Source organism: Salvia splendens, chromosome 13 (assembly GCF_004379255.2).
Source record: "Salvia splendens isolate huo1 chromosome 13, SspV2, whole genome shotgun sequence".
Classification (NCBI taxonomy): Eukaryota; Viridiplantae; Streptophyta; class Magnoliopsida; order Lamiales; family Lamiaceae; genus Salvia; species Salvia splendens.
The window spans coordinates 33,618,443-33,734,023 of record NC_056044.1 but is presented as its reverse complement, the minus strand read 5'-3'; the positions used below and the strand labels follow the sequence as shown (position 1 = coordinate 33,734,023).

At 37.3% G+C, this 115,581-nt stretch overlaps 16 protein-coding genes and 1 non-coding gene across 31 annotated transcripts; 12 read left to right on the top strand and 5 right to left on the bottom strand.

Annotated features, from left to right (window-relative positions):
• Positions 1–20,597: 20,597 nt before the first annotated feature.
• Positions 20,598–27,447, bottom strand: LOC121761067. Of its 2 annotated transcripts, XR_006041914.1 has the most exons (14): positions 27,242–27,447; positions 26,994–27,150; positions 25,582–26,213; positions 24,988–25,148; positions 24,674–24,734; positions 24,534–24,599; positions 23,565–23,650; positions 23,335–23,392; positions 22,745–22,945; positions 22,348–22,413; positions 21,848–21,927; positions 21,641–21,764; positions 21,191–21,253; positions 20,598–20,857 (listed from the first exon to the last, which is right to left on the bottom strand). XR_006041914.1 is itself a non-coding variant. In XM_042156654.1 (13 exons), the coding sequence occupies exons 2-12, from the start codon at positions 27,136–27,138 to the stop codon at positions 21,650–21,652; spliced, it is 1,671 nt and encodes a 556-aa protein (XP_042012588.1). In that variant the 5' UTR covers positions 27,139–27,150; positions 27,242–27,447; the 3' UTR covers positions 20,598–20,857; positions 21,641–21,649. The 2 variants fall into 2 exon arrangements, 1 of the variants encoding a protein (XP_042012588.1); XM_042156654.1 differs by lacking the exon at positions 21,191–21,253.
• A 1,282-nt stretch (positions 27,448–28,729) lies between these two features.
• Positions 28,730–30,552, top strand: LOC121760945 (protein MAIN-LIKE 2-like). The gene is made up of 4 exons (XM_042156534.1): positions 28,730–29,076; positions 29,144–29,231; positions 29,312–29,758; positions 29,839–30,552. Exons 1-4 carry the CDS (start codon positions 28,730–28,732, stop codon positions 30,550–30,552), a joined length of 1,596 nt encoding a protein of 531 aa, XP_042012468.1.
• A 4,608-nt stretch (positions 30,553–35,160) lies between these two features.
• LOC121762174 lies at positions 35,161–43,718 on the bottom strand. 3 transcript variants are annotated; one of them, XM_042157972.1, is made up of 14 exons: positions 42,965–43,718; positions 42,060–42,146; positions 41,316–41,419; positions 41,150–41,200; positions 40,216–40,387; positions 39,811–40,131; positions 38,159–38,362; positions 37,561–38,073; positions 37,265–37,474; positions 36,823–37,011; positions 36,502–36,674; positions 36,248–36,400; positions 36,032–36,113; positions 35,161–35,961 (listed from the first exon to the last, which is right to left on the bottom strand). In XM_042157972.1, the coding sequence occupies exons 1-14, from the start codon at positions 43,448–43,450 to the stop codon at positions 35,569–35,571; spliced, it is 3,138 nt and encodes a 1,045-aa protein (XP_042013906.1). In that variant the 5' UTR covers positions 43,451–43,718; the 3' UTR covers positions 35,161–35,568. The 3 variants fall into 3 exon arrangements, with proteins under 3 accessions (XP_042013906.1, XP_042013908.1, XP_042013907.1); XM_042157974.1 differs by having other exon boundaries at positions 42,060–42,248; positions 42,965–43,085; XM_042157973.1 differs by lacking the exon at positions 42,060–42,146.
• Positions 43,719–44,763: 1,045 nt separating this feature from the next.
• On the bottom strand, positions 44,764–51,512 carry LOC121760944 (receptor-like protein 36). Its single transcript, XM_042156532.1, has 4 exons — positions 51,017–51,512; positions 48,996–50,705; positions 45,265–45,704; positions 44,764–45,183 (listed from the first exon to the last, which is right to left on the bottom strand). The coding sequence occupies exons 1-4, from the start codon at positions 51,510–51,512 to the stop codon at positions 44,764–44,766; spliced, it is 3,066 nt and encodes a 1,021-aa protein (XP_042012466.1).
• On the bottom strand, positions 47,398–47,500 carry LOC121763135. The gene has a single exon (XR_006042378.1). It is a non-coding gene; the product is annotated as a U6 spliceosomal RNA (small nuclear RNA).
• A 2,595-nt stretch (positions 51,513–54,107) lies between the features above and the next one.
• Positions 54,108–55,013, top strand: LOC121760943 (receptor-like protein 53). The gene has a single exon (XM_042156531.1). It carries the CDS (start codon positions 54,108–54,110, stop codon positions 55,011–55,013), a length of 906 nt encoding a protein of 301 aa, XP_042012465.1.
• An 81-nt stretch (positions 55,014–55,094) lies between these two features.
• On the top strand, positions 55,095–55,880 carry LOC121760942 (receptor-like protein 33). Its single transcript, XM_042156530.1, has one exon. The coding sequence runs from the start codon at positions 55,095–55,097 to the stop codon at positions 55,878–55,880; it is 786 nt and encodes a 261-aa protein (XP_042012464.1).
• Positions 55,881–56,562: 682 nt separating this feature from the next.
• Positions 56,563–58,377, top strand: LOC121760939 (receptor-like protein 33). The gene has a single exon (XM_042156529.1). It carries the CDS (start codon positions 56,563–56,565, stop codon positions 58,375–58,377), a length of 1,815 nt encoding a protein of 604 aa, XP_042012463.1.
• Positions 58,378–62,926: 4,549 nt separating this feature from the next.
• On the top strand, positions 62,927–66,386 carry LOC121762356 (probable U3 small nucleolar RNA-associated protein 7). The gene is made up of 8 exons (XM_042158213.1): positions 62,927–63,126; positions 63,213–63,272; positions 63,355–63,444; positions 63,561–63,693; positions 64,151–64,269; positions 64,565–64,632; positions 64,811–64,859; positions 65,147–66,386. The coding sequence occupies exons 1-8, from the start codon at positions 63,070–63,072 to the stop codon at positions 66,170–66,172; spliced, it is 1,602 nt and encodes a 533-aa protein (XP_042014147.1). The 5' UTR covers positions 62,927–63,069; the 3' UTR covers positions 66,173–66,386.
• A 4,844-nt stretch (positions 66,387–71,230) lies between these two features.
• LOC121760037 (glucosamine inositolphosphorylceramide transferase 1-like) lies at positions 71,231–75,481 on the top strand. Its single transcript, XM_042155640.1, has 4 exons — positions 71,231–71,885; positions 72,580–72,702; positions 73,403–73,570; positions 73,646–75,481. Exons 1-4 carry the CDS (start codon positions 71,628–71,630, stop codon positions 75,320–75,322), a joined length of 2,226 nt encoding a protein of 741 aa, XP_042011574.1. The 5' UTR covers positions 71,231–71,627; the 3' UTR covers positions 75,323–75,481.
• Positions 75,482–78,223: 2,742 nt separating this feature from the next.
• Positions 78,224–82,687, top strand: LOC121762906 (3-phosphoinositide-dependent protein kinase 2-like). Of its 3 annotated transcripts, XM_042158931.1 has the most exons (12): positions 78,224–78,450; positions 78,596–78,814; positions 79,828–80,008; positions 80,101–80,153; positions 80,233–80,334; positions 80,402–80,510; positions 80,594–80,672; positions 80,784–80,949; positions 81,253–81,387; positions 81,515–81,675; positions 81,889–82,111; positions 82,204–82,687. In XM_042158931.1, exons 2-12 carry the CDS (start codon positions 78,611–78,613, stop codon positions 82,285–82,287), a joined length of 1,497 nt encoding a protein of 498 aa, XP_042014865.1. In that variant the 5' UTR covers positions 78,224–78,450; positions 78,596–78,610; the 3' UTR covers positions 82,288–82,687. The 3 variants fall into 3 exon arrangements, with proteins under 3 accessions (XP_042014865.1, XP_042014863.1, XP_042014866.1); XM_042158929.1 differs by having other exon boundaries at positions 78,224–78,814; XM_042158932.1 differs by lacking the exons at positions 78,224–78,450; positions 78,596–78,814 and adding an exon at positions 78,893–79,133.
• Positions 82,688–83,159: 472 nt separating this feature from the next.
• LOC121760163 (V-type proton ATPase subunit G 1-like) lies at positions 83,160–85,434 on the top strand. The gene is made up of 4 exons (XM_042155787.1): positions 83,160–83,346; positions 84,178–84,284; positions 84,606–84,706; positions 84,998–85,434. The coding sequence occupies exons 2-4, from the start codon at positions 84,200–84,202 to the stop codon at positions 85,139–85,141; spliced, it is 330 nt and encodes a 109-aa protein (XP_042011721.1). The 5' UTR covers positions 83,160–83,346; positions 84,178–84,199; the 3' UTR covers positions 85,142–85,434.
• Positions 85,435–86,748: 1,314 nt separating this feature from the next.
• On the top strand, positions 86,749–89,220 carry LOC121762343 (receptor-like protein 2). Its single transcript, XM_042158191.1, has one exon. The coding sequence runs from the start codon at positions 86,768–86,770 to the stop codon at positions 88,862–88,864; it is 2,097 nt and encodes a 698-aa protein (XP_042014125.1). The 5' UTR covers positions 86,749–86,767; the 3' UTR covers positions 88,865–89,220.
• Positions 89,221–89,863: 643 nt separating this feature from the next.
• On the top strand, positions 89,864–97,974 carry LOC121762288 (rab3 GTPase-activating protein catalytic subunit-like). Of its 7 annotated transcripts, XM_042158114.1 has the most exons (24): positions 89,926–89,975; positions 90,387–90,479; positions 90,658–90,728; positions 90,820–90,863; positions 90,941–91,004; positions 91,424–91,538; positions 91,631–91,698; positions 91,779–91,876; positions 92,325–92,496; positions 92,818–93,040; positions 93,202–93,328; positions 94,011–94,120; positions 94,293–94,373; positions 94,564–94,695; positions 94,800–94,933; positions 95,024–95,101; positions 95,197–95,273; positions 95,597–95,660; positions 95,726–95,797; positions 96,063–96,102; positions 96,431–96,687; positions 96,793–96,970; positions 97,057–97,274; positions 97,359–97,974. In XM_042158114.1, exons 3-24 carry the CDS (start codon positions 90,672–90,674, stop codon positions 97,653–97,655), a joined length of 2,706 nt encoding a protein of 901 aa, XP_042014048.1. In that variant the 5' UTR covers positions 89,926–89,975; positions 90,387–90,479; positions 90,658–90,671; the 3' UTR covers positions 97,656–97,974. The 7 variants fall into 7 exon arrangements, with proteins under 7 accessions (XP_042014052.1, XP_042014050.1, XP_042014046.1 ...); XM_042158116.1 differs by lacking the exon at positions 90,387–90,479 and having other exon boundaries at positions 89,871–89,975; positions 90,661–90,728; positions 94,821–94,933; XM_042158112.1 differs by lacking the exon at positions 90,387–90,479 and having other exon boundaries at positions 89,872–89,975; positions 90,661–90,728.
• A 1,440-nt stretch (positions 97,975–99,414) lies between these two features.
• On the top strand, positions 99,415–101,534 carry LOC121759964. The gene is made up of 2 exons (XM_042155548.1): positions 99,415–99,818; positions 101,261–101,534. Exons 1-2 carry the CDS (start codon positions 99,543–99,545, stop codon positions 101,366–101,368), a joined length of 384 nt encoding a protein of 127 aa, XP_042011482.1. The 5' UTR covers positions 99,415–99,542; the 3' UTR covers positions 101,369–101,534.
• Positions 101,535–102,122: 588 nt separating this feature from the next.
• LOC121762560 (phosphatidylinositol-3-phosphatase myotubularin-1-like) lies at positions 102,123–111,781 on the bottom strand. 4 transcript variants are annotated; one of them, XM_042158458.1, is made up of 19 exons: positions 111,627–111,781; positions 111,455–111,529; positions 110,868–110,942; positions 110,264–110,335; positions 109,725–109,794; positions 109,307–109,356; positions 108,607–108,896; positions 108,431–108,504; positions 108,297–108,360; positions 108,040–108,105; positions 107,742–107,841; positions 107,528–107,641; positions 106,886–107,055; positions 106,277–106,361; positions 105,726–105,929; positions 105,109–105,168; positions 104,951–105,015; positions 104,001–104,277; positions 102,123–102,991 (listed from the first exon to the last, which is right to left on the bottom strand). In XM_042158458.1, the coding sequence occupies exons 1-19, from the start codon at positions 111,735–111,737 to the stop codon at positions 102,488–102,490; spliced, it is 2,526 nt and encodes an 841-aa protein (XP_042014392.1). In that variant the 5' UTR covers positions 111,738–111,781; the 3' UTR covers positions 102,123–102,487. The 4 variants fall into 4 exon arrangements, with proteins under 4 accessions (XP_042014392.1, XP_042014393.1, XP_042014394.1 ...); XM_042158459.1 differs by lacking the exon at positions 105,109–105,168; XM_042158460.1 differs by lacking the exon at positions 111,627–111,781 and having other exon boundaries at positions 110,264–110,356; positions 111,455–111,518.
• A 1,048-nt stretch (positions 111,782–112,829) lies between these two features.
• LOC121762751 lies at positions 112,830–115,351 on the top strand. Its single transcript, XM_042158736.1, has 5 exons — positions 112,830–113,073; positions 113,409–114,065; positions 114,310–114,398; positions 114,758–114,857; positions 114,960–115,351. Exons 1-5 carry the CDS (start codon positions 112,915–112,917, stop codon positions 115,089–115,091), a joined length of 1,137 nt encoding a protein of 378 aa, XP_042014670.1. The 5' UTR covers positions 112,830–112,914; the 3' UTR covers positions 115,092–115,351.
• The last annotated feature ends 230 nt before the right edge of the window (positions 115,352–115,581 follow it).

Genomic DNA, 115,581 nt, shown 5'->3' with positions numbered 1-115,581 from the left:
TAAGGCCACCTGCAACGCGTCACGCGGGTGGCCCGTATTCCATCACGAAGGGACGAGATGACGGCGTGACGCGTTGCAGCGCCCCGTCTCGTCCCCTGCCCGTTCCGCGTCCCGTCCCGCTGTGACGAATGGCGAGACGTCTCGCCACGCGCCGAGGCGACGTGGCACGCTTCGGCGCCATGCGTGACGCCCACTCGCCGGCCCGCGAGTGGGCATCGTCACGCTGACGCAATAAATCATTTTTTTAAAAAAAATCGAATTAAAAAATGAAATTAATCAAACGCAAATAATTAGGATTTTAATTAAATAATTAGGATTTTAATAATTAGGATTTTAAAAAATTCGAATTAAATAATTAGGATTTTAATTAAGTGTTTTTTTATTGTTTTGAATTTTAAGTTGTATTTTTATTTTATGTTGTAATTTTATTTTATTTTTAATGAAGTGTGTTTTTTTTTAATTGAATTTGGTTGGAAATAAAAATAAAAAATGAAATTGAATGAATAGTAATTTAAGGGACGATTAAGAGACGGAGAGTTGCAGGTTCCGTCCCTTAGTTAAGAGATGGAGTAAAAAAGTACAGTAGGGCCCTGAATAGTAATTTAAGGGACGGTTAAGGGACGGATAAGTGACAGCGTTGCGGATGACCTAATAACACTTGAACTATAATTGATTTTGTACTACTTTTAATAGACAAGTTTTTACCCTCGTTATAATTGATTTCTAGTGGTGCTCTAATAATTTCATTTGTGGACTAGTCCCATTTGATTAATTAATATTATCGCACATTAAAAGTTCAATTCAAAATTGTAGTTTTAACCACCTTTAAAAAGTGGAAATCTGAGTTTTGTACCAAGATATTAGCTCGAATAATGAAAAGTTATATGGAAAACTATAATTCCACGTGGCACTGTCGAAGTAGAAGACGAAAATGAAGTCTTTAAGTCTATAAAAATGAGTTATATGTATCATCTTCTAAATTTCAGATCCAAAAAAAAAATATTTTGTCCTTACATAGATACACCGATCGAGAGACATGATTTGACATTATATTAATTTCATTAATAAGACAAAAAGATTGTGGGCTACAATTTCTGAGATGGGCTTGTGTATAAATTATTTATGTAAATTATATGATGGAGTACATTTTTTTGATAAATTGATACATGCATATTTAAAATCGGTGATTTCGGCGGCTACAAAATAAATTACTCCTTGTTTTTGAATATTTTAAAACTTAGTTACCTATTCAATCATGTGGGTTCAGATATAGTAACACCTATATCTTAGATAGTATATACAATATAAAATCATGATCAGTAATAGAGCAAATTTGGACAATCTAGCTAGATGCATTTCACTTGGATTAATTTTTTTTTTCACCATTAAAGATCAATTTCATAACTTTAAAAATGAGCATTTATATAAAATCTTTGACATTTTTCTTCACTGTTATATAACCCTAAATTCTAGGGTATTACACGTTTAAATTTAATGATTTGACATGTACATGTGTAAACATTAAAAACCTAGCTGACAAGTTGTATTAAATGGTATCGTTTAAGTAGCCGAACGTTTTATCTACACAAGAATAGTAGTGTTTTATGTCCATTATAGTATCATACACTATTTCCTCCAAATATGAGAATACGAGATATTTGCCTGCAGGGGCAGCGCAGTTGGCAATGAAGAGGCAGATCTTGCTGCAATGAGCCTGGGTTCGAATCTCACTACTGTCGTGTAGTTGTTTCCATCTCTCAGGCACAAGTGTGAGGCCTTGGGAGATGAGCTTCTGACAGCTAGTGGGTTAAAGTCTATCCCTTAACAGGCTACTGCGTACCCTGATTTAACCCCCTCACATGATGTCTGGCCGGAGTGTGGGGGCCGTCAAGGTGACAGAATCGTCTTTTTTGCTACAATGAGATATTTAAGAAAAATGCTAAAGTTAAGCTGATCATTTTACAAAATTACAAGATTGATCAGAAATTGATCAAATTTGGTGATTTTTTTTCTTTTCTTTTTTATTTATTTATAAATTTTATCAATTTGTTCTTATAAAAATGAATACCGTTAATACATACTTTGTGTTTAGCAATGAGCTATTTTGTGTTTAAGTCAAGCGTAAAGTGTATGTTTATACATTTTTTATCACTAAAAATAATTTCAAACTTAAAATCATTAAATATCAATTATGACAACTACTTCCTCCGTGCTATAAAAATAGGTCGAATTTTCTTTTGTTTGTCTGTCCCATAGAAATAGATAATTAGTTCATACTTATTTGTGCAAACTTTTTCTCCTTTTTTTACTTTATCATTTATGAGCCGCACTATTTACTATTGTATTATTTCAACACCTTTTTACCTTCTCTTTCACTTTATTAATTACACATTAAAACTCGCGTTATTCTTAATTAGCTTATATGAAGAGAAGTATATAATTATTACTTCCATCTCATATATTTAATTTTTTTAGAGAATATAGGTACACTTCTTTACCTTTACAATTTTTTTTGTTAGGCGGTTAAAATCAATGCCTCAATTTCAGCACTAAAAGCAATTATTTCATTTTCGTACCTTTTTCTATGTGAGTATCACATCATTCGACAAATTGTATAACAACTTTTCGACTGACGTTTTTGACTCAGAGGATGAAATCACATATTGCAAATTTCAGTTGTAAATTACTTAACTTTCTATTGTCGTTGCTTTCATCTATAGTTACATTAAAAGTAAATAAATCTATATAATCATAATATAACAAACCATAAAAAGATATTTTATTAAATATATTAAAAATAAATGAATATATACCATCATAATAAACATTATGTCATTATTTTTAAAGTTTGATCTTATCCCATCAATAAAAATTATTTAACGTGGATGCCACAATTATTGTAGATTACAGTTTTTTTATAATTAAAATATCATGATTATTGGAACATTCACATTAATTTAGGACAAACATCGAAAATGTCAAGCTGGCATTTTCTAATTGATTATATAGAAGTACATGGTCCCTTTAAGATAATGGTCCTATATAAGCACATCACATGAGTGTTGTTTCAATGCCATCCATATACACTTTTATGATACATTTAAATAATTTGGGTCACCACCCACCCCCACTATTTGAGAAATTTGGTAACTGAAAAAATCCTTTAACTAGAAATTGGAAAAAGGTATAAGAAAGTAGACACTTTTTTGTGGAATTTAAACAAAATGTATAAAATTTAATGTGTCATTTCAATTTCATGCGCTTATATTGCCATATTTAAGCTTATATATGTAATTATAGATCTAGGATCAATGAATGTGTTATTTGATTTTGGGTTAAAAGTTAGATAGATTTGTTGATTTTCTGTTTCCTACTTTTGTGACTGAAGTCTGAAGGGGCATGAATGAATTTAAGCAAATTGAAAAAAGAGGGATTTGGATAATATATAAATATGAGACTGCAAATTCAAGGAGAGCTTAACAACTCATACAAACAAGATAAGCCTTCTTTTATGGCGTCCATCTCATAAAAATTCTAAGACTAAACGTGTTTAGCCTAGAGCAATTATGAGATGGGTCACTCCTATCAAGTATTTCAGAGAGCGTATGAGTCTGGACAAGGTACACCGGAAAGACTTCTGATGTGTGTGGGGGATAGTCATTAGTTTGGGAACTAGATTGTTACAATCATATTCTTTGGTGGATGAAATTAACAGATAACGCTAACATATGTGGTACCCTTTTGATTTTTTTCTTGTGCTCTTTCATTACCTTTCTTATGTAGTGGTTTATGATAGTTTGTTTTTATCGTTATAACGATTTTGTTGTTTTTTGATGATGGTTAAGTTCTAAACTAATTTTGTACTATTACTACTTTTTTGCTTGCCAAATTTTGGCTCTAAGCATTTCTTTTATATGAAAACACCATTATTATTTTAAAAAAACACCATTATTATTACTCCACTATGTATATATTCAGCTTCTCTCTCAAAACAAAATACTACAACTACCTAGGTAGGAGTATTACATTTTGTCTAACTTGAATTTGGTTCTCTTTTTATAAATAGAATCCGAACACCTAACTAATTAATATCGATCAAGTTTATGGTACGTTCATTCGGTGCAAAAAGCAAATTTTCCCAAATTATAAGATGACAATAAGGGTCAATTTATTAAATTTGAGCAATGAAGTGATGATTGTTTGGACCACAATTCATTTTCAGCTTTATAGTATCGTGTTCCACCATCAATTTGTTTTTATATCATAAAACGATATTTTTTATTATGTTTTATCCAGTTTTCTACAAATTTAAAAGCTATCACATTATTTCTGGCCGATCCTAAAAGCAAATTAGGTCCTCCTTGATGATATGAGGGCAATAGTCCCCTCTCGCACCCTCTTCGTGAATTCGCCGCACGCTAATTTACAATTAACCACATTGTAAGCTACATCTAGCGTGTAATAATGGAACCTTTGTTATTGAGATTTTCTTTATAACTTAAGAGCATCCACAATGGGGCACCCTATAGTACGCCCTATAGGGCGGCCTATGCTCCACCACATCATCATTCTATCATTCCACCTGCAGTGGGACGCCCTAAAGTACGCATTATAGTTTTAACTACTATTTTGTTAATTAATTTTATGTTTTCAAATATGGCATGCAAAATTATAAAAAAAACACCATGATTAAAGGCAAATCCTACATTACTTAATTAAAAAAAAGTTAAAAGAGTTAGAAATAAAAAATAAGTTCACCACAGATAATAAAAAAGAGCATATTCTACATCATTCCCAGCTTGTGGTGCAGATCATCGATCATCCACTTGAGGTATTCGACTTCACCCGGGTCCTCGCACTGCCTGAGGGCGTGGTGCGTGTCCAACAACGTCCTCCGGTTGGCAGCCGCCACCAACTCCGCAGCCGAAAGTCCCGCAGCCGAAGTCGGGGCCGGGGCCTGTGAGGATGTCGCCTTCGCCTTGCCCTTGTTCTTGGCAGCCTTGCTGCCAATGGGACACCGAGAGGACATCGGTGTGCCGAAACTCTCATCCTCGTACATCGGCTGGTTGAGGTCCATCGGAGGTGCGCCGCTGTCGCAGCTCGTATAATAACCAGCGGCGGTGTTCTTCGCCCTCTTCGCCGCAGCCGATAGAGGAAGAATCCTTCCTTGGAACTTTTGCTTGTCCTTCAAGAGGAGCCAAGAGTTGTAATGCTTGAAATCGCCGTACAATGAAATGTACGACACAACTGCTTTATCGCGGACATCCGTCAAACTCTCACCGCTGCCCTTCTCCCTCAAGAACTTCTCATACTCCGACGAGAACAAATTGACCTGCTTCTTCACCTGATCCCAGTGCTTGTGGAGCTGCTCTCTATGACGCTTGTAGGCGGTCGGCGGCTTGGCCTCGTTGTAGCGATCAGCGATGCGCTCCCAGTACGCGATTTGCTTTTGGTTGTTGGCAAACACTGGGTCCTCTAAAATATCAATCCAACACCTCGTCAAGACGATGGTTTCATCCGGGTTGTAGTTCGTCCTCCCTGGGGCGAACTCTTCATTCTTCTCCGGAAGCGGCAACTTTTGGGCCCTTTGCCTATTCCGCTTCTTATTGGCGGCGGAGCCAGATGCGCGGCGGGGTGGGGCGGGGGCGCGGGTGGGAGACAGCTCCATGTCTGACAGCCCGTACGAATCCGTACTGAAATCGGGATCGTACTGAGTGTTAGAGTCGAAGGGCCGGTATTCATCAGGGTCTGTACCAGGTCACCGTGCACCACCACTGAACATCGGACTATTCGGACTTGGGTAATTACCGGGATTCATTTTATAAGTGAAATAGAGAATGGAAGAGTGAAATGAAGTATAATTGTGGTGTATATATATAAACTTTAAAGAATTAAAAAATAAAAAAAGGAAAACGCGTTGCATCGTCCGCGGTTTCGTCCACATCGCTCGCTGTGGGGCTGACGATACCGCGGACGATGCCTGGTCGAAGGCCTATCGTCCGCGGACGAAGCATAGGGCGCGGACGATGGATGTGCCATCGTCCGCATAGCTACAATGCGCCCACTGTGGATGCTCTAAGAGGAAAAGTAGACAATTTTAGCCTTTTGCAACCCATAAATTAACTGTGTTTGTTCCGACAAACATAGGTTAGAAGATTGTTTTATGTGAGTATAATTGTTTGCTTCAGTCAGTAAAAATTTGACACAAACCTCAATCAAAGGCAAAGATATTTATTAAATTTATACACACAGTTTTTCCTCTGACTCGTACAACAATACTGTTTTAATCAGCTTTATTTTTAACTATCCAATATTAATGTATTTAATAATATAGCAAAACTAAAAAAAACAGTGAATGAGAGAGAGGTCACCCATCAACATCTATTGATTTTCAACATTTTAATTTCATTGGGCATATTAATATGTTTGTAGAATAACTTATCTTGAAAATAACAAATTGATTATTAAATAACCAAAGTGATTTGTTCCTCTGTTAAAAATATTAACAAGAAAAAACCCAAGCTCAAAACATGATTTTAGCAGTTTTTTTACTATATATATTTATTTTATTTTTTTCTTGAGTACTAGGATGACCTCATGAGTTTGGGCCATTATTTATTCTCTATTATTTTTTATTTATAATTTTAGTTCACTTTTGTTAGATATATGTGCGCTTATTTTCTATTTTATCGATTAAAAGAATTGTTTTTTTCATTTGAAATTAAAAAAATATTTATTTTATAATTAAATTAATGGTCCAATAGGCACATATCTTCATTTTTAATAAGATAGGAACGGATTTTGGACATTCTGACTGATCATAATATATAGGTTTTCATAACATAAAGAATAAAGGCAAAAATTGATCTTGAACATATGCTCGTTTTACGATTTTGGTCATAAACTTTATCTTTTGAATTTTTGCATCCTGAACATTTCAAATCGGATCACAATTGGTCCTGGACTAACTGTTCCATTAGTTTTTAACGGTCAACGGGTTTAATCCCGATTTTGACCAAATTATACTGTTAATTATGATTTAGGGTTTAGAATGTTAATTAGTCTAATTTGATCAAATTAGACTGTTAATTATGATTTTAAATGGATATTTATTAAATGGATATTCTCCTATTTTCCCTACGCCTCATCTCGCAGCCATAGCCACCCGACCCAACCCCTCTGCCAGCAACCAGGCCGGCCGGCGGCGGCTTCTTCGGCGGCCCGGGTAACGGCTTCGGCATACCCGGCTACGGCAACTACGGTCGCGGCCCCAGCGGAGGCGGTTCCACGCATGGCATCGTACGCCCCACTGTTGCCAGCTTTGAAAAGGGACCCTACTACAAGGAGAAGATCACCTGTCCGGCCAAGTGTTTCAGCTTCTAGAAGGCCAAAAGGGACCAGCACCCCCGAGCCCATCCCTCAAGAGTAGTTAGCGGTGGTTAGAGATGCCCACCGGTTCCGGTTCCGGCGGTTAACCGTCGAACCGGAACCGCCGGTTCCGGTTCAGAACCGGAACCGTGGCAATATTCCCGAACCGGAACCGTCGCAATTCGGGTCGCGGTCCGGTTCAGCTTCAAGATATTTCGAACCGGAACCGTCACCGAACCGGCGGTTCGGGACGGTTCGGAACCAGCGGTTAACCGCGGAACCGCCGGTTCGGGTGCGTATATCGAGGCATGGGGGATGGGGCCGGCGGCGGCAGCTTTTCAGCAGCAAAACCGGCCGGAACCGCCGGTTTTTCGGCGGTTAACCGGCGGTTAACCGTGAAAACCGGCGGTTAACCGCCAGTTCAGTGGCTTTCGAGGCGGCGCGGAACACGGGGCGACAATGGCGCAGCTTTTGCAGACGGTTCGTTGACCGAACCGGCGGTTTTATCCCGGAAACCGGCGGTTCCGGCGGTTTTCCGCCAAAACCGCCGGTTTTGTGAAATTTCAAAATTTTTTTTCCAAATTTCAAATTTGAATTCTTCCATTTTCCCCCTCATTTTTATCTATAAATACCCCCTATTAGAAATGCAGCAATGTGTATATGGCGTGCTGATATGTGTTTGCTTAGAAAATGGGCAACATTTTGCAAGAAAAAAGGGTTGATCCCAAGGTAAGAGAACTACGTGGGCTTTGATTCCTCAATAAAATTGTGGATACGTAGGCAACTCAACTTAAATTTGAAAAGTTTAACTTTGAAAGTTTAAGTTGATCCCAAGCCCTTTTCAATTTTTCCTTTTCCCCCCCATTTCATGTTTTTTTTTTATTTACCTTCCGAGTCCGACGAGGCGACGACACTTGTAAATTATATTACATTGTTGTATGTTGTTGTATTGTATACTTATGTATTGTAAATTGTAATGTATCGTTGTCCGTTACAACTCAAAATCAATAAAATTTATTTCATTTTCTCCTTATTCGTCTTATTTGTGCTTGAATTATGCATTGTCTTGTTCCGATTTGTTGTATAAAGCCAAATTTCAAAATTAAAAAAAAAATAATTGAACCGCGAAACCGCCGGTTCGAAAACCGGAACCGCCAAAACCGCCGGAAAACCGGCGGTTCCGAACCGGAACCGGAACCGCCGGTTTTCGAACCGGAACCGGAACCGGAACCGTGAAATAGCCTCACGGTCCGGTTCCGGTTCCGCCTCCGCCAAAACCGGAACCGGCGGTTCCGAACCGGAATCGCCGGTTTTCGAACCGTGGGCAACACTAGCGGTGGTGGGGGAAGGTTGTAGGTGTTGCCAAAGCTGTGGTTGAAGAGGGGGAGGCTGCAAGTGGGGGGGTCAGGGAGTCGTAAGGGAGGGGGCGGCTGACTTCAATCAGTTTTTGGAGTTGGTACTCGGGAATGGCAATGATGTAACGGCGGCGAAGGGGAGGCTCCCTGATGAATTAATCTTATATTCATTTCATTTTTTTAAAATAAGTTTTATTTTATTTAGAATAAATAATTTTTTTAAATAATTAAGAATTATCTTTAAAATGATTAATTGGGTCAAAATCTGATTAAAAAACATTGACTTTTAAATGGGCTTAATTAAGAAAATTAAGAAATAATTAGGGAGTAAAAAAGCATAATTAATAGTCTACTTTGGTCAAAATCGGGATTAAACACGTTGACCGTTAAAAAACTAACGGAACAGTTAGTCCATGACCAATTGTGATATGATTTGAAATGTTCAGGATGCAAAAATTCAAAAGATAAAGTTTAGGACCAAAATCGTAAAATGAGCATATGTCCAGGACCAATTTTGGCCTTTACTCTAACATAAAATATTATTTCAAACTTTTAAATAAGTACTTACTTATATAAAAAAAATGAACTATAAGATTATTTAATTAAATTATAACATATGACTTTGTATCAAAATTATTATGCGTCTATTTTTCGAATCTTAACGTAGATCGTCAGATGCCATTGTGCATGTAACTTTTTAAAAATGACACGGCATAAAATTACCCTCATTTATGATCTAATATATCTGAAAATATGAACAATGTCAATATTTAAGGGCCAAAATAATTGATGAATGATATTTTTAATACAAAGTAGATAACTTAAAGTTTAAAGTGACATTTTCCTAATACTTCGTTCCATTGCCCGACAGCCTAGCTAGATAGTACTCTAGTATTTTTTTTATAATATGAATTTATTTTGATAGGAGTAATATATTTTAATAAACGGCTAAATGCTTGAATTTATACAAATGAAGTACAATGAGCATTTTTTCTTGGAAAATGTGGAGATATTTAGTTTATCCAATGAATTAGTATATGAAATATAACCAATCATATAATTAAAATTATTATGGATGTAAAAAAATAGGGATCACATATTCATGGATTTATTACAATGATTATCCCATTTGTCAATTGATTTTGGCTCCTCAACCACATCCTTCCCCACCACACATGTATTCAATTACAATTAATAATTAGGTAATTTATTTATTTAAGTACGCCTTAATCTATCTACAATATGAATGTTGTGAGATTAATTATGTTAGTAGATTAATTATGTTAGTAGATAGCTAGTAAGGTAACTGCAATAAATATATATTATGATATGGAAAAGATTAAAGTAATTAAATTATTTTCCTACTTATTATAAATAATTAAATAAATAAAATAATGCCTATATGCTATATACAGAATTTAGGCAGCCATGTGAATATCACTAGAGGGTAACGTGCCTATGTATACACCAAATTTAAATTGAATCTTACTGATCTTTCAATTTTTTTATTTAAAAGTAAACGATAATTAATCAAGAAAAAATCTCTTGTTTTGTGAACGTGTAGATATAGTCAGCCACGATGTTGGAACGAATATTACTATAAACGAATATTGATATATTTTATTTTACTTAGGTGAATATGTAGAGTAAATTTACACAATCACTAGATTAAAAAAAAGGACCGTGTTGGTGTAGAGTGGTTAATAATCGAAACCAAAGATTTCGTGCTTGAGGCCATAACTTTTAAGTTTTTATTATTTAGTATTAAAAAAACATATCATGCAATTCATTTAGTAATTGTATTTTATTAATATTGTACAAAAATATTTCAAATCGTCTTATGCAACAATTTTACAAAATGTCACTCGTGTTTGGATTTAGATCCGTACAAAGTGACATATTACTTTATAATTTTATTAGCTATTAATTCCATAGTAATCTGATTTATGAAATTATATATGAATGAAACTTGACACATATTTATAGTGGACTAGTGGAGTATATGTTACTATGTGAGAAACTATTATAAATACAACAAATATATTTATCTATAGATGCTTTACTTTATGATTAGTTTTCACCATACATAAATAATTGATATGAAAATTTGTGACTGCGTGTCAAAATGATCCGAATTGACCTATAGTAATACTTAATTAAACTGTTTAACATAGAACTATTAATATTACTGACAATTAGAAGTCAATTTTAGCAATCCCAAAGACGTGTCAGTCTCAAATCTCATTCAGATCAACCATATTACCTACTAATTATATTTTAATACTTACAATATTACATTTGATGATCCCATCAAAACTTCTCATTTTCTTCATCCAAAACATGAAATTTAAATAATAATTTGTCTTCTTATATTAATTAACTAACTAATTAATTAATTAGTTAATTTGGAAAAGTACGTTCCGTGAAAGAAAAGCAACTAACCAACCTCACCTATATTTTTTACTCAAAGTCATCAATTTAACTTTTTTTCACAAGTATATTACACTTCATTTATTTATCTAATTTTTTGGCTATTGAATACTCCTTGATTAGTACTAGTTCCATTCAATAACATTAAAAACAATCAAACTATCAGTTACGGCAATAATTATTTTATAGTATGTTTTTTCTTTTTTATATATATCGTGACTACATTACAAAAATAATGGTGCTTTATTTTATTTTTTAAAATTGTTAATTAATGAAATAATTTTTTACTTTATGGAGTACGTTTTTTCTTTTTAATATATATTGTGACTACATTACAAAAATAATGGCACTTTATTTAATTTTTTAAAACCTATTAGTTAATGAAATAATGTTTTATAACATGATGCTGTAGATCACATTCCACATGCCATGATTTTGGATCAGTTCGTAATATTTTTTAATTAATTAAATTAATCGATAGTGAGACAGCAATTTCCTAACCACATAAATAAATAATGAATTCAAACTATGATAAAATATGTGTTTTTCCCAATTCAAAAAAAGACAACCATAGTTGTCATGATCATTCATCACCAAATCATCTCACACTAATAAAATCGGACAGATCGAAAAATGAAGAAATTTACGCCAATGAATTACTTATTTGCAAAATTTCGTTTTTTTTTACAAAAACATCATCCTCCCAAATCAGTTACTAATTCCAACTATTGAAATTCCAGTAATTAAAAAAAGTCTCATTTTTCTATTTGTGGGTGTCCATCATAAACATCCTATTCTATTTCCGGTAAGCGTTACTCAAATCCTCAAAATCAAATGAAAAATTTAATAGTTGAAGAGGAATAAAACTTTCCACCTGAATCAATTGAAAATTTTATAGTTGATGAATGAATTAATTGAGAGATAAAAGGTTTGAATCCATCTCAAGATAGCTCAATTAAATGTAAAAACCAAAAAAAAAAGTATACACATCTCATAAAAAAAAAGATAATAAGCTTGAACCTTTCATCAAGCCAATCAATTAATTCACATTCACTATCAATAATAATAATAAAAAAAAATCACCACCACCACCGCCGGCGCCGCCTCCGTAATTACACTACGCATCTCCGCTTCACCTCGGCCCTCCTAAAAAACGACTCGATCTTGTCCTCGGCCACGGCCTCGTAGAAGTCGAGCTCGTAGAGCCTCCTCTTGCAGGCGAGGAGGCTCCCGCGCCTCGGCTTCCTCGGCGCCGGCGGGCAGCTCACCACCGCCGGAATCCGGTGCTCCGCCGACTTCGGCGTATAGCACTCGCCGGTCATGGCCACTTTCTCGGATTCTTGAGAAGATGGCGGCGCCGCCGCCGCCTTCATGATTGGGACGGCTCTGATCTCGAGATCTGCAGACATCGTTACGCGAGCCAGGGGGGCTGAGGGGGGGGGGGGGGGAAGAGAGAGGGAAAGGAGATTTTATGAATGTGAAAAAAGAAATGAGATGGTTTGATTTGTGAAATGTGAAATTTATTGTTGTATATATGTATAGTAGGGGTGGGGTGGGGGGTGGGGGGTGGGGGGTAGGGGGGGAGGCGTGCGAAGTAAGGTTATTGAGTGAGGAAAAAATGTGGGGTGGGATTTCTTTATTCTTACACAAAGATGAGAAGAACTTTTGTAACATGTCTATGTCAAGAGATAGTATTTGCTTTTGGAGAAGATGCATCTCTATCTTGGGCTATTTCTTTTTAATCTCAGCATCATCTCCAAACTCACAGTTTTGTTTGTTTGTAATCACTTTTTGTTATTTGCTTTTTCAATGGTCACATGTAATTTGGGGTTTTAATATTTATGAAAAGTGGTTTTGGATTCTTTTCACTTTAGTTAGTTGGTTCTTGGCTGCATATTTTGTTTGGGATGAGAACGACGCGTTTTGGCTCGGGATAATGGGTTCCGTGGCGCCGGGGGAATTTTACTCTAGACGGTTTAACGGTGGGCTCGTGTGGAGATTTGTCTGTATGGTTTTACTTTTCCGTGTCGGGTTTTGCTAGGGGAATTTTGTGTGGGGCGGTTTAACGGTGCGGTCGTGTGGAGATTTGGATCTAGATTTGTGTTTATCGGTGTGTCTGAGATAATGTGGGACCGTTTCTGTCATTTTTTTGGATTGTAGGTTGTTTCGCCCGTGAAATTTGTGGTGGTTTTGCGGGTTTTGAGGTTGGATTTATTATTAGTGAAAGGATTTTTTTGTTTCTTTTTTCCATTTGTTTGTTGCTTGTTTTGATATCCGCATTCTACGGGATGAGATAATTGCCTTTGTACCGGAAGACGATGGTGGATTTTTTTTTATTCTAGTTTATGTGTCGGGTTTCGCTTGGGGAATTTTGTGTGTGACAGTTTAACGGCGTGAACATGTGAGGATTTAGATCGAGATTTGTGTTTATCGACGTATTTGAGATAACATGGGCCATCTCTCACTTTTTCCTTTTTCATTATTGGTTGTTTGGCATGTGAAATTTATGGTTGGTTTGCTATTTTTAAGGCTAAATTTGCCATTCTTGAAAAGATTTTTTTGTTGTTTTCTTTTTCTCATTATTTGTTGCTATTTTAATAATACACTTTTTAATTTACGCATTGAATTTTGTATATTTTGTGAGTCGGTATAGCTTAGGCATTAGCAATGGGGCGCCCTAAGGCGCGCCACGTCATCAGTTTTATCCTCCTATCCCCCACTTGCAATGGGGCGCCCTAAGGCGCGCCCTATATGTTTTACTATTGTTTTATTAATTAATTTAAATGTTTTCAAATATATAATACAAACTAATTTAAAAACACAACGAGTAACAAAAAACCGGCGAAGATTGTATTAATTACACAAAAGTTACACGATTCAAGTTAGCTAATCTACGCAATTCCCAACGTCCGGCGCAACTCATCGATCAACCCCCGGAGATATTCGGCTTCGGCGGGGTCTGTACACTTCTTGAGGGCCTTGTGCGTCTGCAACAACGTCTTCGCCATCAAGGCTGTTGCCAACGACTCATACGTAGTGGCCGTCGGGGTCGGGGTCGGGATCGGGACCGTGATCGGCGATTGCGCGGCGGTCGAGGATGATGTCGCCGCCGCCTTCCCCTTGGCCTTCGCAGCCTTGACGCCTATGGGACGCAGAGAGGACATCGGTGTGGCAGAATCTCTTCTTCCACGTACGTCCGGTTGAGGTCCACCGGACGAGTTCCGCTTTCGCTGCTCGTGTAACCACCAGCTTCGGTGGTCTTCGTCCTCTTTGTCGGGCCTCGGCGGCGGCGCGGCGGGAGGGGGCGACGGGTCGGCATGGAGACGGCTCTATGTCATCCAAACCGTACGATCACGTACTGAATTCGGGATCGTACTTCGTGTTGGCGTCGAACGGCCGATATTCGTCGGGTTCTGTACCCGGCCAACACGCCTCACCAAACATCGGACTGTTGGGAATTGAATCCATTTCGTAGTAATAATAAAAATGTGAGTTTCGAGAGTGGAATCGTGAAATGAAACGTTACAAATGAAGGTGGGGTAGGGGTATTTATACAAAAAATAAAAAACGCGTGCCATCGTCCGCCGAGCCCACAATGGCGCGGACGATGGCGTGGACGATAGACCATCGTCTGCGTCCATCGTCCGCCGAGCCCACAATGTTGCGGACAATGGCGCGGACGATAGGTCATCGTCCGCGCTTCTTCCGCGGACGATGCATCGGGCGTGGGCGTAGGGCGCGGACGATGCATCGGGCGTGGGCGTAGGGCGCGGACGATGGCGGGCACCCACAATGAAGGCATTGTCCACGCCCGAGGACGATGGCCGCCATCGGGCGCCCCATTGCGGTGCCCTTAGAGTAAATTAAAATAGACCTATTTTCATTATTTAAATTAACTTGCCTTTTCCTTGTATCTCACTTATGATGACTTGAGCTTAAAAAAGGGAGGCTTGAAAAGTGCTTTTTTATTGCTTGTTTTGAGGGTTTAATGATTTTAAAGTTGCAATCTTCCATCTTTACTATACATCTCACCTAGATTTTGCAATTCATCAAAGCTATGAGTTACGCTACCACTAGAGTGGTAAGAGAAGTAATGAATATATTATACTGTATAATATTATAAAAATATCAATATAAATAAAAAACTCTATTAAAATTTCCAAGTATATTTAATTTGGTTGAAGCATTTTCAATTATGTCATAGGAATACTATATTTGCGTTATACCATACTAAAATCTAGTATATTGTAAATTATGATACACCCAACTTTTGTACAATATATTTAAATACCAATCATTTTATATGAGAATATTGTTTCATACAGTACTTCTGGTACCGTATCAAAAATTACGATATACTACCAAATTTTTGATGATTTATATACTCCATATTCATAAGAGCAAGCCAACATCTTAGAGAATCACTTTACAATAGTATAAACCTTAGTGATCACACTTCTAATGCAGAAATCAGAAGCAATGTATCCTATTTTAGACCAAAAGAGAGATTCTTAACTTAGATGACAATTGGTCTCATTATTCCCATTGCTGTCTAAAGTAATAATGCTCTGCTGTTTATACTGACCTTAGTTATGAAATATGAGGTGTCTTACATTAATTAACTAATTAATTAATTCAGTCCACATGAAGTTTGGTAAGTATATATGTATAGTGTGTGTGTGTGTGTGTGTGTGTGAGAGAGAGAGATTAGCAACAATAGCAAATTTAGAAGTTACGTTACTTGAAAAAGTAATAAAAGTGCTAAAATGAAAGGGCTCCCACCACCATCCCCTCACACGCTTTTTCCCCACTTTCTATTTTTGTCGGTTTAATTTCTTTTTTTTTCGCCTTGAAATATAACTTTAAAAAAATTGTGGAAGGTATAGCTAGTGGTTTAATTATGATTTCCAGAATAAATATTAGTACTACATTTGAGTCTAAAAAATTGAAATTGTGGTAATCCTGGTACATAGATTTATAGTGTTGGACATTACTACTGACAACTAGATACGATTATGTGACACATGCTTTACTAAGATTGATAAAAAATGTTGTTTTGCAGTTTAAGGTGACTATCTTTGCGAAAGTTTTGAAAAGCTAGGTTGATTGACCTCAAACGTGAAACAATGTTGTTTCATTCACGTTGACAGTTGTGTATTATCTCTAGTTGCCGATCATAGCTTTACAACGTTGGAAATAAAAAAATGGCCGTGAATTTGATGTATTAGACTTGATAGTGCATGATCGAAGTGTTGCTTAATTGATAATAAATTCATTTATCTTCATCAATAGATCGAGACTTCAAATCAGCATCATCACCGGAGAAATGTAAAACCATTATAAATTTGCTACAAAGCCTTATTATTTTCCTAAAAAACTAATATACATATAATCACATTGCAAATAGGGATGGTATCATATCCATATGTTCGAAAACTACTACTACTGTACATGCGGATTACGAGGAAGAATCTATTTTTGTCTTAATCCGAGGAAGAGAGAATCGATGCTATCCAACAAAATAAGCAAAGATGTGCAAAAACACAATTACAAATTAGTGATAATTAATAAGAGCTAAGAGGGGCTTCAGCCTCTACTAAATAGTAGTACTGTTTTTTATTTGTATAATATATTTTAACATTCAATATAATTTATGTGAATCTGTATAATACTTTTAACATTCAATATTAATTTATGTGAATCGTTGTGTAAATGTTTATAGCTAAGTATAGTTTTTCTTATTATAGCTTCATGTAGTAAAATTATCTATCTATAAACATATTACAGTGGTGCATCTAATCAATATAATTATAAAAATATTCTCTTTTTATTTTTTTTTATCTTTTTCTAGACCAATAATTGATAATAATAAGACATTTCACATGGTAACTTTATCGATATTAAATTTTACTGCTAGGATTTTACTCCAATCTAATCAATGAGAATGTTTCCAAAAAACATTAATTATCTAATCTCAACATGTTTGCCACCTCTCTCCCACCCCCAAAATCCACCCCCCCACCCCCTAACCATATTTTTTATACTCTATGAAAAGTCTAAATTTCTAAGAGATAAATTCAAATACAAATAATTGTTAATTATAAGAATGTGACGCCAAAAACTACATTAAGATAAAAAGAGTATCGGATATCTTGATTAAATGGATGGTCAAAATTGATTTATGTGTTTTTATCACTAAATTTATTTTTGTATAGTAAAGATTTTTAATATACCAGTATCATATAACACCGTGTTGAATTTAATTAATGTAGAGAGAATTATTTTAATTTAATCATTCTCTTCTATGTATATTATACAAGGCAAATAGTCAAATAATATCAAAGATTTATATGTATTATACATTACGATTAAATATTTAATTCATGACAATCGAGAATCATATAAGAAACATATTCCAGATTAGATTTCTATTTGATTCTATCTTGATATTATAATTTGCATTGGATACCATTTGAGATGAGCCATAAATACACGTATCTATCAGATCTCAATTATCAGATCCATTATATTTAAATATAGATATAAATTTTAATATATATGTGACAAAATAATACTAACTTTCTAGGAAACTAAGTTCCATATAATTCATCGTATAAAGTCAGTGGACTTCGTTGTTTTTTGTTATTATTCTATTTTTAAACCGCTTTTGTATTATTAATATTTTGTTGCTTGCTAATGCTTGTTTAGAACATTTTTTATAAAGAAATAAACACTCACTGCACAAACACACAGTATTTCAATTTGCTAAAAAAAATAAAAGGAAAAGCCAAATTAATTTTGAGATAAAAACTTATTCTCCATGAAGCATATATTTCATACATGAGTGTAATTTATTTTATAAAAAAATGATGTCAAACTTCTAATATTGTCAACAATGCAAATTAATGACAGTGTTTAATTATCTGGATCTTCATGGAATTGTTATGGACAAATATAATAAATTTACCACTTTTTCTTATCACTAATTAATTTTATAAGAATTTTTTTCTTCTTATCACTAATTAAATTTGAAATCAACTTTTTAATACCATGTCCACTCCATACTAGATTTGTCTAAAATAGTTAATAAATATTTGTAACATACAGAATATGACAAAAAAAATTTTTGGATGATAGTAGTATGTGACAGAAAAATATGATATGGACAAATAATTTAATCTTATCCCGTTATTAATTACAGATCCTTTCGGTTATTTCATAAACATGCCACGTTTTTAAGATACTTTTATTATACACAACTTCAACTAATAATCTATTCTTCACACCATTTACATAGGGGTGGAGGGCACCCCAAATAATTTTGATTTCTTTCATAAATATTTTATTCATTTTAAGTTAAAATTAGAATTTTTAAATACATTCTTATTTAATTAGTTAAATTTGAGAATTATGAATTTGTTCCATGTAGAAACTTTATCACATCTATGTTATTCTTATTCTTTTTCTGTAAAATTAATATAAGAAATTAAAGTAAACTCATAAATTTTGTTTAGATTTGTTAAATTATTTTAAAAAACGTTACTCCATCCATCTTACAATAAAAATCATATTTTGCAATTTCACTCCGTCCTATAATTATAAGAGTCACATTTCACTTTTAACATAAATATGAAATAGGTCTCACATTCCACTATCTCTCTTCACTCTCATTCAATTATAAAATTAATATAAAGAAATGGACTTCATATTCTACTAACTTTTCTAACGCAATATTCATTACATTTTTTAAAACTCATGTCCACACTATGAATCCTATTGTAGGATGGAGGGAGTACTAATTAAGTAGTCTGCGAAATACTATCGTTTTTGGGCAGTTCAATTACCACCGTCCCAAGATAAGCGAGTCATATTCCTTTTTGGGATGTCCCATTATTAGTGAGTCATTTCTCTTTTTAGCAAAAAATCATCTCTATTATTTTATTCTCCATCTACTTTATTCTCTCTTTACTTCTTTATTTTTTTCTCTCTCTCATACTTTACTCTATCTGCTTTAACTCTTTAAATATCAATTTGTTAATCCCGTATCTAAAAGAAGTGCTTTGTTTATTTTGGGACAGAGAGAGTATGTCCAAACCAAATGTGTCAAAAATTATTGACTGAAATGACTATATATATCTAAGGGCTATAATACTTATCAACTATTGGCCCATTCAGATTTTTACTACTATGAATTTTTAATGTGGCGAAAAATGTAGTAACTTTTAGTACGTAACAATTTTTTACGATCCAAATATTTTGAATTTTGTAATAGACTAAAATTCATGGTAAAAATTATAGTAATAAATTATAGTTTGTGTATCTTTAGGCTATTATTCTTTTATTTAAAGTGAATAGTTTGCAATGATTGTATACAAAAATTCATGCTCAAGGTGGATTGTTCCTCGTGATTTGTTGTGGATTTTAGCAGACAAATTATCATGTGATTTCACCATCTTAACCACCACCAATAACTTTATTCCTTCACAAGCTTCCTTAACCACACATATTTAATCCATTTGAAATTCATCATTTGTTCTCCAAAACAATTCAATCCACTCCAAATTCCACCCATTTTTTTGTAGATAATACAGTTTGAATACTGAAAATGGTGTTTCATTTTTTATTCAAATCGTTGGATTGTTTTCGTGAATATTTTAGTAAAATCTTTTGATGGAAAATCATGAGATTTTTGAAATATAAGATGGAACAGTGTTGTGAAATGGAGGATCTTGTTTGATAAATCTGGGTTTATTCTATTTGCATTGACGGATCTAGGATACAAATTTTGAAGGGCGATATCAGTAAAAGTGAATAATGCTTTTATATTTTAATGATGTGTGAAATTGTAATTTTATAGCATAAATTGAAAAAAATCTCAAAACGATGTTGTTTGAATGATATGGATTAGTAAAAAACCCAAAAAAAGGCAATTAAAAAAATGAGATTGGATTAACAAAATAAAAGAGAAAAAAAATACTCGTCGAGTCATTTATTTTTTTTTTGGCAAAAAAATAACAACTTTGCTCGTTCTTATTCTATTCACTTTTCACTTTTCTACTTTATTATCCTTCTTACTTTATTATCTCTCAACTTAATTCGTTAAAAATAATTTTCTTAAGACGTTTCTTTTATAAGAAAATTGTACTAAACGAGTTAAATAGGGAGATAATAAAATAAGAAATAGAATAAAGTTAGAATGATAATAAACTGAAGAGATGAAAGAAGAATAAAATAGAGATAATTGTGTGTTTTTTTTTGTAATGAGTGATTCTGATTGAGACAAACCAAAAGGAAAAGCAAGTCATCTTCGGTAAAACGAAAGGAGTAATAGAAAATCAAAATTGAAAACAAAATCAAACTGCAAAAAGAAAAATCCACGCCTTCAATTGCAAGCACTGAGAAATCATGAAAAAAGTACTGCTAACATAAACTACCACAGTTTCATGGTTTAATCAGCCTAGCTTTTATTCAATTTCTTCTTAATCAAACATCCACAAATATAAACCACCACAGTTTCACATCCTCAAAACTAAAATGTGGTAACATAATACAAATTTTTAACACCATGTATGTGTGTTTAAAAAATTTGTAGTATAAAAAAATGGATTTGATTGAATCGACTCTCAATCTGCTGTTTGATTCCAGTAACAAAAATTGGATCTTCACTTCCGCTTGATCAACGAGGACACCGAGGTTTCGTGCAACTGCAGCAGAAAGGAAACTGCAAGTCAGTATCATAGCTAATTACAGAATACAAACTCTAAGCTATCAATGTTTTGTGCCTATTTTGATTCTTGCGACTTCTGCACCTTTGTTTCTTTTTTGTTCTTGATTTCGAAAAGACCAACTATGATTATTAGCACATAGATAGCGAGGTAGAGTTATACATGATTTCCAAGAACACAGCAGCAAAACAGATAGTTGGTCTATAAGAAAACGTACAATTTAAATCAGGTGCAGAAGGCAAAGAATAAATGATGCTCTAAATTTTTATAAGAATTATGATTCGGATAAGGTATTAGTGAACGATGACATACTGTGTAGTTTTGATGACAGAAGAGTGCTCTGAACCAAGAGACGAACTATTGCTGCTGTGTTGCCTGAAATAGAATCACTTAATTTCATGGAATGGCATGGTAAAATTCGTTTTTCACTAACTTGGCCATATACAAGAACAACCCGAAGCTGCATCATAATAGTTCAAATATGAAAATGAAATTTTTATTTCATTCATGACATTGAGTAGTAAACAACGAGAACGATATAAGACCATAGACTGGTATGGCTATAGAACAGATGCTTAATTTTCTGCATGCTTCTAATGATTTGTTTTATCGTTAAAAGAGATGGGGTTCAGAGGCACGGCCAAGTTGTGGTGTCTCCTAGAAATGCACCCGAGTGTCATATGCAGCAAAGTTACATACTGAATTCTAATACGACAGATGATATCATGAGAAGCAAAGTAATTCGAGAGAATTTGAAAGTACCGCTATATACTATTTCACTCCAGCTTGTTTCAACAAGTGCCGATAGCTACGGCCTCTTATAACACGCTGCCACTGGAACTGAACGGAATGTTTTAAGCTCAGATTTAGCCTTTCTTGAACAAGCCTGAAACACTTATATATCAGGACATGCTACAAAAGGCACTTTGTTCAGCTACTGAATCGAACTCATGCATCAGCATATCTTACCATCTAACAAGGCACCTCTGGATCCCACGGCTGACGGGGCGAATATAGGATGGATCACGTTGGGTGTACAACAAACCAACCTGCAGAATGTATTTGATTTAGAAAATGATAACAGTTAAAAGTATGCTATACCCTCAGATATGAGCTGGATAGCGGGAGAGTTAACATGTGTTAAGTACTATAATTGTCTTGTCGTAATAAAGGACTAATCATGACATATCTTCTATAAAGCACCACTTCTGTTACCCTTCATTGTTTATGAAACATAGGAAATTCTTAAAAATAAGGAAGTTCGAAAAAGCTCACAAGATGATTGCCATCTGTAGCTTACAGGAAGTAGAAACTCCACAATTCAGGTGTGAGGTAGTTCGCGTAGAAAATGTGCATGCACATATAAGAGACAATAGCGCATCCTCGATTTGTGGAAAGCCGAGAAAGGCAAATAATGAACTAAGAATCCATTACAGTCACAAAGTACACAAAACAAAAGTCATTATTACCTGTAGCAGTGCATCAGCAGCTGGATCCTCCAAGAACTCGAGGCTCCAGTCAGCAAAGTAATTAACCTGCATAGAATTTTAAGGAAAATCATGTTTTTATTTTTTCAGAAATTCAACTGACCAACTCATTTACATGAGCAGAACATCTGAAGAACTCAAATACCAATTTAGAAAACTAGACTACTTCCAAGCACTCCCCTGATTTTGAATTGCTTAAACGAACATAACATTCATCGAGTAGTATTTTAAGTATAATATAAAATGTAAATGAGAACCGGACCTTATTTCCAATGAAGGAAAAAAATGACGAACAATATAGCCAAGTACAAAATCACAGATTAAATGTGGCATTTATCATTGAAAAGAACTAGCTCCACAGTTTTAGGTTCAGTTTTACCGCAAATCCTGCATTCACTAGAGACTGAACGAAGTCCATTAGCTGAATTTTAGCCCACACTGCTATATCTGTTGTAGGGGGATGCCTCCAAGGAGCACCAACTCGTAATGTATCCTCTGGGATTTTCCCATTTTGTGCATCAACAGCAAACTTTTCCAGGAGCAATAATGCTTTATCCATGGCTGGATTTACAACGCTTACCTATAGCAGAGAAATAGTGTTAAATAGAAAACAGATGCGGAACTCGAGAAAAATGAATAGCTTTTCCATATTTTCTGCTAAAAAGCAAACATATGAGCAACATACAGGGTAGAGTGAATTCTTGCAATGCAAACATATTATCTTGGAATAAAAAAATTGCCTGCCTCAACTAAAATTAGTCATCCACATGGAATAAAAAATTGACTGCATCAACTAAAATTAGTCATCCACAGGCAATCTTGAACGATGAAACAATAGGAATCTTATACATGACAAAACTTCAGAGCTAAGGATTTTTCTGTAAGGAATGTGGAACATTCATGCCCATCATAAGAAAAGGGAAAAGAAATGGAAATGCAGATCAAAATTTAAACTTATTAGAACCTTACTTGTAGGTATGCCAGATACAGGTCCATGATATCTTCAAACGTATTCTCAAAGTTCAACCTGAGATTGGAAGGATATACATGTTTAGCCACCTTTTTAGGAAGACTGTAAGCAAAAACTAAACCTAGAGAACTAGAACAAGATGATTACTAAGAGGAAAATGCATAGATTGCAATAAAACACACTATTGGCCAGTACATGTATAGAAATTTAGCCTATTAATAGTGCTTACTTTTGGTAATCATTACTGAGCTTGAGAGCATAAACCTCAAATAGATGTCGGGAATTTGGGCCCAGTACCTCATTAATCACCTCCCACTGCACATTAGATTAGCAATGTGAGTATATGAACCTTTTGAGAATTAATTTGTGTGTCTCATATCTCTACATGATCAAGTACTTATTAGAAGCATAAGCACAAATGCAAGACTTCAATATTTGGAAAAGGTGAAATTTTGACAATCAGATCTTGAAAAATGCAGAGATGCAGTGAAAAGAACTAAGCAACTGAACTGTAAACCAAAGAACCAAGAACAATATGTTTACAGAGTTTGATCGTAAAGATCTACGTCTACGAGAGGATAGCTGGAATTCACTATCAAGAACAAGAAACACAAGAGAATACAAAATTTCACACCATCATCAATAGACCATCTACTGAAGACATGCATTCTACTAATCATGTTAGTAGTGATTACAACACCAGACCCATCAGTACAATTATCAATACTACAGATTCTTCTTAGTACTTGTTGATCGAAATTTTTTGTCGTACTTATTACTCCACAAGATTCAAATAGCTCCATGTTAAATCCAAATTAACAAGATTAGGTGCTCAGGCTTCATCTTTATGGTTTAACAGTGTACCACAGACCATTCACCTACAATTACTGATTCTTCTTTGATCTATATTCTTACTTCTCTAAACAATAGAAACAATGATTCAAAATCCAATGGAGAATCAGGACAACTGGCTCTTAGTATATGCCAAGCACAAAATCAAGTAACGACAAGCCACACAGCAGGAACAAAGAGGCATAATTTTAACAATTATTGCTGACGTATTAAGAAATATGGTGCCAAGAATCTAATATACTTTTTTAGCAATCATGTTTCATACTAAATTTATAAGAAAACATGAAATTTTTCAAGGAACTAATTATAATCACAAAACTTACAAAGTTTCTTTAATCAACAATACCTCAGACTGACTAAAATAATCACCAACCATATGCAATTTTCCTTCTGCTGGAGACCATCCGAATGTCTGAAATTAACATTTGCATCAAAATAACTGAAGCTCAACTAATAGCACATGTACAAATATACGAGGGTGTTTACCTCACGGGAGATGAAAACATCTGGAAATCCAAAATCAATAAAAGCTCTATAGGAGTAGTATCTGCATTTTTTTGAGCTATGGTAAGAAACTAGAACAACAAGTGCACTAAATAAAATGGATAGTGACATTAATCAACTGGAAGAACAATTATGAAGTCAGAACACAAACTCATACAGCTAATAATTTTGGTCAAGACTAAGCTTTATGTATCTTTTGTTTTACTGCAGTGTTTGGTCAATTGGTTCTAGACTTCCAAATTGATCTTATGCTTCAATAAGCCAAAAATAAATAAATACTAAATAAGAAGACTTACCCATCAGAGGTTACAAAAACAACTGGAAGACACCTTTCATTTGCACCCAAAGCTATTATTCTCCAAATCAGGCTGTCGTGGTATGTGGCTCCACATATCATTCTGTCATTCTCTAAAGTAGCATTCTTCAGAAGCTCTATATTGTTTATCACCAGCTTTGGCTACTTATTTCATCAGTACCGATAAAAAAAAGGAAACAACAGAGACAAGAAGTTAAAAGTGAGGCATAGGTTGAAATGTCAACGATAGTGGTCTCTAATAATCCTCCAATTATACATTGCATGAACAATTTATATTTTACTATGGATTAAATGCCAGATCCTGTTAGTACCATTTACTACACCATAAGCATCAAGACTCATATCTACAAAGAGTGAGATACGTTTTGAATGTTTTGACAACACCACCGAACTACTCGCATTTATCTTACTAATTATTTACTTAGAAGGTTTAAAAGATATTCATCTCTGCATTGACACAGAATTCACAGGTCTTCTCTTTTTTTGGTTTTCAGTTTAAGATTCCTAGATCTACCACATGGATGGAAATATAATTAAAATACTTAACCAGATTACAGTTATAAAACTTAAATACCTGAAAATAATCCACTTCTGCAGCTAAAGACAATAATTCAAGCAACAAACAAGGCCAGTCAGTAGCAGAATGTGCTAGGGATCGCGAAAATCCACCCCTGCTGTTCAAATCTTGAATGGCATTCTCCCTCCATTTTCCTTGAACCCTAATAACCTCTTTAGCCAACTTCAGTGCTGCCATGGCTTCCTTGTAATATGACGACTCTTCCACAGAAATGCTCTTGTCGAAAACCCCATCTAACTCTTGCTCACTTAATGCAGAAGAAAATTTAAAAACTGCATTCTCCCACAAATTTGAGGGGGATACCTTGTTCTTTTTATTAACTATACGCATTTTGGAGACGGCACTAACATTCAAAATCTGATTAAGGGCCGTGGTTGGCCTGTGCCATTTGGTAAGAGTGGTAAATATTTGGTGGGAACTAATAGTCCCAAGCTTTATGGCCCTATGGGCCATTGACTCAAGGCAGTCCTCAAGCTGAGTCTTTAGTGTAACAAGTTTCGGAGATGGACACATGGTCCATGATATCCATGGATATGATTGCCCATGTTTTGGATGGTATTCCTTTATTGATTCTGCAAAGTCAACATAACCAGTAACATGCGGGCCAGTATTCCATTTCTCAAATAGACCTGCCAATAAGAAAAGTGGGAAAGCTCTTTACATCGAGTCCATCAAAATGGTAGGTCCTAATTCAAACTTAATTGGTTTTCTGCACCAAACATCACAAAACACACATTCAGAACATGTTCTCATACATGGGAAAGCAATACTGAATCACCATTGCAAGTTATGCTAAAACTGTTACTTGCTAATCAATGGAGACTGTAATGCACACAGCACATTATCGAAAATCCTAAGGGGGCATTCAGTATTTGAGGTTTAGAAACTTAGGATATCCTAAAGCCCTTGATTGTTTCTAAATTACGATAACATGATTGATTCATATCCTCTTGAAAGGGCTACAATTTGAGAAAACCTTATGGCAAAGATAAAAACACTCAATTATAAAGAGTAAATGCCCTATAATAGTTAACAAACTGGTGAACAAACAACCTACTAGTCATGCTAGAACTAGAGAAATCCTTTCGACGAATATAAAAAATACTCAATCGTGTATATTGCCAATCGTAAATTGTAAAATGTCATTGAAAAGTTAACAAATTGGGGAACACACAAGCTACAACTATTAGTCCCCAGATACAAAATGCATCAAAAAACATAGAAAACATTCTCTAAATAAGTTCAAAAGTAAAGCTATCATGAATCGAAATTCCATTATCTCACATTTCCACTTTCTCCTTGACAAATTCCACATAATTGAGCTCAGCATACCACAATCCTTTAATAATCTACATGAATACCAACATACACACACACACAAATACAAATGGGGATTCATATTTGCTCACGTTCAAGAATAAGGGTGGTTTTTCCGACGCCACGGGGGCCATGAAGGATGAGAGGCTGATGGACGCGGTGGTGCTGCACGTGATTGTTGAGCACTGTTTCCAGCAGCGGCCTTGGGATGATTCGCCATGGCTTAGCGTTCGCCATTGATAATCAACTCTGAAAATCAGATAGCACAAAATCGAAAATATTAAGAAATTGGAAACGGAGAAATGCAATCTCGCAGAGCTGTGGTGAGCATCAAACTTACAGACATGGCGACGGAGGCGGAATTTTGAAGGCTTTGAACCCAAAATTGATTCCCCCAACTTGTTTCAGATACCTGCTCTTTTGCTATTGCAAACAATCGTCGATACACTCATCAATCGCGCGTTATGTTTGGTGCTAAGATTTTTTTGAATTGTGATTGGATTATAGTTTCGGTTTTTGCAGGTAGCACTGAATTGAAGTTCAGTTCAATGGCGGCTTCAGTGAAAATGGGGTTTTTTTTATTTTTGTTCTAAAATAGAACTTAGATTCCTCGTTTGTTCTAGCGTTTTTTTTGTTCCGGATTTGGGAGAGACGCATGACCCTCATGCGTGAAGGTCATGCGTCTTAGGTATAGACGCATCTCTCTCATGCGTCTGTTGTTTTTTAAAATATAATAGACGACGTGCGTCTCTATTTCGAATTAAATCAGTTCCGCGAGAGGCAGAAGGCAGAATACACGCGAGAGAGAATTCTGATAGGCGACTTCCGGCGATTCCTTGGCGATTTCTTGGCGAATCCGACGATTTCCTCTCGTTTTCCGGTAAGTTTCATTCAATCCTTCAACATTCCTTCCTTATTTGTTGTTAATTTGCATAGTTTGTTTAGATTTCCCCTAATTTTTGTAAATTAGGGTTTATAACAAATTGCTCAATTTTGTCCGATTTTTTGGTGTTTAGTTAATTGTAATGGATTTTAGTGGCTAAATTCATTCTATTGTATAGTTATTCATATATTAGAGATGCTTGGTGTTGTGATTTTGGTTGATATTGAAGAATAAAGTATAGGTTGAATTGCATATTTTAATTTAACCTTAGTAGCTATATGTAAATTAGGCCTTATAAAGCATGAATGGTGTTGAATTGGAGTGAATCAATCATTTGATTTATGATTTGTTGTTATTTTGAAGATGAATTTGAATGGATATGTAATTTGTGTTGTAATTTGTAATTGTTGTTTCGTGAATTTGTACTTAGATTAGATGGAGACTTCAAGTTCTAGTGAGCAATTATTATATGGACCCGAAGACCCGTCCTTGCTAAATTTACAGAAACATCACATTTCACATAAACTCATGAAAGAGGGCACAACCCAAGTATTTAAAGTCCGAAGGACAGAAAGCAAGACTTGGGACGTCGAAATTCACGAGAATGTTAGATATTGGCTTGACGTCTTTGGTTTCAAAGGCGTGATCGATTGTGGGAAGCCCATGAAGGTGGACAACGAGCTGATCACGACGTTGATTGAGCGTTGGAGACCGGAGACGCACACTTTCCATCTACCGATCGGTGAGGCGACGATCACCTTGGAAGATGTGCAAGCCATTTGGGGCTTGAGGGCGGATGGTCGCGTTTTCACAGGGCGTGACTATCATGACAACTTTTCAGACTGGACCAACAAGTGCCGCGATCTGTTGGGATGGATACCAGATACTTCCACAGAGACAAAGCAAAGCGGTTTGCTGATGACCGCACTGATCAACCAGACAAGGATGCCTCTGGGTGATGACCTACCTATGTACGTATACATCCAAAGGGCACGTATCCATGCCCTAATTTTATTAGGAGGTCTCATTCTACCGGACACCACGGGGTGTAAGGTGCCATTTATGTGGTTGAATGGGCTTGGGGATCCAGAAGAGGTGAAGAATATTAGTTGGGGAAGTGCGGCATTGGCCTACCTTTATCATTATCTGTGCGAGGCTTCCATGGATAAGAGAAAAGAGTTGGGCGGGCCTATGATGCTTCTGCAGCTATGGGCGTGGGAAAGAATGCCCACATTGAGGCCTGCGTTCATTGGACCAGTTGTACACGAGCCATATACACCATGTGGCGCCAGGTATATGTCTAAATATTTATTTATTAATTTATATTGGATTATTTGCTTACATCAAATATATGTACAGGTGGAAAGGAACAACGCAGATAGGAAATGCTCTTAGACATTCGGTTGAGCATTATCGTGACCAAATATCTCTGATTAGACCTGGCCAGGTGAGTATTATTTCGGTTTAGACTTCATTTATGAACTTATTACGGAATTATTCAGTGGCATTTGCATTGCTGTTTTGTAGTTTATCTGGACGCCATACGCACATTGCATACTGCCTGACTACTGCAATGATGTGACTGGATGCTCTCTGTGCGAGACCTACTTGGTATGTTGGGCATATGTCGAGGCCCATGAGCCTGGACGAGTGCGACGACAGTTCAATCGGTACCAGGATATACCGCAGAATGTAGACAGGATGCTAAGGAACGCCGATCATTTAGGCAAAAATGATCGGCGTGGTAAAAAGGGCAACAACTGGGCAACCACGCACCAGTTCTACATTGGGGAGTGGGACATGAGGTACGAAAGGTTCCAAGCTGCCGAATACGCCGCACCAATGTCTTTGGATATTCCCATGAGCCCGGGTTATATGGCGTGGTATAACAGAATTACAGTGACGTACATGACTCGGCCTGGGGCACGGGCCACTGCTGGGATGAATGAGTCGGCTGCTTCGATGCGACTATTTGTAAGTTTGTTATATTAAACTATATGCTTTCATGTGATATAGATTGTTTCTTATTGATATTGGTATAATTTTTTGTCTAGGTTGAGGCTTTTCAGAGGGTTTTTCATTTAACTACGGAAGACGAAATGGACCCCCGAGTGCGCCAGATTCGAGAAATTGTTAGGACTACCCTCGAAGATACGAACAACGGTGATGTCATGGAGTACCCCGCTTCTCAACATCAGGATGTGGTCATGCCGTACCAAGAAGAAGTAGTTCCACGGCGTCGTGGAGCGCGTGGTGTTCGGACTGGGGGACACGGCTACACAAAGCAGTTTAGGATGTCTCAGGCGCCTCCCGATTATGTAGCACCAGAGGCGCAGTATCAAGAGCATGACCCACCCCAGTGGTATTCACACCCGACGCATGAGTCTCAGTCGCAGTGGGACCGTCCACTGCATTCTCCAAGCCAGCCTGAGCCCGATTGGAATCGTCGCTCATATTCACAAAGCCAAGACATGTCGCAATGGAGTGGGGCCCGAGCGTCGGTCGATTCATTCTTCCAGAATTATCAGGTCATGCCTCCTGTACAAGCTGAAGAAGAAGACGATGATGAAGAAGAAGATGACAACATTGTCGAGGCACATGAGGAAGAAGACGTTGTTCATAGCATCCATGGCCAACCTCGTCCAGCTGCGGAGGGTTCATCACGCAGCGGGGTTAGGAAGCTCGTGAGCAAAGTGTACAAGAGACTATCTTCGAGGAAGAACAAGGGGATTGAACCGGCTAAGTACACTCCGTCGTCGTATAAGTAGCATGAAGAATGAGGGTAGAATTGCTCGGATTGATTGAACTGATTGCAACATTGTTGCATATGATATGATATTTGGATATCTACGTTATTGTTTGGTGCTCAAATTCATGTTAATGTTTCTATGTTGGTGAATTAATCATGTTTCTATTCTATTGAAAAGTCTTAATTGAATATTAATATATTACTATTAATGAATAACTAAATAGTTTATTAATTATGTGTTATAAATATAATTAAAGTAGGTAAATGTGAAAATAATCCGAAAACGCCCGATCGGGCGAAATTAGTAAAATAGAATCGCCCGAGCGGGCGAACTCTCTGTATTCTGCCAGCCTGCAAGTTAGAGACGCATGAGGCTCATGCGTCTCTCCCTAAGACGCATGAGCTTAATTATTCAGTGGAGTTGAGACAAATAATTTCCATTTTCCAATAGTCCGAAACACAAGTTTAGATTTAATTGGCAGATACACAGAAACAACGTTTCATAGAAACTACACAAAACAAATTAACTACAGTGCTAGTGACATATAGAACAAACTACAATTCATCATAACACATCTCTTCTCCTGCCAAGTCCTCTTTGTCTCAAGCTCCTAAACAAAATAAAAACAAAGAAAGTTATCTTCTTACTCCATGCATACAAAGGTAAATTAAATATATAAAATCAATAATTGAGAAGGAAAAATACCTGCACTGCAGATGTCAACAATTTAGTCGGTGAGGATCCTACATAACACGACCAACTGTGCAATTTCTACGGTCATGGCCATCTACACCGCAATTCCTGCACTTGCGGGGAGCTCTCGGTTCATCTTCCTCGCGTACATCCATTTGATTAGGAATCCTCCTTGTTCTGCCTCGTCCACGCTTTCGCGGAAGCAACTGCTCTGGTGTGATACGTAATTTCCATCCAGGATTTGCCCAATAGTCTTCGTGTCTTGGTGCTTGAAATGAGACACCATAGTACTGTGCTTCCCACGTAGCTTTGTGGTTGTGTTTATCAATGAGTTCAAACATAGAGTTACCTCGATCTCTGGCAACGGTGCACGCATGGGAACAAGGAACTCTCCACATCTGCCACTTCCCACAACTGCACTTTGAATCCATAAACTCGACGTCTTGTCTGTTATTGCCCTTTGCCTGTCCCTTTTCAACACGGGGACGACTTCGAACTTGGTAATGACCTTTTTCTCGGTCAAGTACTGAACAGTAATGCATTTGCCCCTTTGCATCATACGCAGCAAGTTTGTCCCTCGCCCACGGGGTCAACCGACCTTCGGTATGTTGTATTTCTGTCTTTCTCTCTGCCCACCATTCCACTGTTCTCCAAAATGTCAGATCAACCAAAGCTCTAATAGGTAGCTCTCTTATACCTCTCAACACGTTGTTGTAGCTCTCTGACATGTTTGTTGAGGGCACCCCCCATCTCAGTTCATCATCGTAACAAAGAGACCAGTTCTCTTGTTTGGCTTTGTTGAGCTCGTGTATCGCAACAAGACTTTCCTCCCGTAGTGCACGTCGCCGTCGCACGTACTTGCGTACTTGAGTTGTGACACCCAATGCCCATATCATGCCTTTCGCTTTACCGCCCTTACCCTTAAGTTTAGTCAAGATATTTTTCCTCACATGGATAAAACAAAATTTGTGGTGACATATCGGCGGCTTTTTCCATTCATCAGAACGCATAGCCTTTAGGATTCCTTTATGCCTATCCGAAATGATGCACACCTCCCTTTCGTACTTCACCACATGGATTCTGACATGATCCAAAAACCACTCCCAGCTGTCGCCAGTTTCTTCATCGACAACAGCATATGCAACAGGCAGACATCTCTTGTTAGCATCAACACCACAAGCAACAAGAAGCTTACCTTTAAATCTTCCTCGAAGGTGAGTCCCGTCTATTGTTAAAACGGGTTGGCACTCCTGGAAAGCATGTATAGCAGGCCCAAGTGCCCAGAACACATAATAGAAGACTTTAGTACGGCCCTGGCTCAACAACTCGTTGTGCCTCCACTCAACGATTGTGCCTGGATTCCTATACTGCAGTTCAAGCATGTAGCCTGGCAAATCCCTAAATGACTCCTCCCATCCACCAAATACAATCTCTAAAGCCCTTCTCCGTGCATACCATGCCTTCTTATAACTGATTACCACATGAAATTTGTCATGAACAAAATTTCTTACGGCTGCGGCACTGAACTCGGCATTTTTAAGCAACTGATGTCGAATACACAAAGCAATCATTGGTGATGAAAAGTTAGCATGTCCTCTATCATTACGATGGCCTTCACAACTATGTCGTCCACACCACTTCCTAATCTCCCACATATCATCATGGGCCATGTGTGTAACAGAAACTTTCCACCGACATTCATTCGCTTTATCAGCGTCGGTCTCGCTGATAATAGCTGTCCCATCTTCTGTCCTCCCTGCTGGATATTTGCACACGGCATGCCACCTTCTTACTTTGCTCTCAACCACCCTAAATTGTCGGTTTTGCCTCAGACTCCACATAGTAATAGCAGTCTTCACATGCAGTTTGCTATCAAATTTTTTTCCCGCATTAATCCGATATGGGTGTTCTTCATCCCAGTACATGGTACTGCGTTCATTACCAACTTCAGGTACCTCAGAAGGACCACTAGGCAGTCTGCGAAAATATTTCAACCCGGTGTGAACGTATTCTGGAAGTGGTTGTTCACCTTGCACGACGGGTTTATACACTACCTCCTCATCACTAGAGTCAGCACCAGAATCATCACTTAAAATCTCATCAGACGAGGATGACGACAATTCTGGATCATCAAGGTCTCTTCGTACAACATGAACATCATCATGCTCTTCTACATTCTCTTGAGTATTCAATCCAACATCAGCAGCATCTGCAACATCTGTTTGCTCATTCATACCGCAATCCATGCTCAAAGGTTCAAACCTCGTAGATGATCCAACACCATGATCAACAATTGGTGGGATGAAGGCATTTCCAACATACGAATACTCAACAAATAATTCAATATGCCGAGTAGAATTTAGAGCCGCATTGAACATATAAAACACACTTTGATCACTGTCAACCGCAGTACATACATAACTCATACCGGTACCCAAGAAACAATGCCTCCAAGATATTTCGATGAAGTGTTGGTTTGAATCTATTCTTATCTTAACACATATCATTGCAACTAATTCAGATAATGAGACACATGAATCCAATACGATGGAAGCTCTCGCACGAGGAGGATCATAACAAATACCCACTTGAGGAAGTTGATATATTCTACCACCCCAATATAAACTCACGTATACTTGCATGATTTCTGCAAAAATATATATACAAACCAACAACAATTAAAGACAATTTTTTTCATTAAACCCTAATATAGTAAGTATACAAAAGATTTATCAAAACCCTAATAATATGCAAATAAACAACAAATACGAGAACAATGTTGAAAAATTGAAGGAAACTTACCGAAATATGAAGGGAATCGCCAAGAAATCGCCAAGGAAATCGCACGGGTTGTCTTCCTCTCTTTCTCTCGCGTATTCTGCCTATTCTGCCGTGGGAACTGATTTAAGCAAGTTAGAAACGCATGAGGCTCATGCGTCTCTACCTAAGACGCATGACGCTCATGCGTCGTCTATTATATTTTAAAAAACAACAGACGCATGAGGGAGATGCGTCTATACCTAAGACGCATGTCCCTCATGCGTCGTTAAAAAAAACGAAAAAAAATAGAGACGCATGACCCTCATGCGTCTCTATGAAAGACGCATGACGATCATGCGTCTCATTAAAAAGAGACGCATGAGGGTCATGCGTCTCTCCCAAATCCGGAACAAAAAAAAACGCTAGAACAAACGAGGAATCTAAGTTCTATATTAGAACAAAAATAGAAAAAACCCGTGAAAATGGAAGCTTAATTTGCTAGCCGCCATTAGGTGTTTGTAAATATATCTCTAACAAGGTCTATTTTTCGCTACACAAGTTTTAATAATTAATATTAATTAATTATAGAACGAATATGAATATCGATCAACATTAATAAATTTAATGGATGAATAACCATTATATTTTAATTATATTTTTAATGACATCATCACTCATTCATGACAAATTGAAATGTTTAATTATATTGGATTGGATTCAATTTTATAATTTTTTTTAGTGTCAAAATAACATTAACACTTTTATTATTGTGAAATGACCAGAAATTTAAAAATCATGTCATTCAAATCTGAAACTTTTAACATCGAACATTAACCACACTATTACCTGGCCAGCACACATTCGAAAGGTCGACGGTGGTAACTGGTATATTTGCTATTCTCTCCGTCCCACGAAAGATGTCACACTTGTGGGACGATATGAGATTTTAGAAAGTTTTATTTTATGCGTTAAATGGAAAGAGAAAATATAATTTTTATATTTATGAAGAGGGAATTTTTTTAAAAATGAAAATGTGACATCTATTGTAGGACAAACTAAAAAGAAAAGTGTGACATCTATTATGAGACAAAGGAAAAAGGGAGTATAAATCTAAAGATAGTAATCGATATTGGTATACAATTCCACAAAACAAGAAATTAAATTGATGCAACATTGAACAAATAAAGTAGGTTTCCTTTAATACTTATGTTAAAAAGAAAATCAAGGTCTCAAATTCTATCCATCTCAATTTCATCTTTGTCAAAGGGTTTCTTTTTCTTTAGAACTATGCTATTATTATGGATTATGAATGGTATATACAATTCAAGAAACAATAGTTGAAACCTCACTAGTCTTGTACTATTGTAAAAATGCATTGCGTTTTGTACCCTCGGTCACGCTGCCCCGTCTCCAGCAGCCTATGCTCATGTCGTGTTAGATAATCGTATAATCGGGAAGTGTTCGGATGCTGTGAGAAAATCGAGGGCCGTGACGAGCATGCCTTGCCTCGACTCACGAACTGAGGACGAACAACTGGTTCAGCTGCAATGTGCAAGTCAGATAGTTCCATAAACAGCCTGTCTACTTTCCTCCTAGTGTCTTCTGCTTGTATCCGTGCTTCATCCGGTCGAGTAGTTTCTCCTTTGTCTTCCTCTTCTTGTCCATCTTCAGCCTGTATCGCTCCTCTCTCTCCCTTTCGTACACGCCTTTCCAGAAAATTTCTCCGGTTAACGGCCACAGCCACGGCCTGTATGGGTGGTCGCCGTCATCTGCAGCCTCAGCAAGGTCTTCGTCCATACTTTTCAATAAGGTGATGTTGAAATATTTTGGCCACATGAAGTCTCTCCGTTGATCGATAGGGTGCTGTTCTTGCACCGAGCCTGAACTGGGGTCAATGTAAACCATCTTTCGCGCGCTATGATAAGCCCACACATTAACTAGGAGTTCCAAGATTCGACAGTAACAGTGCTTCTTCTGCACCAAGTACAACTCAACATGAAAAACTTATTTGTGTGTGTGTGTTTACATCATTTCGGAACCGTACCTCGGGTTCTGAAAATCCCAGAAAACAGGCGGATGTGTTCGCTGAATTCATGCGTAGGCTATGAAGAGAATCAACAAACATCCTGTGTCATCAAAGTCGTTGTTAAGAGTCGAACTATTATCTGTTTGACTACCTCTCAATGTAATCCTGCAGTGGGGTAAGCCGGCTTGCACGTATGTTATGAATTCAAATGATAATGGCGCATAACGGAAGTACCTAGAGAACATCACAAACTCCAGAAATGAAGACGTAGGCATGGCCCAGCCATGCAGTGCCGACCAATGCCCACCACCTTGAGGCATGGGAGGTAGAGCTTCTACGTTTGATGGCAACCCATACATTTTTCGAAATGCATCTTCAAAAGCTGTTCTGTGAGTTTGGAATCATCAAAAGGATATGAATCAGTGTTTCGAACCATGTTAGTGAAGGTGTTCTGTTCTGTGTTCTACAATTTTACTGGTGATACTCACTTGCACCGTCCTGCATTCATGATATCGCATATTGACCAAAAAGTAGGCAGATCGTTTAGTCCCATGACACCGGCATCCATATCAAGATGAGTCCAAAAGTATATCACATCCCCATCAGTGTTTCCTTGTATTCTTTTCTCCAAAACATCTTCAGCTTTTTTAGATAAAAACACCTGAGATGATTAAGAAAGATTAGTCAGATGCAGGCAGTGTTGAATCCACTAGAGCAATAAATTTTAAAAACCGTAACTCGGAAGAGAGTAGACGGAGAGGACTCAATTTAATTATACTGTGGATTAATATGGCAGTTAATATACATACCCTCTTCGCAGCAGCACGCCATGACTGAAATCCTATCCAAGGTCCCTTATGAATGTCGTCAATTCCGTTAGCTATAGCAAACATTCCTCCAATCTCACATAGAATATCACGATAAGAAGTGTCATTTAAGATAAGAAGCCGACCAACTCCATCCACATCATCTGAACTCAATCTCCGGGCTCTGCTAGACTGATACACCAAGCCAAAAACAAGAAAGTACTATTGAAGTAGCAATTTAATGCAAGGAAAGGAGAAAATGTAATAAAAATAATGGCCACATCTAAATACTTATACCAAATTGTATTGGGTCTTAGATTAGTATGGAAGAAATTGTTTAAATGAAATCATAAAACAGGGGATACATGGTCCATCTGATTTACATTTAATTGCCATATACCAGAAATCCAAGTACAATGCACCAACCCATTTGTGAGGAACTTACGAGGCTTAACCCACGGTATAGCGAACCATGGTGCAGAAATGGCCAACCCCCAGCACCATTGTACATCTCATAAATGCAAATTGGCTGCCCTGTTCTTTCTAGCTCGCCTTCATCTCTCAGGTTTGTTTCAAATCTGAGCTTTTCTGATTTTCTAGCATTACGATATATCTCATCCCATTCACCAATATCTTTCTCCATTCTTTCATCAAACTACACAGCATAAGCTAAACAGATAAATAGGGTGTTGTAGTTAAATGACAAAAAAGACTTCAATAGCAACAAAAGTACGACCATACCTCCTCTCTTTCCAGCATCTCAACTTCGTCAGAGCTCTCTATTTCGTTTAAGATCTCCCAGTCCAAAGCTGTTGGCATGTCCTCTTCCAGACCTTCAGGATTGGCCCCAATGACATTTCCTAATGCAGCATAATTTACCATGTCTTCCTCAAGGTCGTATACAACAGTCGAATTCACCCTCAAATGATCTTCTTTATACATATGTCCTCTCTCACTAGATATCTGGTCAAGTTCTTTCCTAAATTGATTCCATTCCCATTCAATATTTTTCAGTTGGGAAGCAGGGGTTGGCAGCAAGACATCTGATGGGAAATCAAAGACATCCTCCACTAACTTCGCAAAACCAAAGATGCATTCACTTGCAAACATGTTCTTGGCACGAAGCCTTCCAGAGGAAGCAACAGAATGTGCAAATTTCGATAAGTTTCCTTCATATATCAAGAGGGCAAAGGCATTTCTTAATGCTTCAGGATGGTTTTTTGAAAAAGTTATCCCATTAACTCCATCAACAATCTGCATTCAAAAAATTAATACATAGAAAAGATGAGCTTCCAGGATAGCTACAAGATCATTCAAAAGAGAAACAAATGTGACGTACATATTTTCTTATGACAGGATAATCTGGAGCAATTATAGGAATCCCAAATGACATGGCTCTAGTCAGCAAATGAGGAAATCCCTGCTCTTCTTGGGAGGATCCGTACAGAACTATATCAGCCATCAGTATTAGACTGTCAACATCACTATTTATGCCGTAATGCATCAATGATCCTTGCTGTAATCCCAGACGAGTCGCAATGTCCTACATAGGTGTAACAGTGATAGTAAAGATAACATCCAGGGCAGAACTGAAAACTGTCAGTTTCTTCCAGTAGAAAGAAACAAAAGAGCATTTCCAATCTCAATTCCAACATTGTGGATTAAAAGAATGAGCCAGGATAATTTAACACGCACATGCATAAATCATAACACATTAAATCAGATGTGAAAAGAAATGGAACAAATTTAACCAATCATATTAATCATTACAGGCATCTGCTGTTGTACCGACAAATTCTTGCTGGAGTCAGTGTTGTTAGGGTCGAGGGTCGCACCGGGTCGATAAGGTGAAAATTCGGGTCGCGGGTCGACGAGTCGACTGGGTCGAGAGACCCACTAATCTAGGCTAATTTTTTTTCCTTTTAATATTAAATCAAATAAATATATTACTCTAATGTTTATAATATATCAAATAATATAAATGTAGACGCAATTCATGTGAATAGAGATAAAGTGGAAAATAAAAATTATCAAAATATCAAAACAATTCATAAGTCATAAGTATATCACAAAATAAATAATTGAAACCATTGTCTGAAAATGTCAAAAGAAAAAAGTTATGAAATGTGCGTCATTTTGTATGTAGTATTAACTTATAATAAAATAGGAGTGGAATGTGAAATCTATTTTAAAAATTAGTAAAAAATAAATGAATATGTATTAGTAGACAAACCTATATAAAATATGAGACGAATAATTACAGAAAAATTAATAAATTAATACAATAGATTATTATACAAATAAAATAATAAAACTTCAAATAGTACAATTTGAATCTCGAAACGTTTATATAGTAGAAGAACAATATTAATTTATTCCTAAAATAATATACTCATTTTCCACCATTAAATTATACTCCAAACATTGGATTTACAATATATCCATGTAAATATATTGGATTTAATTTAACTAATCAAAAATTTGGTAAAATAGTATTTTTATTGCTGCCTAAAAAAGTGAGCTAAACTATGTCAATTTTTTATATTTTCCTAATCCCACTAAACAAATGAATAGTGACAAATGATGTACTCTATTCCCAAGGCTCATAATTATACTCCTCTCTCCTCTCTCTTCTCCATCATCTTCCTTCATTCAATCTCTGTAAAAAAAACGCAAAAACACTGTAGCCGTAGCCGAAACGCTCGACCCACCCGAAACGCTTGACCCCGCCGACCCAACCGACCCAGCGCGACCCATGCATCTCGATCAACCCACCCATGTTGGGGCGGTCATGGTCTCGACCTGGGCGACCCGGGCGACCCGGGCGCCAAATTAACAACACTGGCTGGAGTAACAGTCACTATTTTCCAATAGAGATATCAAATTTAACCAATCATATTAATCTCATTGGTGTCTCATTTTCTGAAGCCCACATGCACAGATGCAGTAAAAAACTTATAACATTCAGAACAGCCAATTGCAAACATATACCTGCAAGGAATCACTGTATTGTCTGCTTGAGTTTCCACAAAGGAAAATGAACTTTGATGTAAATCCAACATCATTTTGTCCTGCATATTTGAGGAGTACAGGTTCTAGATCATGCATTGCCACTGCATAATCCCAGGCTAGGTCATAATAGAAGAATGAACTCCCAAGAACTAGAACCAGCAGGTCATCATCTTGAAAACCATTCTCCTTCCGCATCTGATATTTGGAATGAGTCTCACTATAGCTTTCTGCAGCCCAAACATCTTTTGGAGATCCAGGAATAACATAGAAGTTTCCAGTGTCGAGAACACTATATAAGATCTGATAAAGGAAAACACATAATAAATAATCAGAACCAAGACAATCCATAAATAAGTAAGAAGAAAGTTCCAGAAAGAATATTACCGGGAAAGAAAATTCTGGAAATACCACAAGATCAGCCCTACTGAAGGCCATTTTCCAATTAGAAATGAGGTGGCCCCAATCCATCTCCTCGTAAACTTGTAGACGGCTGGCGAGAGTATCCTCTTGGATAATCCATATCAGAGGCACAGAGCAAAAGGGCTCCTGCATAAGGCTGCATAGATATCAAATTGACAAATCATAGAATATCAAATAGCACTATGCAATGTACACTGCATGAGAGCATCCATAGCATACATGTTTGCAATAGGCTATAGGAAAAGTGGAGGATTCCTAAACTATTGTTATTTTCACTAAAGCTCATGTTCAAGATGGTCCTTTTGAAACAGAACAATCCTCTGCAGCTTATCTCAAGAAACTTCGGGGGAAATAAATTTAGTGGTGTATTGACCCAGAGTTCAACTGGAAATGCAGTCTGAGGAGAAATATCAAGTTTGGCATGTTAAACATAGTGGTGCATGGCATACTAGAGCATTAAAGACTAGAGAAGCTAAAGAGAAAACGTCAGCTAAAGAGAAAACGTCACTTCTTGCAGTTTCCTTCAGTCACCCTCTCATAGACCGCAAGCATGGAACAACTCATAGGGATGGACTCACAATATTAATCTTGGTCATATTTGTGTGGGATCCTCATTGTGAAAATACTAAGCTATAAGCATGTGCATGCAATCAGTGCACCACTCAGATCTATCAGAGGGTAATTTCACTATCAAAAAACAGCAAACTAGCTGACCTCAAATGGCTAATTATATATGGGATTATGGGCGGTAGAGAAGTGGGTTTAGAGGACAAAATTTACTAGACATCAGATCATAGTATTTTACTTTTGTATTCACCCGATTCGTGATATAGATCCAGGGATAAAAGGTAAAGGATATATCTGAAACACGAAAAAAATTCTTTCAGAGAAACAATACCTGGAAATGGCATGTTTTGCTTCAAGCGAATCCGCAACAATACCTTCATAACTGTAGGCAAAAAGGCATTGCTCAGCTATCATGGCAGGAGAAAACTAATCAACAATATATGCTAATAACATATAGAACTTCCAGGGTACGATAAAAAACAGAAGAGAAAACATACATCGACCAATCAGTGTACCCATATCTCTCAGGCCATAAAATTGAAACTGGACCTCCAAGCTCTTGCCAAACAGAACGCGCTCTCCCATCTTTGAGGGCATATAACTACAGAAAGTATATAAGGTAGGTCAAGGTTTTAAATTTGCATAGTAGGAAGATATGGACATATTTTAGTAACTGGAAATATCACAAGTTCCAACTACAAGCTGATATTTGTTCCTACAGATTTTACTTAAAAAGCAGACTCTTACCTCATAAATTAGAAGACTAAATATTCACTTCTATTGCAGCAAGAACGTATGACTTTATTTCACATGCATGAAAGAGTAATAGTAATAAGAGCTATGGCACACTTTCAATCAAGAAGGCATACATGCAAGTAATGTTCCCAACTCGAATTCCAGGGAGGCTGCTGCTTCTATCAAGGTCTGGGGCCTCTGGGCATGAAAGCATATGATCTTTAAACTTTCTGAATTATATTATATCCAGAGCATGATGATGAATGCACATATTTTATCCAGGCAATGTTCAATTACAATGATCATTCCTTTAGCTTTAGAGATGAAAGTAAGGAGGGGAGAGGGAGAAGGAGAAGGAGAAGGAGAAGGAGAAGGTGAAGGAGAAGGAGAAGGAGAAGGAGAAGGTTAGGACACAATTGGGCACTTAGTTTGTATGATTTTACAATTGTCATTTTGAATATAAAACAGTTAAGTAGCATCAAATGAAAACTTTTATGAAAAAATACCTTAAGCAGATAACCAAGACCTTTTAAGTTCTTCATCAAAGAATACATCAATAGTGCTGAAGGATCTGTCTTCATGTTCCCTAAGATCTTGCATTGATAAAAAAGAGTATATAAATATATTACACAACTTCAATGGTAATACATTTGAAGTATGGCAATACTGGAAGTTGTTTCCTTTAGGGAATGCACCTAAGAAGTAAACAAGAAATTAAAATTTGGACAAACATCTAATCCCTACCTTGCAGGGGAAAAAGGTATGCAAGGTGGCTACCTATGATAAATTAGAGGCTAATACAAATAGATGACTGCATAAAATATGACAAGACTATGCACGTACATATGCAGGGAATGAATGTCACAAACAAACAGCATTGCCTATCTGATATAGATTCTCTTTAGCATTCAGATAATTGATAAGTGATCTAAGAAATGCATAGTCACCAAAAATATTAGCAGAATTTAGACCATGCCATGTTTTCCAGTGATTCTTGCATCTTAATCTATCCTCTTGATACCCTATTAAAGCCAAAGCTGGACTTATGAGATGATTAGCACTGAACAAAGCTCTATCTCAAATTTCTACAACTATAATAAGGATGATAACAATCTAACATTTGTTTGTCAATCATGCATATTCCGGAAATGTACATAAAAATTATGTGAAAGCATTTGAAAACATGATTTGAACTACTTTTCCGTTGAGCAGAGGCGTTAGGTTTTGGTACTTATACTTTTCCATTCCAGATCATTAGGTATATGAATTCAACAGCTACCAAATCTGTGATCATGCAAACCACCAAATAAGCGCGTATAACTATATTAGCTCATAATTAACATTAAACTCCAGACTCCAGTTCAATCACAGGAATTTAAATTTCCTAATTACATCGCTAACAATCACTTACCAAAGCGATCCTCGGAGGCCGAACGCCTAGCCTCGGCTGGCTTCTGAGCGAATCGAGCCGGCTTCCGTTCAAGTCTATCCGCCGCTGAGGCACAAACTCCAGCGAGCTCCCCAGCTCCAACCCCTCCTTAACCGACCACCTCCACCGCATTCTCCTGTCTCCGCCAACTCCCTGCCGGAAAGCCAGCATGATCGAGCTCTGCATAACCATCGATGCCACAGAAAACACGAAAATCACCGCGAAAATGCAAAAGTAAAGCCGCGATTTGCCTCTGAAGGGGAAGAACGACAGCTTCCGCTGCTTGTGGTGGTGAGATCGGGAGGTTTTATGCGCCGGCGCCGTCGTTTTGGAGGAGCGCGGAAGTTCGGCCGCGCTGCTAGCGTTGTGGTACCGCTTGAAGGCGAAACGGTCGCGGATCGAGTGGAATGTGGCCGCCGACGCATCGTCGGAAGCTAAATCTGCGGCGGGAACTGAGTTGCGACCCATGGTTCCCAATCTCGGGGATCTATTGAGCTCGATTTCACTGGATTTCGAGGTGACTGAAGAGCTGGAAACGGTTTTCAGGTGAGAGAGATAGTATGATTCGTTTGCAGAGTGTTGATAGTGTTGAGTGTGATTCGAAGGAGAAGATAAAAAAGTCGTGAAAAAATTTCGACTTTTTGATGTGACGCGTTTTTCTTTGACGCTTTATGCCAATCATTTTACTTTTTCATACACGTAATAAATTTAATTATTATAGAGTATAGCTTTTTTATTTACGTCCACCTTCAAATCAAATCCAAATCTAGATTTTTATTAAATACTATATCATATTCAGAATTATTTATTTCAACCCATATATATTAAAATTATATCTTAAATAATTTCATTTTCACTAACTTTATATCTTTCATGATCATATCTATATAGGTATTTAATTTACATTATAGATTAATGTCACTACACTTTATAATCATTAATTTCATAAATATTAAGTACTAAATACGAGTATTATTTATTCAATATAATACTAGTATATAATTTGAAAAAATAAATAAATTAACATGTCACAATAATCTTAAGTCCATTTGACCCAGTAATGAAATGAGATGATTAAAAAACATAAGATTATTAATTAAGTGAAGCAAATTAATTAATTCCATTAGTCAAACTTATTGAATTAATTTAGTGACAAAGCCAAGTTTAGGTAATTAATTACAATCCATGGCCCATTCAAATCCAATTAGACTTAATTATCGAAACTTAACTAAACCAATCATAGTTTCAATAATTGGGTGCTTACGTGAAATTGACTCTCTTCATTCTTCCAACAATAGTTCAATAAATTCGATGATTACTCGAAGAAAGATTTATATGTGGTGAAGATAATTAATTACTTATTGGGCCAATTAATTAATTTAGTGACCCGGTTTAGCTATTTATAAAATCCATTTCAGCTCATTAATAAATCCAAAATGACCCAACTAAGGTCAAACTACCATTTAATCGAAAAAGGCCAAACTAAGGTCAAACTACCATTTAATCCAAAAGGGCCCAACTAAGGTTAAACCACCAGTAAATCCAAAAGGCCCAACTAAGGAACCAGCCCAATTCACAGTTGACCCATCGAGCTTAGACCGGTCCACTATGATACATGGTTGGCTTATCGTAAAATTACTAACTCTGTCTACCATTAAGAGTCTCCATTGAGTTTGGCAAGCAAGTAAATTCTATAGTGCAATAAATCGCAAACTATATTACATCAAACTTATACTACTATTATATTAAACTTTTTCAACTCACTTTTCTTAAAATATGAGCTAGAGAAAGAGACTCCTGATGGGACCAAATGGGACCAGATCGAAATCTTGGCCTTTGAAATCTATTGAAGAATTCAAAAATCTTTCCGGCATAAACTTGTCCGGTTCGTCCCATGAGACGAGTTCCCTCCCAATGGCCCACGTGTTGACCATCGCCATGGTTCCGGCTGCAACGTCGTACCCTTTGATATGCACATCCTTGCTTGAGATTCTCGGCGAAAGTAGACGCATGTTTTCCTTGATCACGGCCTTCATATAACCCATTTTCTCTAGATCATCTTGCGTTATGTGCTGCTTCTGCTTAACGACACCTCGTACCTCGGACTGCAACTTCTCCATCACCCTAGGATGTCGTAAGAGCTCCGACATCACCCATTCCAAAGACGTCGAGATTGAATTAGTTCCACCAATAAACACATCCTATATATATATATATATCCAAATCGACAAAAATATTCAGGATAATCACAAACTAACACGAAAGTAATCGAATTAGGTTACCAAAAGCAAGGGTTTGATGCTATCTGGATCCGTGGAGGCATCTTGGTTGTAGATTTGGAGCAAAATATCCAAAAAATCTTCTTCTTCTTCTTCTTTGCCCTTGCCATTGCCCTTGCCCAAGCGTTGGCGGTCTTGAATCACACTCTCCAAACCTTGATCCAGCTCTTCGGCAGTGGTGTCGAGCCTTTTATCAAAACCATTGACACGACCAATCCATCCAAGCCACGGAATAAAATCACCAATGTGAATTTCCCCAACAAGCCGCATGAAAACCCTAACCAAACGCATGAACTTCTTCCCGTTCTCCGTCCCAATGTATCTCCCACCGAAGCTGGACCTGAAAATCACTTGGCCATGCATCTCCTCAATCAGTCTCCTCAGATCCACGGGGGCCGAGGCGGCGACGCAGCCCTCGATCCTTATGTTCTGTTGCTCAGCATCTGCAGGACGAATATGCTCCTTATAGTGGTTTAGGATTTAGTTTACCATAAGAGGGTTTTAGTTCACTGTAAAGGTGTTTAGTTCATAAAACAGATTTGAAGATACGGAATGAACGCCGCCATGATAGCGAACTACGTGTTTTCAAAATCTGTCCAATCTCGTCCTTCTATTTTTTGATCTGAAATTTGATCTCTAGTATTTGAGAATTTGAAATTCTATGTCATGTTATTATTAAAAAAAGTTAACTGCTTGTGTACAAATTATTTCCAAATTTTGGTGTTACTAACTTTATTTTTTTTTGTAAATAATTAAAAAATGAACTTTTTTTTTTGAAATCAGGCATATATAGTCCAACTTTCGTTAGGCAACATCACAGAGTCTGATGTAAAATCCAAAGGTATAGTTGGAAAGCTATCAATGGTAGCTTTCTAGTAGCCCAAAATATTGGATTTTCGTCATTAAATGTAGTTTAAAATAGCTTTAAATTTGCTGTCACAAAACTCTACATTTTCTTTTTCTTATTAAAATTTGGATTTATATACGACGTACCATTAAAAGACATTATAACTTACACAAATTTGAATTTGCTTGAATAAAGCGGATGATAGAATGAAAAACTTGAATATCATACTTGTGATAATCACCCAATCTTAATAAATACATTGAAAAATGCTTGCTATCCACTAAACACGATCTGCATTAGTCACTAATAACCTTTCCAAAAAATAGTAGCAAACTGTCATGATGACTTGAACACTTGACCTATCAATTGGAGTGGAAGCGTCCTACCAAACATTTGGAGCTCTGACATATAATACTCTACATGATGACGAACTATTATTTAAATCCTAGGAAACGCCGTATTAGAGAAGGTGTGTATCTATATGATTCAATCTCTTACAACCCAATATTTGAGAAAATCTGATGAGGGCTTGCATTACAAAATCAAAACCATAATAATTGGTGGATATATACCTTAAAATTGAGATAATTTCATTGACTTAGTAAATAAATCTTGGAGTGTTATCACTGAAGCCGCCGAGGCATCATCATTAATCGGATAGATACAACGTTATTCATGGTTTTGACTATACCTAATGCTTTCCTTTTTGTTACATTCGCCTTATAATACAGCCTCCGTCCCACATTAAGAGTCCACATTTGACTCGGCACGAATTTTAAGAAATGTAAAGGAAAGTGTGTTGAAAAAATTAGCGGAGTAAGGGATCCCACTTTAGATATTAGTTTTATAATGAAATGTGTGTGGAATGAGTTAGTGGAATGTGAGGTCTACTTACCATTTATAGTAAAAGTAAAAGTGGACTATTATTGTGGGACGGAATAAAATGATAAAAATGGACACTTATGTGGGACGGAGATAGTATTATTTTTAACATATTATTGTGGATTTTAGACTCTTCTCGACCGTAACTCTTTTAAAACCAGCAAGTTTTACTATGAATTAAGCTTCCCCAAAAAAAATATTTTAGATTATTCAAAATTCACACATATTTATCCAGAATATTTTCATTAAGTGTTTTTTCGTGAATTGATGGCGAGAGATATATAAGTACCTAATCAACAAAATTGTCTTCATCCACCTAGAAATAAACTCCCTCTGTTTTCAAAGAATAGTCTATTTTACCTATTTTGGCTAGCTCAAAATCAGTCTATTTCTGTTTTAATTTTTTTTAATTACACTACCATTTCTCGATTTATGCATATCATCCTTGCACTGGGGCTGTGCTAATCTGCTCTGTATCGTTCCTATTTTGTCGGATATTCCTGAAGGGACAACTTTTTTATTACACATATACACTATTAGGTCCTATTAGGCTGCAACACAGCCCTGTCCGCCGCTGTGCTCGCGCCAACGGCACGGCGCTACTCGATAATAAGAGCACATCCGTGCCGCTGAGCAGGTCAACGTGGCAGCCTCCTATTGGCCAACGGCAATGCCGTTGGCTTTTTCTATTTTTTTTAAATTCGAATTTAATTTAAAAAATAATTTTTAAATAAAAAAAATATTTTCCCACTTCCCAATAAATTATATCTGTTTTCTCCCCACTTTTACTTTATATTTCATTTTTTCCCCAAAATTCACATTTTTCATCTATAAATACCCTCATTCCACACAAAAATTTCATCTATAATTTTTAATTTATAGAAATTTAATTATGTAATTTTTATTTTTTAGGACTTTAATTAAAGTCCTAAAACCCACTTCGGACGTAAAATAAATAAATAAAGCCGAAAATTTTTTCATTGGTGGGAAATAACAAACTCGGGGTAAAGTTCGTGATATTATTTGCCAATTTCAAGGTTCGTGCGAAACCCAACTTTTTGAAAGTTACATAATATTAGGTGCCAATATCCCAAAAGAAAATGGAAGTGGAAGCAAAATAATAGATGCGAGTTTTCATTCTTTAATAGCTTATCGATTGAATAATTATTAGTTAGGTGTCATATAAAATATAAATACAATGATATATTGATAATAATAGTAGTATTTTGTAATGGAGTGTTTGTACATGGAAAATAAAAATAAATAAGGTGTTTTGGAATCTAATGCCACAATACAATAATCTTAATTAGCTATAGAAACATTCTGCTTGCTCAGAAAACCCTTTCTCACACACTTACTCCCTCCGTCCACAATTTAAAGAACCATTTCGCTATTTTGAGTTGTCCACGATTTATAAAACTATTTGTTTTATTCCAATTTTAGTATACAAACCTTTTATTCTATCAACTTTTTACACTTACAATCCAATATAAAACTATTACTTTAAATGGGTTCCACATTCCTCTCACTTTCTCCTTTTACTTTTCTTCACAAAGTTAAACAATTTATAAAAACTAGTCCCCAAGTCAATTACCAACAGCCAGGTTAGATTGTGAGTAACTATTTTCACAACACATTGCATATAATACAGACAATACTCGCACTGCCTACACACACTAGTATGGTTACACACAATGCATAAATACATACGCACAGGTTACACACTACACACACGGCATAAAAATGCATGTCCATATACATTGTACACACAATAGACGCACATAGTATAATTCTTAACCTAATCATGCATAATACTGATATTATTTTTAAAAATATTACAACGTATACAATGAGATCAATAATAGGAGTAATATACAACGCCACTCCATCTCAGGCTTTCCATGTTTTCAAGATTTAGATCCATTGCAGCTTATGGTGAGAGGAAAACCACATAACCCCGCGTTTCCTACGTATGAATCATTGTCAAATGTTAAAAATTGATTACCCTGCGGTATCCTTCCAACAAGCTTATTGTAGGACACCTTGAGGATTGAAAGGAATGTGAGCTGTTCGAGCTCCATCGGAATCGTCCTTGTTAGCTGGTTTACTGAGACATCAAGTGCTTCAAGATTCGTCATGTTCCCAAATGATTTTGGGATTGCCCCCGTCAGGGAATTGTGGGATAAGTTGAGAACCGTAAGCGTCTTCAGATCACCAATTGCTTCTGGAATCTCTCCATCGAAATTATTGCTAGAAAAATCAACGTATGTGTATTCTTCCAAGAGCCTAGAGAGTGAGCCTTGATTCAAGTCCAAGTAAGTAAAGTCCGGAGGTAAAACCCTCTTGTACTTCTTACTACCCAACACCATCTTCTTCCAGCTTGAGAAACTTACCTGTTGCAGATTTCCTCTGAAATGATTGGAAGACACGTCAATGGCTTGAAGATTAGGCCAATCTCTACCACATCTCACCTCTCCAACGAACAAGTTCGAACGCAAAATTAAAACTTTCAACCTTGATGCCAGCATGCACGGGAAGCTACCTTCAATCTTGTTATGCTCAACATTCACCATCTCCAATGAATTACAATTTCCTAGAGTCTTCGGAAAATTCCCTCCTAAGTTGTTGTTGTTGACATCCAAGAACTTCAAGCGACAGCTGGTGGAAAATTTATCCGGGATATCACCACTGATGTTGTTTCGCCTAAGATTCAACACTTCAAGACTAGACATCCATTCCGCAATACATGGAGGTATGCTACCACTCAAGTTATTGAGAGACAAGTCAAGAATTCGAAGTGACTCACTACCGCAAAAGGACGTTGGAATCGATCCACTTATACTGTTATTTGCAATAGACAAGAACATCATAAAGGTATTGGAGCTTACAAAGGTAAGAGGAATAGGCTTGTCAAATTTGTTACTAGAAAGGTCGATATACGAGGCGCCTTGTGGGAGAAGGGGCAACTCGCCATGGAGCTGGTTCGAATGCAAATCCAACTCAGCAAGAAAGTCGGGAATATGGTAAGGCTTTTGCAAATCAAACAAGAGATTATAAGAAAGATTCAAATGATAAAGACCTCCATTTCCCATTTCCCAAATCCAACTAGGTATCTCCCCGGTTATCTGGTTGTCTGAGAGATCCAAAAAGTTCAAGTTGGATTGTTTTAGAAAATCCGGAATCTTGTGCAAGTTGCAAGAAGAAAGGCTCAACTTCTTTAGATGGGAAAATCTAGACAAATTTGAATTTGCATCAAGTGAAAAGTTGTTGTGAGAGAGATTCAAAGTTGTAAGGTTGTGAAGCCTATGGATATTTTCAAGTTGAAAAGTATCATTGAACAAGTTGTGAGATAGAGAGAGAACCTCAAGACTTGGAAGATTGAGGAAAGAGTTAGAAATAGGGCCTTTGAGTTGATTACTACTCAAATCTAGCTCAATCAAGCTAGAGTGATTTAGAGTGGGAATGGTCCCCTTAAGTGAATTGTTTGCTAGCTTCAACTTCTCAAGACTTACAAGACTTGATGAATCCTCAACTCCACCGGATATGCCCTCGTTGTCGAGTTGAAGAATCACAACATGGCCTGCTGCGTCGCACCCCACGCCTTCCCACTCGCAACAATCATCGGTTTGATTCCATTTCAACATGGCCTGCTGCGTCGCACCCCACGCCTTCCCACTCCACCGGATATGCCCTTCGAGATGATTGCTACTCAAGTCTAAAATGGTAAGGCTAGAGTGATTCACAAGGGGAAATTCTTCAACAAGCCCACTCAATTGGTTTTTTTGTTAAGATAAAGTTCAACTAATGAAGGGAGGTCAAGGAGAGAATGGGGGAGGTTTCCAGAGAATGAATTGGCCGTCAAATCAAGACGAACGAGCTTCAAGAGACGACCAAACATTATCGAAGAAAGTGAGCCCGTGAAGAGGTTATACGACAGGGTAACATACTCTAGCTCGGTTAGGTTAGCGAAGGTGGATGGAATCGGCCATGTGAATTTGCAACCACCCAAGTTTATCTCGGACAAACCTTTTAAATTGTCAATTGAGCTTGGTATCAACCCGGAAAAGTTTGTGCCGGTTAGTTTTAACAACTTGAGAGAACCATTTTGAGTGAATGGAGGTATGCTTCCACTCAATAGTTCATTTTGAGATAAATCAAGATACTCCAGAGTGGGTATTTGGAAGATCACACTAGGAAAAGATCCCTTTAAACCCGAGTTAAAAAGACTCAAGGTGGTTAGGCCAGAGAAATTCGCAAACAAGTCTAAGTCTGCTGCTGAAAGATCATTTGAATCTAGTCGAAGAACGTAAAGGGAATTGAGATGGGAAAAGGACCTAGCCAAAGGGCCGGACAACGAGCACCAAACCAAGCTCAACCCGGTGAGGTTGGGTAGATATGATGAGACAATGTGGCTCCATTTTCTCCTCTCGTAGTTTGAAAGAAAGACTCCATCAAGATAGAGCTCTCTAATCCATGTCATATTCTTCAGAAGCATCTCCATGCTCGGGTGCTCCAGCCTCATAGGCTCGATATCTCAGTAGTCGTTGCTGATATCGAGACTAATCAATCTCCTCAACGAGGTGATCTCAGCGGGAACCTGCCCACCAAAACCGGCATTTGACAAATTCAAGTGTGTCAAATAGTTGAGATTGTGAATACCTCTTGGGATGGGAGGGGAGTTGAAGTTTTTGTAGGCAAGGTTGAGCTTCTGCAGATGCTTGAGTCTTAAAAGAGATGAGGAATCCCCGACTCCATCGGAAATTGCCTCATTTTCGAGCTGCAGGCTTACGACGTTGCCTGCAGTGTCGCATCCCACGCCATGCCAACTGCAGCAGTCGTCCGTTTGGTTCCACTGCACGAGTTTCGTTGAGAACGAGGAATCGAAGATTAATTCTTTCTTGAGTTGAAGCAACAGGGCTTTCTCATGTTGGAGGCATTTTGTGTGAGAAGAATGAGTTGTGGAGATGAAGGAGGAAGTTAGTGTAGAAATGAGGAAGAACAACTTTAGAAGCATTGTGAAGAGAATACAGGTTGATTGTTAATGACTACCAACTTGGTTTAAATAGGAGGCCTTATTCAACTTTTTAATGTTGTGTAACTCAACTTATAATGATTTGAATTGACACTTTTAAGTATCTAGTTATTAATTAATTTTGAGCTAGCTTTTTTGGTAGTTTTCATTTTTTCTTAAAATGGATAAAAACCTCCATTTGTTTTAGGAATTTAGAGAACAGTCAAGTGTGGTGTGTAGACTTCAATATAAAAACAGCGAGATCTATGGTTCAAATTTCACTACTTTTATTAGTCCCAAAATTTTAAAAAAAATGAAATTAAGGACTTGAGAAGATTAACTTGAGCTATCACTAGTCTAGCTAAGATTACTACAATTAAATTTAAAAATTACTAATCAGAGAAATTTTTTGGAACATTTGGGTAATTAAAGATTTGGCATGATATTTGCTAAGGATCTCAAAGTCTTTGTTTCCAACTTTAATACTGTATGAAGTCAATGTGATCTTTTGTCCATATATCATACTATAGTATTCCACAATGTGGGCCAATCCGCGTGACATTTTTTAGTCCTACTTATCATTAATATAGATAAATAAAAAAAGTGGGGAATCGAAGAAATTACATGTGGTGAGAACTGAAGGAGACTTAAATGGTTGACTTGAAAGACATGTATTCCATCTTTAATATTGATTTTTTAAATAATTTTTCTTCAATATTAGTCTAATTGTATGGTTTTAAGATCCACCGATATTCAGTGCTCAATATTCCAATTAGATAGGATTTTATAGTAAATATTGATTATATAAGGGTTAATTAGCTCAACTCAAGGTCAGGATATGGCATGATTTTTAAGTTCTAAATTTTAGTTATACTTTGCGCGTGGCATTTCATTTAACCACTGATTATCTTTTTAGCATAGCACACTCGTTTGGGCAAATACTATCAAAGATTGGCTCTCACAAATTAACCCCTTCTCCTTTCAACAATTTTTATCCATCTCATGTTAAGAGATTTCATAGAAGAACAATTGAAAGTCTAATAAATAATTTTTGCTAAAAACAATTTAATTAATTTTATACTTAGCTTTACAAAACTATTTCTCCATCTGTGACTTGAGATAGATAGTGAAATAAGGGCTTAGATAGTTGTTGGGCTCATTCTAGTTTTGGGCTTATAATTAGTTTTGGGCTTTCTATGCCATTCTAGTTTTGGTTTGTATACTTATTACTTGCATTTATTAATGAAGCCCATAAGCCCACTTCCTTCATCTAAAATTTTAAACAAAAAAAAAAAAAAAGAAAAAGAGCGCTTGGAAATGGAATCAACTCATGGCAGTTGGTTTGAATGCAAATCCAGCTCAGCAGAATGACTTGAAAAATGCAAGTCTTTGCAGACATGGGACCATAGAGTGTCCACAGTGGGGGAGAGCCACGACGGGCGGCCGAGAGCCGAGAGGGAGCCGCGGCCCACCACTGCAGCGGGCCGAGAGCCGCGGCCCGGCCACCGAAAAATATATAGTATTTTTTTTTGCTTCTTTTTTTTTATAAATACACGCCATTTTTCCTCCATTTTTCTACCCCAATTCAAACACCACTCTTTCCAATCTATTTCAATTCAATTCAAACACCACTGTGCAATTTTTTTTATTTACAATCCAAATTGTTTTATTTTAATTAAAATTATAAATATCATAAATAATAGTCTAATAAAATTTATTGTAGTTAAATTAAAAAATATCATTAAAAAAAGTAAATAAATTAATTTTTATGGCCTTTGTTATTTACCATTATGGAGAGCCCAAAAGAGTCACATTTGATGGCCAGACCAACTTTGGTGGCCCTTGAGGGCCACCATTGTGGACACTAATAGTGGAAGGAACCAAAGTCTAAGAAAAATTCAACAATTTTGAATCAAATCATTAATGATCTTCTCTTTTATTGGCTACATCCAAAAGTGGGACCAATCTCTAAGAAATCACAAAACCTTGCAATATACGCCAAATTTATTATCACACGCTTTAAAGAAAAGTCGTGACATATTTCACATACATAAAAGCAACAAACTTGGCTGGTCTGGTTTATTATATCATTACTCGTTCTTTGCAATGACCATTTCTTCCCTTTCCTACTTACTCCTTTTCTCCATAACTCTAACGACAACGAGCATCTCCGTCCGAGTCCACGGCCAGTGCCTCGAGGATCAAAAGGCCGCGTTGCTTGAGCTGAAGCGCGGCTGGAAATTCGACCCTTCGTATTCCAAGAAACTAGTGCATTGGAATGAGACCTATGACTGTTGCAGCTGGGGTGGTGTGGATTGTAATAATGTCACAGGCACAGTTCAAGGGTTGTATCTTTCAAATGAGTCCATTTCTGGTGAAATCCACACCTCTTCAAGTATTTTCAGTTTAGGGTCTCTGTTGTTCCTAGAACTGGATAATAACTCATTGCGCGGCGCAATTCCCCGCCGTCTGTTCAACCTTTGGTCCGTCACGCTCTCGAACAACTTGTTCGACAACATTTCCCAACCAGAAAGCTATGCGTCTCCCCCTCCTCCAACAGGTCCTTTTGTTATTGCTACCAATTTTTCAGTGCCTACTGTTTTCTTATCTCTTGCTAATAACCGTTTAAGTGGAAAAATCCCGACCTTCTTCTGCGAAGGCCTACCCACCATCCAAGGCCTCGATTTGTCATTCAACAACTTCAGTGGCAGCATACCTCGCTGTCTACTCCGAAATCCGTATATACGGATGCTCAACTTGAAGGCGAATAAACTCAACGGCAGCATCCCGGATCAGTTCGGCAATTGTGCTCTTACAACGTTAGACGTGAGCCACAACGGCTTAACTGGGGAGATCCCCAAGTCCATTGCAAGCTGTGAATCCTTACAGGTTCTGAATGTTGGATACAATAACTTGGATGGTTTTTTCCCATGCATGCTTCCTCCGAGTTTGCACGTTCTCGTGTTGCATGTCAACAGATTCCGCGGAGAGGTGAGGTGCGACATGAGCTGACCGGATCTTCAAATTGTGGACATCTCTTGTAATAATTTCAGCGGCAACCTCAGCTCATTGAGATTTTCTAGTTGGAAAGGAATGATAATAGAAAGTAATAAAAGTGTAGAGCGTAACTATTCCGAAGATTATAATGTTCTTCTTCTTGGTCTAGATCACTACTACCATGATGAGGTGACAATAAGCCTTAAGGGGGTTGAGCATAAGATTGTTAAGATTTGGCCTGAGTTCACATGCATTGATTTCTCTTCCAACATCTTCAACGGAGACATACCAGATGCAATCGGTGATCTACGCACACTCTATCTTCTCAACTTATCCCACAATGCTCTCACTGGCGCAATCCCAAGGTCCCTAGGTGCCCTGCCGGATCTTGGAGCGCTCGACCTCTCTGTTAACCGGATCGGAGGAAGAATACCCGAGGAGCTCGCACGCCTCACATTCCTTTCATTCTTGAATGTGTCTAACAATGCTCTGGTTGGAGGTATTCCAAATGGCCGTCAATTCCAAACATTTTCTTTGAATTCTTTTAAAGGGAATAAAGGGTTATGCGGCTTCCCGCTCGACAGAAACTGCAGCAGTGCGCCGCCTCCTCCTAGCACAGGAAAGGGTATCGCGCCATCAAAATCGAAAGACAAGGAGATAAAATGGGAATATGTGTTTGCTGCGCTTGGTTATGCCGTGGGATCAGGAAGCATTTTCTGGACACTTTTATGTTGCAGAAGGGTTAGAGAGCCATACTTTGAGAAGATAGAAGAGGTTGTTCAAGATATATTCGATCGAAGAGCCAGGAGAAGAAGAGAAGCAAATAGAAGAAGAAGATTACAGATGAGGAATGAATTTAGGAGACAACAAAGAAGTTGGTGATAATAAACAAGGTTGTTGAGTATCTTGTGTGAGTGTGGAAGTTTGAAGTACTTTTGTTGTTGGTGTTATATATTTTCATGAGGTGATTAATAAACAAAGAAGTTGGTGATATGCATTCATCGCCACACGCATCGCCCGACACGATTACATATCTATATTTGAAGAATTAATTTCTTAGTTTAGATAATTATGTATGTATTTTGAAGAAAAATCTTTCCAAGGAGACAACGCGTAGAAAAATATAGGAATCTCATTAATTTCCTTTTTCACAATCTAAAGTGATTGTCTTTAAAGTGACTACTGAAACAAATAAAGGGACTATCAACATTGAATTATTTTCCTTTTCCTATCCTTTTCCTTAGTGGAACCATTGAAAAAGGCAAGTCTTCGCAAACCAAACGGACCCCAACAATTTTGAATCAAATAATAAAGATCTTAATTATATCGTAAAGTTGGATCAATGTCTAATTAAGAAAATTTATCAGCACACTTTTGAAGAAATTTCGTGATACTTTTCACGTTAAATTGAGATTTAGATTTAGCTTCTAGTTATGCATTACAATTCAGTTACTTTTAACATGTATAAAAGCTACAAACAAGTGCTCTTTTATTGTATCATTACACATTCATTGCAATGGCATTTTCTTCCCTTCCCTACTTATTCCTTTTCTCTGTGACGGTGATGGCAACGGGCGTCTCGGTCCATGGCCAATGCCGCGAGGACCAAGAGGCTGCGTTGCTCGGGCTCAAGAGTGAGTGGAAATTCGACCCTTCTTATTCGAAGAAAATGGTGCATTGGAATCAAAGCCATGAGTGTTGCAGCTGGGCTGGTGTGCGATGTATTGATGGTTATGTAATCTGGTTGGATCTTTCAAATGAGTCCATTTCAGGTGATATTAGTACCTCTTCAAATCTTTTCAGTTTGAGACATCTGACAATGTTAGATTTGAATTCTAATTCATTGGGTGGCATGATTCCCCACCAATTGTTTGCCCTTCACCAGCTTATGTACCTCTCACTCTCAAACAACTTGTTCAACAACATTTCTCAACCCGAAAGCGAGGAATCCCTTCCCCCTTCTCCACCCGAAAGCGAAGAATACAGCATAGAATTCCTTGGCCACTTCTTAGATCTTGCTAACAACAATCTAACCGGAGATATTCCAATCATCTTCTGCAGTTACCCAACCTTCACCGTTGGCCTCGACTTGTCCTTCAATAACTTCATCGGTAGCATACCTCCCTGCCTCCTGCAAAACCTCAAAGTGCTCAACTTGAGGGGGAATAGAATCAACGGCAGCATCCCAGATCAGTTTCAGAGTTGTTTTCTTTCCTCGTTAGACCTCAGCAACAACGACTTGGGCGGGGAGATTCCAAAGTCCATTGCAAGGTGTGCCTCCTTGCGCGTCTTGAATGTCGGATACAACAACTTCGATGATGTCTTCCCATGCATGCTGCCTCCAAGCTTGTCGGTTCTCGTGTTGCGTTTCAACAGATTCCATGGCGAGGTCAGGTGTAGTACCAGCTGGCCAAATCTTCAAATTGTCGATATTTCTTTCAATGATTTCAGTGGAAGCCTCGGTTCGTTAAGATTCTCAGGTTGGAAAGAAATGATACTAGACTCGAATGTGACACATCATCGGAAACTGGGCTGCCAACCGGAACCTGGGCTGCCAACCGGAAACTGGGCTGCCAACCGGAAACTGGGCTGCCAACCAGAAACTGGCATAAGCGCAACTGGAACCACTGGGCTGCCAACAGGAAACAGGCGTAAAAAAACAATTATTAATGTTGGTTCTCCATTGGATTACTACCATGATGAGGTGACATTAACCATGAAGGGGATTGAGCTTCAGCTTGTCAAGATAACTCCGGAGTATACCTGCATTGATTTCTCCTCCAACAGCTTCAACGGAGGCATACCAGATGCAATCGGTGATCTAAGCTCACTCTTTCTCCTCAACTTATCCCACAATGCTCTCACTGGCGCAATCCCAAGATCGCTAGCTGCCCTGAGGCTTCTCGAAGCGCTCGACCTCTCTGTCAACCAGCTCAGAGGACGAATACCAGAGGAGCTTGCGCACCTCACATTCCTTTCATTCTTGAATGTGTCTAACAACGTGCTTGTCGGAGGTATTCCAAATGGCCCTCAATTCCAAACATTTTCTCCGAATTCCTTTGAAGGGAACAAAGGGTTATGCGGCTTCCCACTCAGAAACTGCAACGGGCCGCCTGGGGCTGGTATCACGCCATCAAAATCGAAACACAAGGAGATAGAATGGGAATTTGTGTTTGCTGCTCTTGGTTATGTTGTGGGATTAGGAAGCATTTTCTGGGCACTTTTATGTTGCAGAAGCTTTAGGGAGCCATACTTTGAGAAGATAGAAGAGGTTGCTGAGGAGATATTGAACCGAAGAGCCGAGAAAAGAAGAGAAGAAAATAGAAGAAGAAGATTAGAGATGAGGAATGAATTTAGGAGACAACAAAGAAGTTGGTGAGATGCATTGAGAAATACATAAGGGTGTTGAGTGTCTTGTGTAGGTGTGAAAGTTTCTACTTTTCTTTGTTGGTGTGAGTATTATTTTGTAAGGTGATGAAGGTGATTATGTTTGTTTGGTATTTATCTATTGTAAGAAAGTTGTCGTCTCATGTTGTCGGTTTATTTCATCGTTGATTTTTCGATGAGTAACGAACTGAACGAGCTGGAGTGAACAAGTTAAGGTCTTGCGGTAGTACAAGTACGAGATTGGGGAGCTTTTTTTAAAAAATTCCAGCCTTTGTGAGAGACGAATGAGCCTCATGCGTCTTTCACTTCAATTAAACGAATGAGGTCATGCATCTTTACGAAAGACGCATGAGCCTCATTCACATCGTCTTTGGCATCACTAATAATATAGATATCATTTGCCAATTTATCTCTTAAGGCATTTCATCGAACAGTTAGAAGTTCGCCAAACAAAGCATCTTCATCAAGAACAACTTTTTATGTGAACTCACTGTGATACGAGCCTCCTTCGCCTAGTTAGATTTGTTCCTTCTTCATTTAATTAGTTTAGATTTATTAGGGTCTTGCATATCTTTACATATATTTGTTTCTTGTTCGATAAGTTAGGACTTAGTATTATAAATAGGGAGGAATGTGATCAATTCAATCAATCAATAAGAAGAATATTATTTTGCTCTACTTACGTGACCCCTTATCAAATCCTAGTTATCGCGTTGCCCGACGGGAAGATCCCGCGCACAACTCGTAACTATTCTATCAAGAAACTCTAGCAAGCGTGCTGCCCGACGAGAGCTCTCGCGCACAGCCGGTTCTTGCTACCGCCGATCCTTCGTTAGGACGCCGGTGAAACGGGATACGACGTAGGGTCGTATCATCTGGTGCTTTCATTCTATGTACTCATGAGACGATTTACCAACAACGGAAAGGCGGTATGGGGTTCCTCACGCCCAGATTCGTTCCCGTATGGGGCGTCGCGCCGTCAACAGCCTGTTGATCGTCGCAACCTTGGGAACTCGCAACATTCACGGTTGGAGGAGTGGGAGTTCGACGTTACGCAATCGGAGGAGTTGCATCTTGATGACTCGGTGAGGGGTAAGCTGGATCGTTTATTGGATCGCCTAGACATGTTTGACGTTTGGAGGGACGAAACCGATCGCCGCTTCCAATATCTGGAGCCGGTAATCTCTCGCGATGCTGAACCGCCGGCGGCTTTGGAGGACGGAGATGTTTGGGGGGATGATGGTTTTAGGCGTACACAATATGGTGCTAAGGGATATAATTATCGAAACCCTAATGGGGGAATTCGATACAGTCAGCAGGCAGCTCGGGGTCGGCGCGGAGGCAGGGGCCGTTCGGGGTCTTGCTGGGATCCACCGTTGAATCTGCGGAACCGTAAACGTACAGTGGGGTTTGATTACTCGCAGGAGAGGCAGTCGAAGTGTTGGGACCCTCCACAACGCGTCCAGACCAACACAGCCGGTTACGACCAGCCCATACGTGGGCACATGGAGGCACCTCGTTTCGATGGGACAAATGCATCAAATTGGATCTCGAGGGTCCAATCTTACTTCAATCAGTTGATGATCCCCGATGCCCAACGATTGCACTATGCGGTCATGTTATTTGATCAACCAGCGGCGAATTGGGTATTTAACTATTTGCCGAATAACGATTTCGTGACGTGGCAGGATTTCTTGGAGGATGTGCGTGATCGTTTTGATCGTCAAGGCCCTACACCATTTAGGAGGGAGAGACTACAGTTGGATAGACCGCTGTCCTCAGCGGCTACTATGGCTCTAGCACTGGAGCTGTCCGATACTACGTCAGAACGCACACCCCAGCCATCAGGAGTTGCGGTTCAATCCCAGGGAGGTTTGGGACGGGCGGCTGTTCAGCTTAGGCCACCGATGGTCCGGGTTTCGCAGGCAGAAAAGGCGGAACGGGCGCGGTTGGGTCTATGTTATTACTGCCCTGATATATGGGTCATGGGGCATGTATGCAAACAACGTTGGTTATGCTATGCTGAGGAGGATGATGATGTTCCCAACAACGCCGCTCACAATGGGGGCGCTAATCTTGATGTGGATGTTCCAATCGACGAGTCCCTAGAAGAGATCGTCAAGACCGACAATACGCCGCGGCAAGTGCTCGTCGGGGTATATGATGAGAAGATTGGTGAAGGATTTATGTCCGTAGATGATATGGAGACAAATAATGGGGAATTGGAAAACGAGTGTAGTCCTTTTGAGAATGATGGAGTCACCAACAAGTTGGAGTGTTTATGGGAGAATCAAGAGTTGATTGAGCCGTTGCAGATGGAGCTTAAGAAGGTGAAGGCCACAGGCTTGACTACCATTGTGGAGGAGTACGAGACGCCTACGGTCATCGGTGACTGGAAGCCGTGGAAGATAGACGAGAGCGAGGAAATGCAGCGTCGAGATTGCATTGCTGAGCTTCACAAGAGCTACAGAGAAATGATGCGTAAATTCGATATCCTCAACTACCAGAAGATGTATGCCGTGGGTTTTGTGCAGCAGAATGAGTTCCAGCAGTTTCAAGTTCTCCTTCAAAGGTTCATAGAAGACGAGGCCGTCCAGGGGGGGCGAGTGCAGACCTATGTCAAGGCTCGTTGTGTGTTTGATCCAGGAGGAGATGCCTCGCCGAAGCTTCTGTTTTCAACTTGTCGTCGCTTCGTGGTTCCCACCTTGAGGACAAGGTGGATTTTATCCGGGGGAGGGTTGATACGAGCCTCCTTCGCCTAGTTAGATTTGTTCCTTCTTCATTTAATTAGTTTAGATTTATTAGGGTCTTGCATATCTTTACATATATTTGTTTCTTGTTCGATAAGTTAGGACTTAGTATTATAAATAGGGAGGAATGTGATCAATTCAATCAATCAATAAGAAGAATATTATTTTGCTCTACTTACGTGACCCCTTATCAAATCCTAGTTATCGCGTTGCCCGACGGGAAGATCCCGCGCACAACTCGTAACTATTCTATCAAGAAACTCTAGCAAGCGTGCTGCCCGACGAGAGCTCTCGCGCACAGCCGGTTCTTGCTACCGCCGATCCTTCGTTAGGACGCCGGTGAAACGGGATACGACGTAGGGTCGTATCACACTGACACAATATATATTAAAGCAAATTATGATCAAACAGCGTCTTTAAAGTAAATATGTGTATGAATAAATCACAAAATGTAATTGCCCTGACCTCCCATCTCGCCGACGCCGACCCCGACCATCCTATGATTGCCGCATCCTGCAAGCAACGGTATGCTGATTTTTCAATTAAATAGATGCCCAATTGTTTTGTTTAGGGAGGGGCCGCTCTATTTTCGTTATGAGATTTTAGAAATTAGCTCAATTTGTATCATCAACTTGGGAGTAGGAATTTGAAGTTATTACTTTTTCTAGATTTGGGAATTGAAACTAAAAAAAACTGATTTCAATAATATCATTTTTGTAAAATCTCTATGCTGCGGAGACAATTAAATACACATAAATTAGCTGATCCGTTCAGATTTAATAAATTGTTTGATTTTATAAACAAAAATGAATAGAAAAAGTTATTGAACTTATATTTACTTACATAATAAAGTTAATGGAAGGTGAAGTCAATTTACCAAAAATAAATAAGTAAAATGAGACATTTATTAGCGTATAGACAAAAAATGAAAAAATGAAAGAATATCAAAAACTAGTGCATCCATAGACTAAGATCTAAGAGAATAAAAAGACGAAGTATCATTCAGCTTTATTTTTTGATATTGTCACGACATTACAAAATTAAGGATAGAGGTGCCCAAGGTGTACGGTTCCGGCAGTTAATCGCGAAATCGTAATCGGCGGTTACGGTTCTAAACCGGAACCGTGAGAATTTACCCGAATCAAAACCGTTGATTTTAGAACGTGGTTTGGTTCATGTTCAAAAATTCACGAACCGAAACTGTGCCGGAACCGTTGGTTCCGGGCGATTCCAAACCAGAACCGCGAAAAATCGTCGAAAAACCGTGAAACTGAGCCGAAACTGGCGGTTCAAAACCATGAAAAACCGATAAAATCGCCGGTTCGAAACCGGTGGTTTTGGAACCACCCACCAAGATGACTCGGACCCCCGACCGAAAGGTTAGAAGGTGAAGCGTCTGCCAGGCCCAAACATGGGTAATGGCTAGTAAACTGACATCCCCAAGAGGAAATTAATCCCCAAGTTGGGCATCCCAGGGGTCGAACTTGTGACCTCCAGGAGGGACGCGGTATCTAAGCATCCTTTTCCGCTAGGCCAAGTGGCTTGGATACCGATTAAAGTAGAGATAATGAAGAAGAGATTAGAAAAGGGTTGGTAAAATAAAACACCAAATAACACTACACAACGGATAAACACTTCAGCCCAAAAGGATTCCCTTCGGCCCAATAAATTAAAAACTTCAGCTCAAAATAATTATATGAATCTTGAGTTCTCGGCCCAAACACTTAACAAAGGCCCAACCCAAACACACAATATGACCCAGACTCAAGCCTCTCTCTCTAAACAGAGTCGCCTCCCTCCTTCTTCTCTCTACCGCCGTGTGCCCGAACTCGCGCCGTCATTGTTATCTCTCCCCGCCGCTGTTCGCTCGCTTCCTTTGTTATAGTTTTTCTGAACAAATTGGACTGCAGCAGTAATTTACCGCGGTGAACAAGATGGTGGTGAAGGTGGCAAAAGTGCAGAAAACAAAGCCCTTACCTGCCGTGGAGCAGGTGAAGTAAAGCTTAATGTTGGAAATCTCTCCAATTTCTATTATTTTACTGTAAATTGATTGTTTGAGGTTGATTTGGATTGGTAGACTGAAGAAGAGAAGATGTCAGTTAAGAAATATCTGCGAGGGGAAGCTGCTGATTTGGGGGTAAATTGTTTTTTACATTTACAGCTGTGATTTGAGGTTTTTGTTTGGATGTTTTGATAATTGTGTTTGTTGCTTGTTGCAGGAACTACAAGATAAGAAATTGAAGGGTCAGCTAGCTGTGAGGGAAGAGTTGTATGGGAAGTCTGCCCAAGCTGCTGCTCAGGCTGAGAAGGTGACTCCTTGATTTGCTTCAGATACTATTCTTAATTTTTTTGTTTTCAGTAACATTGAGCTATTAGTGAACTTTCAGCATTGAGAAGAGATTAATTCTTTTTGGTGTTTGTGTAGTGGCTTATGCCGAGTGAAGGAGGCTATCTCGAAGTGGAGGGTATAGAGAAAACATGGAGGATTAAGCAGGACGCAATAGCTGCTGAAGTAGATATCTTGAGTTTGAGGAAACAATTCGATATTGTCTTGCCAGGTTCGGATCTCATTTATAAGTGAAATTGCATATTTTTCTGATGAAGTAAGATGATAGTTATTCTTGGATATGATGTGCTATATAAAGTGAGTCTGACTGCATTAGCAACTTAGTGCCATACCATATGAAAAACTCTTGATGTATCATAGTTGGACGACTCGAATATTGATTGATTGATGATATGAAATGGGGCTTGCAGAAATTAATATATTTTCCAAATGCAGAGTGGTATTGAAATAGTTATATGTTCTTAATTGGATAGATTACGCTTCATATTTGTTTATTGGCTTAGAAACTGGATAGTTATATGATTAATGGCAAACATGTACCTGTGTAGATGTTGCTTTCCTATAATTTTCACATGTTCTTTTACCCTGCTTCTGGAAGCAGAGGATATATGTTGTTGCTTCATGACTCCATCACCTTTTCTCGATTCTCAAGTTATATCTATTTGCAGATCTTGGCCCCTACACTCTGGATTTCTCCTTGAGTGGTCGATATATGATAGCGGCTGGGAAAAAGGGTCATATGGCCCTTCTGGACATGAAAAATATGGACCTCATTAAAGAATTTCAGGTACAACGAAACTTATACTTCACTACTTCATGTTTATGTCAGATTTTTCTAGAATTATATTCGCTTTTGGATTACAATAAGGTGGTTTCGTTGTAATCAGCCAAAATATATTTTTCATCATATGGTGCCTTATGCGATGCTTCTCTTTTATTTTTCCTCAAGCATACACAAGCACATATATGTACATGTATGCACAGATGTATATATCTTATATTTGTTCTAAGTACGTAGTTGTTCTAAAGGCTATTTTGAATTTTGTTGAAAGTGGGATATTAAGCTGTGCAAGTCTTTTCAGGTTAGGGAGACTGTTCGTGATGTGGTATTTTTGCATAATCAGAAGCTTTTCGCTGCTGCTCAGAAGAAGTAAGTCCCTCTTGTCATTTTCTTTACATGAGAAATGATTTGGTTGTGCAGTGAAATGAAAAGCTTTTTCTTGAGGACGAATGGTTTACATTAATATATTTGGAACTTCTTAAATTCCAAATGATATAAGAGATTTTTTTAGCAATATATCTGAATATGGTGCACTTATGTGTGGCAGGTATGTATACATGTATAGCGACAATGGAACTGAAATGCACTGCCTCAAGGTTAGCAATCTAATCTCTTGCTAATTACACAGTTGCTAATCTTTTAGCGTTTTAAACTAGGCTGCATATGATTTTACTTAGTGGGCAGCCATTTAGAACAAAAATGCAGGATCGAGAGTGGAAAAACTGGTTTTTATGCTGGTTGAATGGATCATGGTTCATGACTTTCAACACTAGATGAAGTTAACATTGGCCATATGTTTAATAGATCCAATTTTTCACAACAAGGAGCTTGGGAGATTATTCTTTTGATTGTTTACAACTGATCATATTTCTCTGTTTTTCAGGAGCATGGTGCTGTAACGAAATTACAGTTTCTGAATAAGCATTTCCTGTTGACCTCCATCAATAAACTCGGCCAGCTTCATTACCAAGATATCACAACAGGGGAGATGATTGGCAATTACCGAACTGGTCTGGGTCGCACTGATACAATGGAGGTTAATCCCTACAATAATGTTATTGGCGTCGGTCATTCTGGTGGCACAGTGAGCATGTGGAAGCCTACCAGTGCTGCTCCACTCGTCAAGATGCTGTGTCATCAAGGTCCCGTCACAGCTATGGCATTCCACTCAAACGGACATCTCATGGCAACAGCCGGGATGGAGAGGAAAATAAAACTGTGGGATTTGAGAAAGTTTGAGGTTCTCCAAACATTACCAGGCACCACCAAGTCTATGCAATTCAGTCAGAAAGGTCTGCTCGCAGCTGCCACCGGCGGATCCTTTGTGCAGGTATTCGGAGATTTATCTGGGTCTCAAGAGTACAGCCGATACATGGGTCATTCCATAGCTAAAGGATACCAAATAAGGAAAGTACAGTTTAGACCTTACGAAGACGTTCTCGCCATTGGGCATTCACAGGGTTGGTCTTCCATATTGATTCCTGGATCTGGGGAACCCAACTTCGACACTTGGGTGGCGAACCCCTTTGAGACACGTAAGCAAAGAAACGAGAAGGAAGTGCGGTCCCTTCTCGACAAACTGCCCCCAGAGACCATCATGCTGGACCCATCCAAAATTGGTTCGGTGAAGCCTGCTACAAAGAAAGAAGGGCCCACTAAGCAGGATATAGAAGCACAGAAGGAAGCTGCTATAGAAGATGCGAAGAAGACTAAACTCAAGAAGAAAACGAAAGGTCGGAGCAAACCTAGTAAGGTGACTAAGAAGAAGCAAGAAGCCATAATGAGAGCCAAGAAACCTTTCTTGGAGAAACAAGATGAGAAGGTGAAGAAGAAGAGAAAGAGAGTAGAAGAGGAGAATCAATTGCCCAAGTCTCTGCAACGATTTGCGCGGAAGGTGCCGGCTTCTTGAAAGCTACAGCCACATGGTGTTGTATGCTCTTTCTTCATGCTCAATCCCTTTACTGTTGTAGAAATTGAAATTTTGGCAACTTAGATAGATAATCCAGCTTAGTTTAATTTATGAGACAAATGCAGCAGCTTACACACAGAAATACTGAGTTATGTTAGATGAATGATAGCTGTGCTATCTTTTTGCTATGTGCAAAAGCTTGATTTTTGCTCTACTTAGCTTTTTTATCTCACTTTTTTTACCATTACCACAACTGTTTTTTTTTCACTGTTTTCTTTGCTATAACTCTTTATTTAATTTTTGGTTTTTAGTTAATAATTTGGGCACTAGGATTGAACATTATTATTTAAAAAAAATATCTGTATGTTCAGTTTTTTTGTTAATAAAAAATATTAATTGGGTCTTACAGATGATGAACTATTTTTTGAGTTGAAAACTGGCCCAATAAGGTAGTGATGAAATTTTGGGATGGTTAATCTCACACTAATTTAATACTCCTGATTACTTGAATAAGCTTTAATATTAATAATAAACACAGAATCCATGAATGGTAAGATAAGTGGTGCATTTAGATATTAAATAGGGACCATTATTGTCTTTTAAGAAATTCATGAACATTAGTTTTTCAAAGAGGGCGAAAAAACTCTAAATCCGAATAATAGAACAATATATTAAATTTGGTTTGGATTTTTGGCTTTATGGGTCATATAAGTTTTTTTTCTTTAAATTTTGATTTTTTTATTCAATCGAAAAGAATTGAAAATTCAAATTATAATTAATATATATAACTTTATTTATATTTTTCTAATATGATACTTTAATACTAGTTAAACTTTGCTTTTAGATTTTACTTATTGTTACAAAAAATTTTGGATTTTTTGGTTCAGCTCAGATTTAGTTAAGAATTGGATTTCAATTTCGAATTTTCAGATCAATTCGAATTTATATTCTTTCAAATTCTAATCCAAGATCCAAATATCCACCATGGTTTTTCCTCTTCTAAACTTAATTAGTCAACAATGGCCACAACAAAAGGGATTTGCTCCAAAGATTCTTCCTAACCTTTATAATTAAATTATTGCTAATGGGGCTCTTTTATTTGACCAATATACATGGAGTATCAATGCTTTCAAGAACATTAAAAAGCCTCAAGTAATAAACCATTATTTTTCTCTAAGTAGGAATCTATTCTCTTGTAAGTTGATTGGAAAGCAAGAAATATTTGGAGTTGGTTTACATCAATGTTTTAAAAACCGGACCGGACCGGCCGGTTCGACCGGTTCAACCGCGAACCGGTAGGTGGTCCGGTCCGGTTAGCACTATAAAACCAGTGACATGTTCAACCGCCATGAACCGCCGAAACCGACCGGCCGGACCGGTCTGGCCGGGAACCGGAAACCGGTTCAAATGCTTTTCAAAATTTTATTCTAAAATTTTGGCCTTGATAGGGGTCAAACTCAAGACCTCTCGGTGAACTTTCCAATAATTCTACCACTACACCACATGGACTTCTTGATAGTAATATGAACAGAAGTTATTTTCATATGTTATACACGAAATATTTTATCTATATAAACTAATAATTCGTGTTTAATATGTATATATGTACATTAAGAATATGTGATTAATTATATTAAAAGTTTACTACTATTTGATTATATACTAGGAGTATTTACTAAATATATGTTTTTAATTTATGTTTATTCATATATCTTTGTGTATAATATTATTTTGCCGCATCACTTTTTGAAAATAATACTATGAACTTATTTATTTTTATACATAAATATTATATTTTTTATTTACAATAACTTACTACTAGTATAATTTATATATTTAATTATATTTGTTGATAAAAAATTAATAAAATTCTATCATTCACTAAAAATATATTCTTTTTAATTTTATATTCTTTTAAGATAATTTATTTTAATTTTATATATTCTTTTAAGAAATTGTTAATTATAATATATTTCTTATATTTTAATTATACTTTTACAATCACTAATGTTTTATAATATAGGAGTTTATAATTATACATAGAGTTTAATACTAGTTTTTAATATTGTGTATTATAATTTATTATTGTGTTTAAACTTAACGTCATTAAATATTCTAATATACTAGTACAAGACTTGTTTTCTATAATAATACTATTAAATGTATAATACTATAATATTTATTGATAAAACATTTAATTAAATTTTATTATTTACTACTAAATAAATAAATAAATATATAAACAGTATTCCGGTTCAACCAATGATTCAACCAGTGAACCGGTTGAACCAGTAATGACCCGGTTCGTTTGCCGATCCGGTTTTTAAAACATTGGTTTACATAATCTGTGTGAGTTTATTAATATAATCAAAATCTTGCAAGGTGGGAAATTGACATTTTCTTTTGAATGGATTAACATAAATATCATAGTTAATGGAGTAACTACTTTTTACACTCTTTTCTTTGCATTTTTTCTTTATTTTCCATTTTCTATCTTTCTTTGTCATGATAGAGCTTTATGACTATATCCACTAATTATGTTGATTGTTTCATTTATACAAAGAGAAATGCTCAAAGTCAGAAATTGTCGAGTAACATAATAGATATGAACAAAAACAATAAAAGAAAATATTTTACTTAATCAATATATAGATAAAACTAAACGTTTCATTCAAAACCACTAAAAAAGAAAAATAATTGGTGAACGCAAGAAAATAAAAGCAAAAATACATCATATATTCCCAATGTTAGCCACCAACCTCATCGATCTTTATCTTTAAATCTTAGGGATATAAGTGTGGCACAGTTAAATATTTTTTAACCATTGAAATAATCATTTTAATTAGGGTAAAAGAAGTAGTACTAACTTTGTCTTATAACGACATAATAATGGTGGGATTTATCCACTTTTATATTATCTAAAGTGGGGAGAAGAATGGGTCAATTATGGTACATTGCAACTTTTTCTATTTCGATCATAAAAATTTATTATTTTGATTAATCAAATTTAAAAATTGTAACTTTAGACGACATCTCAAGTGAGAAGTTGGTCCACATTTATCAATCATTACCAAAAAATGAATATATATAGTTCCCACTTATATAGTAGTATAATGTAGTAATTATTAAGTATTGAAGTTCCTATATTAATAAGCATTATCCCTAAAAATGAATAGTTAAATAATACTCCTATTTTTTTATTTGTGACTGATTATTTATCCTTGTGGATTATTTACTTGAATTTATGAGACATTGGTAACATAAATTAGTGAGCAGGCGCCGCATTGGGGGCTACGAAATTAATGTTAATTAAAGTGATTTAAGTTGGTTTTGGGTGATAATATCAACCGAGACAGTCATATTACATCTACATTTAGTGTATGTATCACAAAAGTCTATGTCCTTCTTTTAAAATAATAAGAAAATTAAAAAAAACAGGTCTGGTTGATATTAGAATATTAGTTAGACTTAAAAAAATTGTAGATTATATTTTCCCTAAAAGAATTTCCAGAAAATTTAAAAGTAGTCTTATATTCCTGAATATATTTAGTTCATTGTTTCATAATAAAACTATCCGATGATAGGTTCAAGTGAAAGCCGAGTCAAGGATCGACCGATTTCACAATCGGACATAAAGGTTAAAAAAAATTCTTTTAAATTCAACTTCTCGAATTGTCGCAGACCCAAACTTCTGGTTTGGATTTAATTTCATTTACATTCTTCTCATCCGCCATTCATTGCCAACAAAGACTACCATACAAAGATAATAATCAAATGTCACTATTGTATAGCATAAATACCATTGAATACAATGTGGAAAATGCAAGCTTATAGGGTGATAATTCTCTATCATTTCAACCAAACCTAATATATTAGCCCCAAAATATAGCATGAGAAACGTAGTTAGTACTGTAATTAATTAATTAATTAGAGCACTAGCTAGACCATGGACATCTTTGACATTTTCTTTTTACTACGTTTTATACTACTATTCATCACATAATTAAAATATTCAATTAAAAGAAAATGTCAATTTTTTTATCTCTTCCCTAAATATACTACATTTTTTTCCTACCTAACATACTAAACAGCATCTACTCAATAAAATACACACATGGTCGTAATAAATATGTACACTGTGATGAATGATGCTTTCAAATATTTAATGTAAAACATAATGAACATTATTAACATAAAGAGTGTTACAAGTTACACGTATATAGGAGTATTATTTATTTTCAAATCTAATTATACTTAGCCGTAAGGGAAAAAATTGGCTACCCTAAGAAATTCGTTGAGTATACCATCAAAATACACACTATATTCAAACTTATTCAATATAAATTGGTAATAATATAAAGTCAAATTAAAAGCTATTTATAAGGTAAACCTTTACCAGTCGAGCCTGTTTTTTGCCAGCTCTAATCCTATTAAGTTAATAAAATTCACACCAATAGTAGTACTTTATTACAATATTATACATAGATCTCACATTTATCATAGTACTACTAGTATTTATTTTCATACTTTAAAACTTGGATATATCCCACATAGAATCCTTCCAAGTAAACAAATAAAGAAAGAAAGAGTTAAAACAGCTTAATGAAGATTTTCTAGAAGAAGAGAAGAGTATTAGCACAAAATAGAATTTTAACAAAAGTTGTATTGCCAAAAACCTTTAACTTATAATCAATCACAAACACAATAATTTTTGGGAAAATGTTGAGAACTGTCGCTTAATAAATTTTTATACAAAAATACTGAAAACTAAATATTAGTGAACATAAAATAGAAGCCTAAACTACAACATAAATAACAAAATATAAAATAAAAATTCTATTCAAAATCATTTTAGAAGAAAAATAATATACAAACACAAAAAATAGCAACGAAATCAATACATATCTTTAAGGATCAATAATATTTTAAAATACAATAGGTCAAAAACAAATTTCTTGTGCTTTTCTTGGTCACAACACCTCAACTTTGAGGTGTCAAAATAAAACTCAACTCGTGTTGTAGAAATCGAATTCAATATTACCTCAAACCGACTGAGAAATCCCCTTTTGCCAAAAAAAAGCAAAAACCCAAATTATCTTTCAAAATACACATACTCTTTTTTTGTCCATCTGACTTTCTAATGAAAATCACACACTAATGTGTGTGTTGTCTTTCTCTATATATGCGGTTTTCTTGTCACCTTTCCTGTGCTTGTGTAAAATTTCATAACTTTAATCGAAACAAAAACAAGAAATCCGCATTAAATCCCAATCCCAAAAACCACTCTCTCACATAGAATTAAAATTAAAAAGCCTTTTTTCTCCAAAATCATTTCTTTGAGGTGAAATATGCAAAAGCTGTGCAGCTTCGGGAGTTCATGCAAATGGGCTTCTCCAATTTCCTATCTTTTGCAGTAAAGATTCGATTTTTATCGTTTTCTTGACTGTTTTGGGTGATGGGCTCGAGCCAAATCGGCGGCGGAGGGAGTAAGAATGGGAGTAGAGAGAGTTGCGGCGGCGGCGCGTCGTCAACTTTTGCGTTTTTCTTGTTTTCGTTTGTCGTTTTGGGGTCGATTGGGGGGCTCTATGCGAGGTTCATGGTGGCGGCTAACGTGAGCGGGGCGGCGCACGGCTGCGAAGAGGACAATGAGGGCTCGTGGGCTATTGGAGTTTACTATGGAGATTCTCCCTTTTCTCTTAAACCCATTGAAGAAGTATGTTTCTTTTCTTTTTATTTTATTTTTTTGTTTTCAAGATTTTTTTTATATTTTATTTTGTGTATGTTGTTGGATCATTGGAATTGATTTTTGTGATTTTGTTGAAGCGTTTCTTGGTTGTGTTTTTTTATTAGGGGACATAATTTGTTTATTGGTTTATTCACACCTTCAAATCTGTGTAGATTAAATATTTATGTAGGCATAATTTTAGTCATTATTTTTCTTTTCAAGATTTTTTTTTCTTCATTATATGCTTGTTGTAAGTGTTTCTTGGTTTTTGTGGTGGAGTTTTGAGCATCCTGGTCATGTTTTTGGGTGTAGATTAAATACTTCTTTAGGTATGATGCTTTCCTTGTTCTAGTGAATTTCCTCAATCAATTGTTTATTTTGGTTTTTAAAATTATTTTTTTCATCATATGCATGTTGTTGGATCATTGAAACTGTTTTTGTAACTATGTTGAACTCTTTCTTGGTTTTTGTGGTGGTGGAGTTTTGATCATCTTGGTCATGTTTTTGGGTGTAGATGAAATATTAGGCATGATTCTTTTTCTGAATTTATTGATTTTAGTGAGATAATTTCTCAGTTTCAAATGATCTGTGGAATATATGATGCAATCATCTCTCTGTATATCTATATATACATTCAAGATTGATGTTTAACTGAAGATTATGAAAATTATTTTGTTGGCAGAAGAATATTTGGAAGGAGAAGAGTGCAGCTTGGCCTGTGGCTAATCCCGTTGTCACTTGTGCCTCCCTTTCTCATTCTGGTTTCCCCAGTAATTTTGTTGCTGACCCTTTTCTCTTTCAACATGTAACTCCCTCTCCCTCTCTCTCTCTCTCTCTCTCTCTCTCTCTCTCTCTCTATTTGCATCTTTTTACTGTTAATTGCATTATACTATTGGAATCTGATGATAAAGTTTACAACTTTATCAGATTATAGCAAGTGGGGTTGAGTTGTAAATTGGATCAGAAGTGTCCCTCTTTTAGTTTAAGCAAAGAAATTTGGCAAACAAAGTAGATTTGAATCCTCACTGGCTAACTGGGAATGAAATAAATTCGAACAGAATGGACTATATTCTTTCCCTTTTTGTATTTGAGCCTTCTGTAGAGATTTGGAATTAGATTGATTGGATTTATCAAAATTTGATCAAGGCTTACTTGAGAAGTAATCTGATAATACTATTGTAAGGCTTTGTTTGATAGCATGGTTTAGGTCAAGATTAGATAAGTTATCTTAGACTAAGATAAAAAAAAGTGAGATTAGAATTAAGTTAGTTTGTGGAAAGGAGGAAAAGAATCAAAGATACACTTTCTTCTTAAGAAAATTTTGTTAGTCTTTGATAAGTTACAAGAAAAGATTCATGCTTTTCTCATGTTTTTGTATGGTGTGTGTGTGTTTGATGTTTATGACAGTGAAATAGAGTTATGATTTATCTACTTGTCTTGATTTCGGTCGAGGCAGTATTCACTTTCGATTTCCAGTTCATCTAATGTTTGATCACATGATCCAGGGCGATGTTCTTTACCTGTTCTTCGAAACGAAAAATTCGATAACAATGCAAGGAGACATCGGTGTTGCACGAAGTGTAGATAAGGGAGCGACGTGGGAGCAGTTAGGGATCGCCCTCGATGAGGATTGGCATCTCTCATATCCATATGTGTTCGAGTACAATAGGAATGTAAGAGCTCGAGTCGTTAAGCACTTTCTTTTTCGCCTTTCTTGAACAAATCACTCACTGTAATGTTTTGTGCAGATATATATGATGCCCGAGGGCAGTGCGAAAGGGGATCTCCGTCTCTATCGCGCAACCAAGTTCCCTCTGAAGTGGACGTTGGAGAGGGTCGTCATGAAAAAGCCGCTTGTGGATTCGTTTATGATTCTTCATGAGGGGAAGTACTGGCTTTTTGGTTCCGATCACAGTGGCATTGGCGTGAGAAAAAACGGGCAGCTGGAGATCTGGTATAGCATCTCGCCTCTGGGTCCGTGGAGACCTCACAAGAAAAACCCGATATACAACACGGACAAGAGTGTGGGGGCTCGGAATGGGGGGAGGCCTTTCATGTATAATGGAAACCTCTACCGAGTAGGTCAAGACTGTGGTGAGACGTACGGGCACCGGATACGTGTATTCAATGTAACAGTTCTAACAACTCTGGAGTTCAAAGAAGTTGAGGTTCCCTTGGGTGTCAACGAGCCGGTTAAGGGACGGAATTCGTGGAATGGCGGCCGCAACCATCACCTTGACGCGCAACAGCTCAGCTCGGGTAAGTGGATTGCAGTTCAAGACGGAGACAGAGTTCCCTCAGGGGACTCTGTTCGTCGCTTTATTCTCGGTTTTGCTTCGGTTATGGCGGTCGCTATGCTGACCGTGCTCGTTGGAATGCTTCTCGGAGCTGTGAAGTGCGTCGTGCCGTTGGGTTGGTGCCCCCACGATATCGGGAAGAGGAGCGACGCTTTCTTGGCTTTGGAGAGATCGAGTTTTTTCTCCTCCAAGCTACGGCTCTTCTGCAGCCGCCTGAACAGAGGATGCTCTGCTCTTCGAACTAGGATAGGGCCGAACACGTGGACCGGAACTCTCGTCGTGGTTTCAACAGTCTTGATGGCCGCGGTATTAGTGTGCACTGGAGTTCGGTGTATGTACGGAGGGAGCGGCGCGCAGGAGCCGTACCCGGTGGAAGGGCACTACTCTCAGTTCACGCTTCTCACGATGACCTACGACGCTCGGCTATGGAATCTAAAAATGTACGTCAAGCACTACTCGAGATGCGCGTCGGTGAGAGAGATCGTCGTGGTGTGGAACAAAGGAACCCCGCCCCGACCGGGCGACTTCGACTCGGCCGTACCGGTTCGGGTAAGGGTCGAGAATCGAAACTCGCTCAACAACCGGTTCAAGCCGGATCCCCTCATCAAGACCCGGGCGGTCCTCGAGCTCGACGACGACATCATGATGACGTGCGACGACGTCGAGCGCGGGTTCAAAATCTGGCGTAAGAATCCTGCCTGTATCGTCGGGTTCTACCCGCGCCTCGTCGGGTCGAGGTACCGAGGCGAGAAGCACGCGCGTAAGCACGGCGGGTACAACATGATCCTCACGGGGGCCGCATTCCTCGACGGCCGGGCCGCGTTCAGGAGGTATTGGAGCGAGGAGGCCGAGGCCGGGAGAGCCTTGGTCGACGAGCTATTCAACTGCGAGGACGTGCTGATGAACTACTTGTACGCGAACGCAAGCAAGGGCGGCATCACGGTGGAGTACGTTAGGCCCGCGTGGGCGATCGACACGTCGAAATTCTCCGGCGTGGCGATTAGTAGGAACACACAAGCACATTATGGAGTTAGGAGCAAGTGTTTGAAGGAGTTTTCTGGTATTTATGGGAGTTTAAGTCACAGAAAGTCTAAATTTAGAAGAAGGAAGGATGGGTGGGATGTATAGTATAGTATAGTTGGGGATTACTAATTTGTTTTGCATTTTGTTTGATTTTTTTTGTTTCTTTTTTCTCTTTCTTTTTCTGAGCACAATGTATTTCTTGTTAATTGTTTATAGTCTACAGGTTTCTGTACATTTTGTTTGTATATATATTGGTTTGGATGAGTTTGATTGATATAATTTGATGAAATAGTAATAGATGATGAATGTAGAAGAGTGACATGGGCAGTCATATTTGTCATTTGAATAATATTTTGGCTTATAGTTTGATTGTAAAGGAGTGTCTATGGCCATCCCTATATTATGTACATGTTTTAATTTATTGGATGTGTCCAATTGCTATCTTCTAATATGGACCATTTCTTAGCACAATTATTTGAGTAAAATTGTTTTTCCCATTTGACATATATAGGTCCCCATTCTTGATGAGGATACATTAGCAATTTAGCATAGATGAGTTATTTTTTTTATCTATAAACATAATTTTTAGGTACTTTTACTTGTTAGGCCTATATGTTTCATTGTCTTGTTGTTTCTTATTTCTTTCTACCTTATCTTGTGGTTATGCCTATAACTCAAGGTTTCAGGTTCGAATTTGTTCTGACATGATTTTTAATAAGTTTTGTTTATTTATTACTAAAAGTAAATAGATGGCCTCAACACTTGAAAAAGTTTTAGGGTCTGTTATATTGCTAACTTCCTCTTAAATTGCTAGCTACAACTAAATGATAAGCATTAGATCACTGAATCAATGTACAAGATCATTTATCCACGACTATCAATACGATGCAGAAAGAATGTCAATTAGAGGTATTTATGTAAATTAACAAAAAGTTAAGGTTTAACCAACAATTAAAAAATATCCTAAAACTTTAAATAATTTTAACTATCTCAATTTATATTATTTTTCTACACAAAATATATCACATTAAAGATAATTTTATAAGGATTCTAACAAGATGTCACTTGCATATGTTCCGGTGTCAAAATTTGAATTTTTTTTAAAATTTTCATATTTTCACTTATCAGATAAATGTAAATGTAAGTATCAAAATATATTAATATAATATGTATACAAGGTTAATACAAAATTGTGTTGACATATTTAAGGAATCACGTTGATATTTTTTATATACTATATTGATATTTTATCCAAAACTCTAAATCTGACCATTCTTCTAATTTATTTAAATTTAAATAATAATAAAAGGAAATTAAACATGACAATTTATTGACCACTAGATCACTGGAAATACTATGGACTTAAATTAATTGTAGTTAATGATTAAAAAATTAGTTAGCAATTGATCACACCCCTGAAATTATACTATCTTTTTCATTAAAAAAGTGCAACAATTGATTGTTAAATTTTCACAAAATAGTTTTGAAACATTATTAATAGTGTAATTATATTATTGTGGTTATATTATATGCGTTGTAAGAAGTGGTTGTACTTTTGAGTCTGACTATAAAACACTTTAATTCTTGTTGCATTTACTATCCAATGAATTTTATTTTATTGTATAACTTATTGAAGTAATTTAATTCACACAATAAAATCATTTAGAATAGTATTTAAAAAGGTTTATATAATGATGGGACGAGAATTTTAAAAAATTGGGTGTTCAACACGAAGTTGGAAAGAGATCCATGAGTTTAATGACAACACTAATTTTAGCATAATAAGTAGTAATACAGTAGGCCGAATGAAATCTTTTTAAAATTAATTTCCTTTATTATTAATTTTTGTACTAATATGCATTTGATTGAATCTCAACACTCAACACTCAGACTTTTTAATTTTTAGAAATTGATAAAGTAAACTGACAATCCTGAAAATAATAAAAAAATTAAATTAAATTAAATTATCGACACATTTTCCATTATCATTGATTAAAGGAAGAATTTTCTTGAAATGCTTTATAAAGGAAGTTTTTTTTTCTTTTAATTTCCATTAAAATTGATACTTGACATTAAAAACACGTGGTTAATTTAATTCTACAAAGAAACTAAAAACTAATTCAGTGCTAAATATAGTAAAAATACACACATTTATGAGTTAGTAAAAAAGAGAATATTATTCATATTATAATCGTGCAACATCTTCCAATGAAATGGAAATGAAATGCAAAACTTTATTTACTTTTTCATAAAAAGATGTAGAAAAACGTTTCTCCTAAAATAATGGAATCATATAATGTTTTAATAAAAATTTACAATGGTTCAAGAATTAGGATGCTTCATCTGCCAATGATTTTGATTTGTTTTTATATATTTTTTTTCATTTTCATGTAGTTTTCCATTCATCCTAATCCGAAGCTTTTCCTTTAGACCATCCACAATAACCGCCCAGCGACCGCCCAGCCGAGCGCCGGCGCTGGGCGGTTCGCTGGGCGGTCTATTGCAGCCGCCCAGCCGCTGACTGGAGAGAGAAACCGCGCAGCGCTGGGCGGTGGCGTGGCGCTGGGCGGTCGGCTGGGCGGTCCTTTCGGCGCTATTGCAGCTCCCGGATCGCCCAGCGCACCGCCCAGCGCGAAAATTAATTTTTTTTTTCCGAAACACTATATATACGCGCTTTACTCGTCATTTTCATTCGCACCACTTGTTTTAACTTTTTTAAATTTTAATAGTATTATTAAACTTTTCCCGTATATGTCTCGTAAATTAAATTTCGTATATTGTGTGATTGTTAATTATGTCATTTTATATAATTGTTATTAGTGATATGACTATTGATGTGGCTGGGCTATTTATGATGTGGCTAGACTATGGCTGGGCTATTTATGATGTGGCAGGAGGATTTTTAGTGCTGATGATGTGGCAGTGACTGTGCTATGGCTGGGCTATTGCTGGGCTATTCCTATTGTGGATGGCCCTTACAAGGCCTCGAAAGATTCACAAAGTTCATACCTTTTTCAGACATCACATTTTCATACTTGCATACAAAAACCAAAGAATAAAAAGGGGGGAATTGCAATTGTATATGTATTCAATCACAAATTTGTGTAAGGAATCATTTGCTTTTCTGGGGTCTCATTTGAAATGGTGGCTTTATCAGATTGCTGTCTGAAACAGAGAAAAGAGGGAATATTTGTGGAGAATCTAATCTGATGTTTGATGGGTAGTTTCTTCAGGTTGTTTCTCTGCTATTCAACGGTCTTCACTTTGATTGAAAAATACATCCTGCTCTTGTCTCAAGATTTCATTCTTTTGTCTCTAGAGAGAGAAAGATTGCTTTTTTAAAGGGGAATTAGGTGTTTTGTGTTGTTTTGCATGTAGTTTTGGGGGAAAATTATGTTGGCAACAGTTAATCCAACAATGGAGAAGGAATTTGATTCGAAGCTGAGGATTGAGAGCAGCAGTTCTTCTTCCAACAATGATGGTGGGAATGATGATTCTCAGAGATCTAAGGTTTTTTCATTCAGAGCTCCACAGGAGAATTTCAGCATTCAAGATTTTGAATTGGGCAAGATTTATGGTGTTGGTTCCTATTCGAAGGTTTATTCTTCCCCCTTTTCATTTCTGTGTTATTTTTTTTTTCCAATTTTTTGCTTTTCTGTGTATGTCGCTGCTGATTGTGTGGATTCATGTGTTGATTTGATGCAATGTTTGAATTGATATTGATTCCATTGAAATTGATGTTTCTTGCCTTTTTTTTCTTGATTCCCCTTTGAGTGCGTGTTCTTTGTATTGAGAGGAGCAGAAGGTGCTATGGAATTTCGCAATATCGAACCTTTTTGTGTTGTTTCTGTTTATAATGTTTCTTTCAGTTATAGCACAAGACTACAAGATTTATGGTGTTGGTTCCTATTCAAAGGTCTATTCTTCTTTGCTTTTTCCTCTCTTTTTCATTTCTTGATTGTGTGGATTCATGTTGTTTTGATGCATTGTTTGAATTGATATTGATTCCATTGAGTTTGATGTTTCTTGCTATTCCTTGCCTCTTTTCTTGATTCCTTTGAGTGCCTGTTCTTTGAAGGTGCTTTGGAATTTCGCAATATCCAACCGTTTTGTGCTGTTGTTTCTTCTCAGTTAGAGCACAAGACTACAATATAATCAATGCTTCCATTTCTGATAATGAGAGCTTGGAATTTTTGAACACTGGTTGTTGAGTCACTGAGTTCTTTTGAATGCTGCAAATTTAGAATAATCAGATGATTAAAAATCGATGGATGAGATGTTAAATCTTCCTGAAAACTCTATTTACAGATATTATGGTGTATGTTTCTGGCTTTAGTTGAAGTATGTTTCTGGTTAGTGTGCTATGGACATCGAGAATTTGATGCTTGTTTCCCTTTTCATCGGTCGGTTATTGTATTTGTAGAACCTTTTCACGCAATTTAGTAAAGCTTCTAGTCGTTCGTTTCTTCTTAGATTTAAGCTATCAAACTCGATTTCTTCCCGCTTGAGTATCATCCCAACTTTCCGATTATGGTAAAAAGGGGAAAGTATTAGTCTTTATATGTGTAATGCAGGCGATGCGTATTTCTCATATGCTTTATCGTCGACAGGTTGTCAGAGCCAAGAAGAAAGACACAGGAAAGATCTATGCTATGAAGATCATGGATAAAAAGTTCATCACGAAAGAAAACAAAACGGCTTATGTAAAATTGGAGCGCATTGTTTTGGACCAGTTAGATCATCCCGGTGTAGTGCGATTGTTTTTCACATTTCAAGACAATTTCTCGCTCTGTGAGTATTACTTGTGACATTGCCATACATTCCCTTTATTTTCTTGGTTCACGACGGTAAATTGATGTTCCTGTTTTGATTATATTCTCAAGACATGGCACTTGAATCTTGTGAAGGGGGAGAACTTTTTGATCAAATTACGAGGGTAAGTAGATTTTTCAGAAAAGCATCGGTCTTTCCTAGCGATTTCTCCTGCTGAAGTATCTTCATTGGTTGGAATGCAGAAAGGCCGTCTATCGGAGGAAGATGCTCGTTTCTATGCAGCTGAAGTGGTGGATGCTCTCAAATATATCCACAGTATGGGCTTGATACATCGAGATATTAAGGTATTTTGTCTCCTTCAAAAATGTTATCTTGTTATACTTAGCAATGCTAATAGTTTATAGATGGCAGCCGGAGAATCTGCTGCTCACTGAAGACGGCCACATCAAAGTCGCAGATTTTGGTAGCGTAAAGCCTATGCAAGGCAGCCAGATAACTGTCCTTCCAAATGCAGCATCGGGTCAGTCTGTGATATTATTGTACTGCCTACAAAGATCAGGCGAATTCGAAATGATAATTGTTTATGCTTTTTAATGTATTCAGATGATAAAGCATGTACCTTCGTGGGGACAGCCGCCTATGTACCTCCGGAAGTTTTAAATTCCTCTCCGGCAACTTTTGGGTATGAAGTTGGGTTATTTATCGAGTTTTTTTCTCTTCTTGTTGTGTTCGAACTTGTATTATTCTTTTCATCAGTCATGACTCGGTGCTCATTTGAAATGCGTACGACCAGGAATGATCTGTGGGCCTTTGGATGTACGTTATACCAAATGCTTTCGGGGACGTCTCCTTTCAAGGATGCCAGTGAATGGCTTATTTTCCAAAGAATTATTGCCAGAGACATCAGATTTCCAAATTACTTTTCGGAAGCAGCTCGGGATCTGATAGATAAATTATTGGCAAGAAATACTAAACCTCATTGCTATTTGTTTCCTCTCTGTTTCATACCTACTTTTCAACTTTTCTTTTGCAAATTCGCATCAGAATCATTCATTTTCGCTTAATATGTGAACTAGACAGCTCTATATATGGACTTAATATCGGTTTCTGATGGTTTCACGAAAATATTCCACGTGCTAGTATAAAAGGATCGATGCTCATCTGCACGCTGATTCATATGATGTTTGCCTCGTCTAACCATTTACATTTTTAGCAGAGAATCTCCGTCTCTCATTTGTTTACTGGTGTGTTTTCCGGTGCAGGATATTGACCCGAGTCAGAGGCTGGGGGCGGGACCCAATGGTTATCTAGCTCTGAAAAGCCATCCCTTTTTTAAGGGTGTTGATTGGATAAATTTGAGGGATGTGAACCCACCTCAACTAGCTTTAGACCCAGCGGTAATATCCTTTCTATTTCGTTTCGTATTCTATAGAGTTCTTTTCCTTGAAAATCGAGGTTTCAAGAAACATGTGAAATTTCAAAAACTCTTGCTGCCTTGTTGAAAATTTCGAAAACATTGTCCAGGCTCAGTCTCCTGGATGTGAAGATCACGATTCTTCGTGGAATCCCACACACGTTGGAGATGGTTCGGTGAAAACAAGTGATGGAAGTGCCGCAGTTGCTTCTGCCTCTGATACCGGTAGCATCAATAGACTTGCTTCAATCGATTCATTTGACTCAAAATGGTTAGTCCTTAGAGTTGTTTTTTTTGTTTAAAAAATTTGAGACCTTTGGATCATTTTGCTTCGTATATGGATCACGTGATGTTTCACAACGAGTGCTATTCATGTTACTCTACATGTAAATCCGTTGCATGACAATTTATCTAGAACGTTCAGCTCAATTCGGAAACAGATTGCATCTTTTGTTCTTTGTTGATTTTTTTGTTTGTTTGACAGGCAACAATTTCTGGAGCCGGGCGAGTCAGTTCTTATGATCTCGATGGTCAAGAAACTGCAGAAGTTATCTAGCAAGAAGGTGCAGCTCATCCTTACGAATAAACCTAAATTGATCTATGTCGACCCAGCTAAACTGGAGGTCCGAGGAAACATCATATGGTCAGACAATCCTGCCGAGCTGAACGTTCAAGTTATAAGCCCTTCGAATTTCAAGATTTGCACAGTTAGTCTCGCTTCTTCTTTTATAATGCTGAGACTTGGCATAATAGCATGAATACATCCTTATGTAATGAAAAAAATTGTATCTTGATACAGCCGAAGAAGGTCATGTGCTTTGATGATGCAAAGCAACGAGCAGCGCAGTGGAAGAAGGCGATCGAGGCCCTTCAAAACCGGTAAATTGCTTACTGGGGTGACAACACATACTGCTGGATATGCTTATGACACAATGGTAAAACACAAAGTTGAAAAAAGAAAACTTGAGGCGACCCGGGAATAGTTTCGGATGCTGCTCCATTTGGAAGCTTTCGTTCGAGGATAGTCGTTGTTCTAGCTGTTTAAGATGAATTGATGATGCTCTCATGGATGTGTTATCCACCAGTTTTGCTGCAAAAAATAGTTTGTTCAGAATTAATCTCCCATTTCAAATGTCATTTAATTTAGATCATGTTTTTGCTTTGATTTTAGTTCATCATTGTACTTCATATTTGGTTGATGAAATCTACAGACTATGAAGTGTAAAAGACCAGAAAAACATTTGATTCATTTAAATTTGTATGAGAAAATTCATTGGGTTTAATTTGAGGGTTTGTTTTAAGATTTTAATTGCACTAATTTACTTGAATTTATTAATCATCAAATTGCTACTTTACTAGGAGGAAGTTTTTTTTTTCACTTTAATAAAATTGTTATTTTACAGTAAGTTTATGAATGTTTTTCTAAAATAATCTACAAACTTAGGGGTAATAATGGCAATTGACCGATAAATTGCTGAAAAAATCACGAAGTTCGGTTAAATGTTGGTCTATACTATGTGAATTTAAAAATGAGAAAACCATGAAGTTTTGCAAGTAATATTCTCAATTATCTCATGGTAAATAAGATCGGTTGTCAACACAAAATATACTATTGATATTTTTCAATCAAATGATATCGTTTTTATATGAATAGACGGTATCCTGTTACTCAGTCTCGAGGATGCCACACATGAATTTGCTAGACGAAATTACTTCATAATTTTTCCAACATTTTTGCCATTCAAATAAAATAAAAAAGAAAATATTTAGAGATATATTTTTCTTCGGTAGGTCAAGCTCCCACGTTCTTCAAAACTCTTTCTACACTTGGAACTCAAAATTTCTTTGTTTCTCCACTTTCATTCTCTATCAATCGTTGCAATAATTCATCAGTTTTTGCTGCTTCAGCTTACTATCTTCGACGACGATCTTCCTTACGCAGGTATATACTTACTTTAGAAAGTTAGATTCTCCATATAACTAGTATATTCTCAATTTTTATTCTAGGATCGGATCCAGTCCTTTTTTGTTATTGAAATAGTACATTTACGATCGTTGCTGTCTAACTTGATTCACCAAATTCATGGATTGATAATTGAATTTGTTTCTCTTAAAATTCAAATGTAAACGGGTGGAAAAAACTGGTGGAATCTAGAATCTCGTGTTGGATCACATCTAGGGTTTATGATCTGAGCTTTGTGGTGAGCTAGAAAATGCTAACTAGGATAAGATTGCATTGGAAATTTCCAATTCCTGTATAAGATGGCAATTCAATCCGGATTGGGTGGTGGAAATTACTTATTGACGAGGTGGGGATGGGATTAATAGCTCTTCTTAGCAGTTGAATTTGTTGGTAGTCTGAGCTTAAAGAGGATTTATCAAAGTCTATAATGTAGGTTAGCTTGGTGATGAATTATGTAAACACGCACGGACCTTGTAGTTGTGTAGAGTACCATGTTCTTGTCGATGTCGGAAGAAAATGTTACCGTGTCGGACTTTGAGTTTTAGTGTTGCTTCTTCCTGGTGGTAGCGGACCTTGTAGTTGTATAGAGTGTTATCATATTTTTGTCGATGTTGGAAGCGAATGTTACCATGTCGGATTTTGAGTTTTTGTGTTGCTTCTTCCTAGTGGTAGCGGACCTTGTAGTTGTATAGAGTATGATATTCCTGTTGATGTTGGAAGCAAATATTAACATGGTGGATTTTGAGATTTTGTGTTGCTTTTTCTAGTGGTACTCGATATGCATTAACGTGCTTCTCTTTGTCATTGCAGCCTTTCTTGAAGTTCTGTGAATATGGCCAGCAGTAGCCAGAACGGAATTCAGCTCTTGTTATCTGCAGAGCAAGAAGCTCAGCACATTGTGAATACTGCTAGAACTGGTGAGAACTCATTACCCTTTTTGTCGAAGTAGTATTGCTCAAGCAGTCTGACTCTGCTGTCTTATAAATTCTGGATATTGGTTAGTGAATCTAGTTTCAACTTTCGAGCTCTTTCTGGTTGTGCCGAGTGCTGAAAGTTGATCTTTGGTGTTTGGCGGATATGCATTACAACCTAGAGTTTAGTTGGAAGAAAGTAACTTATAAGTTCCTACATTAAAAATGTGTCATATATGTATAGTTAGCAATTTGTATTAGTGTGTGAAAGATACACTACTTAAGCTTGGAACGAGTGATTTGAACATAACCCGGCTTCGTGTGCAGCAAAACAAGCTAGACTGAAGCAGGCAAAAGAAGAGGCCGAGAAAGAAATTGCTGAATTCCGTTATCAAATGGAGGCGGACTTTCAGAATAAGGTTGAGGAGGTGAGGATTTATAGGGTAGTTTGATGGGAACTCTATTGAATTATTTGCCTGTTATTTTAACATGTCTAATTTACGTCGTCCTATGCTCCAAGACGATATTTTCAACGCACTTGTTTTTTCCTCATCTTATTCATTTCAAGAAGCATGTTTTTGTCAGATCGTTCCTGCTTAATCAGTTTATATCCTATTCTGAGTTCTTCTATGACAGAGCAAACTCTTGCAATCGGCCATCTGGTCCGAGCTCTAGAGTCTCTAATCGCATGAGATTGAACTTTTTCATGCGTTTTACAGAGCAGTGGAGACTCGGGTGCCAATGTGAAGCGCCTTGAGCAAGAAACTGATGCAAGGATCGATCACCTGAAAGCAGAGGCTTCAAGAATTTCTCATGACATTGTCTCCATGCTTCTAAGACACGTGACAACCGTGAAGAACTAAGCTTGTGTTCGAGCCTGTTCTGTTGGTGCAGTTCTTGCCCATTTCTTGAAGAGGACTCGCTATTTCCATCATTTTCTATTACTATGAATAGTGTCATTCTTTGTCTGTTTACTGAGCTATATTGAGATATTGAACCAATAAATTGTTTGTGCTAAATTAAATTGCAACGAGGCTTGTTGTAGAGTGTGTGAAATTTGAGTTCGGATTTGGTGTCGTTGTGAGGTTTGACGTCGAATAATGGGTCTCGTAGATGTTACACCCGATGAAATATATATATGTATGTTTTATCTCTATCCTAGTTTGAAATACAAAGTCCCTTATATTTTGAAAAATTGGACTCCTAAATAGTGACGAGAAATTTAAACAAAGAATACGACTCAACTATAGTGGACAAAAAGAATAATTTTTAATAAAATTCATATATTTGTAAATTTCTCCTTGTTTATGAGGATAAACAACTAGTGGAATGATGAATCATTTTAATGGATTAATTAGTAGTAGTTGGTGTAGATTTTCAAGTTGAAGTCTTCGTAATTTTGAAAATGTGTATTCCAAGTCAAGTTGACTCAATTATGCCAATTGCCAAACAATAAGTTGAAAGGAATCTCAATATTCACAAAGCAAAAATTAATCATCATACTTATCGCAACTTGGAATGTAAACCCAAAACTAATAAAGTTCATCTCTACCTTAAATCACTCTCACATGACAAATAAACGTCTCGTCTCGTGACTCTTCCATCCTAATTCACATTTATGAAAATTCACATGAATCCCTATGCTTGGTCGACATGTGAGTTAGGTAAGATGCACGGCTTATCGCGACTTAGATATAATATAATTGCACGCCTAAATAGTGACGGATTTAAAAATAAGAATTCTTAAGTTGATCTACATGGGAGTTGGTAAGATGTTCCGACTTATAGCTATCTAGATACAATATAATTGTACGTTTACACAGTGACAGTGACGGATCCAGAAAACAGAACTTGTGGGGTCAGAACTTGGAGTTTGTTTTTCATATTGTATGGACCAAGCCTTCCATCAAACAAATGCCCAATTTTTCTTTTCTTTAGTATGAATATAAAGTCTACATTCTACGCTTGATATTAATATTTGGCATTTGCAATGATACATTATACATAGTAGAGTTCACAAAAAATGGATTTATCCAAATCTATATCTATATGGATGGACCTACCTATCCCATTTCCCTCTCCACTAAGGAATCATGATTTTCAACTTTGACCCTATCCTACCCTACCCTAGTCTATCATATTCAACTCCAATAGTACTACTCCCTCCGTCCATGAAATATTGTCCAAATTTGACTTAACACAAGTTTTAAGAAATGTAAAAATGAATGAATTGAAAATTTTAGTTGAATGAAGTTGCTACATTTATATATTAGTTTTATAGTAGAATGTAATAGTTAATGGAAAGTGATGTCTATTTACCAAAAATAGAAAGAAAGAAAAAAAAAACAAAGTGAACAACTTTTCACAGACGGATCAAAATGACAAAACTGGACAACATATCACGGACGGAGGGATTATATATTTTCTCTCTCTTCTTGAATATAAATGATACAAGAATTGATGAAGGGAACACAAGTGAGATTAATCAAATGGCCAAACCTATACTACTCCTAACCCTCTCTCTCAATTTATTCCTCCTCACACAAAACAGAGTACTAAGTTGTGACAAACAAGAACAAAACTCCTTACTATCATTCATTTCTTCTCAATCACCTCCTCTCAACCTCAACTGGTCTCCCTCCTCCAACTGCTGCCGTTGGGAAGGCATAGCTTGCACACCCGACGGCCGGGTCACGCGTCTCTGGCTCCCGGGGAAAAACCTCACCGCCGCCTCTCTGTCTCTACCAAACCTCCCATACCTAGCCCATATAAACCTCTCCCAAAACCACCTCTCCGGCCTCCTCCCCTCCCTCCCGCCCCGCCTCATCACACTCGACTTGAGCTTCAACGCCCTCACCGGCCCACTCAACCGCACCCTCCCCACCACCACCCACACGGTAGACCTCTCAAGCAACCGCTTCAATGGCTCGCTCAATCCCTCACTCATGCTCCTTCGACCATCTAATTTGGCCATCTTCAACATCAGCAACAACGCCTTCACCGGCCCCAACCCTTCGTCTATCTGCAACGTCTCCCAATCCATCAAAATCTTGGATTTCTCCGCGAATCAATTCACTGGCCCTATATCTCCTTCCATCACCCAATGCTCAAACCTTCAAGTCCTCAGAGGAGGCTCCAACTCCCTCTCGGGTCCACTGTCACGCGACCTTTACACCCTGACGAGTCTGCAAGAACTCTCCCTACCTAACAACCAACTCTCCGGGCCAATCAACGACGCCATTGCCAACCTCTCCAACCTCGTTATCTTAGAACTCCATGTCAACGAACTAACCGGTCCGATACCTCAAAATATAGGGATGCTTTCGAGACTCGAGCAACTCCAACTCCACTCCAACAACCTCAACGGCACATTCCCACCATCTCTAACAAATTCCATCAACCTCACCACTCTCCTCCTCCGCAACAACCTCCTCAACGGCCAAATCTCCGCGCTCGACTTCTCCAAACTCCAACGCCTACATGCCCTAGACCTCGGAAACAACACCTTCACCGGCACCATCCCGGACACCCTCTGCTTAATCAAGTCCCTCACAGCGATCCGCCTCGCCTACAACGAGCTCACCGGAGAAGTCCCTCCATGCATGGCCTCTTTAAAAAACCTCACACACCTCTCCCTCTCCGACAACCTCCTCTCCAACGCGGCCGGCGCCCTGACCACGCTCAAACACTGCCACAACCTCGCAGTCCTCTTCCTCTCCCGATGCTTCCACGATGAAATAGTGCCAGACGACAACGACCTTCTCCACCCCGACACGTTCAAGAATCTCCAAATCCTCACCTTAGGAGGATGCAAACTAAACGGCCAAATCCCATTCTGGATCTCAAAATTAAAAAAGCTCAAAGTTCTGAACCTCTCATTCAACAAAATCCACGGCCCAATCCCGGAATGGATAGGGACAATGGACAGCTTATACGTACTCAACTTAACACAAAACTCATTAACCGGAGAAATACCGCACAAAATAACTCAGCTTCCCGCTCTAATATCCGACAACACCAGCACGGATTTGAGCCACCTCGCGCTGCCATTCCTATTCGACAAGCTGCAATACAACCGTCTCTTCAACCTCCCCCGCGGGGTGAAGCTCGGGAACAACAGCCTCACCGGGATCATCCCGCCCGAGATCGGGGAGCTGAGGCTCCTCCACATTCTGGACCTCAGCAACAACAACTTGAGCGGAGGGATTCCGGACTCAGTATCAAAACTAATGAATTTGGAGAAACTCGACATGTCGGGAAACGAGCTGACGGGGGAGATTCCGGAGTCATTGACGAAGCTGCATTTCCTTTCGGCGTTTAGTGTTGCGGATAATGATCTGGAAGGGGAGATTCCGAAGGGGGGGCAGTTTGAGACGTTTGGATTTGGCGCGTTTGAAGGGAATCCGAAGCTGTGCGGAGAGGTGGTGAATAGGAGCTGCGGCGGCGGAATTGGTTTTAGGCCGGCGGCGGGGGAGGATGAGGAAGGTGGTGTGAGTTTTTGGTGTGGTGTTCGTATCCCTTTTGGGGTGGGGTATTTTGTGGGATTGGTTGCGGTTAGTGGTGTGGTTTTGTTAAAGAGTTGGTAGTGATCAATGATGAATTGGCCTCATTTGATTGGATTTCTTCTACTTCTTTTTTGTCAAATGAGATAGTTGTAGGAGAGGATGTGGTGGTTATAGGCTTGATTTGTCGAATTTGCATCGAGAAACGAGTGTCGTGCAAAATTGATTTGAGGTCGGGATATCATCAAATCAGAATCGGGTGATGGCGTAGGATGTGTGTTCTAATTAACCTTTCAATGCTCATAATTTTTTTTGGTATTGTTTTTTTTATGAGTTTTGAATCTTGTGTTTGTCTTTAGCTTCTGATTCGTAAGAGTATGTATATAGAATGTTTGATTTTAAGAGGTGGAATTATTATTACTTACTTATTGATTTTGAAATTGTTACATGTAGTAACTTTTACTAGTTACTCCATTCGTCCATCGAAAATAGATAAGATTGTGAATAATAAGGGTTTTAATCTATAATGATAAAATAAAAGAGATAGGAAAAATAAGAGCAAATAAGAGAAAATGTAGTGAAATGAGTATCAGTGACTGTGGGATCCACATTTAGAATGAGTGTAGAATTAGTATTAGTTGAAAACTTTCCTTTTTAAACTTAGTCATTTTGTGTGGATGGACCAAAATGACAAAATTTGTCTTTTTTTTTGGACGGAGTGAGTATTATATTTGCACGATGAAATTACTCCTCCTCTGAAATAATTGACTCAAATTTAGAAAAACAATAAAAATAAAAATTAATACTAACGTGTACTAAGTCATTGCTCACGTAAAATATAATACGTATAGCATTATATTTATTCATAAATATTAAAAAAAACTGAATGACATAAAAATTGCAAAAACAATGATAAGTTGTAACTTTATAAAATGCAAGCTCTAAAAAAGACTAAGAGGGAGTACGTAATATTGTAATCTAAATGAGTCGAACTGAATCGAAATATGGAGTAAAATTTATTAGGATATTTGGATCAAATTAAATTTCATTCATTACTAAATTTAGAATTTTTATTCAATTCGAATTAATAAAGAAAGTCAAAATCCAGTTATTATTTGAACAAAATGCAGAAATGCAACTGTAACAGTCGAAAATCCTGCAATTCTCTTTGTTGAAGACGACAAACTCCGGCGAGGTGCGATTTTCTGTTCCTCATTCGACTTCCGCGGATTGCAATCCGGTTATTAATTGCAAATTATACAATATGGATTATTGAATATGTGATCTCAATTTGAAACTGGAGCGTCGTTTTGGTGTTTTGCTCAAGTGAATTTTGCGGCTTTTTTGCATCTATTAGAAAAATGTCATCGGGTTTTAAGTCATTTTGTTGAACTTTCGACATTAACAGTCGAAGTATTTTGAGTTAGGTAAATCGACCGATTTAATATCAATGATGTGAAAATGTTATATGCATTTCATTCAGATTTCTGTTTAAAGCAATGAAGAAAAGAAGAATTCTTTATTGCTTTCTAACTATAGCTTCGATTTTCATCATTATGACACCCAATTTATCATTTCCCTAATTGTATGTGCCTCCTCTTCATAGATTGAGCTTCGATTGTTGTAAAAGAAGATAGATATTTTGCTAAAGATTCTAGTGGCTGCCGTTACTATGACTTATTCAGGAGTCCTAGGCCTTGTAAGCTCACATTCTTTGGTTGTTTCAATTTTTTCATTGATCTAAAATTCTAGACAAGCCACTAGATCCTCTGGACTTTGCGATCGCTGAAGTATCCATCTCATAAGAGCATTACTAGTACATCCTTATTCTCCAAAAAAGTCTTTAATCACTGTATTTACTAGTTGGGTTTTTGCAGCAGTTGTTATCCATATGAAGTCAGCCGACAATTCAAAAGGCATCATGGAGGACAACAATGAAGAAGAGGAGGTGTGACCCAGATAATATATCATTGTTACTGATATCAATATGGTTTTTTTCCAAGCAAATTTGTTATTGTGAATTTGTCTAATTTCTGCAGTTTGAGCATTTTGATGATTTTACACTTGCCTCGTCATGGGAAAGGTATGGCAGTGTACTGGCAATACATATTAGGTTATCTTCAAGTAGAGCGCACTGCTAACAGCTGCATAACCTATTAGGTTCATTTCTGAGATAGAGGCCGTCTGTCGACAGTGGTTCGCTGATGGCCCAAAGAACCTATTGGTAAGCCTTGTTCCCTGGTGGATTTGTTCAAATTCGATAACTCCCTCTATACTGCCAAGCAGCAACCTTAAACTTTATTTCTTTCTCCTTTCTTTTATCTATTTGAACCGAATTAGAAGGTTAATATGTAGCTATGTGCTCGAATCATGTTTTCATTAAGTCACAAGATCTTGATGGTTCCATATCAAATCCTACTATATACAGCTGCAAATAATGTCATTGAGGCAGCTGTGGGGTATTGTGAAAAACTGAATCTATGTCATTATCAAATTAGTTTCTGCTTTGCCTGATAAATCTTCAGCAGAGGCTCTGTTGAAAACCACTATCACAAGTTGGCTTTATTTTAAACTGCATATGGTTATATCCATAAATAAATTGCGCTTGATGTGCAGATTGACTTCTGTTCTATTTGGTCATAGGCAAAGGGTGCTGTTCAGGTGAATCAGCTAAAAGATTTGTACAAGATCAAATCTGAATTCAAATATGCTACGAAAAGTTATTGCATGGAGTACTATTTTGCAACAGTTGATGATGGTACTCATACGCAAACTTAACTACAAAATTTACCTTCTTAGAAGGCGCTTTTTCTCTAGCACGTTTCTTACTAGGATATCTTACCGTCTCAGGTAAAACCCTTGATTGGGATCATGCATTGCACGATCTGCAGCTTTCATTTGGGGTGAAGGAGTTTGTGGTCTCTCTCTCTCCCCATGTGTGTGTGTAAACTATTGTTTTTGGATAATACCTCTGAGCTCATTGTTCTCAAACTGTCAGGTGATTGCCCCGCAAAGTGCAAGTGGTGTAGTTCTTGATGCACCAGAGGCAAGCAAACTTTTGAGTGCAGTTGCGATTGCTTTGTCCAACTGTTCATGGTTTGACTGCTATTGTATTCTTGCTAAGTGTTTCTTCCTTACATTTCCAACATTGGTATATTTTGTAAATTAAAGAAATGCTCTTAGTCTTAAGAGCATGAGTAAGGAGGGGCACTAGCTGAACAGTTAAACTCTAGGGATCTAGAATGTCGATAAACTTGAGAAGATTATTAGGAAGAATAAGAAGACAAATACATAGTATTAGTTTAGGTGCCGGTATTTGTATTTGCTTATTCCACTGTGTTAATGTAATTTTATCTTGTACAACCAGATTTCCAAATTTGATGTATGTCGGATTTCATGACCTTCTATCCTCTTGCTTTCATCTTCTTTGGTCATAATGTAGTTGAGTGCTCATGTTTACACTTATAAGTTGCTTTTCTTCTTTTGACTGAGGACTAATAATGAAGTGCTGTTAATATGTGTTGGGGTTGCTCATCCTTTGCAGCCTATGGCCTGCGTTTGTTCCTGTTCATGACTCTTCGCGAAAAGCATATATTGGTATTCAAAATATGGGAACCGTTTTCACTAGAAGGTTTGAAGCTGACCGCATTGCCAGCCAGGTTCCAGTAAAGCTTATGCATTTAGAAGGACTGTACGAACTGTTTGTATCCAAATTTGTGAGTTCCCTCTATCTCTCTCTCTCTCTCTCACACACACACACACTGGTAAATTTTTTTTATCTTCTGGGGTTTAACATCTATGGAACGCACATGGAACATGTCTGTTCATTTGCATAGCAGATGAATTTCAATAATTACTCGAATTGCTTATTATTTTGATAGATTGGTTTTGTATAGTTGTATGCATATCGAATGCATTAGCATGTTCCACTGCAATATTGGTTATCAATTTCCTTTTGGGAATTGGCTTCAATTACTAAGGGATTAACTGTTATGCCGTTTACTTACAAAAGTCCATTTTCTGGATATATTCCCAAGGCCTATACTGCTGTGGACTGGTCTATGAATCATTTTGAAGTCCATTTTAAGATGAAGCTAACCTACAGAACTCCCATCCATGATGATGAGGATGAAATTCATGATCCTGATGCTGACATCACAGGATCCAGTGAAAATCCTGAGGTTGAGAATCATGGGAAAGCTCAATGGGATGACAATTTTCCTTGGAGCAAGTGGTACTCTGCAGAGGACCCAGTAAACGGTGAAACACTTCTGCTAGCTATATTGAAATTTTATTTTGGTTGCATAATTTGTGTTGGTCAAAGTCTTTTTTACTGATTATCTGGGAACAGTACATAATTTTAGCATTATACCCGATGGTATATCTTGGATTCCTAAGTACCATGATTTTTCCTTATGCAGGATTTGAGCTGCTTGCCATATGGTTAGAGATAACAGCTGAAAGTTCTCTGGATATGGCTGAACTAGAGAATGCCTCACCAGTAGAAGCTGATAAGTGGTTCTTAAGTCCTTGCCTATCTGAGTATCTGTAAGAACACCGTTGTAATATGTGGGATTCTCAAAATTTCCCCCATCATGTTTTGAGAATTTTGATTTTTAGCACACCATGTTGTCAGCTGCAAGCAACTTGTTTTAACTGTCGGGAGAAGGGATAGTGTTGCATTAAGTAAAGGAGAATAACATTCATATGGGCAATATATGTGGACTAGGACTCTTACACTACTATTTTACATGATCTATCTATTTGTTGATTCAACTCCATTAGCCTTATTCCATACTTATACTAATATCGGGAGAAGGGATAGTGTTGCATTAAGTAAAGGAGAATAACATTCATATGGGCAATATATGTGGACTAGGACTCTTACACTAATATTTTACATGATCTATCTATTTGTTGATTCAACTCCATTAGCCTTATTCCATACTTCTGTTTATCGTGGCTCTTATAAGTTATCTCACATGATTTTAGCAGTGGCCGAAGTATCTTTTTTGGAAATTACATTACTATCAACTCCTCACCTATTAAAAGTTTGTTTGAAATACGAAATATTTGTCCCAATCCCAATGTTTATGAAGTATATAGTTCTGTTTAACCTAAGGGAGAGAAGTTACTTTTAACTTCTCATCTTCCGATCAAATATTTCATATCTGAAATAGTTCCAATCCTTGTTGACGAAATGGAATGATTCGTATTCATCCATGTTTAGCAGTGGCGTTTCTGGTGGAAGCACTATTGGATTTGCGTCCCAGCTGCACCTTCTAGTTAAGGCACTGGAAATGTCATCAGAGGCCAAGTTCATTGAGGATTTTATATCAGGTTTAAAATTTTCCTACAGCATAAGTTCATGTATGAAATGTGAATTGTTGTTGACACGTGCTGTAGTTTCTCATAGTGACTTCTGATTATGTTCCCCGGCCATGTTGAAAAGTTAAATTTCTAGTAATTTTGAAAATACTCTATGTATTCTAATTTAGTTTTGCAAACTCAGGTTCTGAAGCTTTGAAGTCTTCAGCAGTTGTACCTCCACAGACAGTTCTTGATCGTGTGCTAAAAGATCTCTTTCATGAGGGTACAATTTTTTCTTATTGTTGTTGTAACTTAGTTATTTGATTCTTAGGTAAGAAATGTCCCTTACTGAACTTTTTGTCTCAAAATTCAATTCGTCAATGCTAGTTTCAAAGATCCATTTTCCGGTTTAGCTGAAGTTGTCCATCTGTCTGAATTGTTACTTTAGTTAATTTCATTTTCTTTTTTGGCAGCTGTGGAAACAGAGATGAATTCCTCTCCAACTGAGCATAAAAATTCTCGATCCATTAAAGGCGCTCCGCAGGAATCACCCTTTGCACAGTTCTGTTTACATGCTCTTTGGTTTGGGAACTGTAGTATACGGGGTATTTCTGTTAATGGAACTTATTGTAAAACAGTGTATTCATTTTTTGCCTGACCTATCATTTTGCAATTTTCTCACTGCTCTTCATCTTGTTTATTTGATTAGCAATTTCTGTACTCTGGATAGAGTTCGTTCGCGAGGTTCGCTGGTGTTGGGAAGAATCACAATCACTACCAAGAATGCCATCCAGTGGCCCAATCGACCTGTCCACTTGTTTGATTAACCAGAAACTGCACATGGTTGGTCCAATCGACTCTCTCTCTCTCTCTATTTATTCTTTTTATATGTCCCGTGACATAGCATTTAAAGCTCTCACTTTGTGTTTTTAGCTTGCTGTGTGCATTGATCAAAAGCATAGAGAGGCAGAAGGGCAATTTGTTGATGCGAATGACACTATGACTACCCAGGTCCTGCTGTTTTGTTTTGATTTGATTTCGTTCCTTGTGATTTTTCTATTACACTGCCATCGACCATCTTACGTTTAGTATCCATTTGACTGCAGGAAGATCTTCAGAGTCCAACACACAATTCTTCTTCTCGCGGAGCTAGTAAAGAAGGTTCTGACAGGAAAGACAAAAGGTATAAAAGATAATACTTGCTAGAATTTGGGTGTTTAAGATACTGAATACATCAATGTAGAACCAATTTTGCAGATTATGCAACATTTTTTTTTGTTTATAGATAAAAACGTCTTAAAGTCTCGATGTTTGTTTCGTGAAAGTTCTTGAATCTCTTATATTAATGTGTCTACTTGCATTATGAAGTTGTTAAAAGTGAAGCCATTGATGAGATTATCCTTGAGATTGCTTTCTTGGTAGTTGGTTCTCGAATGCAAGTACTGAGTTATAATAGATACTTCATATTTCTGCATTTACTAACATTCATCCCTAAATGTTTTTCAGCAATGTGGCAAAGTCGATGATGCTCTTAAAGTCGCACAAGATTATGCATGCTCCGATCACCCTGGTATTCACTTTCTGCTGTTTTGTCTCAAACAACGGTAAAATTATATCTTTCTCACTTTACTGTAGGAACCACCTCCAATGACAGAAGACATGCACGAAGAACGTCTGAAAGCTGCTGTAGCCTTGGGTGATTCATATGTAAGCAAAAATTACCATTTGATATGATATTTTCATTATCTAAACATGACTCTCTTAATTTCTAATGTCATTCCGTGGAAAATAGTCTTGTGATCAACAATTTGGTAGTAAGCATTTCACATCCAATGACCATTGGGAAACTATTGGTGTTAATAAAAAGACTTTTTACTGGTTTGGTCGCTGAAAAATGTATTATGTATGTTCCTAATTCGTTTTTGTTAGACTTATATGTGAACTGACAATTGTTTCGTGCATGTCATTGCAGAGCTTCTCTGCTCAACTCGAAACAGAAATTTTGGCCTCAGGTGATTGACTTTCTTTATTATGCCTGAATTATTCAACTTAATATTGTATTTCTAGCTTCTGAACTTGAATCTTATTTTTCAATAAATCCTTGTACATTCTCTTCCACTTGGTTTAATTTAGCCTTTAAAACTTTTATTTTTGTTCACATTAAACCTTTGTTGGCAAGCCGTTGCTTATCATTTATTCGTATCTAGCCCTAGAAGTTCTCTATTTGACGATATAAAAGCATATCTGAAGTGTATTCTACACAGATATGTCATGCTTTGCACACACGCGTATATATAAAAAAATCATTTTCTCATATCATGTATTGTAACCTGACTGCAGATATGTCTGCTTTCAAGGCTGCAAATCCAGATGCTGTATTCGAAGATTTTATCCGATGGCACTCACCACGGGACTGGGAAAACGATGAAAATGAGGAAAATGGAGCATCTGAGTCCAGTTCATGGCCTCCTCGTGGAAAACTTTCCGAGAGAATGTCTGATCCGGGGAACTCGTGGAGAAAGATCTGGAACGAAACCCCTGCCGTGCCTGCTTCTGAACAGAAACCACTTTGGGACCCGAATAGAGAAGGAGAAAAGGTTTTACATTTACTGATCATAATCGTGTATTATTTCGACATAGAGTCATGGGTTCCATTTCATCTATTTCTTCAGTCATGTTGGATATTTGTTACCTGAAATCAGGTTCTTCATTACCTGGAGACTCTAAGACCATACCAACTGCTGGAAGAAATGGTCTGTGCTGCCTTCAGAGCAGCAGCCGACACTCTTAACCGGACCTCGTTCGGTGATTTAAAGCAGATGAACATAAAAATAGAACAGTTATACATAACCATTGCATCAGTTCTCAGAATTTTCCTAGGTAACTTTCTCTTAATACATTTTGCTTATGTAATTAATTATGTACGGTTCCAACTTCGAAGTAACTATTTGCTGATCCTAATACAGCGCAGAATACGGCCACTGATACTGAAGTTCTTGAGGACCTCAGGAGGCTATCCACTACTTTCGAACACATTGAGAAGTTAGTTCTACTCGCGGCATCTCTTCACGTCAAATTCTTGCAATCACCATACCTTGGCCAAGCGATCTTCACCGACTGCTTCAACTTCTACCTCCCAAATATGGGAACAAGCTCTGCCAATGCCCAGAATGATACCCAAAGGGTAAGCTTCAACTGGATTCTTCCCCAACTCTTCGTTGAACACTAACTGCCATTGTTTGATAACGATGCTATTTGTATACACCAGGAATTCGACAAGAAGCAACAAATAAGGTCAGGCGACAGGGACTTAATCCTCAGCATGTTTCCTCCACCCACAGCAAACCAGTCATGGAGGAGAGTATTGAGCATGGGCAATCTCCTGAACGGTCACGAGCCTATCCTAAGGGAGATCATATTCTCTAAGCGTGACCATGAGAGTGGAAGCTACTATGCCGCCTCGTCCCCAAAGCTCCATCAACAGGACATAGAAACCTACAGAATGTACGTATCTGGAACTTCGAATGATCTTGGGGTTGCACTTGCTGTTGCCTCATTTGATTGAATCTCTTATGCTATATATATTTTTTCGACAAATGGGACAGTTATAGGAGAGAACGGGGTGGTTATAGGCTTGATTTCTCGAATGAGGAACAAGAGTGTCATCTAAGATAGATTTGAGGTCGGGATATCATCAAATACGGGTGATGGTAGTTGTGTATTATTAGACTGCATATAGAATGTGTTTTCAACCTGTCTATGCTCAAAATGTTTTTGTTTTACATATTTTGGATATTGTGTTTTAATGTGTGGTGTTTTTCACTTAGAATATATTTCTGATTGTTTGATTTTATAAAATGAGTTTAACAGTGAAATTCTTGGAATTGGGGTATGATAGTGTTTACATATTTTGCACTATAAATTTTATATTTACTGTTTCACATTTAAATAAAACTATAAATATAGGAATATATTGACACCTTAATTTTTATTTGGCATTTTTTGTCAAGAAACGTCAATATCTCTTCTAAAGGGATCCAACTTTTTTGTTCAAATTTAATTGGACTGTATTAATAATTTTGTATTTTACACTCAACTTTTTGTCTTGTAGAGATCCGAACAAATGTCGACACTATGATAATTAATTTCCACACCAATTTAATTTAAAACAATTTATTTTTTTAGAATTCTCGATTTTTATTTGACTTCTCCTCTCCATATGGCATTAATATTTCCACTCTGTTTTTCCATAAACTCGTATTTTTAAATAGATTTACGCAAAAATCAATATTTTCATAATCATGTCTACAAAATCAATTAATATTCATTAATGAGATACATAAAAATGAGATGCATACAGCTAGCTAACAGCCATACTTCGTTATTTCCAACAGTAATAAATTTCGTCGGCTACAATTTTCTATATAATAAAACAATTTTTGCTAATTCCTATATCCAATCTGATTTTCATTATTCACTTGTTTCCATAGTCAACAGATGCCCACAGTTCGGGAACCGGCGGTTACGATTCAAAACCGTCGGTTTCGATTTTGGAAATTGTCGAACTGAAACCGAACCGCGAGGGTATTTCACGGTTACGGTTCCAAAATCGCCGATTTCGGTTTCAGTTCTGAACTGCTAGTTTTTCGGTGGTTTTTCACGGTTCGGAACCCCCACTTTCCAACAGATTTTGCGGTTTTGGCTCGATTTTTCACGGTTTTGCGGTTCCGATTTGAAACCGTCCGGAACTGGCAGTTCCGGCACGGTTTCGGTTCTAGAATTTTGGAACCTGAACCGACCCACGGTTCCAAAAGTGACGGTTTCTGTCCATTTAAATCTCACGGTCCCTTAATTCACTAAATACTTGTTCCTAATGTATGTGTATAAAAGATACTCCCTCTGTCCCATAATAGATGACATACTTGAGAATTGACACTAGATTTTAGGTGATATTTTGTGTGTTAAGTAGAAAAAGAAAATAATATATTTATATTAATGTAAGATGGAGTTTATTCTAAAAAAAGAAATGTGACATTGGGACAAACTAAATAGGAAAGTGTGACATCTATTATGTATGGGCTACGTCTTAATTACGATAAGAAAATTTTTATCATCTCTATTAATAATACACTATAAAATATGGATAAAAAGTTTTATCCTATCGAGCTGTGATTCTGTATCATGTTTTGATTAGTGATCTTTGTAGTTTTATCAAAACGTACACGCCATTTGTATACGTCAATAATAATTAAAAAAAAATTCTAATATTAATAAAATTAATAAGTATGCAGAAGAAATTAATTTCCGAAGTCGTTGAGCAAAAGAGGCACAAACGGCGCCGTTTCAGGTATTTTAATTCCACAAGCTTCCTCTGCCTTCTCTCTCTCTCTATAGTTGCCTCCGCCATAGCTAAAAGCTCACCAAACCTCTCTCCAAAACCCCACGTTGAAAAATGGGAGACTCCAACAGCATAGTGGAGGAGCAGAAGAACCCCTTCGTAGTCTTCTTCACGAACTTAATTTCCTCAATTAAGCTGCCCTTCCCCCCGAAGAAAAACGGCGCTAAGTCGGAACACGCCGTGGAAGCAGCGGAGCCGCAGAAATCGGCGGCGGATGATGAGAAGAAGCCAGGATTCGTGACGTTTCCGCGGCAGAGCGTGGAGCAGATCAAATTGGAAGGGGAGACTGATGCAGCTGGACGGACTACTAATCCATTGATTTTGTGGCAGGTATTGATTCGTTCGTGGTCGAATTGATTTTATTTGTGATATGTTTCGATGCGTGTGATGAATGATAATCGTGTGAATTTGTTTGATATTTTCATCTTGCTCCTTTGATACTGCTGAATATCTCTTGCTTATTGGGTTAATTAAACAGGTAGTAAAAAAATTGTCTGTAACTTGTTGAATGTTATAGAGACTGATGATTTGAGTGTAACTGTAATTGATATTCATCTTGCTCCTTTGATTTAATTTAAAAGGTAAAAAAAGTTGCTTGGAACTTGTAAACTGCTGAATTAACTGAAACTGTAATTGATATTCATCTTACTCATTTGATTCTGCATAGTTTATATGCTGAGTATCCTCTTGTTTATTGAGTTAATTATAAAGGTAAAAAAAATTGCTTGAAGCTGGATTGAGTGAAACTGTAATTGAATTCATCTTGCTCCTTTGATGCTCTCTAGGTTATATGCTGAATATCTCTTCTGTTTGTTTATTGAGTTAATGAAAAAGGTAAAAAAAGACAAGGTTGCTTGTAAATTCTAGAATGTTATGTAGACTGCTGAATTGACTGAAATTGTACTCATCTTGCTCCTTTGATACTGTTTAAGTTGTATACTGAATATCTCTTGTTTATCAAGTTAATTAAAAGGGTAAATAAAGTTGCTTGTTATGCAGACTAGTTAATTGACTGGAACTGTAATTCTATATGTTATATGTTGAATATCTCTTGTTTGTTGAGTTAATTAAAAGGTGAAAAAGGTTGCTTGTAACTTGTAGGATGTTATGTCGACTGCTGAATTACTGAAACTGTAATTGGTGAGGTAATTAGGTAGGATGGGAATTCGATGAATTGGTTGATTGCCACGGTTGCTTAGTTGACTGTTTTATGCATAATTATGGCCGTATACCAAGTTATATGAGGAGTGCAGTTTATAATGGTTTATCACGAACTGTGCTCAATAGGCAAGTTTTTGCTTACTCTATGCTATCTATGGAACATATTTTCTCTTGTAAAGTTGTGTTTGCCATAGGATTTTGAGTCTCTTCTGAACTTGTGATTTGTGTTGTATCTAGCATCGAAAAATGTAATACCTTTTCTGTTTGTGATTTTGGTGGGGGTGGAATATCAAATCTGGGAAAAATACATACTATTATAACATATTCGCACTTGTTTCTATGAGCCTATGATTGACAAAGAATACATTCTTTCTTGAGGTATATTTGAACCTCTTGTTATTAGCCTAGGATCAAAATCTAAGAATAGATTACTTTATAATTTATATTCAAGCACTTTCACATTTCTTGAATATCATATTGTGATTATCTCTACCTTCTACTAGCTTTTACCAAATTAAGTTGGCGTCAATGAGAACAGGAAACCGTTTTTGATATTGTAATGCTTGCTCTTCTACAATCGCTCATCTTCTGTTGTGTCTGGCTGGTTGCAGGTCTATGCTTTAGGCGGAATTTTAGTTGCGAGGTGGGCATGGATGAGGTGGAACGAGAGGAAGGGACAGAAGAAGCCAGGCGTTGGTCCTCCCCCGTCTCAAGACTAGCCTCTTTGATCCCTCAAGTAAATGGATAGATATATGGTGTTCATAATCATGGTCTATTCTATGAAGAAAATGTAGTTCATACACTCAAAACATCAACTTTCTTACCAACTGCTCTGTCCCTTTTTCTCTTGGTTCATTTAATATTTCTACAGTTTTTCGATTATCAGTATTTATTTCTTTTCTTATTTTCATTCTTGAAATATAATCGGTGTGCCAAAATTGTCATATGCCACTGAAAAATTTTACTCCCTCGGGCTTAAGTCTATCGAGTCTTGTCCATTTTCTTTCGAAATGTCCCAAGCTAAATGAATCATTTCAATTTCTGGTAAAAATTAAATCTTTAACTATTCAACTCACCAAACACCATGTTCTTAATTCTTGTGTCGGAAAAAAGGTCTTAACTTGGGACGAAAGGAGTAAAAATGAAGCAGCAATGACTTGTGGTTGAGAGTTGTCTAATTCTTCTATCCATACATGCTGCATACCTTGATCCATTTTTGGATAAATGTATCCATTCTCTGTGTGTTAGAGAGAGAGGGGCACAAGTGTATCATTTTATGGCATGTGCTACATAGTAGTAAAATTTTTTAACTAAAGTGACAGCTACACATTTATTTATTCTATAATAATCCAGACAGGGTGATGACAATAACAATCACAAATGGTTAGCAATTTCATACAATGACAAAATTTGCAACACAGAACGTAGAATCTATCAGAATATGCCAAAACAGTAAATTAATCACATTACATCTGACAAAATGCATCTGACCATTCCTCCAAAGATATTTCAATTTATTGTATTATTGATCTTAGTTGAAGTATGAAAGTGATAAAATGCATTTATTCATCTAAAGGATAGCAAAAAAATTAGAGCTAGAGCTATTGATTTGGGATTCTATTCACTAGAATGCTACATACTACCTGATCCATGATGACAATAAGAGTGAGTTAGAAGAAGAAACTTGCCTTGTTTCTACCTATGTGGATTGCCAGAAATCGAGTCCGGCTTGTGCTAACTCTGTTCGCGATGTATATACACTCCCGAAGACCCGTGTCCAACTTAGGGTCTATATATTTTTGTCTCACAAAAAATTCTTGTAAAAAACTCCAAAGCTGCTATTGTGAATCAAAATGGCTGTCATATATAGAAAGACGGTCGAAAGCATCAAAGTTAGCCTTTAGGCCGACAAACTGACTACCGAACTGGGTACAGCCAGCTTCGGGCCATCTACACCCTCCCTCGCGGGTGCGTAGAGGGCATAAAGATTCACATACCCGGCATATAGGGTTGATGGAATCATCATCATCATCATGACGAGCAACATACACGGGACTATCTGGTTTCTCATCACTCTGCGTGCCCGTAGTGGAAAAGAGAGATTTTTGAGGAATCTCTGTTGCTATGCTTTCGATGCTAACAATGCAATCACCTTCTTCGGAAAACTGGACTTTGGACCCGAGTGCTTGTATTGCCCGTTTTATAGCAACATTTTCCTTTTTGGCACTCCTAGCCCAGTCCCTTGCTGAGCTGCTGCTGAGTTTCTCGTTTCGCAACTCATCTGTCAAAGACTCCACAGCTGATGTTGCTTCTCTAAGTTTTGCCTCTGCTAAATCTTTTGCCTGCCAACATTTGTTACTATCTGATTACTCTTCAATAATATCAATTATAGGGAAAGAATTATTGGGCTTTAAAGCAATCCAGAACTTTTCTAGAGGGGTTTTTTGTGTAAGCAGAAACAATAAAATCACCATCACGAACCCTTCCATCCCAGCCCATCTTATATACTAAGCTTTTCTGAAAACCCAAACCGATATAAGCGTACCAATCCAGTTAGATTATCCTACTTGTACAAAAGAATCCAAATTCAGGTACTTATTCCAACTTAGAGTGGAACATAGTTTAGAGGTCATGCTCCTTAAGAAAGGCCTCTACTGCACATTTTACTGACAAGCACGTCTACCAGTCTTTCCTATTTCGGGCATGATCTTGATGTATTACCAATCTTTCCTATTTCGAGCATGATCCTGATATCTGATTGATTGCCATACTGATAAGCATATAAGATAGGAAGCCCTAACTTAACCATATAAGATAGGAAGCCCTAACTTAACCCAAAACCATGGTCAAAGGTAAAGGGTTGACTCCCTATTATATGCTATTCCACACTTTCGTGTGAAACCGATGTGGGATCGTATCAATCCATCCCTCTTTTAAACCGGACGTCCACGGACGGCACACGCCACGGGCCCACCATCCGCTTTACGGCCCTTTTTCCTTTCGGGCCCACGTTTTTTTCGGTGGCACCCCTTGGTCACACCTACGGGTAGCCCCTTTCCGTAGGACATCCGGATCCACGTTCACCGCACCAAATTGATAAGCATATAAGATAGGAAGCCCTAACTTAACCCAAAACCATGGTCAAAGGTAAAGGGTTGACTCCCTATTATATGCTATTCCACACTTTCGTGTGAAACCGATGTGGGATCGTATCACTATTATTTGTGCATACATGCAACACAAGGATTTTAAATTAGAAAGGATCTTTTCCGGCCCCACAGACACAGATACGACACAGCTGAAAGAGAGGAAAATTAGGTGAACAATGATGAATAGAAACAAATTACGTACCTTCTGCAATTCAGATAATTTCTCAGCCATGTTTCTACAGTGTGTTTCTAACTCTCCACCTTGGGATTCTGATGGACAAGCCCATCGAAGGTGGAACTGAGGCCAAAGCGTTGGGGCTAAAGCTGCTGCTGGAGGTAATAATGGACCTTGAAATTTTGATGCGTCGTAGAAGTGGTTATAATGACAAGAAGGCCTATCTGAATCCCGCAACTCAGCTAAATACACCCACATGCACCCACATGCATCATAAACACCAGCTTGATGCCTTTCTTTCTCACTGATTTAACAAAGAATAAATCAGACAAGAGCAATATAAACCAAAATATCAATACATTTTTTCCACATCAAGTTGTTTGTTTCATGATGCAAAAGCCAAGCAAAGACTTCTATAAATCATGGCCGTGGTTACCAACTAAAATTCCTCACCACTCAGCATGGTTGTCGATTGTAATTCTAATTCATATTGTACTAAATCCACTTTATACATGAGCAGATATTGGAGGTAATCAGAAAGAACTAGCTTTTATAGATAAAATCCCTGCTTCATGATTTAACTTTGTATGTCTTTGGTGATTGTTGAATGATAGTAGATCATAAGTTCTCTACTTTGTAATACAGTTTTTGTATATCATTACCTTCTGATTTGTGGCAAATCCAACATCCCCAATTTTTTCAGCATTAAAACAATGTCATTCAGCGGTATACATCGTCCAAATTTCACTGTAAAATTTGGGGATGTTGGGTTCCCACATATTTAAGTAAAGATGGTGGCATTCTTGAAATGTTTTAAAGCCGTGTTGAATTTGCAAAATAGTTCATTATTTTATGATTTATTCAGCAAATATCCCTACAAAAAAAACTATACGTAAAAAGGGGAGCTTGCAAAGAAGATAAGTAACATAATTATGGCAGTGGGCCAGTGAGCTAGCAAGGAAAGAAAAAGCATATACCTGTTGCAGAAAAAGTTTCCAAAACGGCAGGAAAGAACACAGTCTAGTAAATCTACCAGGAATACCTGCAAAGCCATAAGATAGAGTTAGCAAGCAGCATTATGGCATAACATTATCGAATTAGCTATCTCATTATGCATCGGATGAAGGTATATTACCGAAGAAAACTCAAAGGCAAAGGGATACATTCGTAACAATTGGGAAATGCAATCAACCCACTGTAGAAAAATACTATAGTCAGTGACCCGAAAAGCAAAGGTGCCGTAAGATATTCATCACAAAACTCAATTCACACATAGGGCTCTTTGGGACAAAAATAATCAGACTGTAACTATGCCAGTTGGACTGCACTTCTATAAGTGACAGATGACTATAATCACTTCCAAAATCATGATCAAATCTGCTTCATCTGTTCATGTTATTTTGGCACTGGTTACTAAAGTAAATAATGAGCTGGTGTCCAACTGCCATGCAGCCATAGTAAAATTTAGTCTTACTGAAATTGAGATCTAAGCATTAGTATTTCTTAAACCCATTGAATATCGTAGAGTGGTGACTATAACATAAATGCACAGCATGAACATGCTCTTTAACTCTAAGGCGGAGCAATGACCCTTTTCAAATCCCCCTAAAATCGTTTACTAAACTGGTGCTACAAAATCTACTTTGTAAAAGATAGCTACTTCCATGAATGATCTCAACAAGCAGAGACAAAAACATAACGGTAGCAAAAATTAAGCATCAATTAATCTGCCAATGTTACTAGTACATCTACCTGCAGAAAGATAGGTGAACAATTATTTTGTGCATGAGAAGAATTAGTCTGGGTAGATGATTGGCGACTTGGAGATGAAGTTAAACTCCCAGTAGATGCCTGCCGTGTAAATTCAGGAATGCTTTCACTTCCTGACACAGTAGGCAGTCCCAGACGATCTGAAAACGGATGACCAAATGCAAGCCAGTCTTTTTCTACAAGAGCCTGTTTATTCAGAAAGATTTGAACTCAGTTACAAAAGCCAATCTCTTCTCATATTCTCTCGTTCCATATATATTGACCTGTTTTCCTTTTGGGCATATATATTGGATTATTTCCTTTTTGGAACACCTGTATCACTCACACACCTTTAACTAATACTTTACTACCCACTCACCTTTACACCATAAAGCAACATTCCTAAAAATCCATGCCAAGAAAAATAGGCCAATATATAGGACAGGGAGTATTTAATAAAACCTTAGCTTAAATAATCATCACACAACAGGTATAATGAACAAGATGTAATCTACATAATTAGCTATTGCATCAAACACAATGACTAGCCATACCTGGAAACCCTTGAATGTCCGGTAGTATGGATCAAGTAACAAACTTGCAAGAGAAACCAGCTGAGTTGTTCTGTCCCATCCATCACTGCAAACACCATTTTGGAACATTCATAAAAGATCAAATCAATCAGTTGTTCTCGGGCTTTAATAATAACAGATTTGGAAATGATGCACAAAATGAACAAATTATATCCATTTGAAGCAGCCAAAAATTATGGTTGAAAACTTAGATGTGTGTCACTTCTATATTATGCATTCATAAAACAGTTTTTAAGTTTCTTCTCCCAGTCCTGGGCTTCCAGAGAATATTGGATAGAGATAATATATTCTGGATGACACATAAGTTCAAAAAAATATCATTTTTTTACCTAAGTACAATTGGAGTTCCATTTGCCAAGTATCTTGATGACCAAAGATATTAATGTATATTTAATAAGTGCTATTGTAGAGAAACTGAGAAAGCACTAGCAACATATATATATTCCCTGTGTCATGATCTCTAGATAACTAAGGGTGAGGGTTTCAGAATCAAGAAACATTTATATTATACCACCAATAGGACCAGTCAGCAAACAGGTACAACCAGGAAGATACAATAAAATATCCTACCTACAATGGACTAGCACCGTAGCTGATTCTAGAGCAATGCGAGCAGCAATCCATGCTGAGCCAGCCAAAACACTCTGAACATGTATCAACCAACCACTGTCACCCAGAGTTGAGACTGAAGCAGACATACTGCTGAGATTTCCTCCTCCCCAAGTCCATCCACCATGTCTCTGTCAATAGAAGGGCAAGAATACAAGTATAAACTTATAAATATTACTAGCAAATAGACTAAATTTCATTTCTTATAACCCCTAACTCTGCTATAATTTCTGAAAGATGAAAACATCACCACACCACATTACGACTAATAACATCGATAGAAACAAAACTTTGTTAACAGAACTTTCTCTTCTTTGCATCATAACATAAACCCTTAAAGAGAAAGAATGCTGATTCTTCAATCCCTTTGAAAACACCTTTTGCAGACACAAGGACTCTACAGAAAGAAGACTAATGAAAGACTGCAAAAAAGTAAATGTCAGTAAATTCCATAAGTAGCCTAAAAGTAAATGAGTGACGAGTGATTGCAATAACAAATGTAATCAAAATCCCAGCTATACATGTTAAAGGATATCATTAATCTCCCAAAAAAAACCAATGTGTATAAACAGATTATTCTCTTGAGGTGCAACAAAATCATACCAAAAAAGAAGACAACCCATCTGACGATTTGGCACCATGAGTATCAACATAGTCTCTAAGCCGAGCAAGACTCTCGCGCATTGCGTGTATATTGTCTATACCAAAGAAGACGATCTGAAGAGTGGAGAAGGGAGGATGAGAAGAAGGCACCACTTACAGAAACACAATATAAGTGCTTTTAAAAGTTCGGATTTGACTATGGATTTAGATAGACCTCAGACTGAGAGTAGTTGGCGGAGGACTCTGACCCACCACCCATTGCACCATTCGCCAATGCATTTTTCCTAGGCCTTGCATCAGCTATATATAGCTTCCTAAATGAAAATACGGATTTGATGACTCACCGATGAAAGTACTGGAGATATTTTAGTTAAATACCTCAAACTGAATATGAATGACAGGTGATTTAGTTGCTTGATAACAAAAACAAATTACGATCATGGAGAGCCAAACATGGTTGAACTATAGAGAAGAAAATGAACACTGATGTAAACTCAATGAAAATAAGTTACCTCCTGCGCTCCCTTACTCCAGAAAGTTGAGTCCAAAGTGCGGCAACTAGTTTCTCATCAGAATTGCTGCAAAAAAGAGTGTATTGTATGGGTTCAGAAGACCATATATGGATTATGAGAGAGGAATGAAACTACAAGTTAGTTTAGAACTCCTACTTCTCACTATGATCACAGTCATAAATTACAGTATCTATGAAATCATTCACAACCCTTTCAAACCAGCAGACCGACAGGATTATTTTACATCCTATAATCACCTTCTCATGTTCATCATGAGGCCAACCAGTGGTTGTGAAGATCGCGCTAGGACAGCTCCAGTTCCTGCAGCTAACCAATTAGCCTAACTTCAACATGATACATAGAAATATTATAATGTGAATTCAGCTCGCACCAGGGTTACACCAGCAAATTACAGGCAATCTACACCGTGCACGGAAGGAACAAGCCTGCAGTATCTCGACATCGCTGACAGAAGTTGCAAGGAAAGGCATGATCGAAACCACTAAAACTATTAGTCTGAAATCTAGCAGCTCCTATGGAAAAACAGATCTGCATAGATTTTCTTACCTGATGGAGTTTGGAATAAGCAATGCAAATGGATAGGTAGGGCACATTGTATAGTTAGAATTCAAATTGCTTATTCTCCACCATTCATTGGACAGTGTGAATGATCCATCTTCAAGTGTTCTAGGGCAAGCATTGCGTGATTCTAGCCCAAGAAGCCGGAAGTACTCATTCAATAACCGCACCTTAGGGGTCGTGTTACTGTATCTTGAAGTTCCAGCAGCAAAAGCATAGAGATCCCAAAGTCTAGCTGGTCTAGTCCATCTTGATATAGCATCAAACACAGCACGCCTCTGCAAAATAAGCATTTTATTGCATAACAATGTGATTCAGATGACCATCTTCAGCATCTAGTAGAACCTATAAGCATAACTGAGATGCTTAAAAAGGTAAACTGATTTAGTTGCCCCAGTGCATAATTTGGACTGATTATTAACCCACGCCAAACAAATTAATGTTGATACTTATCACATGTTTTTGGAAACCCCGAAAAAGGTGAGACTTTCTGCCTCTACGTAGTGCCTTGCATTATAAATATACTATAAATTTGCAAGTACCCAAACAATTTAATAGAATTATTTTAGGAAAGCTTATTTTAGAAGTTTAACTCTTCATCGAATACCATAAACATCATGAATATAATCACCAGAGTAGGTTAGGAAAATCATCATATCCATAAACTTCCATATCCAGGATGACTGACCTGTTTCGTCCTAGGCCGAAAGCCAAAGACAACAATTCTCATATCTTTACCTGCAAAGGTTTATAAGAATAATACAATCAAATGCAAACAACCACACATCATAATCATGAGATACAAACACAATGACAGAACAATCATTTATGCAAAAACTAAAAGTTACTCCATCCATCCCATTTGCCTTCAACAAGAAGGATCTAAACAAGTGGGCTAATTAATATGCGTGCCCAGAAATTTTGGGTCATTATAAATGGACATAGGGGATACTAATTTACGATTAAACTGGCATTCCCTAATATCAATTACCGCAAGAAAATTCAAAACCTTCATTCAACTATCTCAGTATTCTGATCCAATTATTTTTTATTGCTCTCGCCTCTCGATATATTTACTTTTTGAGAAATGATGCTAAGAAGCATACCAATGACCTGAAGCAATCGTTGAGATGGATTCTTATCAATCTGCTTAGGAGCTGATGGCAGCTTCATACCCTTCAGCCAATAAAGAATATCAGAGTTCAAGATCTTGCATTATGAACTAACAAAACAACTGTTTTAGGGAGATGGTTCAAGAAATAAACAAAGTAAAAAGTAGCATGAGGTATGTAGAAGTGTGAAAGGAAAACCATCAAATTTTCTTAGGAAAGTACAATTTTATCTCACTGGAAAAATAATTACTGTGACAAGTAGGTTAAAGCCATAAGTCAGGGCCAAAAGGGCAATTTCCAGATGGGAGGGGGCAAAGTGCTTAAATTGCCTATCCCAGAAATTAGAGAAAACTATATTTAACTCTTGAAAATGATTTGCAATGATTCCTAACATAGAAAACTATTAGGATGTAAAATTCTTTGTGATTAGCATCTGCAAAGGATGTATATTAGCAAAATATACAAATAGACAAACTAGCATGTACACACCAGAAGAAGAGTGAAGGTTACAGACTCCATTCATTACAACTTACAGTTCTGCTGAACTTCTCAATTGCCGCCAACGGTATTGTGCCAAGTCCTATAACGCTTCTAGATCCATCGCTCTAGGAAAAAAAGGAATAGTCCTATAAGCAAAAGGTTACATTTATTTTCCAAATATTACATCAAAAGGCAATACTTTGATTTATAAAACAAATGCAATCCGGATTTGCCTGAAAATGTGGTTGAATTTCATAAGGTAAAGCACAAAAGATTGTATTTGACTCACAAGTCCTGATGGTGAAGACTGAATCAAAACTCAACAAGTTTTAATGTGATTGAATGAGATCTAGCCATCTAAGCAGTCAGCTCAAAGTTTAGCGGGTAAACTAGTAGGAATAAATCATTTGAACAATGGCTTCCACACAAGATACTTATTCATTAGTTAAGCTATAGCTCTTCTTTGTGCAGATGGCCTTTCCCACGTACGAATTGTGTAACGAGAATAATCAAACCAGAATAAGTGCAAGACTACAGTCCTAACCTTAATGTTTTAGCAGCATGATATGTGGCAAACTGCCAATAAAGTAGAAACACCCTAAATTTTAATACAAAATGAAAGAGACTGTATTAGCAGCAGAGGAATGAACATCTTACCAAGAAAAGAAGACGAAAATTTGTCACATATAAATCTCCTGCCTCGTCCGTGTTCACAAGAACAACGCCATGTCCCTGGAAATGAATCTTCAATTAAGTCACCCCAAAATATTCTTATTGAAGATGCAAATAATGTGGATGATAGCTTCTTATTTTCAAGATATTATCAATCAGCATAAAGCATATATGCATCCTAACCAATACATACCCTCCACTCTCTAGCAACATCTAGAACAAGAATGTTTATAATGTCTGTAATCTAAGGCCTGATTTACAAATTACACCTCTTCTAAGCAATGCACAGATAACCAGCAGCTAAAATCCTAATAGGCACCAGAAATCGAAATCACGTAAACATCCATAAACACTAGATTACACCTTCACTTAATACAAGCTTTTCTAAATTTTGTCATCATCCAGAAATCTTACATATTGCATAGTTATGATTAGCATCTTGAAGCTACTTCAAATAAGTTAATACGAATTTTAATCCAAATTCACATCCGCAAAATCAAACACTACAAGAAATCATACAATCCAAATTCATAGCCACACAACCACCAAAGAAGCTCAATTTTCAACATCACCTCTACTATGACAAACTCCCCATCGAACAACAACTGCTGCAATCCCTGCGGCACAGGCCTCAAAGTCGAAACTTGCTGGAAAAAAAAGGAAAATCACAAATCAAACACGCACAATTTCCGAAAACCTAGAAATTACAGAAAAAACGGTGCATGGCGATGAAATTGACAATACATCAACTTTGGTCCATTCGAGGGCGTCCCAGCTGCCGTCGCCGTCGATTTTCTCCGGCTCCGATTGACGGAGCGGCGTCGACCGTCCGGACCTCGCTCGCGGTATAGACATACGGTTGCATATACGGATCGAATTGGGGAAAGAATTCAGCTTAATCGGTGACAAATTGAGAGAAAAATTGTGTTAAATTTGTGAATTGACGAATTTGTGTGTTGATGCGGGTGATCGACGTCAGCGTGACACGTCACTACGTAGGCCCCATCTGGCGCGGGCCAAACCGCTTGTTAGTTAAAAAAACAAATTGTAGTAAATCAAAATTATATTTTGCAAATTTGGTTCTTGAATATGTTCAATTTACTTTTTTTTAATCAAACGATCATAATTTTACAAAATTATAGCATTCCACAAAAAGGTTATTCATTGCATCGAAGTTTGAAACGACGTCATTTCAACAAAAATTATCAAAAAAAAAATCAAAGTTTATGACATTTTTTCGTATATCAAAATTGGAGGATATTTTCTGAAATACGTAAAAAATTGAGAACGCCAACGCCAAAAAGGCATAGTTTCATGTGTTCAAATGGAAAAAAAAACACATCGGAGTCTGAGGATATGATTATGTTGTTACTAAAAGGAATGTTTGGAATATATTTTGTGACATAAAGCTCAAATTAACTATAAAAATGTTAGGATTGTATGTATGTATGTTTAGAATTTATTAAATTGAAGAATATTATTAAAAGACACTTAAATAATTGGAACATAAAAATGTATGTTTCCTTCTTATTAATATAAATTTTGTCGGTATTAAAATATGGAAGACTTATCTTATACTCCATGTTCTAATATATAAGAAGGGATAATAGTAAAATAAGGTGGCTAGGTTTTTTGTCGAATTTTTGTTGCATGTTTAAGCCAGTTAATTTATCACTTATCTAAGGTTATGTGTAACATATATACGAAAAAAAACGCCATTATAATATTTTTTTATTGACAGAAAGTTGAATTAATCATCTTTTAAAATACAGATAATTGAAATTATTATAGTATTCATTATAATTATAAGGCCCAAACTACATATTCCAAAGTCCAACCCACTTCGGCCCAAAAACCCATGACGAAAATACCCCCAACATCACATGTAATACCGAACATATCCCTAAAACCCAAAATCTAAAGAAACACACTCAGTGCGTGAAAAAATCACACCGCAAAAACCAGTGGAATTTGGAAACCTGCTCGCAGTCGCCACTCTCTCTCTCTCTCTCAGCATTCGTGGTGCGAGAAAATGGGGCTAAGCGATAATTCCATAACCAGACGGAGGAACAAAAGGATCAATAGAAAGGCGGAAAGTAAAAGGGATGCCTCGTCAAAGGTCTCCAGCCGCGTCGCTGCCTTCATCGCCGCCAAGAAGCGCCGTCAATCCGGCAAGCGCCGCCAGTGCCAGGTAACTTTTTTTTCTCTCCAATTGAATGATTTTCCAATATTGAGCTATTGGATTTTCGATTTCTGATTTCCTTGTTGTGGAATATGAGTTTAATTTTGGTGTTCGTGTTGTTTGAAAGTAAATGTGTAATCTTTTAGGTTTTATTCGATTTGGTTGCTAACTTCAAGCTGACTTTGCTAATTATTAGATGATTTGAAGCAAAAGTATTGGTTATAGTTAATTCAAGCTATGGCTTTGCTAATTATTTGTAGCTAATCTGTTTTATGTTAAAAATTGTGGGATATGTTGTTGAAAATTGGGAATTTTTTTGTTGTTGTTTTTTGGTTGCTATTCAGGGTATGTGCTTCAGCCTTCCTTCTCTTGAGGACCCTTTCAATGAAAGAAAGGGGAAACCCGAACCCATGGGGAAACGGAAGAGGGATTCGAAAGAAGATTGGAAGCTAAAGGATAAGAAATCTTCTAGGTTGAAGAAGGAATTTGTCAAAGGAAATGATCAACGTGGATGTCTTCCCGGGAACAAAACGGAGAAGTCTCAGATCGTGGAGAAGGGAAAGATAGCATTGCATTCGTGTATTAAGTTTATGGGGTCGGAGATTGCAACCAATCTGGGGAAACCGACTCACCAGATTATTAAGAGGGAAGGGTCCAAAGGCTCTTGGGAAGAAATTGTCTCGGACAATGTTTCTGGGAGCCCGTCAAAGTTTTTGCTCATGTGTTTGAACATGATACAGGATGCAATGCACAATGGAGCAGCCTTAAGTGATGAAAAGGACGAACCTCTATTTGCTAGTGCTTGGGGACTTGATTTTTGGAATTGTTACTCTACTGGAATAGATGTGCTGGAGGCCAGTGGAATTGACTCGAAAAGGGAGCAAATTTCTTGGATCGCATCGACTGCTGCTGATATCATTTCAATGAAGGAGAAAGAGGGTGTATCGTTTACTGGTCCTTTCCTTTTATATTTAGTGCCATCTCAAGATAAAGCGTCCGAGGTTTGTAGGATGCTTACTCAACTTCCCATCTAGCCGTCTATTAATTGTCTGTGTATATACCTTTCGGGATCTTAGATGATGCTATGGTGTCAGTCATGTATCTGAAATGTCTAATCACATATGCTGCGCAACAGTGTGCATCATATTTTAGTTGATACAGTACGATACCATATAATTATTGAAGGTCTCTGTTCCAAGATAATCTGTCTTGATAATTTATTATGCTGCCCTGCATCATCTATAGGTACGCGGAGTCTGGAAGCCGTTGAAATGGCTTGGCGTACATACAGTGAGTTTGCATTCAGGTGCTTCCATAGACCATCAAATAGACGGGTTAGTCTCCAAACTGGTTACTCCTTTTATGCAAAAACAGATTACTGCAAACATGCAACTTTCAGATGTTTGTGATTTCTAGAGATGCACGTTACTTTATTTTGGTCACTGATTGTTTAGTCTCGTATTTAAGAGTCAGCGGATTTTTTTAGTTTGTAGTGTCGGGCATTAGATAAAGGGGTTACTGTTTTCTGACTCATTGTGTTGCAAGTTGATGTAAATCTACGTGCTCTCATCCTGTTCTTTTTCCAAAACTTATTTATGTGAAAAGCAATGCGTTCATTCTACTGCTTTTTCGTATTTGTGTATTTGATATCATTGGGAGTGTTTTTCTTGACTTGTTCTCTTGTATTTGGCAGTTTAAACAATTGTGAACCAGAGTTTCTCGTCTCCACCCCCGATAGACTTTTGGAAGTTGTTGCATTAGAGGCCGTTGACATATCTGGAGTTTCCTTGCTGGTATTTTACTAATCTGTTATGCATAACAGTTTTCTCTGCAAAACATTTTCATCCACGTGTTCTCGTTAGTTTTTACATCTCCGTGTTCTCAACTTCTCATAGGTTGTCGATGGATTGGAATCCCCTTCTAGTGGTGCCTACTTCGACGCAGTCAAAGCCGTAAGGCAACACATCACGGGAAGTCTTAGAACAGTTGTCTTCTCCGACTGCATGAATATTTCATCCGATAGCTGAATCAGTCGGCAACTGAAACGCCATACGGGTTTATTCGTGAGTGAAATTTTGTAATGTTTTTTTTGTTCTCCGGTGCATCGGAATATAGCTTCGATATTATTTGGGTGCAGTGATATTGCATTAGGCTTTCTTGCATCAATTAGAAATGTAGGAGTTGGTTTCACTTAGAAAAAAGGCTGCATTTTTGTACGTCATGAGAGAGAATACAATTCACACAATGAGAACTGCAATTCATGTTTTATGCAGTTGAATTTTTGCAACTTGTATGCTTTGGGAGGCTTTATTTTTTCCAGAAGATCAGTAATGATCTTATGTTAACCCTTGTCTTCGTGATAACTCGATCTCTTAACTTATTGTTGTCAACTAAGTTGTGTTTTATCGTCTTACTCTAAAAGAGAGATTTAGTGCACTTCAATTTGTATTTTGCCACTGGATGATTATTATACAAGAAATATTCTTTTATTACAACTTCAGGATGTAAAAAAGAGAA

Excerpts from the sequence above, each read along its gene's own strand:
- LOC121761067 (XM_042156654.1), bottom strand. The coding sequence starts at position 27,138 with ATGGCGAACGCTAAGCCATGGCGAATCATCCCAAGGCCGCTGCTGGAA. Across the intron at positions 26,214-26,993 it reads AACCACCCTTATTCTTGAAC|GTCTATTTGAGAAATGGAAT; the intron begins GTGAGCAAATAT and ends TCTTATTGGCAG. Across the intron at positions 24,735-24,987 it reads GTTTTTGTAACCTCTGATGG|ATACTACTCCTATAGAGCTT; the intron begins GTAAGTCTTCTT and ends AAAAAAATGCAG.
- LOC121760945 (XM_042156534.1), top strand. The coding sequence starts at position 28,730 with ATGCCTCTGGGTGATGACCTACCTATGTACGTATACATCCAAAGGGCA. Across the intron at positions 29,077-29,143 it reads TATACACCATGTGGCGCCAG|GTGGAAAGGAACAACGCAGA; the intron begins GTATATGTCTAA and ends ATATATGTACAG. Across the intron at positions 29,759-29,838 it reads CTGCTTCGATGCGACTATTT|GTTGAGGCTTTTCAGAGGGT; the intron begins GTAAGTTTGTTA and ends TTTTTTGTCTAG.
- LOC121762174 (XM_042157972.1), bottom strand. The coding sequence starts at position 43,450 with ATGGGTCGCAACTCAGTTCCCGCCGCAGATTTAGCTTCCGACGATGCG. Across the intron at positions 42,147-42,964 it reads GGCCTCCGAGGATCGCTTTG|ATCTTAGGGAACATGAAGAC; the intron begins GTAAGTGATTGT and ends TATCAATGCAAG. Across the intron at positions 37,475-37,560 it reads AGATGCTGGAAAGAGAGGAG|TTTGATGAAAGAATGGAGAA; the intron begins GTATGGTCGTAC and ends TATGCTGTGTAG.
- LOC121760944 (XM_042156532.1), bottom strand. The coding sequence starts at position 51,512 with ATGAGGCTGGAGCACCCGAGCATGGAGATGCTTCTGAAGAATATGACA. Across the intron at positions 45,705-48,995 it reads TGTTGGAAGGATACCGCAGG|ATGCTGAGCAACAGAACATA; the intron begins GTAATCAATTTT and ends TTCGTCCTGCAG. Across the intron at positions 45,184-45,264 it reads GCATCAAACCCTTGCTTTTG|GATGTGTTTATTGGTGGAAC; the intron begins GTAACCTAATTC and ends ATATATATATAG.
- LOC121760943 (XM_042156531.1), top strand. The coding sequence starts at position 54,108 with ATGACCATTTCTTCCCTTTCCTACTTACTCCTTTTCTCCATAACTCTA.
- LOC121760942 (XM_042156530.1), top strand. The coding sequence starts at position 55,095 with ATGATAATAGAAAGTAATAAAAGTGTAGAGCGTAACTATTCCGAAGAT.
- LOC121760939 (XM_042156529.1), top strand. The coding sequence starts at position 56,563 with ATGGCAACGGGCGTCTCGGTCCATGGCCAATGCCGCGAGGACCAAGAG.
- LOC121762356 (XM_042158213.1), top strand. The coding sequence starts at position 63,070 with ATGGTGGTGAAGGTGGCAAAAGTGCAGAAAACAAAGCCCTTACCTGCC. Across the intron at positions 63,127-63,212 it reads CCTTACCTGCCGTGGAGCAG|ACTGAAGAAGAGAAGATGTC; the intron begins GTGAAGTAAAGC and ends TTGGATTGGTAG. Across the intron at positions 64,860-65,146 it reads CTGAAATGCACTGCCTCAAG|GAGCATGGTGCTGTAACGAA; the intron begins GTTAGCAATCTA and ends TCTGTTTTTCAG.
- LOC121760037 (XM_042155640.1), top strand. The coding sequence starts at position 71,628 with ATGGGCTCGAGCCAAATCGGCGGCGGAGGGAGTAAGAATGGGAGTAGA. Across the intron at positions 71,886-72,579 it reads CTCTTAAACCCATTGAAGAA|AAGAATATTTGGAAGGAGAA; the intron begins GTATGTTTCTTT and ends TTTTGTTGGCAG. Across the intron at positions 72,703-73,402 it reads ACCCTTTTCTCTTTCAACAT|GGCGATGTTCTTTACCTGTT; the intron begins GTAACTCCCTCT and ends CACATGATCCAG.
- LOC121762906 (XM_042158931.1), top strand. The coding sequence starts at position 78,611 with ATGTTGGCAACAGTTAATCCAACAATGGAGAAGGAATTTGATTCGAAG. Across the intron at positions 80,335-80,401 it reads TGATACATCGAGATATTAAG|CCGGAGAATCTGCTGCTCAC; the intron begins GTATTTTGTCTC and ends TATAGATGGCAG. Across the intron at positions 80,950-81,252 it reads ATCTGATAGATAAATTATTG|GATATTGACCCGAGTCAGAG; the intron begins GCAAGAAATACT and ends TTTCCGGTGCAG.
- LOC121760163 (XM_042155787.1), top strand. The coding sequence starts at position 84,200 with ATGGCCAGCAGTAGCCAGAACGGAATTCAGCTCTTGTTATCTGCAGAG. Across the intron at positions 84,285-84,605 it reads TGTGAATACTGCTAGAACTG|CAAAACAAGCTAGACTGAAG; the intron begins GTGAGAACTCAT and ends CTTCGTGTGCAG. Across the intron at positions 84,707-84,997 it reads TTCAGAATAAGGTTGAGGAG|AGCAGTGGAGACTCGGGTGC; the intron begins GTGAGGATTTAT and ends TGCGTTTTACAG.
- LOC121762343 (XM_042158191.1), top strand. The coding sequence starts at position 86,768 with ATGGCCAAACCTATACTACTCCTAACCCTCTCTCTCAATTTATTCCTC.
- LOC121762288 (XM_042158112.1), top strand. The coding sequence starts at position 90,672 with ATGAAGTCAGCCGACAATTCAAAAGGCATCATGGAGGACAACAATGAA. Across the intron at positions 94,934-95,023 it reads TTAACCAGAAACTGCACATG|CTTGCTGTGTGCATTGATCA; the intron begins GTTGGTCCAATC and ends TTGTGTTTTTAG. Across the intron at positions 97,275-97,358 it reads CCCAGAATGATACCCAAAGG|GAATTCGACAAGAAGCAACA; the intron begins GTAAGCTTCAAC and ends TGTATACACCAG.
- LOC121759964 (XM_042155548.1), top strand. The coding sequence starts at position 99,543 with ATGGGAGACTCCAACAGCATAGTGGAGGAGCAGAAGAACCCCTTCGTA. Across the intron at positions 99,819-101,260 it reads ATCCATTGATTTTGTGGCAG|GTCTATGCTTTAGGCGGAAT; the intron begins GTATTGATTCGT and ends GGCTGGTTGCAG.
- LOC121762560 (XM_042158458.1), bottom strand. The coding sequence starts at position 111,737 with ATGTCTATACCGCGAGCGAGGTCCGGACGGTCGACGCCGCTCCGTCAA. Across the intron at positions 107,842-108,039 it reads GGAGTAAGGGAGCGCAGGAG|GAAGCTATATATAGCTGATG; the intron begins GTAACTTATTTT and ends ATTTTCATTTAG. Across the intron at positions 105,930-106,276 it reads GGACATTCAAGGGTTTCCAG|GCTCTTGTAGAAAAAGACTG; the intron begins GTATGGCTAGTC and ends CTGAATAAACAG.
- LOC121762751 (XM_042158736.1), top strand. The coding sequence starts at position 112,915 with ATGGGGCTAAGCGATAATTCCATAACCAGACGGAGGAACAAAAGGATC. Across the intron at positions 113,074-113,408 it reads GCAAGCGCCGCCAGTGCCAG|GGTATGTGCTTCAGCCTTCC; the intron begins GTAACTTTTTTT and ends GTTGCTATTCAG. Across the intron at positions 114,858-114,959 it reads TATCTGGAGTTTCCTTGCTG|GTTGTCGATGGATTGGAATC; the intron begins GTATTTTACTAA and ends AACTTCTCATAG.